The sequence below is a fragment of the Coccinella septempunctata genome, chromosome 3 (genome assembly GCF_907165205.1).
Source record: "Coccinella septempunctata chromosome 3, icCocSept1.1, whole genome shotgun sequence".
NCBI classification, from domain to species: Eukaryota; Metazoa; Arthropoda; class Insecta; order Coleoptera; family Coccinellidae; genus Coccinella; species Coccinella septempunctata.
Window position 1 is genome coordinate 26,996,673 of NC_058191.1, and position 122,469 is coordinate 27,119,141.

The window sequence follows — 122,469 nt, forward strand, 5'->3', positions numbered from 1 at the left end:
ATCGATGGAATGGCGACACTCTGGTTCTCCAGGACTTAAGAAGTTTCGTGTCCAGAAATCGGCTGGAAAAGTTCTTGCTTCAGTTTTTTGGGATTGCCATGGAGTAATCATGATTGATTTTTTGGATAAGGGTAGATGAACAATAACCACAGATTACTATTCGACATTACTGACCACTCGTCGGGAAAAAATTAAAGAGAAAAGACGCGGAAAGCTATCCAAAGGTGTTTTGTTTTTGCAGGACAACGCCCCTGCACACAAATCTCATGTTGCCAAGCAAAAAATTCGTGATTTAGGGTTCGAATACTAGAACACCCCCTTCACCAGATTTGGCTTTATCTTACTATCATCTCTTTCTTCAACTGAAAAAAAGTTAAAAAGGTCGTAAATTTTCTTCCAACGAGGAAGTAATAAGAGCTGTGGAGGTCTGGTTTGCAGAGCAAGAAGAAACATTTTTTTTGAAAGATCTTGAGACGTTGCAGGTTCGTTGTAATAAATGTATCCAATTAAGAGGAGGATATGTTGAGAAATAAAATATTTTGACATTGAAATTTTGTTTGGTTCTATAGTAGGCTAAGAATTTTTCAATATATCCCCGTATGTATATTTAAGTATCTACAGTTATATCAAATAATGATTGAAGTATTCCATTCGAAAGAAATGTATTTATTATTTATATCAGTAATATAATGTTTTTTTTTTGTTATTCACCAAATACAATATAGGTGTCACTACTAGGCTCGGTATTTGTAACAACTTACCCTAGCATCAGGCAGAGTCGTGACAAGGGAGGAATTGTTTTTTCTGTAGAATTACTCGGAAACCTTAATGATCTAATTAATTTTGAAGATTATTTCTGAAAGACTGAAGATTAGGCTACGTTGACTACATTGACAGATGTAGAATGCTTCTGGACTGAGATATGTTAGTCAAAGTAAAAATTGTCACAACTAAGACCTAAGAAAGTGAAAAAGCTTATGCTCAGTTCTTGGAACTGAGGACAAGAAAAGTAGGCAACATCTGCCGATCACGAATACGTGATCGTAGTTTGGTTCCTTTCTTAGGTCATAATTACAAGGAGGCCTGCGTAAACCCACCATGATACAAATACTTGAAACTATTTGAATCACATAGGTTGGTCGAGAATTCAATATTTCGTGAAAAATGATTATATTGAGTGTTTAGGTTCAATACTCAAGCCTTGTACTTCGGAAATTATTTATATGCATGAATCAACACCAAATACTTAAATAGTCGCATTGTTATTTGTGAAAAGGTAAAAATAGCTTTATTACCTTATAAGGAGAATCATATTATGTCATCATGATTGAATCATTTATTTTGCTTCTCCTATTAGATTATCTGCGATGCAGTCAAAATTTCACATATTTCTCGAACCACTATCATTGCCTTCAGTCAGAATATTGCTAAAATTTGAAATGTTCTTCCGAAAGAAAAAGATCAAAAACTATCAATAAAGTTATCAAATTAACTGATAAATTTGGCAGTAGTGATCGTGAATAATTGTCTAACAACAATCAAATGAAACATTAATGAAAACCGCGCACCGTTTCAAAATGCAACCGTGAACTAATCCCCTTTTAATTAACGGTCAGTACCAATCATCCCTTGATGATTCGAATATAATTAGGAGTTTCTGTGATTATATGATGAATGTAATGGCCAATAAACAATGAAGTGATTATCTGGATTTGAATATATCCTAGTATGGAAAAAGTGGTGGAAATAGACTTCTATTCATGCACATATATAAATATAAAATTTGTGAACATCTTCAGTAGATAACGAGCTCTTAACAGAATAGCCTTTTACTGAAAATACGCAGTACAACAAAAATGTTCCGCCTTCTTTTAGTAGCGTGTCTTGTAGTGGTGGCAGTCAATGGAGTAAGTATTACTCACTGATATTTTTCCCAAATTGATTATTTCAATATTTTAGCCTTTTGCCTATCAGGCTTATCTCAACCATCAATTGACGCTAGACTTTTTCCATCCCGGCATTGACTAATACAAATTTCTGTGTTACAAATAGTTACTAACGACGAACTTCACAACTGTACTTACTTTATTTTTCCCGTAGAATAGAACAGTGAGTGCCCGTAAAGATAGCACCCAGCGAAATGCGGTGTTTTTCTATCACTATCTCTGAGGTACAAACGCACAATTACTTAGTTACTAACGAGTTACTAATGAATGCCAAAAAAAATTATCATCATTTCCGAAAAAGAGGGTGCTAACTTGACTGACCTTTCGATCTTAAGATCTGGAAGCGGAATTAGAATTGAAAAAGGTTTGTAGCAGGAAAACTTTTCAATCTCGTTCAAACCAAGACCAACATCCCTTTGATTGAACTCCATGGAGCCGTTGGAAGTCATCCGGATGGATTTGGCAATGCCGTCCACACCGAATCCTTCGTAATCTAATCCAATTCCACCCGTCCTAAGCCACAGTTTGAGTTCCACCCCTATTGTTACTACGATACACTGCTGGTGTGGATACCCGAGGGGTACAGAACGCACTTCGGGGTGGCTACCCTTCCTTGATTTTCCTCCTTTCCAGTGATCACCCCTACTGTTATTACGATACTCTGCTGGTGTGGATACCCAAGGGGTGCAGAACGCATCTAGGGGTCAGCCGTCATAGGTCTGTGCCGTCATTTCAACCTCTAACCTTGTTGAGTTCCGACACTTGTCCGTTAAGTGTGAGTCTTAGGTTCTGGCTGGCGAATGCGTCCTTTAACACGTTCGAGATCGGATCCCCTGTTTCATTCCGTCCGTTTCGCTTTTTTTCCCAGAGGAAAAAGGCGTTGCAGGTTTCCATGAAACCTTAAGGTATTTTTATATAGTAACAAGGTAAAAATTTGTTTCGTTCGAAACCCTCAATTTCAATAATTCCAAAAAAGGAGATGTGGTAATGGAGTTTTATTTTTGATTTATTTGCACCAAATAATTGAGCAATTTTTGGTCATAGACAGAAATGCAAAATTTTTTTGAAATGGAAAACTTTTTCTCCTATTCGCTTTTACTATAGCGATGATTGAAGATAATAGGTACTGATCAACCAATATTTTTCAGCTGAGTCAAGAACTCAAAGAAAAGTTCATGGAACGCTTAGAATCCATCGGCGGAGAATGTGCAACTGAAGTAGGTGCAAACGAAGGTGAGTATTCACTTCAAGTTAAAAACGAAAAGTGTAAGCTGGTCTTCGGTACTATTTTGTATTCAAAAAATGCTCGCTGAGCTTTTTAATTGCCAACCCTAATATTTTGTGTCAGAAATGGATGGACCTTTTGTTGCTAAGGATGATTTGGTCATTGATTTTTTCAACAATATTTTTTTATTGTCGAGATGAAATGGTTGAATTAAGTGAATTTTTACTTTTTTATGTATTTTGAGTTCAATGACATACCTACACTAGTAGTGATTGATGTCGAAAGTTTTCATGAAAAATTCAAGGAAATAATTTTTTAATTCCTGATTAAGAAGGTTTATTGTTATTGTTGATAACAATGAACCAAACTCGGTTTGTTCCAAACATATCTGTCATGAAAACAATCTTTGATAAGAGAAATTTCCTTACTTATTCATAGAATTACTGAGAATATTCAACAAAACTAAGCAGCAAATGAAATGGGACTGATCAAAAATTGCCTGACTACTTAGTAATACCTTGGTGATGTTAGATCACCAAAATTTTTTTGGATCTCTTCTTGTTATTAGTTTAAGACAGCCAAAGATTTATGGTTCTTGGTGAAAAATTTGGGAATGAAAGAGGGCCTCACTGATTTTTTTTTAATCGTGGGTAGATGATTAGCTCAACAACTCTGGACGTGTATGCCACTTTTCGGATACAATGCATTAAGGAAATATCGCCACTTTATGAAATTTATTATTTACTGAAATTTTTCGCTTTTCTAAATTCAATTTCCAAAGCAACTTTTTGTATATGAAAAGTGGCAAATATCTAATTCCCAAATTTTTCGCCGAAAAACGGAAATTTTTGACTGTCCTTCATTCACACCCTGTGGGAATTAAAATAACAAATACAGGTCATTGGCATACAGAATACAAACAAAAGACATTACTTTGCATCTCGGGGTTAAAATCCAGCATCAATCTCCCACTTCATTTGCTGATTAGTTTACATTTTTTATCGTTAAAGTGATGGGTATTATCAACTTCGTTCTCCTGATTAATTAGATCAAAATTTTCATGAGTTTTCTTTCTGCTTTCAGATGACATTGCTGAACTTATTGCTCACAAGTGGCCCTCCAGGCATGAGGGTGAATGTATGATTTTCTGTTTCTACAGACATTTCGACATGGTAAGTTCATAATCATTGACTGAATACTTCAATCAACGGCATGATAACAATTTTGCACCAATATGAATGTCCCCAGAGGCGCAGAATAAAACTTTTATCGAAATAATTCTTTAAAAATGGTCCCGATGCATGAATAAGAGTTCGTTTTATTTTGTTATCTATTGACGAGTAAGGCATTTTCTATTTTATTATGCTTATGCATCATCTTTTGTTGAGGGCATTAATTATTTTGATGACCCTGCATTACGTGCATAAAAAATATTCAAATCTTGTGTCTTATTCCTTTTTGATTTCAATTTTAACAATATGTTTGTGCAATTATTGACGAGATAACTACACCCTTTATAGATGCATGCAGATGGATCTCTTCATGCTGAAGGAGCAATAAAAATGATGGAACCGCTGAAAGCTGATGATCCAGATTTATACGAAAAATTCATGACTATTGGGAAGCAGTGTGCAGAAGAAGGTGAATATATTGGATTTATTACTTAACCAATACTATTTCATTCACTCTAGTAGGTCGTTAATTAGTAATAACTGAAAGTTCAATTTAGATGTAAATAAAATTGAAAATAACGAGTAATAAAAAAAATTGATCATCTATATATGGTACCAATTTCCACCACTCGACTTAAATAAGGTAGCGAAAAGAGGATTAGGGGATACTTACTGTTGAGTCGTGCGCTTGTGGTACTAGTGCAGATTTCTCTCGATACCAGATACTGATTTCAGGTTTGAAATACTTCGAAAATGTACCTTGATTTTTTGCACGCGCGCTTTTTTCTAGTAACGGAAGCTAATTTTGACAAAACTTTCGAATTATTAGACGAAATGAATCTCAATATTTAATAAAATGAAATTGAAGTATTAGAAGAAGTATTGAACCAATAATTCAATCAACGGTCTTGTATTATGTAGGTACCTAATAAATCGATGTCAGAATTTCATAATTGGCTGAATTCATCTTCATTTTTCAGTTAACATACATTTAATCATCTCTCATATTTATTTTGGTTACAGTGAAATCGCAGGATGATAAATGCAAATTCGCTACAGAGTTAGCCCAATGTGGGGTCAAAAAAGGAAAAGAGGTATGAAAAGGAAACAATTACTTTCTAAGACTTTATTTGACTCTTCTATCATTATTATACAGATGCATACGTAATATGTTTTATAATCATAAAAATATGTACTGCAATAATCCTCACATGGACGAGTAGGTACTCCACCTAGCTTACAATATAAGTAAGAAATACGCAAAGCAAATAAATACATATTAAGCTACTATAGAATTAAAAATATACTTAAAACAAATGAGTGACAAGTATCTCAAATAGTTTTATTCAGGACAAATCATTTTGTTTTCGGATCTTCATATTTTTTTCTTTCAGATCGTGATATAACGTGGCCTATTATATACCACTTCTTTTATTTTTTACCCTTCAATCAATATAAATCTTGATGATATCCGATAAAAATTCTGCTTTGCTTATTCTTCCATTTGATTCGAATATAAAATAAAATGCTAAAGTGAGATTATTTTGTTACAGATGGGATTGGATGAGTCACTTTTTGAGTAGCGACTTGCATGAAGGTTTCAGAATTGGTTGACATGGATTGTATATTTTATCTTTATTGGAATAAAGTTTTTACATAAATTGAAACTGTTTTTTATTATCATTCTACTTTTGATTTTCGATACCCCCAAACTATGTATGAATCTAAATTTCATTTCAATCTAGAGTATAAAAGGATGAAAATTGTTGAAAATGTTCTATTGATAGAATAGCAAACTTCGAAAAAATCAACCCAAAATAACAAACAAACAAAAAAGCTTCTGTCTTATGATTTGTACTTCAAGAAATTTCGGGATAATTATTGTCTTTGATAGTAATAAGTATTGAAAATTGATCAGGAATTGAGTCACCCCAGAAATTAAATCTCTACTGAATTATCTTCGTAATATTTTCATAGTCATAGCCATATAATATTCTATACCTTATTTGGAAATACAATAAATAGGTACCATATTTTTATCGTCTCAATATTATCTTGTGTTCTGAACTAATTAGAAGTTTTTTCAGAATGTTTAAATAACCGATTGCCAACTCGCAATACCGTAACTTATAAAATATACAGCCAAATCGTCACAAGTAGGTAGGTTAATCCTCAAATTTTTCACTCACAACTGAAACATACCAATTCATGTTTTAGCTGTCATGTGAAACGTCGCAAGTCCTTCAACAATGTTGTTATGAAAAGAATCTTAAAAAAAGAGACAATGTACTATGCTGATATATTTGTCACCAATGTTTTTAGACTGTCCCAATGCTTCATGTGTTATTTGTTCGTCAAGATATTCGTCAAGTATATGACAGAGATTTTGATTCCAGGGAAGAAGAAATTGACGATGAAGTTGAGTGGATCAGAAGAAATATAGAAAGATCCGATGGGATAAAATATGAGAAATCTGTGAGTTGAGATGTCACAATAAACTCAGTATAAATTGGAATTGCTTTGATTGCCTTATTCGTATTATTCCATTGAAAATAATATGTTTCAAGAAAGATTGTAGAACTATTATTTTTCTAAATAACTCTTCAGTTCTCTGTTAGGAATGTTTAGGAATTCGGCATTATCTAAAGGAAGTAGGTATAATATTTTTTTTAAATACTTTTCATTGATACTGTTGAAGATTCTGTAGATTTGATTTTACCCACAATTTAACTTCAGTAGACATCTTCAGAATAACCTTTATCTAAGATAATATCTCACCAAGTTAACACTCCGAACTGATGCAATATTTTATTTATATCATGAATGCTTAACGTCATGAAGAGTAAGGATTTCTTTTTATTCACCAATGGGATGATAATCTTTTATAGACGAACCCTCTTGAGTGTGCTACTACATCTATCCCGAATGATTGTTTTTTGGTTCCGGGCATTTGCCCATTATGCCCCAAGATTACAGAGTAACCCTATAATCTTTGATTATGCCGTTAATGTTATGCCGGACCAGACCTAGGCACCGCACCGACACCGCACCCTAGAAATAATTGTGTGATTTGTTATTGTTATGGAGTCTTACATGTGTTTATCTTTATATTACTTCTTGGGATTCTTCAAATATAAGTTTCCTCGATTAATCTATCGGTCCATTATTGTCTCCTGAGTTCTTGGTACAGATTTTTCTTCGCTGTGTTTCGAATAGCTTTTCTGCTTTCCTCTCCATGAATTATAGGTGACGGTTTGCGCGGGAGTCACAAAATTATCGAGCTTCATGTACAGGATGGGCAAAATTGATGATACCTGAACTACAACTTTTTTAACCCAACGAGGAAAATGGGCACATTTCGGTCGTCTTTTTTTGAGAAACTAATAATGCCATCATCTGCTTTCCTCTATATTCTTTTGTTTTCGAGTTATATATAGGTCAAAATTAAAATTTCAACATGGTCATTACCTATCCGTTTCTGTTTGTGTTAGGATGTTGAAAGGAAAAAATTATAAGAGTAGTTTAAATTGATTTAGAAAGACTGAGAGCGATGTATGATATATTTCTGAAACGGTAAAAAAATTGGCGATTTTTTCTGTCATTTTAAACTACTGTTTTCATAAGAAAAAACACAACTTTATGTTATAGCTCAGCAAATAAACCTGTAGAAAAAAATCATAGTACACGCCACTAGATTGCTATCAAAAAAGTGTCTGTATAATGTTTTCATTTCAACATCCTAGCACAAACAGAAACGGAGATAATGACCAAAGTTGAAATCAGCCAAATTTGAATTTTGGCCTATATAATTCAAAAACAAAAGAAGATAGAGGAATGCAGTTGAGGGCATTATTAGTTTCTCGAAAAAAGACACGACATGAATGGCTCATTCATTTTCCTCTATCTCATCGTTGGGTTAAAAAGTTGTAGTTCAGGTATCACCAATTTTGCCCACCTTTTGTATATATACGCGATATTTATTACAATAATTCAAAATAGGATAATGGTTATATTTCAAAGAAAACTCTATACTCTAGGATGAATCAGTTTTTTTTTAATCTGCGACTGTTATACGGGGCTGAATCTGCGACACTACACATCTGTGGATCTTTTAAACAGAGTTGTATTCTGCCAAAGTATCCAATTACTTCATCTTGAGTCTTTCATGATATATTCTTGTATTGAGTCACTGAAAATTTTCTCATTTCACTAGCTGAAATAATAAAGCACATTGCAGTGGCTATGTGTAGCATTCCATTTCCATAGCTACTTTACCAGTCAAGGTATTCAATCTTCTTTTTGTCATTTGAAACATTGTTCAGCGCTCAAACTATCACATACTGATTTTTAATTGAAACACAAGTCTGATCCGCCAACTTGGAGCCGCCATTTTTTTTTACTCGTTATGATCTATAACAGGAACAAAAGCGTCATCATTTTACCTAAATCTTTTAGTTTTTGATTGGAAAAGGTCTCAAACCATAGGAATGGAGTGATGGACTCAAATAATTGATGAAAATTTCTGGTGAACTTCAATTCTGCCTTAGCTTTCGTCTATCCGCGTAAACACTAGGTATATAACCAGAGACTCTCTGACTATAAACATTGTGTAAGGACGAGAAAAATTCTCAACAGCTTAGCGAGTTTGATAGAGAGCGAATAATGGGCTTACGCGCGAGGCTGGTAGAGTGTATTATCTAGTTTGTTCATTAGAGAAATAGCCACTATAGTTGGTCAGGAGACCTTTTCGGGCCGATTTGCCTTAAAAAATCACAATGAAATTAATCTCATAAGCACCAATAGGGCCAAAAAAACAACTCTTTTTTGTTATATGAGTCAAATCTCGAAACCGCTACTATACCTTCCCCCAAAAGATTATAGGCGAATCCAACTACCGATGAGGGCGCTGCGACTTGTCAACAAACATGGCGGAAAATGAGTAATCATCGTGAAAACTCTATTGTGAAAGCAATGTTATCGTAGATTTTATTCGATTATAGAGATATTTGTAAAGGTAGTGAATAATTATGGGATTATTGATTGTGCTCGGGTTCCTCCAGAACTTTCCTGAACATATTGGTGTCGTTTGATGAAGATTTTACAAGAACTTATATCCAGAAGATTTCATTCTATCATCATACTCACATGAATTATGTAATTTGTGGAAATAAATGAATGTAAATATTATAATTTATTTGGATGAAAACATATTATGCAGTTCAAAATGCCAACACAGAAATTATTTTCCAGCAATTACAACCAACTCAACAAGACCGCCTGAAAATTAATTCTACAGTTGTAATTTCATTGACGAAATTTGAAATTCTTGTCGAACGGTTTAATTATTGATCACTTTCAATTGCTTGCAAAATTCCAAGTCAAATCACTACTTTTCATTTGAAATGTTCCCAACATATCATCTCTTGAAGATTGCAAGTCCAGTAATGCATGTACAACTTCAATTATGTCAGAAATTTAATCTCATATACTTTCTTCTGCTCAGGTTTCTCGGCACTATTGAAATCATGGAAATGAAAATTCGCATTGTCTTTCTTAATCGTCCAACACTAGAAAATTCATCTAGAACAAAGATATCTCCTAACCTAAAATTATAGTGAAAATTGGTAAATAGTTTCTCAACTGAATGACACTGATATAAATACTCACTAAATTATTTTAATACCTATTTTTCTAGTCAGACATCCAAAAAATTTTGTGTATATAGTTCACTGGTAACCGAATATGTAATGAAAATATCTAACCCAAAGAAGTTAAACTCAAGTTATTACTCACTTTCTAGGTTAGTGATTTGGCCGCTAGGCGGCGTTTAGATTTTTGGATTCGCCAATAGAGTTAACCTAACCTAACCTAACAATCTTTTGGATGCAACATTTTGTTGCTCCGCATTTGGCGCATTTCCTTCAATATCAAATGGGGCGGTACGCACCGCTTGCTACAAGGATTTTAGCTTGCAACACTTCCTATGAAAGACAGAATGATGCTCAACATCTCGCAACAAAATATTGCTTCGTTTTTCCAGCCTAAGGCTCTTTGCACACACACACACCGATTTTAGACGGCCCAGAATAAAATCCGCCGATATTTTATCGGTAGCAGTTGCGAGCACACTCACCGGATTTTTGGGCTTAGTTCAGATGATAGCGCGTAAACGCGCGATCCACAAACCGCGCGACTGAAGAGATACAGTGGAGTCATATAAAAATGTTCATTTAGTCACGCGTAGACTCCTCTGTATCTTTAGTTGCGCGGTTTGTGGATCGCGCGTTTACGCGCTATCATCTGAAATAAGCCTAAAAATCCAGTGAGTGTGCTCAGCGTTTGGCTGATCGTTTGGACGGTAAGGCCCGGCGCAAATAGAAACGCAGGTTGGTGAGGTGACGCAGCTTTTTCCTGCGATGCACGTACTATCTGACAAGTCACTGTCACGCTTTATTTGCGCAGTCTTGGTCTTTTCTATGTTTTACAAAAACTCACTCTGCGTCACCTCACTAACCTGCGTTTCTATTTGCGCCGGGCCTAAGGCTTAGTTCAGATGATAGCGCATAAACGCGCGATCTAAAAACCGCGCGACTAAAGATACAGAGGAGTCATATATAAATGTTCATATAGTCACGCGACATCGCGCGTAGACTCCTCTGTATCTGTCTGTCGCGCGGTTTGTAGATCGCGCGTTTACTCGCTATCATCTGAACTAAGCCTTACCGTCCAAACGATCAGCCAAACGAAGTCGACTGAAATGGTCAGTAAACAACATTGAACTCAAGAAAGAACTCTTTTCTTGAGTTCAATGATAACAATAAGTACTTGTACAAACGTGTACTTAGTCCCGTACGCTACTATACATCCCGGTAGTGCTCACCGGCACCGATCAGTGGTCGGAGTGTGTACCAGGTGCCGTTGCCACACGTGGTTCACTATTGGAATTTGGACGACAGGTATATAATCAGCCGTCCAAGATCGGTGTGAGTGTGTGTGTGTGCCTATCATCTTCGTTCGTTCAAAGTCAAAAATATCAATTTTCTCGGCCTTTTTTCAGATCTGGCTCCAGGGTTTAGAAAGTTACCTTGGCGGGGTCTTATTATTTGACTTTCGCTTGGTTTCTTTCGTAACTTGAAAAATTAGTATATACTGATTAGTAAATATTGACAATGTTGTCCTTATACAACGCTACAACTTTCGAAAGAAAAAGCTAGCAAGATATTCAGTAAAAAACATTTATTTTCAATTGCTCATCAACATTAACAAACACAATCATTTCTAAAATCATTTGGTCATAATATCAAAAACGTATTCAAGCAGTAGTAATAAGAATACCCTTTTCCCACAAATCATAAACAAATTGGATTTTCAATTCAACATCCTCGAGGGGCAAATCCTTGATTTCAACAAAATTTGGAAAGGTCTTCTGAAGGTACTTGATAACAGGAACCATAGGCTTCTCTAACTCAAGCCATTGTTCTTCTTCTCCATGATAGACTTTTGAATTTTCTGTGGAATAATACAGTTTCACATTTTCACCTTTATGTTCCAGCTGAATGCAATGATATCTAGTTAGACGAATCTTATTATTGAGATCGAATTCCACCCTGCAAAAAAGTTCAAAGTTTAAGGCACTTTTATTAAATCATGCAGCAGTCATTTCAGCTTTTTGAGAATGGGAAAAATAATGACATGATCACCACTTTGGTCAGAACAGAAAGGAAGTGTTCATGTTGTTAGGCCTTATACCTTTAATAATACTCACTTATTATAAACAAGTCCATTATCTAATAAATCTCCACCCTGTATTGATGAACCCACAAGTTCTTCAGAAGATAATGCAGGTGGCATTGAGTCATAAACTAGTTTTCTTCCTAATTCTACGATTCCATCTTCAATATCTAAATATTCCTGTAATTTTTCCATGAGGTTTGTTACTTTTTTTCTCATTATTTTCTTAGCTTTATCACTTCGCAAGAAGTGTAAAGGTAAACCTTTTCTGGAAAATAAAATTCTTATAATGAGAATTGAATATTCTTGTTGATGCTACAGCATATACCTAGTTCTTAGTCTCAAATTCATGCATTCAGAACATAGTTCAAATGAAAAATAGCAAGGCTGACAAAAAAATTATAGAAAATACTAAGTTTTTAATATTTTTTTTCTTTAAAACTTTTTGAAATTTGACAAAATGTTACCACATCTAAACAAACTTATTCCAATATATTATTGGTTACCAAATGTACCAATAATTAAATTGTAAGCATGTGATTAATTTGTGTTTGATTTTATTCTTACCTGAATTCTACATCTGATCTAGCAGCTTTAGCAAGAGCATGAGGGAGTGCTTTTTCCAATAAATCAACATAAGCATTATTTTGATAAACAGAAACAGTAATATGCAAAGAATGGGTATCTGAATCAGTCCATCCTTCATGAATAATGCCTCTCGGGAAATATAACATAGATCCTGCTTCTAGGGATACTTCTAGAAATGGTTCCCCTAGTTCATCGTGCTTGAAATTTTTACTTGAATATCTTGTCAGGACATCTTCATCCCTGAGAGAGGAATAGATTATTTTATTGTTCTGCCTCATACATTTTTAGTTACATATGAAAATATTGATATAGAAACAAAGGAAATAACCACAGTTTATCATTAGTAGGAAATTTGAATGATAGTGGAGATATTTTCTATAATCTGCCTTACTTAGGATAATAAAGCTTCCAATGTTTTCTGCCTTCTATTTGTAAAACAAAAGCTTCTATGTCATCAAAATGAGGAGCAAAACCTTGAGAACCAGGAGGGGTCAAATAAACATTGGCACCAACCATTGAACCAAAGTACTCTTGTAAAGTTGACAGCATGATATGTATTTTCTTATTATATGTTTGGGGATTCAAAACTCTAATACTGCAGCCATTGCTGTAGAAATCCCATAAAGCTGAAGGCGTTGCTTTACCTTTAAAATTCAAAACTTCTTAACTAATTTTTTATCAATTGATTATTAAATTTGCTATTACTATGATGCAAATGTACAAATAAAATTTAAAAAAGATTAACAAAATTTTGAGCATATAAAGTTACCTTCAGGATTCAACACCTCTTTTTCCTCATTCTGATATACAACAACATCGATATTTCTAGTGTAATAAAGGTTGTTTTCTCTAAGCATGGTGTCTAAATTCACTGATGACAGTAAGTGGGAATGGTACTTTTTATTCATTCTTCCAATATACAGGGGTTCGGTTTCCCAGTATGTTTTAAAGAACTCTTTTGGACTAACCGGAGAAATCAACCATTCGAATAACTGAAGGCCATCTTTTATCGGATCATTCAATTCTATTTTTCCATCAGCATCTTCCCTCATACTTTTAATTTCATCGCTGCTACTGTTTTCTGTTACATTAATGCTAGGGCTATCTGAATTTGATCCATTTCTTTTAACTTTTTTGCGTTTTTTCTGCGTCTTTTCAGAATCAGGACTATCTTTATCTTTCCTGATCGATTTGTGTTTACATTTCGTAGAACTTTCACTTTTTGATTCGGTAATTGCCGATTTAGTGGTTTTAATATTTATATCATTATTTTCTATTCCCAGCAGAATCTTTTTTGCGTTGAGCCCTTTCAGTTTTTTGCCATTCTTTGATTTCAGCTTTCTCAGTTTATTGGCGGATTCCGAAGGTTTTTGCGCCAACATTTTTTTATAAACTGCAAATGCTGACAATCCTTCAGTGGGTTTCATTTTAATTCGTTTAAATCTTAACAGTGAACACTAAAAACGCTTTTCCTCACATATAAAACATTCGATACAAGAAAACTTTTTTCGCAGAACTAAATTATTTGAGGTTAACATTTAAATTACGAGGTTAGAATATTTTTTAGCCCTTCACAATGTTGCCAACTGTAAAGCATAAACAAAATATTTTTGTGAATCGAAAATTCTCCGATTTCATTTCAAACAAAGATTCCATTGGTTCTAATCGATTCATTTTATGAATATCCGATAGAATAGCATTTTCATGTTCAATGAAGAGAACCGTCCGTAAATAGTAAATACTGACTATCCTTTATTGGACCTGAACCTGAAAATGCCATTTTTTGAATTTTGCTCATTGGCAATACTTCCGCGCACTTGCTCGTACATCTGTCAAATGAGCATGAAAATGTCAAAAATTTTCAATTTATTCTCAACGAAATTAATCATCAATCAGTAGCAACATAAATTAATTGTGCTCTGTTGTTCCTTTGCCATGTGATAACATTGTAAGTTAGGGAATGTTAAAAATTATTTTTTGAAATTGTTTTCAATATAATGTATTAATTGAGTCGATATTCTCCAAAAGAGTTTCAGAAAGAAAATATAAGTTTAGTCTATGAGATAGATGATGATTTCCTAACAAAGACTTCCTGAATATTGCGAACGAAGGAAGTACTCTTTTTGAGCTATCACGGTCTACCTCTTGAATTTCATTTCAAAAATGAATATGATGTCTGTTTCACTTTTCAATTTGAAAAGATTCTACCAGAATGTTATACCTACTTATACATAATAATAATGGAAAAAATTCTAAATATATAATTTAGGGATCATAGTGACCGAAATCATTTGCATTATGGACATGTCCACGAAGCATAAGTCATTCCTTGGAAGTATTTTCATTATAGATTTCTATCCTCATTCATTACTGATGAATATTTAAGGCTACCTATTTGAAAATAAATTTTATTTGTTCGTCTTCCTCATTCAAAGTGGCGGAAATAAATTTTGGATTTCATTTTAGAAATACCTATACCTACCTATTATGTCGATTTTGAAGATATTGAGATGTTCTGTATGGCAGCTTTGTCCGAGTACGCTTTTTGAATACTGATTGTTCAAAAAATTGATTATAAAAGATATTTTTTCGTTTTACTATGGTGTTACTTTTGATTTTATAGATAGACACTCAGGAAATGCATGATTGGGCCAAATATGCATTTTATTTGATTATTTTAAATATGCGATAACGAATTGGTTGTCCAAATTTCATTCTAGACGCCATTCATGAATGATTATTATGTTTTGTCTATTTAATATAATCAAAGATAACACGAATGCTTCCCAGAAAGTAATCTTTCCTGATCTTTCACTATGGCATGATAGATGAATTTATTCATTTCAGTTTTATATCAGACTTTTATGGCTTTTAAGTTCATATTTCACCCCAAGCAGAAGTGCGACTTTTTAAGGGTCCACATTTTAATGATATTCTTTAACTGTATAGCGATATTTTAAGATTACATGTATTATTTTTAGATATTGTGGCCTTGCATGAGGTTTGAATATAAATATTGCGGTAATATTTCTATTATTGATTTCGTAGAATGGATAATGTTGTATTCTTCAGAAAATTTCGAATTTTGCTAACAACAAAAAGCGGTAATTTGGTGATATTATGGACAGTCTTTAGATATAGATACAGTCGAATCGTTTCGTATGATGCAGAGTTTTTGAAGATGAACAATGCGTCTTCGCCGGTTCCCAATGTTGATCTGTTGCGTTACTGTAAGAACACTGAAAAGGCCACAAAAAGTAACAGAGAAGTCTGTATTTATTTAATTATTCGCTATATCAATTGTGGAGATATAAACCGAACGACATCTATCACAAAACTGAAATTCAACTAAAGGAACACATAACCATCATTAATGTGCTTCGACGTTAGAAGATGTAATTACATTTGAATTACGTTCATTGTGAACGAGTTATCATAAAAGAATGTACGACAATAGTCTCCTGTTTTGAAAAGTCCAATGAGACCATGAACCCAATGAAAGAAGCAGTCTGGGATAATTATTCTCTAGAACATTCATTCATATTTTTTAAGAAGAAAAAATTTCAGATACCTATAACTCTGAAACCATCGAGAGGATTTTGGAATTAACGTAGGTACTTAAAGCGCATTTTGACCTGTGTTACACAGAAAATTCATTTTTTTCGTTCTGAACAGTAGATCCGATATTCCCGAACAGTTCTGTCAGTATTACAGTCATACTATTACGGCCTGGTCGTTAGGATTCTATTGTAATTCAGGAAATTCGAATGCGGCCAGTAACACCAGCAATATCGGAACTCGCCTATAGCATGAAATGGAGAGAATCATTATTGGATTTGGCCACAAATACTTCATCAAACTCGCTCGTTTCGACCATATTCGATTCACAATTCGAAATTAAAACGAGACCGAGAAGATATAGCATAGATATTGCTATATCTAATGGCGCCTCCAATATAACGTAAGCCTGGTTGCACACACACCGATTTTGGACGGCCCGGAATAAAATCGGCCGATATTTTATCGGTAGCAGTTGTTAGCACACTAACCGGATTTTTACCGTCCAAACGATCAGCCAACTTAAGTCGACTGAAATGGTCGGTAAAAAACATTGAACTCAAGAAAGAACTCCTTCTTGAGTTCAATGGTAAACAATCGGTGCTTGTACAAACGTGTACTTAGTCACGTACGCCACTACATCCCGGTATTCCCGGTATTGGACGGTTTCTCACCGGCATTTTACCGTCACCGATCAGTGGTCGGCGTATGTGCAAGGTTCCGTTCCCACACGTGGTTCACTATAGACCATATTAGTGAGGTTAGAATCACTCAATTGGCGGGAGATCCATATTCAAATTTTTTTACATAGGAATCAACTTTAAGATGGAATATCGCTAGCTAGAAGTAAATGTTAATATAGAGACATGCAAAATTGGGTGCCCCCATTATTAGAGGTTGTTTCCATGTACATTTTACATCACAAAATACTTTTATATGTCCTAAAATCAAAATTGAACACATTATTATACGGAATATATCCGTATGTCGTAGATCATTTCTGCTATACGTCAATCATGAACCGTAACAAGGAAAATGACATGCTACGCTTGCCCGTTAGAATGATGTCAGCTTCAGAGGTTAGAAACGAAATGAAGCTACAACAAACTTCCATGGATCTTGCCGACCAATTTTATTTTGATCCATTATTAAAAAAATATACCATTTTATTTCGAAATTTTGTTTTCAACTTGTTAAGAAAGGATCATAGAACACATTCCAACAGAAATAAATCTTAAGAAATTCGCTAAAATATCCAAAAACAGGCGAGAAGTACGCGGCATTTTTAGTCCCATAAGAAATGCATAGGGAATTCAGGGACCAGATCCACGGATGGATCGCGATTCAAAATTCCCGCCTAACCTCACTAATATGGTCTATTGGAATTTGGACGACCGATATAAAATCGGCCGTCCAAAATCGGTGTGTGTGCAACTAGGCTAAGAGATTCGTGATTCGATACTTTTGGTGTCATTTTAAATGCATTTTTGTCTTTCGGTTCCCTTTATTATTCAACAATCCTTGGAATCCACCCTATTTAGGAATTTTTTCGTGTTTGTCCATAACATTTATGGTTTCATACCAGAATACTTCAACTACTTCCACTAACTCGTGAACACAAGCGAGTACATTGCACCAAAGATTATAGCTATTATATGCTCTATAATCTTTGCATTGCACCATCCAGATGCTTTACTGTGTTGAGAGGTCATCCTTTTCTAATTATGATTTGCGGTGAAGTTTGTTTCGATGGCAGAACGGATTCCTTTGTACTTCCAAGAACGATGAACTCTCAGACATAAGTTGATGAATTCAGTATTCTTCTCACATCTTCAAGCAGCTATCGGCGAAAATTTCGTTTTTCTGGAAGATAAATCACTGCCACATAAGTCCAGTCAGGTGATTATTGCATGTAGCATTACCACCATATCCCCCGACTTAAATCCAATCGAGCACGCTTGGGACCAATTACGCAGAGCCCTTGATGACCAAACATAACAAGCGGAAACATTTCAACATCTCCGAGATTTTGCCACAACTTTGCAAACAAAGAAGATGCCTTGCAGTTATTGATGCACGTGGAGATCATACTTTGTATTGGGAGTGAAATAGAATTTTCAAAATATAATACTTTGTCATACTTTGCATATTATCGTTACTGTGATCGAATAATTTCTTTGAATGTTGGTTATTCTAACCTGAAAAAAAATTTGGTTTGTCTGGAGAAAAACAGAAATGAATTCTTTATACCAAACTTTTGACGAGCACTTTAATTTGAATTGCCGGAGTATAGTACAATAATTATTTTTATTGTACTACACCGCTAATTAGGTATATTCGGTGTACAAGCATGCTACAGGACTGTGTTTGCACGTGAAAAATAGTTGTCGTAAAATCCCAGTTACTAATTATAATATCGTTTTCCGGGTCGAATTCAGTAAGGCAATCACATCCAACATTAAACCTACGGTTTTCGACGGTAGTTTCAATTCATGAAATTGTTCGAAATAATAACTGAAACAGTTGTAGATAGTGAATTAATGTAAGTAGCATTACTAATTGGAATGAATATCGTAAATCGTAAGGTACTCTTCATTACTCCAGAAGTCATTTGAAGGGTGCAGGTAAAAAACCATTGATGTCAATTTTTGTCCGAAAATGAGTTAGACACGTAATTCAATTCAGAATGAAAAGTAGTATATTATGGTATATTAAAACGTGCATGAAACTAACTCGGTCATACGTTAAATCGCTTCCGAAGATTTACCGTGCAGAGAAAGAACTAACGATGTCGATTAATAAACGAAAGAAAAATCTCTAAGTCATTTCATGTAATGCACTGAGTTAATGTATAATAATATTAATAAGAATAAGGTTCATTTCAAGAACAATAGTATTTAATTTGTCATATTTCAAATAATATGAACGGATATTGAAGTTGAAAACGCGTTTTTCTCAGCTGTAAGGAAAATTGACATGATGGTTGTTTCCTTGTACCCTTCATTTGGTTTCGTGATATTGCGTTTGTTTCATTTGCGGTGAGCCACTCTATATCTTTTGCCAGTTTGTACTCCTATCTCTTGGAGGCGTTTGAGTCGCATGTTAATCTTCAGCATCCTCTAATTGAATGAATGTTTCACATGGGAATTATAATGAAAAGATGAATTACCATTACATTCAAGTCTGAAGTCAACAAATCAAGAAATATAATGTATGAATTGTTGGGGAAAATAATTAGTGGTGTCAAAAAGCTTGAGGTATGAATAAACTTCTTGAGATGTCTATAGAGAGGAAGAAAAAGCATTTCAATAAGAGGTCAAATAATAATAAGAGAATGGCAGAGTGACAGACAACTACATTATGATCTTTCTATCGGTAATTCTACGATGATATTAACCATTCGTAAACCTTGAACAATAATTTCCTGTCCTCTGATTTGAGTCCCGTAATTTTTCAACCAGTTATATTATTCCATTTGCAGTTGTTTTTTCGTTTCATTGTACATTTTAATCGTTTATGGTTGGTCGTAGGAACATGAGAATAATGGTTATTGTATTGAATTGTAAAAAAATGACATTGAGATTTTGCGAGATGAAAGAGATGGAATACAATTTCATTCGACTTATATTGTTGGGTCGTGTGTCTCTTTATTAACAGATTATAATAAGTTAAGTTCGTTAAGGATACATAAAGGGAATATTATTGATCCCTTTTCTTCATGTGTGAATTTGCCAGACAGGGGCAAATTGAACAAAATTGCTGATCTCAGAAAAAAGGCTCAAAAAATACTACAGAAATATCAACCACTCGTAAGGGGTATGTATATGGAATGGTATACAGATTATAATATGGATAAATTGTCTTTGGAGTGGAATAAGTTTAAATGAGAGACGTTAAGTCATTCCTTTAAGCGACGTTTCGCAACTTTATTGTTGCTTCTTCAGAGCTCTCGGAAGTGGAAAAACATCCGTCAATCCTTCATTCTAACTTTGTGAAAATTGAAATTTCATTTGATAAGAAATCGCACAAGTCAACGTATTGCTATGTCATATGATGGTAAAAAAAATATTTTTTTTCGCGAAACGTCGCTTAAAGGGATGACTTAACGTCTCTCATTTAAACTTATTCCACTCCAAAGACAATTTATCCATATTATAATCTGTATACCATTCCATATACATACCCCTTATTCCACTCCCAAGACAATTTATCCATATTATTGAAGGAATACGATAGTGTTAGATTTGGTATACAGATTGTTCGAAATCCACGGCAGGGACTGGCGTAGGAATGTTGGGGTCCAAGAGTCTTTCAGATAGAATTATTCGCAATTGAAAGATGTGTGGAAAGAAACTATCAGAAATGACAGTCAGGCTGTGATCAAAGCACTGAGCTCGCACGTTATCGATTCTAAGATGTAATGGGAGTTCCGAATGAAACTCAACTAATTAGGCAAGAATACCAAGGTCTGTTCAGCCTGGGTTCACGGATTCTTAGGAGTCAAAGGAAATGAAGAGGCCATCAATACACTTGCTAGGAAAGGTGCATGAACTCCTATCATTGGCCTGGAACCTTCTGTGGTATAGGAAAATGTGCCTAGAAGAAAGAGCTTTAGGAGAAGAAAAAAACGAAAAATAATTACTCTGGAGGATTCTTCTGAGACTGGAATAATCCGAAAAGTTCCTAGGGTACTGTAGAACTGCGAAATCTAATTGTCTGGATCTTTACATGAATGCTACACCTCCTTACTGATATTGTCGTCTCAAGAAGTAGCTAATGAGAATGGTTCTAGCAGAAACTGACGAAGAGGATGAAACTCCAGATGAACTACTGACAAAATGTCTCGCCATTGCTAGACAACGCAAAAGAGACTTTGGTGTGAGAATCTGAGATTTACGCATTGTGCTTCACCTATTTGTGTTTATTATACGGTATTGTACTTTTCCTGTCTGTAGTTGCACGTGCGTGTAGAAATTTCAATGCTGGTCACGGGTGGTAAGTATTGATCTATTATAATAATAGTGAAGTACTCTTTCGAAATGCAGACACATTTTTCTCTTGCGATGTAGCGTAGATATTTTTATATATTTCCTTAACAGTCATTACAGTCAGCTGGTCATTCGAGAAGGTACATTTCTTTCTTTAGTGAATCGTAACTGACCTTTCTGCAATAGCCATGTTATGACGTGCATGCAACGGTCTTCTCTGATTGGTTTATACATGATGAAAATGATAATTCACATTTTTAAGCAGTACGCAAGCAGCATTTAAAATTTTCGAAGCTAATTCAACTTTATTATTTATTAAGATCGGTGAAATTACAGCCTTCTGTTGAGCTAAATATCCCAAATACATTCTCCACAACGCTTCGAGCTTATACAGGCTAAGAAAAAATCACAAGAATGGTCGATTATTTGAAAATATATTGGAGCTGTCAAAAAATGTCCCACGTAAAAGTTTTAGAACTGTTCAAAATGTAATATGTTATTTATAACATATTAAATTGTATGTCCCAATTTATTGATATATACAGGGTTGTCACCAAAGTTGTGGAGAAAGACTATTGCTCATTTTGTCGACTCAATTTGAAACGTTTTTTATTAGCCATATTTATCATACCTTAATTCATTAGTTTCCTTTATACCATTACATTTTGATCCTGAATACCATTACCAAACAAACAATAAAATTTGAAGCAGCAATTCAATATATATTTTATATATTCTTTTGAAATAGAGTGATACAATAAATTAAGTTCGAACAAAAACGTATGAGAAATCATGGAAAATGCAGTGTCGAAAATGGCTCCCATTTACTAGCTGACTGATACAAATTATCGCAAAAATGTCATTGGGTATTTAAAACCATTTCACTTGTTGTTCCACCTTCGCAACGCCAATTTCTAGGAATTTAGGTAAAACACATGCTTGATAAAAAATGTTTCAAATTGAATCTACAATCAAGATAGGTGAGTATATGCAGTGCGTTTCATTTAGAAAAATATAACTATCATTCTATATAACTTTGTAGGCGACTGTGTAATCTGTATATTTCAATTCATCACAGATATATGGATTTTTAACAGCCGTTCAACTTTTATATGAGTCATTTTTCGATAACTCCTGTATATTTTGAAATAATAGACCATTCTTATGAATTTTCCTTGTATGAATGGAAGAATAAATGTCCATTTCTGTTCTTTTTTGTATAAAGAGACCTCTGTGCATATGTGCAGCTAATGTAATGTAAAAGCTATGACTGTCCTATAAACATCATCTATTCTATAGCTTAAGACTTAAAACAAACACAACATATATTTATATTCACTTCAATTGATTTTATATAAATATGTCAATGTTTTTACGAACTTATAGATGAAAGTATAAACAGAAACTTATTTGGCTTACAGGTGACGAGTTGAAAAGACATTGGTAAGGACTTGAAAGCTGATAATATCTACGTCCTTAGGAGCCCCTCATGAACAAGCAGCCAGTACAAAACTTGGTCATGGAAAAATCCAAACCATAACATGACCTATATTGAGGAACACAGTCTTAGAAAGCAGTTGAGATAGAATATCCACTACTTGTCAATGAACAAGATACAGAAAATGCCGGATTGAGTAACCAGCAGGGAATATGAACAAATTAGTGGATTATTTTGAAGAGCACAGTGTAACAAGATAATCTTTCGGATTTAATAGGATATTTCGCCAGAATGAAAATGTGTCCCTTACATACTAGACCTAGACAGCGGCCTAATTTCAAAGTGGTGGGATAAGAATAAAAGGCGGCATGTTACAAAGTGAAGAAATGGGAACTCAAGCCTCTAGTCTAGTTGGATATGTGCACCCAAGCCAATATGTACTCGTCTACCGCTCTTCTGCACATTGATATTAGAATTTCGCAAGGGATGTTAATAATGTTATAGAAATATGTTGAATAATATATTCATTCTTGGAATAAATGAGTGGTTCCATTTATTGTGTAGTAATTCCACTAATACCCCCCTAAGATTAATTGGTAATCATTCTGCTGCCCTAAATGTCGAAGACATAACCCTCTTATTCCAGGAGGGAAATATTTGCGGCTGATATTTCGCTTGCGTTCCGTTATTTGCCGACCTCTGTACTATGTTTGCCGGTCGCGAAATAAACCAAACAAAAGTCGAATCATCGGACCGTGCTGAGGTAACAATGTCGGCCGTGGGGCTGGATCGGAAATAAGGGAAGAAAGCGTAAGAAAATGGAGATTTTTGACGTTTATGAAGGGCAAATGTTGACAAATCTCCATTAGTTTGACAAAAGTAAGGTTAGAATTAGATACGAACAGGTCTGGGTAGTGCCGATTCGACTCTTACAGCAAAAATGGTTGTTTTGTTTCCGTTATTTATTAAATTCATTTCATTATGGTTTTTGAGGCAAACCGGTCCGAAAAGGTGGGTCTCTTAGTCTTCTGATAACATTCTTGTTTGATATTGTTACCATTCTCGCAGAGACATTTTTTTGCTTTGGCATACTCACCATGCAAATCGACAGGCATTTTCTTCCGAAAATTAATGAATTAATAATGATATTCAAATCAGTCGAAACTTTATTTCTACCTACCTACTACAAAGGAAAAAATACAGTATAAAAGAGAAGTCTATCGAGATTAACTTGCCCCTGTTTTAATGGATCATTTACGCCTTATAAAGGAAAAAAGTGTTTCTTTTGACCTCAAGAATATACTGTTAAAATATTTGTACGAGTCAAAGACTCAACGTATATAGAAACCAGCTCATCAAAATAGTTGCTTTATCGTTTTCATGATTGTAGTCCATCGTCTTATCTCCTATCGTCCAATAGGACTGCATGTTAATTACTCAAAATAATTTAGCCCTCGTAAAAGTCATTCGAAAATAATGTTTACTTTCCCGAAATTACTGGAGATTACTCCCTCTTCAACGGTTTATTGAAGGAAAATACATGGGCGACGCAAGGATTACAATCAAGGGTTCATCTGCATCTACAAATTTTACTATTTATTAATGAAATAATATGGGTTATAAGTGCAACGTCAAATTCAAGCTTAATGATTATGATATAATATGTAATATAGGTACATATGTATGTTGTCAAATCAACTCGAAGAATTTTTTTAAACATATTATTTCGTCTGTAAAAAGTTCTATTTTTTCAACACAACGAAGTAATCTCGCTTATGCAGTTTCACCCAGAAAATATGAGATAATTAGACAAATCTCCATTTTTAGCTAAGGTAGAAGCATATATACTAAACCTACCCTATGGAGCTTTTCTACGAGGCTATTTTGTGAATGCGATGGTAGAAATATAGTTGAAGGCGGCATCACTCCTTTGTCTCCATATATATATATATATATATTATTACGACTTTTATCGTACAGCCCGAGGAGCCTCTCTATGCGTTAAATATTAGTTAGAAAATATCGCTACATAACTTTTTAATGTTTCAGCATTTGCCTTGATAAAATCTAACCAAGCTTCGGTTGAGCTCCCCATACAAAATATTGGACCTGCCACTGCATGTTCATTAGAAGTTTTTTAGTTGCACGTTTATGCAAAGTTTGGTACAGTAATTTCCCTTTTTAGAATCGCTTTTTTCATTCGGATTTTTATATACCTGACTATAATTATCAAGAACAAAGTAATGAGGTTTAAGGTGAAGTGAAGTGTATTAGTGAAGAGGAAGGTATCTTTGGTATAAGTTATAGTTTTTCAACAGTTGAGTAGAAATCAATCAATCAATCCTCTGGGTATCAACTCCAAACCCTTGGATTTGAATAGAATAAGAGATAGGTCGTGTGATGTTATTTAAAAGGTTTTTTCCTTCTGAATATTAGGGTCCATGTATCTTTCAATTTGATCTTTCGTTTACGAAATATTCAACTTTGAAAATAAAATATCACCTAATCTACCTGAAGAATAAGATGATTGCCAAATTTAGAGAGACGATGCAGGAGAGGTAACTTTGTTCAGAACAACGAGATAAGTGTCCATAGTTTATTTTAACAAATGCTCAAATTGGCCACCCGACAACTTCCATACAAATTTTGCTCAAACTTCCGCCTCACGTTCTGATCATTAATAATTCGGCTACGTTCGTCGACACTACACTGACGTTATTCTTCCAGAGAAATGCATTCGGTGGCAAACATTTTCGATTTTGAGTGGCTCCAGAAAAAGAAGTATAGAGGGAACAGATCTGTAGATCTGGCTGGCCATTATATAGGACTCCTCCGACCAATCCGATGCTGGGGGAAGTTCCATAGCCGGGGTAATAAGTCTATGGGAAATTCATATCTAAAAAAGGTCTGATAGCTGCGGGGCATAATGAGGCGGAGCTCCATCTACCAGGAAAAACATTTATACCATTTTATGGAAGCAGATGGGGCTTTTAATTGAGGATTTGTTAGATTAATTTATTCAGGACACTATCCCGTTTTTCTAAACAAATTTTTCGCTCCTGTATCAGGCTTCTAGAAATTCCCAATTAGCTTTACTAGAATTTCATTACCTATGCGTATTGATATGTACCCACGTGTATATCATTTTGCGAGTTTCCATGTTTCACTATAAAATGACGAAAAATTAGATAGACTAACGAGTTTTTCATACATTAATAATTACTTATTTTCTGCACCGTTGATTTTGATCCATTTTTCGCAGTTGCAGGTCTTCAAAAAAGTATTAATTTTTTACATCGTGAATGCGATGTTTGATAAAAATTAATATAAACGAACGTGAATACCTACTTTCAAGGACTAGTATTTGAAGCGCTAGGATAGTGAGATCGTAAGCTTACATATCTTTCTGAATTCTTTAAAGATCATTCATCTTCATTGAAATAGTTATTCAGTTCATTCACATTGCCCTTCGGATGGATTATTTGCGTTGGAAATCCTGTGATGTACCTAGATTAGGCACAATGATGGTTGACTCAATAGCATTTATTCTCAATCACAAGCTAATTTATCGTTTGATCTCTGTAACCCAAAAAATTAACCATCAAGGCAGAAATCATCTCTTCAGTCCTAATTGTTTCATGTTGTGTTGTACAGAATGGATAACGCATTAGAGATATCTAATATTTCGTTTCATAATGAATGGTATCCGTCATCAAAGCAACCGTAATTACACTGGTAACAACGATAAGTGTTTGTTCATGTGTATCGAATTTTTGAAATCAATTAGTAGCTTTAAAACTATGAGTGAATTTTTCGTTGTTACAGATGGCTGTAAGTAGGGTCTTATTCAACCCTTTGTGGTCTTCTGCAAGTGGACACCTGACGGCAAGTATAAAAAATGTAGGTAGTAATTTATTATCAGAATGATTCAAATCGTCGCTGGAAACAATTCGTGCCCATGTACAATAAAATAAGTGGCTTATTTCGAACATAAATATAATGAGACATGTCCTTTAGAAGTTTAATATACAGGATGCTGTGTAAACCTGGAAGGTATTTTTTCCATCAGTGATCAAGAAATGCTTTGCGTTTTTATGTTTTTTTCTCAATATAATTGTTATTGTTGAAGAAAATTTTTGGGTTAATCCATTTCATTATGATCTAAACTGTGTTTCTCCCGGGCGTCTTTTACTTTCAAACTATTCAAATTCATGTTGGACATGACAGGACACGTTCCTGAGGATCTCAAATTATATAATAGCTGGTTTCTCTGCTCTTGTCAACAGTCCAAAAACCGTGCACTAATATACAAGTATTTTTTACAAACAAAAAATATATCATATTTTATTATATATTTTTTTGACGCGAAAGGTTCCATGGTCTTACTCCACAACAGTATATTTTATGTCGTCTGAAAATAATACTGGTTATCTTTTAGAACTTCATGGCAGTCAGCAAGAGGTCCTTTTCCAGATTAGAGATAACAAAGAATTTAGCACTTATCAGCAAAGAAAAAATAAACAGTAAAATTACAAATCTAAAACTACACGATCAAACTGGTCGACCATGTGTTTTACTTTTATCATGGCTTATGGCGAAGAGAAAACACATGCAGAAATTTGTAGATTATTACCTCAATCAAGATTGCGACGTTCTTTGCATAAATATTACTCCATGGCAACTGTTATGGCCTACAAAAGGAACACAGGTAAGATTTGCATTTTGTTGATGTAATAATATTTTTTTTTTAAATCAGAAATTGTTGTTACTCGACAGATTGTTGCTGCTGATATCCTTAAGTTTATTGATAACAACTATCTGAACAGTCAGTGTCTACTTCATGGGTTCTCTGTTGGCGCTTACCTTTGGGCCGAAGTTATGGTGCAAATGGCAGCACAACAGGATAGGTATAGGCCTGTTATGGACAAATTCGTTGGACAGGTATGGGATAGCGCTGCGGATGTAACCGAAATCTCAGTTGGTTTACCAGTTGCTGTATTCCCTAAGAATTTCGTCATGCAGAAAGCGCTTGCACAATACATACTGTAAGAAACTGATCATTACCAAAAATGCCTATTACTAGGTACATATATTTTTAGATACCACATGAGGACATTCGATAAAGTGGCTACCAGGCATTATGTGAGGGCTAGTCAAATGTTTACTACAAATCTGATTAAAAGTCCGGCTCAGATTTTCATCAGTAAAACAGATCCTATTGGAACTGAAACATCGAATTTGAGAGTGAAAGAAACCTGGGAAAACATGGGTATTAAGGTAAAATTATGTCAAAATTATTATTGAAATAAAGTTCGGATAATGAAGGATTTGATAGGGGCACTTGGCGCCCATGAATGGCTCGATGAGTTTAACAGACGGATAACGCTTTTAAAACGACAACGAATAAACTGCTCGTCAAATATTAAGGCGATATTTGATATATTTATGTTTTCTCTTCTCAGAAAAACTCAATTCTTTTGACTCTCAATACAAATTATGACCACCAAATACTTGGCATCTTTTCTGCATGCTTTTCACCAAGTCATTGAGAAAATCTTGTTCAATTTGTTGCCAACGTTGTGGAAAACTATTTCGGAGATGTTGGAGCGTTTTCGATTTTGGTGTGTGTGGGCATCAATCAACAAAGACTTCTTTGTAATGGGTCCTAAGCGGGCTCGGTTGTATTTATGTCAGAGGATATTAGAGGTTATGCTAAATATTTAGCATAATCTCTAAGATTGGCAATTTTCGTCAATAGCTGCTTGAAATTGTGGGATTACTCTGATAATTGATGTTCATTTACCTACATATCTCTAAAAAAGCATTTCATTCCAATGTGCATTTTTGACGCAAAAAATAATTGAACTTGATATAAACTTGCTTCACTATGAGTTAGAAACTTGTCCACAATCGTTACAAGTTTATGTAATTAAAAAAAATTAAGATAATACGGAAAATATACATCTTAGGAAAACATCCTCAACCTTTGACCAGCAGTGTTGAAACTTGCATGAAGTTTCTCTTCATTGGTGCAACTGCTTGATGTTAAAAAATATGTTTACGAAAATAAGAATCATTATTACTCTTTCAGGTGTACTTCAAGTGCTGGGAAAAATCACCGCATGTGGGTCATTTTCTGAAACACCGAGAAGAATATCTTGAACACCTAGATAAATTCCTTGAAGAAATCGGCTTTGGAGTTACCTCCAGTGAGAGATTGAAAGCTAAACTTTAAATCATAATAAAATACACATTTCTCATGAAATTTTCCATTTTTCGATTAATTGTAATTGAACCTCAAAAGTGGACGTAAACAAGACAATTCAAATTGCTATCATTGCAGTATTTAATATTTCATATTACCACAGCCCTAAAGAAGAATATTCCCGGCATTTTAAATTAAAAGTCCCACTTCTTTTCGTTTAAAACTACTTGGCAGTTTACTTAACAATATATTTTGTATACTTTGCAAGCAAGCAAGTATGAATCATTGATTTATCATTTCTCATCAAAATTTCAGTTTTCTGATTAAAGAATAGTTTTCGAATTTCTATATGAATTTACTCATTACAGGATGACGCCGGATGCTCACTAAATGTATGGCAGATTTGACATTTTCAAAGTGACCTTAAACTCAAAATATGTAATTCATATTATATTATGGAAAAGTCCAGTCAGGTAATAATATGTTACAGACTGCACGTTCTTTACTTAAATTTTGAAGTGAGCACGTTTCAGGAATTGTTCATTTTGATACCTATTTTGACACTATTAAATCTTGTATTGTAAAAGTTTGAAGAACCTTTTATATACCATAGTTTCATAAAAAATATCGTCTCATTGAAAATTATCACCTAAGTGATTCATAAAATGCACTGAATAATGATAATTGCTATGAAAACCAATGAGAAGCAAATTGTGCTGAAATGTTCTGTGATTGAATAAAGTATCGAATTTTCAGTTTAGGGCAAAACCGCGTTAACTCTGATGTCTATTCAATTTCCGAAGATTTACATTAAGATAAGTAGATATTCCGGTTTCAACTGCACCTCAGAATTCCATCCTGAAATCTGATTTTTGAAATGAACAGGTTTTCTTATATCTGTAGAGTATTTTACCATGTAAACATTTGTAGGTTGATTAAAAATAGATTTTGAGAATTTCTCTTTGTAAACCTCCAGAATCTATTGATATATTTTATTTTCTATGAATTTTAAACCAGCTGAATATCTAACTACCAAAAGCACTGGCGCATCCAGAGTGAGTTTGGGAGAGTTTCTGGACAAGTTTTAGGGAACTGACCTAAACTATCTATAAGATGATGGGCGAAAGGAACGGGGGTTTGATTTTATGTCTGTCCTAGATTTAGAAAGGAAAACTTTTCTGGGGAGAGTAATATCTGCTTCCTTTAGCTCTTCGTAGTAGTCCTTCTCTATTTGGCATTATGTAATGCAATGAGGTTTATCATTATCAATGAATGATTGGCCAAATGCCCGCCAAAGCATTGGCAAGCTGTTGTGAGTCAGGTAAACGGTGTAATTGCTTTGACATTGCAGGGAGCGAATTTTCAAAACGCTTTTGGTTTGGAGAGGCAGCGAGCCAATCCATTCGACTAATGGCTAATGCATGCATTTCTATATGGTCGTTGACAATTCTTACCCGGTGTGGACGGAGCATTATCGTCGCTTAACATAAAATTGTCGCCAATGGCTGCCACAAAGGAAACAATAATGAGGTCTACAATCAAATCACGATACCTTAGTGGTGTCATGGTTTAATTTTTGGCGATAATAAGATCTGAAAGGATAAGAAAAATTATTACGTAGGGATGTTCTTTCCGCCATCATCCTGAAGGTGGCTAAGCGTTCGATTCGGATCGAAGCAGTTCTTGTTATTTATACCAGAGGGTGGCCATCAGTCTGTACATATGTATTCTTATTACCTACCTACCTATAGCATTAATCCATTAATGCCTCACTGAGGGCGTTATCCTATGTTTCCATCTTCAGCTCTACGGTACAAACTGTACGGAGAAAACCGTCGTTACCTGCATATCACGTTGTTTTATGCCAATTTCGAATGCTGAATCAAGATAAACACTTTCTTCTTCGTTATGAATAATAACGAAATTCAATACCAGCATTTAATCTGCATTAATATATTCAGGGAATATGGAAAGAGATGTTTTAACGGAACTATGTATATATGATATTCACTGGAACTGAAACTTCGATCAGGCAATTTGGCTTCATGCCAAAAAACTGAAATATACCTGAAATGGATCTTGATTTTTATTGGAACAATTTAACTTCAACAAAACACAATAGAGTAAAATATCCCTGCTTAAACCCGGTACTTTCGTCTTTCACCTACGAATAAATTTTATTCAACGAATAATGACGTACCGACATTCGATCTATGACAAATAAACTCTTCTAATTAAGTTTCAATGACAGATTTATTCGATGAATAACACTATCTGAAAGTGAAAAGACTGCATTTTTACTAATCTTACGAATAAGACTTAATAAATGCGAATAAATTTATTTATTCGCACGTGAAAGTACCGGGCCTAAAGAAAACGGAACTCGGACAGCTTTTTTTACAACGTTGAGGTTATTATTATTATTAAATATGCTACCGTTAGTCTTCAGCAAATGGTCACACATATTATCTATGTAGTACAATAAAGACAGGGAGTTGATCTTACTTTAAGTAAGTTTGAAAAATTTAATCGTGCTCGACATATTGAGGATTCGTGAGTAGAGAAGTTTTTCATTATAAATAGGAGAGAAGTCGTTATTCGGTTATCACATTGAGCTTGAAATTTGCTGGAATCCCGATATGTTCTATGTTCTTTGTCACGCATGAGTGATTCAATAAAGATTTGCACTCTTCTAGGCCATCCTATGACGAATAATGAAAAAATCGAAATTCAAAAGAAATGTTGGAAAATATAAAAAGGGTTTTTATTGATCATTGCATACATTTTCAACACGCAATATATTATCTATATATAGTTCTGAAAATTATATAAAAGACTGGTAAATGATATCACTGGACTTTATCGATCAGTTAATCTTAGATTAATGAATATAAATTATATCGATTTACTGTATATTGACAAGAGTGAAAGTGTCCATTTTTTCCTGTTTTCTAGGACACCTTCCTTTTGGTCTGAGATAAGCGCCGAATTCACAGATTGGTATGCCACACCTCCTCTCCAGTACGCATCTGAAATCACAAGATTATATTTTTTGTTGTTGAAGTTTGAAAAGAAATTGTAACTCACTTTCTGTCTGCTAAACTGAAATATTCCAAACCATTCTTCATCCGTGCACAGTCCGGATTTGACTCTTCGCAACTACATGTGCATTCTGATTGGTGATATTTTTGTTTGGGGCTGAAACTTCCTGGACAAACGCACCTGTAATTATTGGCAAGAATGAGTTCCGATAAATAATGCTTCCAAATGGAAATCCTCGTTATACTTTTAACTGTGCATATTGAGAAACCTCTTGAAATTTTAAATAATTTTTTCTGAAAATAGTTTCTACTATAACCATTTGACATTTCAATCGAAAGAATTGGACCAGCAAACTTCGAACCGCGATTAGGTACACATAAACTTCTGTTATTTGACAGACGCATTTGGTGTTTGAAGCCAATTAACTGTGATGTGGCGTTATATAAAATTCAAATTCTTTCTTCTAATTAACTAGTCTTCAGTCGGCTTATTTTTTGCGGTAAAAGCAGTAGCTGCCTTTTGGGAGACAGGCGGATGTAATAAATCGGAGGCGCCCTAAGCTATTCTGTATGTAAATATTTAGGGGCACAGTTTACCTGGAAGCATATTTCGGACGAAAATATGAGGAACGCTAAATTTTTCCATACAAGCAAGATTGTCCTATTTCAGACATCCATACAATCATACAAAAGTGGAATTTCTCATACAGATATGCAACGAATAGTCAAGATTAAGCAGAATTGCTTCGTGAACATTGATTCATGAACATGAAGTTTGATATAAAATCTCGTTTCCACCGTGTTTTCTTTCTCGCTTTTAATCACATTGAATACCATAGGCGCTTTATATAGTGAGAAAAATAATTTTTTGTTTCTCTTTCGCCCAGATCAAGCAAGAAAGTATATAACTATTTATTGTTTCCATTTTTTCATAGTTCTTCAAATTTAGTATCTCATCAGTAACGAACCAATGATTGAAAATGTTATTATATCATTAATGAACTGTCACTGCACAAAATCAGTTTTACCTTTTGGGTACTAACACCAACTTTTTATATGATAGCTCTTTGAAGAGATGTAGTTTGAGGCAATAAGTCGAAAAAGTTTCGGACGGCAAAAAAGGCAATAGCCCAAGAGCCAAATCTAAAATAATGGCAAACAGGAGGTCTTTTTTAAGAAATGTTACGAAAGAAATCATAAATCATTTTTCTAAAAAATTTATATATGAATGATCGATGTTGGTGTATCTTATTATTGTAAAAAGGTAAATATTGAATGTTTTGATTTTGAATCTTTCTTCTATGAAGAGATCGAAAATTAAACAATTCAAAAATAAAATTATGCACTCACCCCTGGAACCGCTACTACAACAAGCCCAATCTTGATAGATTGACGAGATTTATTACTAGAAGAGTTGCTTTTTCAGAATATTTATCATATTTAGATCTACGATGATTTTCGTGGGAGATTCTCGTGTCAAAATTTGTCCTTCGAAAAATCCCGAAAAAGATGAGGTTACTTAAAAATTTGTAAAGACCGTACGGTTGCACCGAGCTCTATGAAATTTCGACATTTATTACTAGAAGAGCTGCTATTCCAGGATGTGTATCACATTTAGATCTGCGATAATTTTTCTGTGATATACGCGCATGTCGAAAGTTGACCTTTGAAAAGTTTCCGAAAAGATGTGGTCAGTAAAATAATCGTCATGACCGGACGGTCGCACCGAACTGGATGAAATTCCGAGAAGCTTTTTGGGAACTTGAGAGAAAATTTTTTTCGACTATCGAAAAATGATTTCATTTCCACCTTCAAATAAGAATAAGTCTCAAAGTAATTTTCTTTCAAACAAATCACTCCTACTAGAATACAAGAGTCCAATCTTCTTGAAAAGTTTCGAGAATATCGAGGAATTTGCTGTTAATTCGGAAAACATATGTAACGCGTAACGCCCCGTGTATATCTTGATACGAAACATTAAAGAGAAAGGTCTACAGTACCTTTCCGACTCCAAATAATTGTGAGATTAATATTCTGAAATTGTTCGCAATATTTTTTAAATACTCTGTATATGTTCTAAGGGTTGAATACTCATGCAATGATTGAACTTTATTTGACCTCGAAATTTCGATATCACAGGTCAAATCTGAATAATTTCTCAATTTATATGGGAGTGAGTAAACGTTTTTGAAAGCCGAAATTCAATTTCCAACAATTATTAATTGTTAATCTGAAATATTGAGAGTCAACCACGATATGTTAAAGCATTGAGTGGAATATATACTCAATGGTGCGAAAGAAACAGGTTTTTCATAATATATGTCACTGGTTCATCAGACTCTACGTGTTTTATATTTCTTGAATGATTTCAATAGGACGATGTTTCTACGAACTACTCAACTCCATACGTCTAGTCTTTTCATATTGTAGGACTGTAGGTGAAGGTAGTCAAAAATGCATTTAAGTGTCGAAAGATTTCTCTGAAATCTGAAGCAAATTCGAAAAGATAGAAATCAAACACGGTTTTCATTCACTTCAAAAATTTGATCTCAAAGTGAAAACGTATTCTAGAAATTTCAAAAGAATCCGGAATTCTGTTTTTTGATTTATAGGAATATGGCAAAGTTGTAATACTACAACTACAAAATGGCGAATGCGATGGTTCACTCCCAACAACGAAAGTGAATCCTCATTTACACAGGCAGTAACGTCCAGGCTTGACGCATCTCGTGATAATCGAGTGACCAATGTGAGCTTTGCCTTACACATTCGAATGGTTTGCTTATTATTTTTTTCTGAATAGAAAATATTTCAGTATAAATTTTTCATTGATTGGATTTAAATGATATGGAAACATTCGAAATCAAGAAATCAATGGTTAGACAAAATCAATATAATTTCAATACAGGATTCACCGAATGAGTGGAACGCTTATTTGTTTAATCGAAAGATCAATGATAATTGGAACAATTGGTCTTTATTCATTTCAATGATGACAATGCAACGTATCGTGCTCTAATACCACCTTATATGCCCTGGCATCAATTTGATTTAAGGTGCCTACAGATTACTCTGACGACGTGACGTAGGATCATCATAATCATAATGCGCATGATTCAAATTGTTCTGGCGGCAAGTGGGACCTGCATTTCGACGCACAAAACCATATGTTATTTTTCAATCATGCGAATTATGACGGGGGCCCACGTCACGTCAGAGTAATATGTAGGCAACTTTAGGAATTAAAATGCTTTTCTGAACAATTTGCTTCCAGACCTGAAGCGCCGCAAGCTCTACCAGTTTATTGGCGAAGTGCTTGTTCATTGTCTTTTTTTTACCTAATATTGAAAAAAGTTGAATTCATCTCGAAATTATATTTATATGATATAAACTCAGTGGAAGAGAAGTTAATGAGGACACTTTAACTGGGTGTACGCAAATGAGGACTTTTGGCAATTATTAAAGTTCATTAATTTCAGGAAATTATGTTTTGGAAATTTTGCTAGTTTTTGTATTTCTTGCAGGCACCGCTACGATAATAAGCTGGTAGGTAAGTTCTTTATATTTAAAAAAAAATAATAGTATGCTTACTAGGGTATTTAAAGGAGAGTATAGAAGATTTTGCAACGTTTCTATACTTTATACTTAATCTCACCTCTCCAAGTTTTGCGGTGTTGTACTCCTCGACTCAATTCCAGCTTTGAACTGAATTCCGTTGCTTTCTTGACTGTCGGTATACTTCGTTTTTTCTATACAAGTACATTCCGTGTGATTCCAAAATGTGAGCTTCTCAATTTTAGACTGGAGTGTGCCGAGTGTTTTTGCCTGAAGAGAAAAAGAATTACGGTTTTATAAATGTCACAGGACCGATGAAGAGTCAGATTTTATAGCGTTGTATTAATTCAAAAAAAAGATTATATTTCAATATCAAAATACATAAATTTCAATACCTTGAAACAATATCATATATACATATATTTGCCCTTAATTCTAACGAATGACTGTAACTCCTCTTCATTATTAATTTCAAAATCAGGTACCCACCACTGTTAACGTTGCATCTGTCTGGAAACTCATAAAATATGAATATGATAGGTGTTGCTGGTATAAATTATAGGGAAAGGAAGCATTAACAGATTTCGAATACATCTTACGTTTTTGCAGGCATGTATTTGCATAATTGAGAAACTTTACATATATGTATATGTGACTTGTGGGGCAACTTGAATATTTACTGAAAACCTAGGTGGTATGGATTGTATAGCCTTCGAAAGAAGTGCAAGATTAATATGCAGTTTACAATAAGATTCAATCTGATCAGATTTATATTAGTAATTATTGAATAATCCTGAATTTCATACTAGCAGGCACCAGATGTAGGGGAAAGGTAAGGGGGCAAAGAGGATCACCTCTGCCGCAGACGTCAGTTTCAGAGAGCGCCAAAATCTAAATAATAATATGATTGAAAAAAAGCATCCGACAACCCAGTTTTTTAAATTATTCATTACTGAACTGAAAAACTAAATTTGATGATCTTCAGGTGGGTAAACTTACACTAACGTCTCTGTTAGTGAAAATTGAAAGTAAAGTACGTAATTCAATCAGTTTAATTATGGATATTCCTCAAATGTTGGCCACATCAAATTCATTACAATATTATTTTATTTTGAAACGCCTAGTTGGTTATCTCAAACACATTCTTAGGGTTCATTCTACAATGCTACAACGATTTGGAGTAATATTCTTCGAAAGATTAATAGATTGAGAGTTGACATGCAAAAAAGAAGTCATAGAATCATTTCGCACTGATGATAGAGATTTTTAGTATTAAAATATTGGTATTCTACTACTACTGGACATGGACTAGAACGACCGTAGATAGAGGAAAGAGAAGATACCGCATTGCGCAGCTACGAAGGAGAGCTCTCTGTGTCCAACATCAACTTGTTTTTGTTTACGTTTAACCCAATCCGAATCTATCTTTTTCGGCATATTTTCCACAAATCACACAATTTCCAGGTATGTCAACACCGAAATTCTTGATACTCAAGTCTTAAAACGCACGAAACACTATTACATCGAACACAAATACGATAATAAACATTCAAATATTGGGGTAAACGTAAACAAACATGGAGTAGATGCATAGTAAATGACAACAAAAACATAGAGATGTTGGACACACTTTTCTTGTTGTTTACGTTATCTTCCCCTTCCTCTATCTACGAGAACGACATCAACAGGTTTATTTACAGCCATTGTGATAGGGAAATATATGTCCAAAGTGATAGCCAACCTTGGTAGAGATTAGGCACTTTAAGAAGAAGATATCTTTGAAGTATTTATTTTTAAATATAAATGGAAGAAAAGACCATTCAATACACACACAAGTAGACCGAATATTCTTAAATTTGTTGTAGAGTGAAACTGCGCCAATATTATCCCAGACGGAAGGAAAATATATTATGAAAATAAGTATATAAATAGTTTGTTCCAGTTTAATTTTCGGAAGCGGAAAGGATCATTAATCGGACTCCGTCCTACTATTTTAACAGATATGGTTGATCTATGAATGTAATGAAAGCTTGGTATTCATCCAACAATTTATTTATGAATAATGGACCCTATACAACCAAATTACTTCTAGCTCTAATTGTTAGCGTCGGGTTACCATTCATGGTATCAAGTTGTTGCTTATATAGTAAACATATAGTAAGCTATTGGATTGATGTAGACGATACTTAATGAAAATCCATATTTAACTTGAAACAGGTTAGGTATTAGATTTTTTTTTATTTTGTGAAAATCATATATTCTGTGTTGAGTTATATCCGACTAGTTGTAGGAAAGTCCGTTAACATTTAATACTCCATTAAAACATGTTAATCCTCCATTTTCCCTTCAAAAATGACAGTTTTAAATTTTGATGGGGCATTAAATCTTAATGGACTTTCCTGCAACTGGACCGACTGGACGATAGTAAGCTATATATTTTTAATTTGTTTTTAAGTTAATCCCACGACGCTACTCTTTGGCTTCAATACATGAGGTATTGTATTGAATATCTAGTTAGTATACGAAAAAGCAGTTCCATGATTTTCATCTTGGTTATTCAATTGCTAATTTGTATTCGTTTCGCTATTTCTTTCTTCTTAACGTTGTTGAGCTTTTTTACTTCTCACTTCTAGGAAGAGGATTTCAAGTTATTATTCCTGCTAATTCGCCCTATTATGCGAAACTTCAATTTTTATGAAGACTACATCGAATTAACACTCTGATTCCCAGTTTCATAAAGTTTGATCGGCGAATCAAGCATTTGATTGACGGTTACCGGTTTTCAATTGGTAATTCCCTTCCTGACTTCCAGCATTCATGTTTCATCAAATAATGATCAATTTTCATCCATTTATTGATTCTAGATTGCAATTTTTCAATTGTTCCATACACAAATTTCAGTGGGGTCCTGAAAAACATCATAAAACAAAAGTATGCCATTTATTCATCAGTGTGGCCAACTGGGAACGGAACTTTTCAGAAAAACGTTATACCTCTCGATTTTTCCTTAAAGAGAAGTATTATCTATCGGTAATTTTCACCCCACCACTTTTAACTCAAAATATTTACAGGACATTTGGATTCGAGACAGATTTTCGAACTCTATGTATGTTATCCATACATTATTACGCCAAATAATACAATAAGTATTCAAATCGCCAATTTTTTCATGAATTATCTACTGAATGAAGTGGCAAACCAAATTTCTACGGAATTTTCCATTAAAATGAATGGTTACTCACGTAAAAATAGAGTTGAACTTCATTCTGCGTCTTTGGTCCACATCGCATATTATGATGCTGACAGCAACCAGTATCCTCAGCACATCTATGCAGAACGGTGCAATGTGGAGTGTAAGATTTTGAAGGATCAGGGTGTTCACTCTGTACTGAAATTACTCTAGGTAGCGGCCTTTTGCAAGTTCCTTCAGAGCTTACCCGCATGTAGTGGACTCTAGCTAAGGTAGCAGACGTTTCTGAAAAAGAAAGTACATATAGTAATACAATGAAATTGCTTACATATATAAGCTATCATAATGTTCCTTTCACTAATTGGTTTATATTTCAAAATGTAATATAACGAAATATTCACCTCTAATTATCTTGGGAATGTAATCATTTTTATGACAAGATGAAAAGAAAAATTAAAAAATCCCACAAATCTAACATATATGTAGTAGTTTTCCATTGTATATAAGTCGGGCAAAATAGGAATCTTGGACTGCTTGCATTATTGAATTTTTTCTCTGATCGAAGGGATCAAAACATTATTGGCCCTTAGGTATCGTTATGAATTATTTATTGCGCTTGCGTGATATTTATTCAGCTTTGTGTTTTTAAGGGTCACGTAATATCGTTATGTCCCAACCATCTGTTTCTGTAGCATATGTTCCGTTGCAGGAATATGAAGTTCTGACCCATACTATTCTACTACTATCTACTCTTTCTTTCCCATTCATAGTGTATTGACTCATGCATGAAAGAGGATTTGTTTAACTTGAATTACCTTCCTACAAATGATGCCGCCAGATGTTAATATGGGTGGCAATTAGGCCAGATTACTATTAGATGTATGTGCAAGCTGCTATTTATTTCGATGATTTTCAACAATGATTATTATTCGTTGGTTCGGATATTGAGGTTTAAGTAAAAGTTATTGATGTCAGCTCCCCCAATAGGTACAAAGAAAACAACCGTGTTACCCCGAGGGAAGTGTGAATTTATTCTCTATTTAGTACATGTCACTTGTAAATTTTCTTGGTTATTATTTTTGAAGCAACAGCAGGTATGATCCACCATAATTTTTGTGCGATTGATAAGAAACATATCAGTAAATAGACCAATTATGAAAAGTTGCAACTAAAGAATTTATTGCTGGAATAGCTTAAGATATATCCCAATCTGAATATCCTAGGTTTCTCCCATCGGCGGAGTTGTGCATAAGGATGGGGAGTATTACACAGACCCTAAATGTCAGTTTCTCGATCATATTTCCTGCAATTCCTGCTGGACTGAACATTTCAAAAAATTGCTGATATAAAAAACATTAAATTTTGCTTCAAATGGAACCAAATACATATAATCTGGACCACAAGTTTTCCTCAAATAAAGTTGATTAATTTTTCAGAATAAATGAAAATATTCGTTTTAACACCTTCTGAAAATATCTTCCTCCCAAAATTAAGACATTGGTTTACTTTTTCATTAAACTAACTACATAACATAACAATAAAATAAAAGAGGAAAATAACCGACTAAAGACATTAAGGAGAGTTGTATATAATAAAAAATCAAATCAAATTAATGTTATGTTGACTGACAGACTGACAGGCCTGTCAGGCCTCAAGGACAAAACCGGTTAGCAAATTTTTGACTTTGAGGTACGTGAGTTTTGATGATGCTAATCGTAATTTAATTTTTTTGAAATGGACATTTATGAGAAATATACATTTGAAATGAACATAACAGTGATATTCTGATAAAGGCAAAAAGTGCGGACATTTCGCGTCACTGGTGAGTCACAGTGAAGGAACTGTGACCTTATAATATGTTGAATAACAAGATCACAAATTACGTAAAATTTGCATCACTACTACATAATTTTGTTTACTGGAGGGTGGCACATCCAATTCGACACAGAATTTAATGCTCAACAGCTTCAATGGAAATCACTTCCATCATAAATAGGAAATTTCACAAGAGGTTCTCGAGAACCCGGTGTTAAAACTAATATTTTCCATTATTCTACTTTTAGTCACTGAGCTGAATTAACTTTCATTTGATGTATCATAATCCATGTATTCACATTTGAAAATATAAAGTAGAGGGGCGCGGGGGTGAGAAATATCCAATTCAATAAAGTATACGATAAATTGCTTTTGAAATTAAAAATCGACGGGTGCCAGGATTTTCCTTGATAATTCTTCGTACAAGAATTATTGACGAGTTCCTTTACTTTTTTGGCACGGTATATGTATAAACTAACTAAACTAGTCTACTACTCTTTTAACTTTAACTGTATGGTAAGAGAGGGAATATTTGAATCGTATATTCATAATTTGTGCTATTGATTGAAGTTTCAAAAGAATATTGTGCTGTTTTCGGGTACAAAACGACCTGAATGTGAAAAACAATTTTCGTGTTTGAATTTTTTGTGGATCAGGTTACAACTTTCGATGATAACTATCTTTTGATGCTATCAAGACAAAAACGAGTTAATATCCGACATTTACCAGAAGTAATGCAGTAATTTGGATGCAACTCCTTCAACCATGCACACGAAACGTAGGTACTGAAAATTCAAGACGCACGATTTTTTGTGCGAATCGAGAACCAGCAGAGATGTTGTTCCGTTATATCTACCTTTGTTTGCGGAAGATGCAGGGTCACTGGTTTATGAGGAATACTGAAATACACACTGGGGATTTATATTAATTTGAGTGCACTATTCATAGGCGGAATGCAAAGCCGTGGAAATAACAAGCAGGTATTGTTAGATTAACACCGTAGCAGGTATGCAAAATAATGAACATCTCATCATGCCCATTAGCTAAAATAACCTGGGACAGATAAAATAGTAATGTTGATATGCAATTTGAAACTAACTACAATGTCTATTAATTCCTTTAAATAAAAGGTGGACCATTAGACTATAAACTTCAACCATTGAGTTGAATACTCAAAGGTTAACACATTACTCTCCATATTTAATTAAGAAGTGTTCCTTGTATTTTCAAGCAATCTTACTAAGATTTTGTTTTTTGTATATGACATTAAATGTCCTGAATGTTAGTATGTTGTTTGTTTTGAAACACCTGTAACCCTTCCTGATATTTTCTATGAGCATGAGCGTCCGAGAAGATGTTGAAATGCTCAGAATATATTTCCATCGAATATAGTCATTTAAAACTTGGATAATTTCTGGCTTTCAAGATATCGCCAAAAAAATTCCATCTACGGCGAAATCGGTCAGTGGGATCACAATTCTTATAGCCCATAAGTAATTTAATAATTACTCCACCGCAGTAACCAGATTCTTTGGACGCAGGTGAAAGGAATTTATAGCATCACAACGTATCCATGTATATTAGTTGGTACTAATGGGACAACTTATTATTATGAACTGCTAAACAATAATTTACTTCGCTAATAACCCAAGTAACGTAACTTGCTAATATTTCGATTTCAGTTTTGTTTATGGAAAAAAATTTTGCTCTTTATAATGGACTTAGATACTGTCAAATAGCAGAAGGAAGACAAGTTTTTTTTTAAATAATTCAGTCTTACATCTCCATAAGTAGATCAGAAGTATACATTGCATTGTTTCTCCAAAATAACTTATAAACATATTTTTTCAAAAGGTACACCCTGTATATGTTTTCAGTTTTTTATATCTATTAAATTATAAATACGACCTTGAAGACCGCATAATTATAACCTTATTTATTCTGAAGGTATGAAGAAATAATTTATGGGAACAGTTTTATTACCAAAATAATTAACAGCAACGAATAACATCAATCTTATTTAATTAGATGTTCTGATTGTCTTCCTTCTTCTATTTGACAGTATCCAAGTCCATTATAAAGATCAAAATTAACAGAAATCGAAATCTCAGCAAGTTACGTTACTTTATGTACAGGGTATCCCAAATTGCTTGATTTTGGCTGTTTCTGGTACTTCTAGACTAGATAGGTGAAAACGTTGAAAGGAGTCCTAGGCTCGATTTTCGTGAAAAGTCCATAACTGAAAACCGCTTCACGATATCTTCATTTGTCTTGAAGATATGATCAAATTTTGATATTTTGTCGATTTCGAAAACGTGCCGTAACTTCTTTATTTTCGACAATATCTGAAAACGGCAAAAACCTTCCAGAGGCACTTTTTCATTGGAAATACGATACCATATTTAACTTTTTTTTGGCCTCATATCATTAAAAAAATAGCTTTAAAAAAAAAAAATATATATATATATATATATATGTCGATATTTTACTTTCTTACTCAAGGCAAAATCACCATTTAAGTAAAATTGTTATATTTGATAGAATTCTATGAAACCATTGACTTCAAAATTGTCCACTCCCAATAAATCTCCATCTCTATGATACGAATTGAAACTACTCTGAACTCTACATAAAAAAGTGACTGTATAATGTAACATTTGTTTTTCGATTTAACTAAGGCTTAACGAGATATAGAGACACAAATATTCAAAGAATCGATAGTTGACTTTTAACTTCTGTCTCGAAAATAATAATAGAAGATAGAAGAGGTTTTTGTTTCCTACCATTTCCCACTAGTTCTGCCCTGTCTTTACTTTCTGTAGGATTTTCATGATTCCCGATTTTATTGTCTAATACTAATAAAGCAGCTAAATTGTAATTATGAATTCCTATCTGCAAGATAGGATGACTGAAACTCCAAGTTCTATATTTTTCCAAGATATTCAGATTTTTTTAATTTTTTCAGTATCACTTCTTTCATCATCTTACCGCTTCCGCTGTTGCTGCCGAATAATTCTTTTTTTCTATTTTCTTCTACTTTCTTTCTCGTACCGTACATCTGCCACTTCATTTCACTTATTTTTGACATTTGCCTATATACAGGTGTAGTAGTCGTGGTTTTTTCCGTTGCTTCTTCTGCTTGCCAGTCTGGAAGATCGGAGAAAACACCATCGTCTTCGTAATCTTCGTATTCTACATCATCATAACCCTGAAAAAATCATTGGTTAGTACAAACGAACAAACGTATTCACTCACGAAAAGGATGGAATTATCGATAACTCACATTATTGAGAACTGAAATATATCATGACATCTCACAAAGTCTGATGGCCATTTTAACCAAGGATATAATCTGAGATTAGACGTAACTGGCGTTATATTAGGGAAACAACTCGCTGATTTATGTCGATTACGCTGATGAGCTTCAGTTAAAATGGAGTGTCTCTGTATTTTATGGTTTCTTTTCCCTACTTACTTCACTTCATGAACAAAGCAGATGTCAATGGTACAAACAGTTTGTTTGAATTTAATCTGAGTTTAAGTTACGCGGAGTTTATCACCGTTTGGTGAAATTGGCCATAAGTTAAATTAGCAGTCAGTAATGTATTGCAACGAAGCGAAATTTAATGTCCTAACACCTACGGCCGAGAACAAATTTTTTTAGCCTTAAGGAAAAGCCGAGAAGGTTCATAATTTCAATTAAAATGTTGCAGCTTGCAGTCATATTTGAAATGGTGTTACTAGATGTCATTTGCATTTAAAATAGTTCATAGTTCATTTGGAAGTCCAAGTAAGCCAGAGTCCCGTTGAATAGTTGAATTTGATTTTACACGATACCAGAAGACTGAGGGGTGGTGTCACAGTAAATGGCGAACAATATATGTTAATTATCGCCAATTGTTCAAACAGAATTGGTTGGAATTGATTTGCAGGCCATGCTTTTCTAACATTATTGCTGGTATAAAACATTGTCAGCCAATTAGCTGGGTCCGCAATCCCCATCGAAATATTGATAGACATGCACCAGAAAAATAGTTTTTTTTTGTGACGATATTTGTGTCGTTTTTGGTTGTTGAGCTACATTGTTGTTGTTGGGTACATTGATGTTGCTGGAAGAATATTCAGAAGTGTTAAAAGCGAAGAGAGAATTCAAGGGAAAAGCGAAATGCACTTCGCAAAAATAATAGCATTCTATTAACAAATATGAATTTTTCAATGCAATCACTGTTACTTTGAGTGATGGTGGTTGCATAGTTTTATTTAGCTAGATCCTAACATTTCTTCATTTTTATCAATGGAGGTTATGTATCTGAATTTCGTTTATTACTTATTCTATTAATATATCTCAAAATATTCCAGACGAATGGAAACAAGGAATCACCATTCCCATACTCAAACCTGATAGAGATCCCTGCCAAACATCAAATTATAGACCCATTAGTCTCACCAGCTGTTTAGGAAAATTGATGGAAAAAATGGTTACAAACCGCCTACAATGGTATCTCGAAAAAAATGATAAATACGTTCCATATCAGGCTGGATTCAGGAAACATAGATCAACAGTGGACCATTTGGTCTTGCTAGAGAACTTTATCCAGGAGACTTTCAGACAACGAAAACACTGTGTTGTGGTATTTTTTGATATAAAGGGTGCTTATGACATGACGTGGAGATATTCTATCCTTGAGAAACTACACAAGATCGGGCTCAGAGGACACTTACCCCTGTTTATTTCTTCTTTTCTGAACAACAGGCAGTTCAGAGTTAAACTTGGGCATACGTTTTCAGCTGTGAAGTGTCTTGAGAATGGAGTAGTACAGGGATCACCCTTAAGTTGCCCCCTTTTCGATGTCGCCATAAATGATATAGCTGAGAATGTGGACAGTTCCGTTATGAAGCTTCTATATGTGGACGATCTAGCAATTGCGTGTTCCGGATACAAAATGGAGGGCATAGCTGAAAAACTCCAGGCAGCAATTGATATTATTGTCGACAACGGACAAAGAATAGGATTTAAGTTCTCAGAGGACAAGACAACTTGTGTTCATTTTTGTAGAAAAACCGGAGATCATCCTGATCCAGCTCTTTTCATGAATGGCAATCCCATTCCATCTAAAGATACAGTAAAATTCCTGGGACTAACATTTGACAGGAAATTAAATTGGAAATCACACATTGAGCAATTGAAGAAGAGATGCCGCAGATCTCTCGACATTATAAAAGTACTCTCACACACCAAATGGGGTGCTGAACCTAAGAAACTCCTGATATTATACAAAGTGTTAGTGATGAGTCGCTTGGACTACGGAAGTATAGTTTATTCCTCCGCAAGAAAAACTGTTCTCTCTAAACTGGACAGCGTTCATAATATGGGCATAAGATTGTGTATTGGTGCGTTCAAAACAAGCCCCATTCAAAGTCTATACTGTGAATCAGGGATTATGCCATTACATCTACGGAGGAAACAGTTGCTCTGCTCTTATATGATTCGCCTGAAAGGCTACAAAACACATATCAACAATAATTATCTCTTCGAAAAAACAGCTAAGTTTCAGACAAGACCGACTATTACCAGACCCGCTGGCATAAGATTTGGAGAGTACCTAGAAAATATTAACCTTAATATCCCTGAAATATTTTATTACAGTTTTAACGAAATACCACCATGGAAAATTCCTGAAATGAGAACACACACTCAATTGCTTGCTCTGGAAAAGGAGAATACGCCACACGAAGTTTACCAGAAAGAGTTCCTCAATATTTTGGACAAAATTTCCCCTAATTGTGTAATATACACAGACGGCTCCAAAACCAAAAATGGGGTGGGAACTGCCATAACAATAGGAGAGGACTCACACTCTTGGTCTCTCCCTCAAGAGTCTTCTGCTTACTTTGCTGAGCAGTATGCCATTTGGCAAGCTTTACTTTTCTGTGGGCCTGTTCCGATATTGCTGCTAGTACTGGCCCGCAATCGAATAACAATAGAACTCGAACGACTGGGCCAATAGGCATCGTTTCTGAAATACTGACAGTACTGTTCAGGAATATCGGAACAGACGGTGTTTATGGTATAAAAAAGAAAAACCTATCATAGTGACAGACTCTTTGAGTGTTTTAACATCCCTGAGAGATATTTACACAAGCGACCCTATCACCCAGAAGATACAATCCGTGTCTGCAGAACTGCGAATGAAAAATTGTGAAGTAGAATTAATCTGGGTACCAAGCCACGTCGGAATAAAAGGTAACGAGGTAGTTGATCGAGCAGCCAAAACCGCTGCTGCCTTAAATGAGAAAGATGTGAAGACTATAAAGATCACTGACTTGATTAACTTAGTAAAGCAGTGCATTTCTTCCGAATGGCAGAGAGCATGGAGCAGTTGCAACGCAAAGCTAAAGCCTTTTAAGAAAGATGTTCGGACACCTTATATATCTGTTACATTGCCTAGACTTGATATGATAAGAATACATCGCTTGCGTATAGTTCATACAGCCCTTACTCACCTGTACATTTTTAAAAAGGAAGAAAGACCAAAGTGTGAATTATGCAACATAGACCTTAGCACCTTCCATATTTTATATGAGTGTCCTAAATACACGAGTGAACGTTCACAGCACAACATAACAGATGAGCCTAATTTACATGAAGAAGAAAGTATTCGGAACACTATTGAATTTCTGAAGACCATTCGTGTATACCACAAACTATGAAAATCATAGACGTCTTGTAATTTTCTTGCTGGTCTATTTGATTGTTCTCTTTTGACTGTTTGTTCGTCTCTTCACTTATTCTTGCATTCGTCACAAATTGTCCATATACATTTATTTTTGTCTTTATTTTGTAAAGTAAATCTCAGGCTAATGACCATAGCAGTCGATGCCTATATAAAAAAAAAAAAAAAAAAAAAAATATCTCAAAATAAGGAACCCATCAATATAATCGATCAGAATGAGGATAAAGCACTGGAATAAAATAAGGAGCTTTTGTGCCTTTGTTTAAGCCTCTTGGATCCCAGCAAAAAATTATCATCCATTATTTTAAGCAATAAATATCTGATCAAATAGAAAACTAGTTTTGGTTCTTAAATTAAGTTTCGCAGATTCTTGCATTAACTGAGGAATAAACTAAATAAACCGAAGTTATTTCTTATACATCGCTACAAGGAGGAGAAATTAATGAAAGACACATTATCAGGAACAGTATTCATTTTTCCTTCAAAAAATCATCTCACAATGGAATAACAAAGTCATCACATTAAAGAATGGGCCATTAAGTTTTCTAAATCTTATACAGGGTGTCTGTAAACAAATGCGAAGGACTTAGGCGGGAGATGATTCCTCGATAGAAAAAAGCAGGGGTAGTTCCTATAAATTTTTTTCCAAATCGACCTCCCTTCCAAGATAAAGCCTTTGGAAGGCGATGACGAGTTGACAGTTTTTAATTTTTTTTACGGGTTCTAAAAAACAATGAGTCATAAAACTATACATAATATGAAGCACCAATTAGATGTTACTCACACAATTTTTGGGGTTGAAAATAACAACCCCTTATAATTTTCCATCAAAAATTGTTTTCGTGGGATAGATTTTCGAAAAATATAATTCTCTTATGGTTTTCCATTCAAATCTGGAGAAAAAAGTCTGTTTCAAAATTTCGATACCATAGATACTTTTCTCGAAATAAATAAAAACTTACAAGTACTATACGAAGGTTTATGTGGCATTCTATGGAACACTTAAACACGATGAAATGGAAGGAACAGTGATCAGAACTGCTTGTAAGTTTTTATTTATTTCGAGAAAAATATCGACTGTATCGAAATTTTGCAAGAGACTTTTTTCTCCAGAATTGAAGGGGAAACCATAAGAGAATTTTATTTTTCGAAAATCTATCCCACGAAACCAATTTTTGAAGGAAAACCATAAGGGGTTGTTATTTTGAACCCCTAATAATAAAGTTATGAGATCTGAAAAAATTGTGTGTGTAACATCTACTTAGTGATTCATATTTTGTATAGTTTTATGACTCAGTGTTTTTTAGAACCCGTAAAAAAATTTAAGACTGTCAACTCGTCATCGCCTTCCAAAGGCTGTATCTTGGAAGGGAGGTCGATTTCGAAAAACAATTATAGGAACTACCCCTTCTTATTTTCATCAAGGAATCATCTCCCTAAGTCCTTCGCATTTGTTTACAGACACCCTGTAATTTCGCGATTTCCTACAGCCATCTAAGTATATAATACGCAAGTAGACAAAGGAATTCCAAATATGTATATTCATAATACCTAATTAATGACGTCCAAATTAACACATAGGATTACAGAGTTGGTATACATATACTCTATTTTGCTGGAGGGCATAAATCTTCGGATCAGGGTTACATCATCTGACATAATTAATTAGTTAATAACGGAAGAGAAAAGATGATTCTAGAGTACATTTAAATATAAGCCATTGCACTCACGCCTGCAGCTGAGCTTCTATTTCGAGATCACTTTCTCATTGCTATAGAATTCCATAATTCGGAGGACAGAATCAAATTTCAAATACGAATTGAACAGATCTGGCCAGACCAGAACTGTTTATATGTAACATGATATTGTGCGCGTTTCTACGAGGAAGCATTTCTGTTTATGGTCAAATTGAAAGAAAAACGTCCAACTTGAACACTTTGGAAATGACATTGTTGCGAACAAGTTTTCAATTCAATCCTGATTAACTATGCAAGTTTACAGGAGGGTTTCACAAAACTGATAACCATATCACAATTCCATAACCTGTTATTATAATAAAATCGCTCAGATCTTGAATTTTATTGGAAACTATGCACGACATAAATACAAGGTGTCTATAAACGAATGCGAAGGAGTTAGGGACATGATTCCTCGATGAAAATAAGCAGGGGTAGTTTCTATGAATTTTTTTCGAAATCGATCTCCCTTCCAAGAGTCAGCCTTTGGAAGGCGATGAGGAGCTGACTGTTTTTAATTTTTTTTACAGGTTCCAAGAAACCCTGAGTCATAAAACTATACATAGCATGAAGCTCTAAGTAGATGTTCCATCTATGGTATGCATTGAGGAAATTATGACACAAAGTTGAAGGATGTGATCAAAAAAATGAAAAAAATATAAGTTTTTATCACTACACGTATTTCACTATCACAATAGCTTTTTCAGATGGGTGAAGATATTTAATACAAACGTTCAAGTGGACCCTGTAAAAAATAAAGATTGGCCTTGAATCATATCAATACGTTAAGTTCAAATTTGGAAAGAGGAGATCGTAGAGTTAATGTAAAAAAATCCACCTCCGCTGTGTTCTCTTCCGAGTCAATTTTGGGTCTCAAAAAAACCTATTTTCCGGACTGCTTCCTACAAATTTGAAACGTGTGCCATCATATATCATCACTTCAACATGTCCATTATATTTTCGTTTCTTTCTGGAACATCTGGAGTTGGATGTAACCCAATTTCTCGAGGAGATCTACTGGGAAGACTTCGACTTCCTATAAAAAAGCAATAAATTCAGGAATGAAAGCTATTACAATCCACTTTGTGGAATAGCTTTTATCTATCTCCAAACGCTGGCAAGAATAATTTCAGTTTATTACACATCCTCTAATTCCATGCCTGAGAAATGAGATTTGGATACACTCTATTTCAGGATAATTATTACATCTCTTATTTCAGATTGTTCTGGTACTGGTGTTTCGAAAAGATTAATAGATTGTTACATAATATTTCACCAATAGGATTCCGTGAAAAAAAGATTTCTGATATTTGTGTGTTAGAATTATATGAACGAAGAGTAATGAAGAAGCAAGAGATCTTATATTGCTTCTAATATGTATATCTGAATCCAACGTTTTGGATTTGAGATTTTTTTTGATTTAAGACATTATCTTTGATGATGTTTTCAAAGTGTTGTCTTTGAGTATGGGGGTTAATACTCAATGGTGTTACAGAAAAGATCTCGCAGGATAGTAACTGAAGTGTTATCTGAAATAAAAATCACAATTACGAAAAGGAATGAACTTGTAATGAAACTTTCTTTGATATTTCATCAATTACTATCCTACGAAAAAGGCATGTTTTCGATGACACTTCAAAGACTTCAATCATTCCTACAGTAATTTGTCGTTGACCTCAAAATATCATAAAAAAATGAAAATTGGTTTTCAATAAATTCAACCATTTCATTTGAATGAAAAAAAAAATGATGAACTCAAGATAAAAAGGCTTTTCTAATGAGGGATCACTGAAACCATCTTTCCCATTCAAAATTGGGGGGTTGTAGTTTGAAAACTAAGGTTTGAAAAGATATGGTTGTGAATTTGATCTTAAAAGTTGTCCCCTCGATTCAAATTTCGAAGTGTTCGAGCATTTCCTCGAAACAAGTTCATTTCGCCTGATATCCTGCCTGTTTATTTAAAAAGCCCAGCCTGTATATGACAAGTTACGTACTTTAAATGAAAAATTGGTCTGTTCGAGCATTTCTCTATAAAGTAAATATCAAAGATATTAATTTTGTACATTACAACTTTTTTCTTACTCTGTATAATCTGTATTGAAAGAAATGTAAATGATAATGGAAATTTCAGACATATGTCATCACATAACAGATTTTTTGTATAATAATTTTCCACATATTTTATAACTGAACATGTTAGGAAAACACCGCCCACTATTCCCAACATTTTACATAACAAGATCATAATATTCACAGTAAACTAGCCAACAGAAGAATCAAGAATCACGCGAACGATCTTTTGTTTTGGAATTCACTGCTTTTTTATGCAACTTCCTATGATACAGGGGTTCAATTAGAAGGTTCAAACAACTTGAATCTTCTTACGAGTAGATAAGATACTCATTGTCAACTAGGACCAAGTTGTCTTATTTTATTACCGTAATACAGTAGGGTTATTTACTTCGCTCTCAGTTGAGCGTTTCTAAGTAAGTATGATTGCATCTATTTAAATTCCAGCAAACCTTTTTTTAAGAGTAGACGTATGGAATAGAGGTTAATTTTAAATATCTGACACTATAAATATCAATCACAGTAGAAAGCGCACTGCCCTCGGTGGATATCATATATTAGCTTAATCGAGAGACGTCTATTGCATATTTTGCTGACGAGATTGTTATTGAAATATTGAAGTAGATGGAAATTCAACTTATCCGGCTATTTCAAATAATGATTTTTGAAGGATGGAATATTTTAGAATGTAATGAACGAATCTATACATTTATCACATTATCATAGCCTAGTTTCAACATTTTCAAAATGAGAGGAAGGAATAAAACACAATGAATAAGTGGTGAGTTATTTCTATAAAGGAAGAATTTTTTGTTAGTAATTCATCATATTCTCGGCATTTTATATCAGTTACTTTGGCCACACAGAATAATGTGAAATTCTGACTTTAATATAATTTATTTCGAGAAATTGCCTTTGTCAGAGTTAAATAATTTATTACTTCAGAGCGCCCAATGCTAATAAGTTGCAACACCCTGTATTATGTAAATGAAACTTCGCAGGGTATTGCCACCCTCCACTATCAGAGCCATCAGGGGCTCTGTTATAACAATATATTATTTAACTTTGATGTGAAAAAAGTCTTCTCGAAAATGGCTAAATATCATGGCCTTTTTTTGCTTTCTTATATTCAATAATTGTACTTCACAGGTCTCAAGAAAATTTATAGCTGCGAAAACTTTCATCTTCAACTAAACTGGTAGTAATTCTTGTCTGCTATCTATCTTCGAAACCAAGAAACGATCAATCTCATCTTTGGAAGGCATCATCTATTTATCAAAGGTCAAACCCTACCCAAGAACATCAATAAAACTCAATGAAAGTGAATAGAGAAGATGACGTAATGAAAATCCATGTAAATGCAAAGTGCATATTCATTTCAACTTCTGCAGTTGCATGTGGGCTTCTCACAATAATAATTATTATGCCTACTCATAAGTATATTGATTTATGGGATTCTCTTTCGAGACACTTGATAAATATTTGATAATTAATCAATGTTACTTCGCGATAAATTGGTAGTCATGAATTTGTAGGAATGCAATTGTGAATTTATGAGGTTTTGCAATGGGAATTCCCAGATAATCTTCGTTGCAGTCATCAACTGGTTCAGAATTAGAAAAATTAGTCACAACCGATTTGATTATTCCCTTAATGAAGCTGTAAAGAAATTCTGGCCTTGAACTTAATATTGTCTGTTGATAATCATTACCTGATACATTATTTCCTCATCTGGCAGCTAAAAGAAATCAGCGTTATTCAGCATTTGCTAATAAAAAATGAGTCTGCATAAAATAATTATGCAGATATACTAACAAGATCACATAAGAAACAAGCAGTGAGTTGTTTATTAGGGGAAAGAAACCTTTTTATCCAAATTGAAAATACCTATGTAAGATCAGACTAAAGAAAACAGTAATGAATGACCTAGAGATGTTAAATTTGCCGTATAGGTATCTGCATATGTGACAATTACTTTTTTTTATATAGCAGAGGAAATCGATTTATGACGAACTTTCAGAGTTATTAAGGAAAATTTAGAAATAAGGGAGACACCAATGTCGAACTGATTTAATTGATTCAAAGATGATATTATTAGAGCTAAGTGTTCAGCAGCTTTGCGATATCTTTCAAATATTTCTGCCTGAATGTTGCTAGGACCCAAATAGAAAACGTATTCTGATAGTGCTTGGTGAAGTTCATCGGATTTGGATTAAATCGATTGAGCCATTTGTTCTAAATTTAAGAAAGTCTGGTATCAGGAAGTAACTTAGATTATGAAACGATGGAACACCATGTGCAATATTTCCATTTCTAAAATCGAAGTTACTCGACAAAGCCTTGAATGATTATTCATCAATTATAAAAACCAGATTTATGCTGAGAGATTTAGTAAGTTGTGTTCCACGGAACATTAATTCTTTAGAGTTCTTTCTTAACGCTCAATTAGAAGTTGGGGTGAGTTTGTGGTACTAGAAACTAGAGAGGAATAAATATTCTTCGCCCTATGTTTGGAGTGCTTTAAAAAAGTGAGATCTCTGTCACCTTCGTTGTTTCAGGTGAATATCATATCCAAGTTGAATCTGCTTACACTTTGGTTCCAGTGGAATATTTATATGTAAAATCAGGAAGATGCTCGGTAGGGTGAGTTTGAATTGCGACGCAACATAAAAATGAGCATACATGAAGGAAATAATGATATAATTATGCGTAGAAGAACTTGCAGCCTTTTCATGAGAAGTAATAAATGTTTGATGATTCAGATTTCGGGGAAGTCGCAATGGTGATCGTCTGTTCTTCAGTGTATAGTAAGCAGGATTAATTGATACCTTCACAATATGTATACTAAGACAGAATATAATCACAAGGCGATATAATAATGGAAATAGAGAGTTGCCGTGCAAGCCTTTCCTCGTAAAAGAACATGAACGGGATAAGAAGTCATGATAATATTGTTTATACATTATATTACTACTGTTCACAAATGAACGAAGTGATTCTCTCAACAAACGGAGAGGTCAATAATTACGAAAAAACTCTTCAACCATTAGGAGCATCAGATGATTTGAATGAAGAATATTTACCTGCAGCTCAAATATTGTTCAATTGGAAAGTTAGGCAAGTTAGCGTTTCATTTCATTTATTTCAATAAAAATATGATTCTGAAATTTTTTTTCAATGGAAAGATAACGACTTAAAGATAATCGATAGTTATGGCCCGATATACCTAGTTGATGTCAGATTTATCGCAATTTTTTAGATTCAGAGAGTTTGTTAATTTTTTGTCAAATCACATGAACTGAAGACTGATATTTTTTCATTATGGTTCAATTTTATTCCAGATTTTTACTGAAAATGTTTGTATTGTCAATTACGAAATCTATGATATCATAGATTCTCAATTGTGCACTCAGTTTCTGGCAAATGTGCAGGTTATATAAAAAATATCTCCTCACTTTTGTAAAAACTGATTTATTCCCGACTCATTCGAGGCAAACTTAACTGCTGCAGAAATCAGGGAAATAAATAAGCCTCAGCGTTAAGCCTGCCTTAAATAATTCGCCTTAATTTATTTATAATAAAATAAAATATTTATAAATTTTACGAATCAAGAATTTTAAGAAGAAGAAGAACCATTATTTTTTTTCTCAGAATCCGATATCCTCTATTTCTCTTCAGATTAGGTCTCAGTATTGAAAGAGCTTTCAAACGATTTTCTACACGCCCTAGAATTGATAAATCGATATACGAAGACGTGGCCAATACAAATTTCAATAATGATACTGAAAAAATATTATGAATTTCTTAATTCTGGAAAAAAATACCTCCCTGGGCGGGACTCGAACCCAGTATCTTCTGATTGTATGTCTAGTTATCTGCCACTGAGATACCGGAAGGACAACTTTCCTACACATCAGGAAACTGTTCCCAGAAGATGTAAGTCGATCCCCCCTTCAAAATACTGACGTATTTCTGGATTCTCAAAAATTCATATTCAACGAAATGAGATGGAAAATTATATGTGGGACACCCCGTATATTTCAAAACACTCAACAATTACTGAGCAAGGCCATACTATTAAAATTCATATTTTCCATCTCATGACGACATTTTGGTTTACATTCTCCACTTGTGAACTCAAAATGCTTAGGAATGATTATTATCAATATTTTTAGTGAGAAATTATTATTGTTTGTATTTATTGTAATTATTCTAGACAACGGATGGTTTACAATTTTTTTATTGAATTTGTTAATAATGTGTTTGTCCAACGCGATTATCTATGCACCCCTCAACACGTCTTGGCATTGATGCAAGAAGAAGATCTATTTCTTCTTGAGGGTCTTGAGGGATACTATCCCAAGCTACCTGTGCTTCATGTCTCAGAGCCGTCAAAGTCCGTGGGGGGCTAAAAGCCTTCTACCCATGATGTCCCAAACCTGCTCTATGGGCGAAATATCGGGGGATCTGGGCGGCCATAGTAGAAGATTCACATGGGTCGCTTCAAAAAAAACTAACTCTGGCAACATGAGGTCGAGCATTATCTCGCTGAAATATTGGATTCTCGATCCGGTTAAGGTAAGGGAGAATATATGGCTCCACTATTTCTTGAAAGTAACGCAGCGCTGTCATGTTACCTCTTATAAAGACTAAAGGTGACCTACTTCCATGTACAATAGCACCCTATAACATAACACCTATTGTCCGGTGTACATGACTCTCAACATCCAAATGAGGTTCACGTCTTTCTCCTCGACGTCATCTTACACTTCTTCGGCCATCATGTGCAACCAAGGAGAAGATGAGAGACCTGGTGCTATTCCATATTCCAATGCTGTCGTTCTCTGCACCACTGTAATCGTTGCCGTCTTTCCTCAACCGTAAGAGGTAACACAAGATGGAGTCGATAATGCTGCAGTCCAAAACCTTATACGGCGGTAAACCGTTTGGACAGTTACAGGATGGCCTTGTTTTCCTAACCATTCATCTGCCAAAGATCGAGTTGTCGCAAATCGGTCTCTAATGGCCATAAGTCTTAGACGCCGATCTTGAACTTCAATTGTGCTCTTCCACGTCTGGTGCCTACTCTTCTTCGATTTTGGGCATTATCAAACCACGCTTGACAAGATCACATAACAGTAGTTGGATTTCTGTTCGTACGGTTAGCGATTTCTCGAAATGAGAACCCCGCCTCCCGTAAACCAATAATTCGACCTCTTTCAAATTCACTTAGCTGGCGATAAATTGTGCGCATACATACTATAGGCATTTTAACAACAACTAAACATCGACTTTGGATCTCCTCGAACAGGTGGTTTGTTGTAAAATTTAAAAAATTTGCAAAAAACGACTACAATATTTAAGTAACAAAAAATGTTTTTATGAAAAAACCTTCACGATTTTTTTTTCCAAATTTTAATCATTTACTTCTTGCTATACTATCTATGTTTTACAAAAAAAAAATTTTAATTTGAACAGCTCCTACTGGGTGTTGAAATTTCTTTGTCAGTTGTACTTGAATACCCTTCCTTGAAAGGGAAATAAAGTCCTTTATTATTATTGAATGAAATCTGTGGAATTCTCAATATGAATAACAGCTACCTGAAAACATGAAATATACGAGAATATATGAAACGATTATGCCGGTAACTCAGGTGGTCAAGATTCCCGCATGTGCAAATAGCCTGAGGGTGGTATTCAATACATACATAATTCAATATTCACATCGAGTCGATTACACCCGTGAACATCAGCTTATCTGTACTATGGATCTAAGCATATTCCTCCATACTAATTTCGCTGTCTCGAATCGACATTAGCAATTCTGAACTGGTAATAAAAGTGGTTCATCATGTCATGTTCTTTTAAGTAGATGTCTCATTCTACTAATCCATTGTTGACAAGTCAATTTTCATGTGAAGTTTCAAATTATTTCAGATGCAAACATCGACTTCTATCTAAAATGATTCAACTGTAGGAAAGCTTTATCTATGCCCATCAGCATAGATTTTTTTATTTTAAACGAGAAGCGAAATGAGCCCCAAAGCTCTCTCGAATTGATTGAGACTTTCAATATAGAGGGATAATGAGAATCCTCGTGAGAAAGTAATAGATGGGTAAACGATTTGATGGATCGTAAAGTTTTTCGGTGAAACAGATACACTTCACTTTCACAGAGGTCAGAAGGTTCTCTGCCAAGTTTTATACTATGTATAGGTATGGTTATGGCCTTATTACAGTACACGTTAATAGGGGCCTTGCATGCATGGTGGGAGTGGCAATTAGATAGTACGTTGGTTTTACTCATTACTAAATCGGACCCTCATTCATTAACAGAAGAAACTGAACAAGTGAACATTTTACCAGTAGAACGATTAGGATTGAGAGGTAATCATTCGACGGAGCAGCAAGTACTGGGACTCAAAGAAACATGACAGAAGTATTCCAGTCAACAAACACATATACCTACGTAGAAAAACGTTGAATATTTTAAGTAACTCTACTATAATTCATAGTTGGAAAAACGATAGCATGCCGTAGAATGCGTTTCATCCTAGTTTCATAGGAACGCTACCGTCGTTACCAACTCCAGATTTGTTACACGTAGCAACTATTCTATTTGTAAGCGAAATTCTACAGACAAGTAACGTAGTTAGACGCTAACACAATGTTTTTTAGTCTTGTCAGCTAAGGTTCTCAATCATCAATTCAGTAATATTTTCCATTCATCCTGGTTTTGTGATCTACGAAAATTAACCAACAGTTATATAATAATGAATAACATAAACACCGATACCGAGCTAGGGATCGAAACAAAGGCTCCTGCTCTCCTAGTCCTAGACCGCTACTCCATCGAGCCAGCTACATATAATGTTCATGAACTGGATTGAAGAAATGTTCCTGAATAGAAACACATAAAATTTTTAACTTTCTTGAAGAACAATAAGATGAAGTATACTTCAGAAAAATAATACCATCGTTGGTGGTTGGTTAACACCAAATTCAACGTTGATATGAAGTTTCTTACTTCGTTTTGATTAAACGTTGAGGAGACACGATAAGGACGTGTTTCTTATTGGTGGTTGGATTAAGGTAATTTTTGAATCGTTTCATATTCAAACCTGATGTGATGTTTCTCACTTTTTGAGATATAGAGGCTGGAGTACCCCAAGGGTCAGTACTTGGACCACTTCTGTACAACATACACATTCACGATATTCCGAAGAATCCAATAACCATGCTAACGTTATATGCTGACGACACAGGCATAGCAACTCGACACCGCAACCCAGAAGTAATAGAACGAGTTCTACAAGAATCAATTAACGAAACAAATGACTGGTGCATAAAGTGGAAAATCAAACTCAATGGACAAAAGAGCCAAGCAATATTACTACATAAGAGAAGACTGCGACCCACAACGAATCTTAAAGTTGACGGCGAAGAAATCGACTGGAAAAATGAAGCCAAATATTTAGGAATAACGCTTGACAAAGGACTTAGGTACTTGGAAAAGTCATATCAAACAAGCAATCGACAAAACGAAAGCAGCGATGAATAGACTCTACCCTCTGATAGGAAGAAGAAGCCACATGTCGAAAGAGACAAAATTGAAGGTAATCAAAGCCGTTGCTAGGCCTCAACTGACTTATGGATCATTTGCCTGGGTTTCCGCGGCAAAGAGCCATATCAAAAGAATTCAGGCCACTGAAAACAAGCTGCTACGATGTGCAATAGATGCACCTGGGTTTGTCAGGAATAGACAGATTTATAGGGACCTAAAATGGGAAACCATAACGGAATTCATGAATACAAAAGCACAGAAATTATTCGAAACAGCGAAAAACCATCCGAATCAAGAACTCAGGAGACTAGTGGACTACGACCCAGAGGAAGACAAAAGGAGAATGCGAATTCAGCGAAGGAGACCAAGAGATCAATTAAAAAGAGATTAAAATAAGAACAGAAACTTATTGAACAATACAATAAAGTGTTGTCCAATAGAGGATAAACACATAAATCCCAGCACGATAGTGTGCTAGAAGAAAACCGACTCAGAGATGAACGGTTTATAGACAAATGCCCGGAACCAATATTCAAGAAGCAGTTAAGGGTTTTTAGAGGGTCTCGAGCTCAGGAGAGTGAGAATCCCCACACTTGTTCCCCCTCAGGAGAGGGTGGTTCGTCTGACTTGCAGATTTTCGCCCTGCTAGACAAAAAAAAATCACTTTTTGTTACTTAGTAGTGGTAATAGTAGTAATAGCAGTAATAAACTTATTGCTTATTACTTTCAGCCAGTATACTATAAGCAATCGTTCCTTATTGGTAGCTACAGTAATAGGTTGTTGAATGCTTTCTTATTCAACGTTGATGTAATGTTTCTACCTCGCCAGTGAATATGCGTTGTAAAAGTATGATAAAGACGCGTTTCTTATTGGTGGCTATAGAAACGAGCCTCATCATTTACGTTCATTATAAGTACAATAAAGTTTCGAAAAACACGTTACGAACTTCAACGAGTTACCTTTATTCAATGTCCCTACCACATTTACACGTATAATACTCTTGCATGTGTTTATTGAGCAGAATAAATAACAAGCAAAAGGTCTCGTTCTACTAGACTAGATAAGTTGATCAGAAATTATCAAGAGGTCAGAATGTATTACGATAAATTAGGGAAAAGGGGAATCCATACAACCAGATGTATGGAAGCGGGAGTGACTCAAGGGTCAGCAATTGTCTTCTACTCTACAGGTTTTGACAAACTTGCCATTGGCATATCTCCAGAGTTAGAGCTAGGGAAAAACATATGAAAATGTTTCAATAGCTCATGCTATTATTATTAATGGAACCAACTTTCTGCGCTCTAGCCACTCCAGAACAAGAACTTCAAATGGCAGCCTCCATTATTTGAAAGCATGTATAGAATGCTTCACAATGATATCGATGTGTTACCATTTTTTATGACAAGGAACCAAACCTATTGATGAGATTAGATTATTGAAATGTGGAACTAATAACAGTACAAAGCTTAATAAGAACTTTCTTACCAATTCTAGTAGAAGACGATTGAAGTGGTGATTGACCATGCTTATCAAATTTCACGAAATAACTAAAATTTACAATACTTTTCTCAGCTTTGCCTTTTATTTTTGTGGAGTATTGTTCTCATATTATGTCTTGTATATTTGGAGATATGCCAAAGGCAAGTTTCTAAAATGCCCTCTGTATATTCATGATGTACCAAAAATCCGAGAGCTATCCTTGACTGACGCTGATGGTACTGAAATTGCAATTTGTCATCTCAAACCAGAAATTATAAAACGAATATTACAAGAAGCTTTCGATGAAATAGCTGACTGGTTTATTGAGTGGAAAATCAAGCTCAACGGGCAAAACTTCCAAGTTATATTACTCCAGAAGAAAGTGAAGATAGTGAAACTTCATATGGCATGTAAGAAGTGTAAAATAGAAAGATTGAAATATTCTATGCCATTTCATATGTCGTGGAATATTTAGTTTTTGAAACGCGGTGAAATGAAATTGAACTTTTTTCAAATATCTGAAATTTGGCCAGTCGCAAATTCATTACATTAGTTGTGTTGATTAAGGTAATTTGATACTTCCATTGAAAATTTATCTTATCTAGTGAAAAAGATGATGTTACCTTTTCTTCCATTAATCTTACATAACTTTCTTACATTAGTTTGAATAAGTATTACACCTTCACAGTACATTTGCGGAGACTGTTGAATATGTAGAATGTCTTAAGACAAACCGAGGTGTCTATAAAAAAATGCCATTTGCAAATTTCAGAAATTATACCTAGGTATATATAAGAAATCGGCTAACGGATTACATGAATTTTCATTGGATGCATCAAATTTCTATATACAGGGTGGGCAAAATTCGTTGTCTACTGAAGGGATCTCGAGAACTATAGAAGCTAGAAGAAAACGGACGACACATTCTCCAGCTCTTTTTTCTTGACTAATCCAAAACTGAAAACAGATCCAGCCTAACGTTCATAGATTTTGAGTTATGAACGAAAATTGAGAAATGGTCATTTTCAGTGAAGCTGAATAACTCGCTCATTTGAACTCGTATTCGAAATCCGTTGTTACATTCTACAGGCACTTTTTTATGAGGAATTCGAATATGATATCAATAAATTTTTTGATCCAGTCATTTTCGAGATAAAACAGCAATTTCTGATTTTTCAAATGTAAATTATAATTGAAAGTTCTTTCATCTTTCGAATTCCTCATAAAAAAGTGCCTGTAGAATGTAACAACAGATTTCGAATACGAGTTCAAATAAGCGAGTTATAAAGTTTCATTGAAAATGACAATTTTTCAATTTTCGTTCATAACTCAAAATGAGATTCAGCCATGACCATGGCTGAATCTGTTCTCAGATTTGGAATAGTCAAGAAAAAAGAGCTGGAGAATGTGTCATCCGTTTTCTTCTAGCTGCTGTAGTTCTCGAAATCCCTTCAGTAGACAACGAATTTTGCCATGATGTGAAAATTTTCGAGTTATTCCAATCGAATTCTAACAATTTAAATGCATTGTTGGAGCATATATTCCTTATTTATGAAGAGCTCTTAATATGAAGCCTCAATTAAAAAACCCGTTTTAAGTAAGCCAATATACCATGACCTTACTACAATGAATTTCCTGCTCTCCAGAATCATGCAGAAGAAATCTCCGCAGTGCCAATCATTATAATAACTCTGTCATTTTGCAATATTTCTGTTGAAAGAAATAATTCTCTATAGATTTTACAATCACGCATTGGGTATAAATTTGATCAGAATTTAAAAACTGTTTTTTATAGTTAAGTTTTCCGATACGATATTTGGAAAAAATCAGGATTTTTTCTTTCTTTTTTTCATTTCACAATTTATGTTCGGGGTATTTCCGTATAAGTATAACAGATTAATATCGTTTGATAGCATATTTATATCGTATACCTACCTAATAGCAATTAACTCGAGTTTCATAAATATTGACACAATATATGGTTCAATTGCATATGAAGTAATTCTGATTTGGATGTGATCGAGATTATTTTATTGATGAATACTACATGTTGAGTAGAAGTATGTAATTATGTAAAATTTTTGCCAAACGGCTAAACGTTTTGAGTACCTATTACTAGTCACTTCTACTTGGAAACAAGGAAATATATTTTTATTTGTTAGACCAAAGACCAAATAGTTTTATATTAATATCCCAAGTTCAGGAATTACCGTCGCTCAATTCAAGGATTGGTAGGCACCATAACTTTCCCGGTAAGTAGGTTTCCAAATCCACCCACCACGGAGAGAGGCTTAAAAGATTTAAATGCGGTGACTTCAAAGCCCGTAGAATTCTCGAAGCGTTTGATATATACGTATATAGTAAAAATTAATTCCGATTCAGTTTCACGTTCTATATAGGCGATTATATACGAAGAAGTGAAATTCATGCGATAGTCTGTGTTAATACTCAACGTATTCACGAGAAAAGCTGATCAAGTAATGTTTTGTGACAGGGGTATAATGAGGGCGCTAATCTAAGAATTTATTTGTTGTGGCTTTGTAAACGGTAAAGTGCGGTTTATTTAACTATATTTGAAGAACGTGCTTAGAAGGCAAATGTAGGCATTAATAAGGGTGAAGTGAACTAAAAAGTAGTACGAAGAACGAGGACTACAATATTGTCATCGTCAAAGGCTCACTGTGGGAAAATTGAATCAGAGTTTTTATTACCTACCTTTAGAAAAGTAAGAAGGCAACACATATTATCGTCACTGTATCTGAGAACAGTTTTGAGAACCATTTAACGTGTTTTGTTGCAGCAAGAACATAATCAGATGTGAGAGAAACTGAAAAAAATATTTTTCCGCAAATCGCTAGGAATTTTGACATTCCAGACAAAATTTCTCAAAGAAAAAGTCAAGATTTCCCAACTCTTAGGAAATATTCATATTTACTGTGAGGAAATGATATTGCCTCACAATATTATATATAGCTATTTCTATACAATAAGTATTGAGAAGTTAATTTTTCTGTTTGCTGCTAGAAAGAGAACACGCAATATTGAACTCAGGAGCTTTTCATCCCTTGTTCAAATTTAAAACTAGAATTCGCCTAACGTTACAGACTGTCAGTCAGTTTCCAATGTTTCCAAAATCATAGATCGAGTACGAAACTAGTACTCGTACTATAAGCTCCAGAGAAAAGGTTTTTTTCTTTCAAAATTTTCTGATGGACAGATTGGTTGAGAGTTTGCCAAACAATTTTGCACAAGTCTATCATTTGATACTTTCGAAGTACCCTCTAAGATGTCGTTAACTCTGTAACGATCCACAAAACATTTTAATCCACCCTGAAATTAAGCCCTTTCCATTTGGATGTTATTTTGTTCAAATCTGCAATTTCTTTTTGATAATATTTATATTATTATTCAGATATTTTTTTTTCGATATAATTTTCATTGTCAATATTTGGCAGTTTTTCCGATAGCACATAACTCGTGAAAAAATAATATAGATTTTTCACTTTTCAATTTTGCTTAATAGGGAACTAGAGGGAATAACACCCCATTCAACTTTCAATGACATTTTTCTCCCGCTACAGACCTCCTTTTGATTTAAATAGTTTGCATGGAAATCTCATGAAAAATGTAGTTCATTGTACAAAGCCAACTATATTACATTTGGAAATAAAAAGAATTTTTTTTTTAATTTTTTCGAAAAAAAAATATATTAGGCTCTACACCGAAACCTCATCCATTGCAATTATTTTTCAACAAATAAAATCAAATAAAGATGAATGGTAAGGCAAGTGGAACGAATCTTCTAAATTGTAATTTGCACGTTTTGGCAATATCAACTATAGTCCATTCAAGAATGATTGACATCCCAGTAGGACTTGAAAGTCCAGACGCAGCTTAAATCTGGTCATAAAAGATCATCAATAATTTCTGTAGTTTCAATCACAGAAGTGGAATATTTAAATATAACCTAGAAGAGTATTTGAAAAGAAGAAATATTCAAATTCAGAGCATATTAATCAGCAATCAAAATTGATATAATCACGTTTCCAATTTGTTGGATTAAATTAAGAATGTAAACAGCTCTACAAAACTCAAAATACCTTCGGTCAGTGCATAGATTCACAATAATTGGTCTGTGGATCGCCGTTTATTCACAATACCAACCTGAATTCCGCAACACAAAATCTGAACTTATGGGCTATTACCTACTTAAAATCGATATTCCATAGCCACCCGAGATGTCAATCATTCTTGAATAGACTATAGTTTAATTATTTTTTTCTAATTTTGTTATTTGAAGTGACACTATTTAAAACTCATTGATGTTTCGAAACGTTTTAGTTTTCGTAAACTGTTATAGTAACTGCGATAGGGCGCAATATCTTTTTCAACAGTCTATGGTTGTTATTGTTTAATATTGGTGTAATTAATTATTGGAGTAAATAATAGATATTAGTGTAATTAGTATTAGTGTGAAGAATAGACAAGAAATCGGTTAAGTATTGTTGAGCTGACTTGCTCATGAATTCCTTCATACAATAAAGCATAATTTATTGAAACAGTATCCTCCTGCAATTTCCTTCGTCATATGAATCTTCTCGGTACTGTAGTTCTCAGAACATTACTGGTCTGCAATTCTCGCTTCCTTCGAGAACCACTCCCAGGCCACCCTGTGAGTTCCCAATTAGTATAACTGAGAGATGATCACGATAATGGACCATATGATTCATTGATATCTTTGAAATTGAGCTTCAACAAATTATACCGCATTCATTCACTTCGTAACTGCAAGTGATTGAAATATGTCATAACCAAGCGATAACATCATTGGTCCAGAATCATATTAATTACTACGAATTGAAGTTCAAATACTTAGGTTTTTCTTCTCAGAAAAAAGTATAATTACAATTTGCTATGATGAGTGCACTGCAATGGGAATCCCTGTGCCATAGCCATAGTCATGAAGTTTCTTTTAGTCTTATTTTAGTAACAAAATTTTGAATATGAATTCATTTGTTCATTCTTTATTTCTCTTAGAATATTTTTGGCACCAATTTAAATTTGCAGGATCCTTAAGTTTGTGCCATATGGATATCAATATCAGTACCTTCATTCAACAACAAGAGGAAAAAAATGATAAATGTAAAGGCAAAGTCTAAAATTACCCACTCCACTCAAAAAAATGAAATCGAAAGATAAAGGAAAAAACAGTCGAAAACAAATCAATAAATTTATTATTGAGTATAAAGGGGGTTGAATACTAGAAGGAATTATAGAAACTAATACATAATTGCCAAATTAAACAAACCCCTTACTGGCTGATTTGCAAACTTCTTCCTCAAAGTTTTTCTCAGGGAACCCAATGAAGAATTTTTATCAAACAGGCACATAACATGTCTCTTATAAATAAGTGTTACAAAAAATTATCAAGCAGACTGCATAGTGGAAATAATGGTGGTATTCTGCTTTCATCTGTAAGCCAATCTGTAACTTTTCATAAGTTTACAGGAAAATTGCAATTCTGGATGTTTTTTAGAGATTGTAGCTTACAGGAATCGGTAATTATTTACGATGAGTAGTTCAAAAGTAACACTGTAAATGAGAAAGTTACAGGAACATTTCCAGAATTCCATTATTTACGAATCCGTGAATCGGACACTTGTAGATCGATAGTACCTACTCTACACATTCGTAACTTACGGATAAAAAGCAGAGAACACAACCATAAATTGGGATAAATCAGCTAGTCAAATTGTCGAATGTACATGGAATCAACTGGTAGGTTCAGAACAACACATATCGATTTCAGGACATAACACTACTGATTATTATAATTCAGACTGTTTATTTACTATCAACAGAATGTCTTGAAGCAAATTGATAAATATGTCCTTGTCTCTTGAATTATGAGCCATTATTCCGTCTGGCTCTATCTTGAATCAATTCAAAAGTCGGCGTGCACTGAAAAATGCAGGCAATTGAATTGGTGCGATGATGTAATGGTAAATTGCGTTCCTTTGAGAACAAGCGGGTCTGAAAAACCATCAAGTTCTGCCAAAAAGCAGCCAGATGAATTGGGGTCGATTTATTCTACCACTCCACAAGATTCGCGATTTTACCACGTTTATATTAAAACTCGCTCTTGTGTTCCGTCGGTACAAATTCAATAATGAATTAATGAATTATTCGCGTCCTTATATAATAGTTGGTTTATGGTTTGTTAACGGGGTTACATTCTACTGCGACCTTAAATGTGCTTGCCAGCAAGTGTAATATAGGCCTGATATTGAGGAAGGTCTGTTTTATAGACTGGCCATTGTATAGATATTTGTTGGCGAAGTCAATAAGTATTGGCGGAATTATTTTGATTTTCTTTGATGAAGTTCCAAATTTCTCAAAACGATGAAGTTTGTGATCCGGTTTAATGGGCATCATATATTTCTTAGTCAATTTTGATTAATTTAAGTGTTATTCTTAATATGATTCAGAATTTGAGTTAATTTTTTTGCGTTTTGATGATTTAATATTAAAAACTGATCAATATTGATTGAAGAGAAGAAATTTTTGATTGAGTTGTTAATATCTTCTTTTTTTACGAACAATTCCCTTGAAATCCTTCAATGTTATCGTAATTCAATGAAATTATGCTTTTTTTTCAAAATCGGTCTCCTAGATTTCAAGATATGACTTTCAACTTTTTTATTCTAATGGCAACCATATTGAATATTCCCACTGAAACTTAATAACAATATTTGTATTCAATATAAAACTCAGTTTATTCAAAATGAAAGTCAGATAACCTGCAGTAGGTATAGTTGATGATCTCGGTTGAGATAGTGAAAAATAATTTTTATTCTTTAGCATTTTTCCATTCTTTCATCAATACATAATGAGAACACCAATTTGAAATGTGTTAATATAAGTGCAGATATTTTCGAAAATATTGTGAAAATTTCCTTCCTCGATTGGAATTCGACTAAACTAAGTTACCTAAATGTTACATGCACAAATTGTTATTCATTTTTCAATGGGAAAATTCAATAGAGCTGAATGAATCCCACAAAATTAATTTTTTTATTTTATGGTTATCAGGAGAAACACAAAGGTCTCTGAAAAAAAAAGTTTTTCAAACAATAATTTGAAATAAGTGCATGGAAACAGGTTCCGATTTTAAGTACTTATTTTTTGACAATAAGGTAGAAATTGAAGTTTGAAATTGAGTTTCAATAATTGTAGGTAGGTACTAATTTTTTGGCATTAAAATTAGATATTTTTTCCACCCCTTAGCTGTGTAAACTTTCATACCAGATGTCAGACAAAAACTTTTCTGTCTTTTTTTTTCCCTCAGTTTTATGACCTTAGTTTTCACACTATCCATTCATCATCAAAACTTTCATTTCAAGAGAACTAACTTTTCTGTCTAAAATTAATCTCTTAGGATATTATTATGAGAGATAAAATAAGGAACAAAGAAAATAATATCTAACAGGTGTATTTTGAAGTAAAAAATATTTATTGCATTGATGACAATAATATTTGTTTGCTTTCATTTCAAAATTCGTAATTTGGTGAGGAACTATTGATTCAATTTTTTTTCAAGAGGGTTTTGTGTTTCTCCTGATAAACAGAAAATTGAAAATTATGTAAGATTAATTCCATTTCCCGCGAAATTTTCAACGAGCCCATATACGTGCTATATATTTTCCATTTTGAAAAAAAGGCAGAAAGGTTGAGACGTATGAGGTTGTAGAAAATCACTCAATTTTATTGCCTGAAAATGAAAGTAATTGAAAATCAATTGACGGGTTTCAGCGTTTTCAGGTTTAGTTATTGGTTAAAGAAATATTAATTTCATTCCAGACTTATGCCCAAATCTGTAATTGTTATTAGCTTATTGAATTTATCGTGAATAAGTTCGAGTCAAATAATCATCCACTTTGTAAATCATGTCACTTTTCTCAGTCATATCTTGAATTCATCCGCTAAAAAGAATCAGATCTTCATTAAATACTGATTTCTGCCTCGCTCCAAGATTTATGGATACCACTCGGACTGATACGGTACATCTTACCGTAGTCACGACCAGGTGATATATAGAACTAGGTTCTGAAAAAATAAAAATGAAGAATTTCTTCCAAGTGCAACAAACAAGTTCATGGCCAAATATGAAATACTGCCATGCTATCATTTCTGGATCTTGGCGATCACAATGGACTGCACTGGCATCTCGAATAACAATGTTTATGAACACTCCTCGCATTGTTATAATAATAATATAATAATAATAAGAATCTTTATTTCAAAGTAAGTTAAGACAAGAGGGTGGGCCTTTGATGACCTTATGATCAATGTAAACTATGAACTTTTATGAAAAACAAATTTTTGAAGAATGTATAAGATGAGAATCTGTAACTTAATTTTTACTCAACAAAGTATCGATCCGAGAATAGTTAAAAGGTGCTTCTGGTTTCATTCAACAAACGATAATCAATAATACATGCTGTTACTACTCATTGAATTGATTTTCGATAGTTAAGTGATTTAGATAGTAATGTACACTGCTGGTAGGAAGCGATAATAATGCAAGGAAATACCATCAGCTCATGACCTGGGGTCAGAATCGTAATAAAGATAGCGTGTTATGATACATGAAATGAATAATGGACTTTTTAGGAACATTATTAGAAAATTGTATCTACGATATCTCTACACGAATATAAGGAGAGAATTTGAAGTTCTGTATGTATGAAATGGGATTTCAAATCATCCAATGTAAAATCTTTCAACATGCCATATGAAACAAAAACGCTTAATCGAAGAAATTGAACATGATACTCTGAAGGAAAAATAATAGGGCTAATTAGGCAATTGGGCAATTTTAGTTTTTAGTTTTAGCGAGACTCAAAAGGGATGGCATCGTTCTTGAAAACTTGATTTTTTAAGTTTTCAAAGTATCAATTGACAATAAAAATCTTAATAGGTGATGAGAAAAAATGTACCCATATACAGTGGGTTTTATAAAAATTCGATTGTCCGATCAATGATTTGATAGTCACTCGATTTCTAAAACGAAATCACTGAAACCTTTTCATTTCAGAATATATTGAAGAAGTAGCAAATTAGAATGATTGAATGGATTAATGAACATCATAATTTGATGCGAGAATGATCATGACTGAATTATCGATTGAAAACAAATTGACGTCTATTCGTCAATCAAGCGTTGATTCCCCGATCAAGCTTTATGAAACCCGGGGTTGCACTTTCAAACTGATTAAAAGGGAAATGTTTTTCTCCATTTTCAAGTTTTACTAATACGTACAAGTCATGAAAAGCTAACATAGACGAAGCAAGGTGCTATTGTACCATGTACCCTCCTTCGTGTTGAGCAAATCTGCAATATTACAGAGTAAAGCAAACACAGGAGCACATTATCCAAAATCATTCTGCAAGAATGCATGAATGGAAATCGAGCCATAATTGCTCTGACCTTCGGATGAAATGCAGTCGGTTTTTTCTCCTTCAAGAAGAGACGACTCTTCAAGTCGAAGAACGAGGGCATCGAAAATGCATAATTAGTCATACATGTACTGCAAAGAAAGTTTTTGTGTTCTTGCAAGACAATGGGCCAATTTATGAACATATTTTTATTTCAGTCCCAAGTAGAATGGTCGAATTATAATATTATTCGTATACCCAAATGAATCATATCTATTCATATCTCTGAATGAAGAATCAATCGTTGAACTTTGAGTGAAATCATTTAATACTGTACAGAATTCCGAAGCATATACATTCAATGAAATGTAGTAAATTCAAGAACATACCTATCTATAGATATTTTGAAATTGAGTAAAAAAATCTTCTTTTAATTCAGCTTTATCATAAATTCAGAAAAAAACATCTCATCATTTTCATGGTATTGAAAATTAAGGAATAAAAAATTTTGTACTAGAAATACTAGCCTGTTTTAATAACCAAAGTATCGATGATAGAAAGGATTTATGGGGTTACTTGTATCATTATGAATAATTTTATCTAAGAAAAAAAAACGACTTCGAGGAATATCTCAAGAGTATGAATCTTCTGAATTATCATTTTCCTACACCTACCTACCTGAATTATATCGAGAAAAAATTTTCAATCGGAGTTGAACTGAAGGGATAAACAGATAAAGTTTTTTTCATTCAGTTTAACTTCGTTTGAAAAAATATTTTCCGCGACAATTCATTTAGATTCAGATAATTCAGAATTGAAAGAAGATTGCAATTTCAAAATGATGCAAGTAACAAAATAAATTCTGGATTCTGCAGTCTGTTATTGTCCTACATTATTTGTTCAGTCCTTTTTACTTTGTTTCAGTTACATAAATCAACTTTGTACGTAAAATTATTCGTCTTGTTATTGGGAATGTTTCCAATTCAGATATTATTTTTTTTTATAAATCCTTTCTATCATCAATGATTTGGTAATTAAAATGCAAGTAAAAAATTTTTAATTTCTTAATCTTCAATACTATAAAAATAAAGAAATATTTTTCTGAATTAATTTATGCACCGGAAAATGATTAAACTGAATTGTAAGAAGATTTTTACTTTTACCTACTTCAAAACATCAAAAGATACTTGAAATCACTACATTTCATTGAATGTGAATGTTCTGGAATTCTGCACAGTAAAAGTATAAAGAATTTAAAATACATATACCTAGAATTTTTAATCGAACCGTAATTGCATAAGGACAAAAAATCTGTCATCCTTATAATGCTGCTGGTATTTTGCAAATAAAACGGTACGATACGGTACAAAAACACCGGTGTCGAGCATCCGCAGCTCTGAGATTAGCGCTTCGTCCTAATACTTCTACACCGCTTCATATCTTTATCGGATAAATTAGCTATGTTGTTTATTTTACAACTGGGTCATTGTGTTATATCTACAGCTTCTTCATACTGATATTGATTTTCGCTTCAAGTTTGTGAATGAAATTGTGGAATTATGAGCACTTCTATCTACTACTATTAAGAGGGCATTTAAGGCTTAGGGCATATTGAATATATGTAAATTCTTCAAAGCTCCACACATCTAATCTGAGAAAAAAACAAGGCAAAGTGTTCAGCACTAAACAAAAGCAAATAACTCATAAGACTACAGTCCGATCATTCAACTGTCGTTGTTGGGAGATAAGTTGAATTATTAATTGCCAAGAAGCTAACCAAAGAATCTGAATACCTAAATCCCTCAGCAGTTAAAAATTTGGATTCAGGAAAAAAAACTCGGCGGAACAAAAATATTGTGACAAACAGAATACTTAACAGAATAAGTGTTCCAAAATAAGAAAGTAACAGACCTTATGTCTATTGTGACAGAATGAAAGAAGCTGCCGATGAATGAAGCGACTGGTAGATTGGATCTAAATGGACAAAAGAACTGAGCGATATATACGATAGAGAACACTGAAAAACACCACCAACTTATGAATTGATGAAAAAAGTGGAGTGGAAAACAAAGGAAAATATCTAGGGATCATACAGGAAGAATGACGAAAGCAAAGCAGCGATGAAGAGTCTTTGCCCATTGATAGGTATAAAGAGCCAACTTCGAAAGAGAAAAAACTAAAATAATTGAAGCAGTAACTAAGCCTCAACTGACATACCCCGGGTTTCGTAAAGCTTGATCGGGGAATGAACGCTTGATTGACGAATATACGTCAATTTGTTTTCAATCGATAATTCAGTCTTGATCATACAGAATATCATTTTCGCATCAAATTATGATGTTTATACACCCATTCAATTATTCCCAATTGTTACTTCTTCAATATATTCAGATTTGAGTGATTTCGTTTTAGAAATAAGTAACTGTCAAATCGTTGATCGGACAATCAGAACTTTATGAAACTAAAGATTGCTTGTGTTTATATTAAGAGTCCTATCAAAAGAATTCATTCCAAGGAAAGAAGGTTTCCACGATGTACAATAGATGAACCTTGATTGATAAGTGTCAGATAGATTTATCGAGATTTGAAGTGAGATACCATCACAGAATTCATAAAGGGGAACACTGGGAACATATTTCAAATGTAAGACAAAGTGGACCATGAACCTGAGGAAGTCAGCGGAAGATGGAGATCAACTGAGGAGAGACCACTATGAGTACAAAAACTTATTGGGGACTTCAGAACAGGATGAATACAAGAAGAAGAATCCCAAAAGACTACAAGAACAAATAAACCAAATAAGAGACTGTCGGTTTATATGAGAATGTCCGGAATCATAGAAGAGCAAGTTAGGTTTAGTAGGTACCCCAACTGAAGAGAGGAAGGACTCCCCAACGTTCCTCAGGAGAGATTAGTCTCCAAAAAAACTACCCCTTTCCAATAACGAAAAAAACTCGAAATAGGAAAGAAAACAGGGTTTCCCTATTCTGGGTTCCTGATCACTCAGAAACCAAAGAAAACAAAGGGAAAAACACACTTGCCTGAAAGGTAGCACAAACGCCACTTGCTGGCCAAGAACCTTTCTGTGGTATAGAAAAATGTACCTCTTGTATAAATTTTTTGGAAGGGGACAAAACCGAAGGAGAAACACTAGCGGAATCTTGCAAAAAAGATCTTTGCAGTTGTAAGTAAAAAAAATTATTCCTTGGACGAGAAAATATTGTAGCTAGAGTTCAAACACTCAACAAAACAGGAATTGCATTTAGGTGAACTTACCCACTCATCATCACTCTCTTTATCACTACCATAATCATCGAAGTAGTTCTCAACATTTTCATCTGGTGGTGGCGTTGTTGTGGTCGTCGTTCTCTTCTCATACCACGACCTGTGTCTCAATTTATTATGCACTTCACTTTTACTTTCACTTCCGAATCTCATGTTGTTAACTCTGCTCATCACTTTGTCTAAATTAGGAAATCTCGATTGGTGACGCAATTTGAGAGTGTTCAAACTGTTGTAACTATTATATTTGTTATTGAAACTGTTTAAATTGTTAGTACTGTACTTATGGTATTTATTGTACGGGTCCAATGATCTTTTCACTATACTTTTTCTGTGATTCTGTTCGTGTTTCGTTCGGATTTCCGCGGCTATCGCACATGCACAAAAATATACTATCACTGTGTGAACTGTTGGAATCCACATTGTCCTCAAGTTTTTCGGTCATTTAATCAGCATTTTTTTCACTGGAGATGAGGAAACGTTCTGGTATCGGATTCTCGAAGAACTCCTGCAAAGAAGAAAAGAAATAAGAAAGTTTTATCAGAGTTTGGTTAGATACAAAATGAGCAATTATAATCAGAAATAAGAGTATGAAGCTAATTACATCCTCCTGAACTATGGCCAGGAAGACTAAATCTTTGAATGAAAATTATAGCATTCAAATACAAACAATCAAGAATTCTGCCGGTTACAACAATGTAACTGAAATCACGATTAGATAAAAATATCGCACAATATGAATTCAGTAACAGCTCCTGAAAATTTCAAACTTATATTGTTGAAGAGCAAATAGTCAAAAGAATTTTCAGAAGATGCGAAAATGCAATTTGCATTTAATTCTGTTGGTACGTAAATAATTACTTCTGTTAGTAAATATCAATATGAAAGTAGAAGATGAGTAATATTATATTAAGTTATTATTATATATATAATACTTATACTGAGCAAACATTTCTGAGAAATGACAAAACATGCAAATATTTTATATTTGCTCAGCATCTCGAAAAGCACAATAAAAATGAAATACTTGATATGATAAATAGTTCTCCGTATACTTTTGGATCGAGCTGAGAAAGAATGACCCTGAAAACATTTTATCTATTATAATTTTTCTTACGGTTGAAAATAATGAAATCATAACTCCAGAACTGCCTCCAACCAAAGACTAAATTAGAAATGTTATATCTATGAATCATCCTAATTGGGAAAATAAGTGTTAACTGCGTCCTTATCTACCACTTCGACTACCTTAATTGGGACAATTGTGGCGCAAGCTAATGTGTAAACAGTAAATATTCAAATGTGTTATTAGCATATCTATTCGAAATGCCCAAATACATTAATTAGTAATCTGTAATATGTACAGGGGCAGTCCATCAATAAACTTGCATTTCAAAATCACAATGGATGTACTTGGCAAATGAACCACTCCACCCCATAATTTGTATTTCTAACCCCTTCCATAAAAAAAGCGTAAAATTTGAAAAACCTTCTTTTAATATCTTCAAAAACGAAGATGCTATACGTTTTTAGAATTCACATAAGTATCTACCTAGATATACAGGATATCCAGATTTAAGGTTCATATATTTCAGGGGGTGATTCTAGAGGTAAAAGTGTAAAGAAATTTCGTATCAACTCAGGTCCTGATATGCATCCCACGCGTGCTAGGTTGTTTTGTATTTTAATTTTGTCCTTTACTCAGTCAAACTCGTTGATTAGAATTTTCGTCGAATATCATTTTTTCAATTAAATCATTTTTTTAATACTATGAAGTATGGCAGAAGTCAATATGAACTCTAGCATCACTCCCAGAAATATATGAACGTTAAATCCGTATTTAACCCTTTTAGGACTAGTGGTTTTTACGCAAATGCTAAGTGGTTATTTCAGCTGCTTAGTGTATTTCTATAATATGATATAGTATGCAGGAAAATTACATAAGTCTATAGATATCGGTAGGTTGTGTTTTCATGGAATTATACAGGGTGTTTCTGAATTGATGCGCAAGAATTCAATAAGTAATTCTTCAGCAAAAATTAAGGGGAGTCATCCATATAACTTTGTTCGACACCCTTTTCCCTCCAAGTTACAGTCCTTTAAAATTTATTTACTTAAGTTTCAGAGATTGAAGAATAACGCAGAGAAAATTAGGACAATAAAAATATATACCACAAGACTTTATTTGACACCAGCTTACTTGATATTATTTCAATAAATGATAACATCTGTATGAATTTATGGAAAAAAAGTATTTTATTCTTTTCTTAACTAACAACTTTCTGATGAAAAGATATGACATAAAAAGTTGCAGGTTGAGTCTGTCTTTTTAAGTCAATTTTTCAAATAGGAGAATATAGGCGCCTTTAAAAGTTCTGATGCAAAATATTATAGGGGTTATTTTTTCAGTACTTGTGATCACATTTTAGGGTAACAGAAACAATCAAAAACTGCGATTTCATTAGCATCAGTTTTGTGCTGAATTTCATTCTTCTAAATTTTTCAAAAGTGGATATATGTATCAAATAAAAACAATTTTCTTACCTGATTTTGAAGGGCTGCCACTTGGAGAGAAAAGGGTGTTAAAAAAAAGTTATATGAAAGACTCCCTTTAATTTTTGCTGAAGAATCACCCTTTGTAATCTTTCGCATCAATTCAGAAACAGCCTGTATATTGGCATATGCATTTGATAAAGATTAAAGATTTATTAATTCCGTCCTGAAAGGGTGGCAGATGTTAGAGTTGTACAGATATCACTAGAAATTTTATTACATGTATTAATTTTTATGAATTGAAAAATCCATATTATATTTCGAATACGTCACTAGGAGAAATGATATTATAGCTTCTAGTAGGCGTATATCTTAAAAAAACACAAGATGATAACTTCATTCGAACATTTGATGAAATGCAACTGCATCGATTAGTAGCGCATACATGTATGCATCGAGTGGCCAAAAATATTTGTGCTTCTCAAATATTTACACGGTGTATCAAAAATTCCCCGGATACGGAATTAGCGTCCTTCACACTTCTCAATGGAAACATATTATTTTATGTTTACTCACGGATTAATACTGCAATCCTAAAATACATACAAAGTACAACGGCAAATTTCGTATTTTATCGTTCACTGAACTTCACCAAAGTGTAGATTGAGGTGTTGAATCAACATCGTGTTTCATGAGTTGACGCGCGTAACTGAACATATAAATTAAAATTCACGAATGTGAAATTTGAGGAATGATAAGCTTCAGTTACGGATTTTACCGAAAGAGAAAAGGCACAAAGTTCTAAAAATAAGATTCAATTAATATTTATCGAGTCGAATATTATAATTTCGAGAAATGATTATAAACATCGTATCGGTCTCAATTAATAATAATCTATTCGATAACGGTTGTATACATCGGTCAATTTATGTGTAATGGATTTTTATTGTAAGATGGAGAAGAAAAATTGTCCTTATTTTAAATAATCACTCAGCATTCAAAGATTCGAAAACAAGCAACGAACATGTTGTCAGTATTACCTACTTACGAAATTTTATATCAGGGGAAAATAAAATTGATTTAGATAGCTTTTTACAGAGTGAAATTAAGATAAAAAAATTCAATGGTATATGCTGCGTATATAGAACTAAATTTCATATGAACCTACGAGCTCTGTTTTCGTAATACAGGTAACATTTTCTCTAGAAACGAGGAAACGAGTGAAAATTATTGAGTTTTTTTAATTTTTGGGTGCACTACCACATTTTCTGTATTTTGATCAACACAATCTTCTAATTCTTGTAGAATGTACATTTCTACCAAAAGAAGTTGTATGCGTATTATCCCTTCAGAATCTGAAACTATTAAAAAGGAAAATAGGACAAAATTTCTTTGAGACAATTTATTTCAATACCCTCTATTACTGGAGGTTCTAATGTTGCGAAAATTTACTAGTTGAGTGGAAAATTTCGAACAGTATCATTATTTCGATTTCAAATAGCCTATTAATATAACTGAGATATCTAGAAAAGTCTAATAGGCCCTCGAACTTGGAACGCTCTGTATTATTGGGGTTGATTCGTGAAATAAAGTTTGTAAGGAAATCTGTTTCTCTTCTCTTTGTTACAGAAGACCACACACCCAACTGCTGGTGGTATATTTAATAGCCATTTTACGATAGAACAATGAATGGAGATTACTGTAACAATCAAATCGTCCATCAAATGATGAGCCATGAATTGGATATTTCACAGATGTTAGAGCATGAAGATTAACATGATCTGAGTTATTTTCGACAATAAAATCAAATTGAATAGGTTGAATAGGTTCGATGGATGCAAAATAGGTAGAGAGACAAGATATCAATGAATACCAATATACCAGTAAACAAATGCGAAGGACGTAGGGAAATGATTCCTCGATAAAATAAGCAGGGGTAGTTACTATAAATTTTTTTCGAAATAGACCTCCCTTCCAAGATACAGCCTTTGGAAGGCGATGACGAGTTGACAGTTATTGAAACTATACATAATATGAAGCACTAAGTAGATGTTACTCACACAATTTGTTTTTAGATCTCATAACACTATTATTAGGGGTTGAGAATAACAACCCCTTATGATTTTCCGTCAAAAATTGTTTTCATTGGATAAATTTTCGAAAATTAAAATTCTCTTATGGTTTCCCATTCAATTCTGGAGAAAAAAGTCTCTTGAGTCAAAGAAATTTCTTGTCACCTCAGGAATCTTCTGTTAAAATAAATATGTACAAGTCAAAGACCTGTATAACGTTTCCCTTAGATTCTCAATCATTTTTCGGCTAAAAAAATAACAATCTTGTTCGTATTAACATCATTATATTAAACTTAATTATTGTTTCCACGGATTTTCATAACCAAAAGATGTTTGAAAACGAATCACTTTTCGTTCGAGAATGACCCAAGATTTTTTCACGAAACTATTCTGTTAGCAATTCAGCATGATAATAAACGTCTACACCTAATGTTAATACATTACAAATATGAATGGTGTTGCTGTTAAACAAACAAAAGCATTCCTTGACTTCGATAAGAATAAAGGTTTAATAGACATTAATGATCGCGAATGAGAGGGCACATTATACACGTTTATAATAACATATTGTTATTGAAATTGGATAGCGACAAATCGGGGCTAAGTTGGGATAGGTCAGCCAGGAAATACTTGATGAAAGGTAATTACTTCGAGTGGTGGTAAACTTTAAAGACACACATATATGAGTGGAAGTTTCACCAAATTATTTTGAGATCAAACCTTTTCGGATCCACAAAATCATAGCGTTTAGTTTTTTCACTACAGGTACAGGGTAGGTTTTAATCTGGAGATGGTTTAGCATTACCAATTTTGCAATTCTGTAAAATAATAACGCTGTTTGACGTTTGGGCCAGAAATTTACAGGGTGTTTGAATAAACCCTGTGCCTGAAATTATCCAGGAAAAACGAAATAAGGGAAAAAAGTTACATATTTCTATCTGCTTGATCAACATGTTACTTCCGGAAACTATAGAAAAAAACTAAAATAGATTCTCAAGATATCCAACAAACAATTCATGAAATATCAAAATTATTTGGCGAGATATAAAATTTTAGCGTCTTTCTGTGCTTTTCGGAAACCACGTAAGTGGCTATTTTTACTTATTTCAAGTTTTTCCTCTTTTAATACGTAGAATCTATTGAAACAATGAAAAATATAATTAATAATTAATTAATAATTATAATAAGAAAATCTTAAGTTTTGATGAATTCTATTTGTCCAACTTGATTATTTTCTCGTGAACACCCTGTATATTACTCATCCAAACAGGAAACAGAGATATAATGCTACAGAATCGGCAAATTGAAGGTGGTAACTTTTTTTAAAGTCTCCCTGCAGAAATACCATCAAAATTGTGGCCTCCAGTTTTTCATGAAAATCCCAATAACTCATAAACCACTGAGTTTCTAGACAAGGTATGGAAAACTATTGGAATTGCCTTCAAATCCAAAGCTATGGAAAGATTTACTGGGTGAGCCAATTGAAATAAGGAAGTGGTGAGCTGTTTTCGGTATAACCGGAAATTGCAGAGGTCTGAGAATATTTCAGGGAGAAAGTTCATTGTCGAAAACCCCGTCAGGCAAATTTCCAGCACAAAATTCTGATTATGGTTTCACATAAACGTCTAATAGGCCACAGCGGTACATCACCCTGTATAACGAGCTTGAATCGAAAAAACCTTCAACAAAACCTCACAAGACAGTGGTTGATTTGATCGGCCCAATTTAAAAAAAAAACGAAGGTTGCTGAAGAAACATTTAATAAATTAATATTCTTATTGTACACTGAACACACTACAAGTAGATTTTGACGGATGACTTCCGACGTGGCGAATTTATTCCCAATAATTTTTTTAATCGTTTTCTATTCATTATTCGAAAGGAATCTCAATATTTCCATTGTCCTTAAAGAAGTTATGCATCGTTATTTGTCTGCAGTTCGTAATATGACCGAGTATATGTTAGATTCTATTCGCATTCAGACTTGGCACCTTTTCCTTGTATTTAAATATCACACATCTGTCCTGACTCACCTATTACTATTATTCAATTATTAATGACTGGCAGCCTACCAACGTTTCATGCTGGATATACTGCATTTCTCATAAAAGCGACAAATGTCAGCCTTTTGTTCAGGACACTCCTGAAGCGAATGAGCAGAAACGATTGCGAAAGCGTTTTGCAGACGGCTCAGATTGAGAAATAAAGAAGGATAAACTCTACTCGATTTTCACACTACATATCTCATTACTTCCTAACTCTTTCTTTTCTTCTAAATTCTTTCTAAAGCCCGTTTGTAACAGCAGAAAATTGTCTGGAGAATTCTCTACAGAATTTTGACAAGAATCGGCAGATATTATTTTGTATGCAACTGAACAGCGTACATATATAACTGCAGAGAATTCACGGTGCATGAATTGTGTGAACTGTGACAAGACCTACGTAGGACAGACAAGACAATTACTAAAAGACAGAATCAGACAACACAAAACTGACTGCAACAACATCAGAAATTGGGAAAAAACAGCACTTACTTCACATGCACAAAAAGAAGGACACAAATTTAATTTTGAAGAAACTAAAATACTAGACCATGAAAATAACAACTATCGACGAAATATTAGCGAAATGATACACATAGCCATAAACAAGACAGTAAATTACAGCGAAGACGTTAATGGACTTAATACAATTTACAATAATTTATTAGTACCTTTAAGAAAGTAAAAAACACTGAATGAATAAAAGAAAAGAATTATATTCTATGTTAATATGTTCAGGTTCTGTGTTTCTTCCTAGAACAATTTAGATATTGCCTCCGATAAGCGATAAGAACTGTTGAAGCTCGTTCTAGATTCCTTGAGAAAAATTGCAATTGTGAGAGAGAACATTTGATTTTATGCCTATTTATGTTCAAATACTAACTTTGACTTTGTTCCTGTATGATCATTAAAGTAATTAAGTAATTAATGTCGTTTGTTTTATATAGAGACTCATTTTTTCAAAAAAACAAAATGTTTCAGTCTTGATAAAGGTCCGATGTGTGACCGAAACGTCGGTTTTATGACAACAAATTAGGAATATAAATAAACATAGTCCAAATACCTGATAAATTGTTTTAATATTTCTAGAGAATTTTCGGCTGTCGCAAACGGGCTTTATATGTGTGTCTAGACTCTACAATATTATATCAATACAAACTTCTATAACCTAAACTAGTTTCAAACACGCGACCTGAAACCATATATGTACTATAATAAATACCGTATAAGGAGGAGAATGAAAATATTATATTTCGAAAATATTCATCTCTGATTTCCAATTCATAGTCGTGCTTTTATAAAATCGAGATCGGATTCCAAATTTCATTGAATTCGGTATTGACCATCCCTCTCTGTGATCAGTGCTTACCTCACTTCTGTCAGTTTCGTCAAACTGACGAGATTTATTGGCATTTGCGTTTGGTGAATGTCAAAATTTCGAAGTTCTGAAGGTTTTTATTTATACTATTTATTATATTTATTTGGGACCTTGACGATGGCAAATTGGCTAGTTCAATTCGGATCGTAACACTTGTTGATATTCATATCGGCGGGTGGTATGCATCTGAATTTATCCTTATTATTGTATTCATTGCCTTTAGGCGTGATCATTCTATTATTATTGTTTTTATCTTATTTCCGATCTGATTCTCAGGACGAGAATATTAGATTGCACCCTACAGATAGCTGATCATTTCTCCTTCCTTACCCACTTGATGCTCACGGAGTTCGTATATACAGGGTGTCTGTAAACAAATGCGAAGAACTTTAGGAGATGATTCCTCGATGAAAATAAGCAGGGATAGTTATAAATTTTTTTCGAAATCGACCTCCCTTCTAAGATACAGTCTTTGAAAGGCGATCAGGAGTTGACAGTTTTAATTTTTTTTTGCGGGTTTTAAAAAACACTGTCTCATAAAACTATACATAATATGAAGGACTTAGCAGATGTTACTTACACAATTTTTTTAGATCTCATGACTTTATTATTAGGGGTTGAAAATAACAACCCCTTATGATTTTCCTTCAAAAATTGTTTTCGTGGGATAGATTTCGAGAAAAAAAATTGTCTTATGGTTTTCCATTCAATTTTGGGGAAAAAAGTCTGTTCCAAAATTTCGATACAGGCCATATTTTTCTCGGAGTAAATAAAAACTTAAAAGCAGTTCTGATCAGTCTCCATTCCATTTCATCAAATAAGTGTTCCATACAATAGAATATACTTCCGCCTTGTTTTTCTTGTTATTTTCAACCCCTAATAATAAAGTTTTGAAATTTAAAAAAATTGTGTGAGTAACATCTACTAAGTGCTTCATATTATGTATAGTTTTATGACTCAGTGTTTTTTAGACCCGTAAGAAAAAATAAAAACTGTCAACTCGTCATCGCCTTTCAAACGCTGGATCTTGGAAGGTAGGTCGATTTTGAAAAAAATTTATAAGAACTACCCCTTTCATTCAGGAATCATCTCCTTAAGAGATGTTTACAGACACCCTGTTATACGAATGATAATGAAATTTGAAGAGCGTTACGAAGTACTCGGATGCATTGATCTTATCTCTGTATTTTATGATATTTTTAATTCTAACCAGTAAACTTATCAATTTCGAGAATTCAATTATTTTTATTTTCGTTTTGTTTCATCCGCCGTTAGATTTTCGCTAAATTTCTTAGTTCATACAACATTGTAAATTACTCATTTATATTCGAAAAATTCATCACACATTATTAATTTACAACAATAACCTGAGTTCGATAAAGCATATCAAAATACCGAACTCTTTCAGCACGTCCCACCAATAAAATACGAATCGTAGACGTGCGAACAAGAAGAAGAGGCTATATATTATGCATAAACTGTTGAATAATATTTCATTAAGAATCTTCATATACCTCCATGACACCCACATCTATGTAGCATTCCAGCACATTTCACTGTGTGGGCGTAAACGTGCAAAGAGTGGGTTGTCTAATTCTGAAAAGCTATGACTTTATTTGTTCGTATTATCCTTCACAATCACGAATGTGCAGACAATTCGACACCTTTTCGTGACGTATTGATATGCTGTGTTCGGTCTCCTGCTCATGTTCATACTAGGTGACATTAAAATAAGAAGAATCAGATCGAAGAGAATGCAAGTTAGCAATGTTGCACTGTAAATAATATATGTATACACTCATTCTCACATACTTTCAATAAGGTGATCGATATACTCGTACGATATAATAAGCATGAAGGTTTTCTTATTGAGCTCTTTCATTTTTAAGGCGGTGTGCAAGGGGTAGAAAAAGCCAACCCTAAAATTTGTTTCCCAAGGAACTCATCTACATCTACACGACCATATATTTTGTCCAGTTTATGATGAAACACCCTATATACATGTATAGTAAAGCAGTTGATCAAATAAATAAACCAAGTATTGGCCAAATTAATTCAATATTTTTTAATCGTGAAATCACCAGTTATTGAGCAATGTAAACATATCTACAATCGATATAATACATTGAACCCATTCCTGTCAAATAAACTACATTTAATGAACATAACTGGTGATTGGATATGGATAGTCTAAATCAGTACGAAATGAATTCAATATACAGATAGATAAATAAGCAGTTGTCGGATTCATTTACAACAAGTGTTGATAGTTCTGCCCACTCAAACCAATAAATTAAAACCGGTAGCTTTTCATCGAAGCCAATATCTAGTGTCTGAGGATATTTTATAAATTCGAAAAAGGTTTAAAGATATTGTTACCTTGTAGATATAATTAAAAGTTTCATATGAATGGCTGAATTATTTTTTAGCTAGGTACAGTTATTATTATAACGTTAAGTAGCTTAATGAAAAGTAAATTATACGACAGCCGTCTATATGGAGTCAAAAGAAGGCTGTGGTTCTGCAAGTGGGAGGAAGGAATATAACACTCATCTTCGGTTTTTTTGAAAGTTCTTAAAACGTGAATCTTGTGTAAGTAAGTGAAATTTTAACCGAAATAAGATGATTTTGACCTCGAAAACGAACAGGAGTTGGGCAATATCTATACCTAATAATTACAGACTGGCACAATTTTTTGGATAATTCACTTATTTAAATAATAATTGGGTATGCATACATCCACGGAAACGATTAAAACTGAATAGAGGAAATTATTCAAGAGTAAATCCTTCACATTATTCCTTTCATGAAACGAGAAAAAAGAAAAATTATGCAATATTAGGATTATATACTTTGGATTCATTACCTACCTGTTATAGTTATATAATTATTAATGTGGGTCTAATTTGTATTAGCTAATGATTATGCATAGAAAGAAAGAAGAGCATCATTTGTACATGTTCACCTTAATACGGCTATCTGGATATTGCTGCAATACTTGTGGTGAATACGTTAGAAACTTGCCCAGTGACCTAAATTTCAGGACCGAATTTAAAACTTACTGAAATGCTCAATTATATGATTATATATTAACGATAGCTTAATTGATTACATCTCATCAATCTCTGAATAGCGAAGTAAAAAGATTAAGCGATCAATGGCGAACACGAGATTGGAAATAATTATGTAGATATTCTTTGCTTCATTCAACATACAAATACAGGCTGTGCCATCCATAATTTCCACCCCGAATTTTGAGCTTTGGGATGGAATAACGAAAAAACGCTCAGACAGGTCAAATTTTGTTGAAAGGGGGACAAATAAGGGTGTTCAAATGAGTTTGATATCACTACCCCTCTAGCCGCAACCCCTAACAGCTCTCATTTTTATAGGGAAAAGGGGTCGAGCAGCACCTTGTTGGAAAGGCAATTCAATTTCTTGCACGAGTGTATTTGTTTTTTCATCGTAGATGTTACTCACACAATTTTTTTTAGATCTCATAACTTTATTATAAGGGGGTTGAAAATAACAACCCCTCATGATTTTCCTTCAAAAATTGTTTTCGTGGGATAGATATTCGAAAAATAAAATTCTCTTATGATTTCCCATTCAATTCTGGAGAAAAAAGTTTCTCGCAAAATTTCGATAGAAAACTTACAAGCGGTATACGAAGGTCTATGAGGCAGAGAGTTGATGCATATTTTAGCGGGAGGTAGTCACTCTATGAAACACTTATACGATGAAATGGAATGAAGAGTGATCAGAACTGCTTGTAAGGACGCCCTGTATAGAACCTAATTTATTATCTCATAGTTTTCTGCTTTTGTTTTTTTTTTATTTCAGATAAAATTTTCTTGTAACTTGGAGAAGACTTCCTGGATTTTCTTTTTTTTTGAGAAAAGGATGAATTTTTACAGTGATAAATATGAAATATTTCAATTTATTTTGTAAACAGTTTCATCGCTTACAATCCGCTACACTCACGAGGAAAAAGGGTATTTTACTGTGCTTTTTCCCTCAGCTCTTGTGCCTCTTGTATCATACGTAAAATTGTATGGACCCTGTTACCCTAACGTCTGCTAAAATTAAAAAAAAAAATTTTAATGCTCTGTATCAAAAGAATATATTTGTATTTCAATATAAATATTTTCATGATTATAATTTTTATTTTCCCTCCCTGAAATTTCAATGCGGAAAAAAACTGACCGTAGGCAAGAGCAGGAAAAATCGTTATCCCACTGTACCCGCATTCAGTACCAAGTTTCATAGCAAGTTACAGTATCATTTTCAAGAGAAAACCTGCAAGGTTTATTGGAGAAGTATCAATGATTGAATGAACCCCTACTTTCCTAAGTAATAAGTTATTCATTTCAATACTGAACCCTGAAACCAATCCGCTGTTCCAGCGTCATCGATTGAAAAATACAACAAATATAATAAATTTCTGCATGAAGTATTCGACTAAGCCTATCTAGATATATTGTGACTGTAAAATTCAGTAAATGCGAACAGATCCCGTCTTGAGATGAAAGGAATTCGCGAGAAATTCAAATGAGATAAGCCGCATCTGAGTTTAATTTACGAGCTTCTATGCAGCGACAAATTGTTTGCAGAATCGTATAGCTGGAAATAGGTTGAGTGCATATTTCCAGATGGACATTGCGTCCTATAAATCTAGGAAACGGCGTTGATGTTACGTAACCGTATTTTTCCGAGAATAAGCACTTTGGACACATTGGAAATCGTACGCCTGATGACGGACATTTTCGAAGGATTTCGCAATTTAACATCTAATGGACGTTAAATAATGTGGACTAATGAGGGCAGAATGATGGTCGATCGACATACGGTAAAGTTTTTTTCAACCATACATAGTTGAACTCGAATCAAATGTAAATTACAAGATTTCAAAAGTTACGACCAGTCTCTGGTCACTTATTCACTAAGTAATGCGCTTAATTGACACCTTGCCTTTATTTTCTGACTCCGATCTTTCTTCTTTGAACTCGAAATTTTGTAAGCGAAGTTCTGAATATGTACTCTTAATTTGGTATTTGGTATTCCGACTTCAAACTAGGATTTTTATTTTTCTAACAAGTTAGAAAAATAGAATTCAAAGTTTATAGTCGTGAATTCCTATTTAAAACAAACCTCGACCATCTTATGAGAGGAACTTTATTCTTGCGGTAAGAAAGGCAGCATTCTTCACACATTCTTTACTAAATTCATGCGACCAAATTCAGAAGGTGATTGCTCGTATGAAATTGATATGGGTCTTTCCTATAACAAAATTTCCTCAGTCCACCCTTTTCCGAGATATCACCCTTAAAAAGTAGTGACTAAAATTCAGTTTCAAGTTTTTCCTAAAATTTCAGTAAAGCAATTAAGTAATCATAAACAAGGTTGAGGTGGTCATTTCAAGCATTTATTATGAATCCTTCCCCATTTCACATATTAACAGTTTTCCACTCAATTTATTGAAATACAAATTATAAAATATGGTTTTTCTCTTTAGCTATTGGTTTTAGGAAAAAACTTCAAGAATAAAAAAATTAATTAATTTTATTTTATGAAACTTCATCTCGAAAAAAGTTTTGATATGAAATAAAGTAAGGGTTACTTATTTCACCCCCGTATAATGTAACAAGAATATTGAAAAAATACCCGTTGTTAGTTTTTTGCGAGTGCTCGAAAATTACAGAAATTTTGTTGTAGAAAAGACCCATCTTGATTTGATACGAGCATTCACCTCCTGAATTTTGTCGCATGAATTTAGGAACAGCCTGTATATGCTGTAGACAATGCCAACCTGAGTTGAGGTTTTCATTGAACTTGATCGCAAGGTCAGATTCGACTCTATAGGTTGAAACCCTCATAAATTGTGTGATTTTTCGGAAGAATTCAGTTAAGTGAAAAATATCAATATCTCATCCATATTGAATTAGTATAAGAGTGGATTGAGTAGCATCAATCTGATAAATTTTTGGAACAAACAAGAAAGAATAGAACAAGGCAAAATGGATTAAATATACAGGGTGTTTACTGAAGATGCGTCGAAAATGCAGTAGGTGATTTCTTGAGCAAAAAATTAATATTTTATGGTCAAACAAGCATCCCTTTCTCCTGTGGTATCAAAAATGAGAACTTATCGCACGTTCTCCTCGATAAAATTCAAAGGGCAAGATATTTCGTAAAAATTTTCGGAATATTGTCTTTCTTTATTATGTAAAAAAGAAGGAAGGTCATCCGGCTACTGTTTGTTCAAGTGGTGTTTTCACCCCAACTACATACAAGATCCGCATGTATAGCGTGCCAAAAAAGTAATATAACTCGTCAATATTTCTTGTATAATGAATTATTAAGGAAAACTCTGGACCCGTCGATTTTTAATTTCAAAAGTAATTTATAGTATACTTTTTGAATTTGATATTTCTCACCCCCTACGTCCGCACCCCTCTGCTTTATTTTGCCAAATGGGAATATATGGATTGTGATACATTGAATAAAATGTAATTCGTTTACCTATTCAGCGATGTGGCTAAAAGTAGAATTGGAGAATATTGCAATCAGGCCATTATTCTTTTACTAATTATTATTAAGGGTGATTCAGAAATCCATGGATTTGTAATTCAAAAAAGCATAGGTAGACCTGCATTCGAAATTAAAAATCCACGGATTCGTATATTTCCCTTTACAATAATTCGTAAAAGATTAATGGTCTGATTGCATTACCCTCTAATCACAAATTCTATTATAAATTATTTCGTAACTTTTTTATGAGAAAACGGCACAACCAATTCTAATTTCCGCCACATCGCTGAATAGGTAATCGAATTATCTTTCATTTGATGTATCACAATCCATATAATTCCAATTTGAAAAAAATAAAGTAGGGGGGTGCGGTGCGCAGGGGATGAGAATATACAAGTCAAAAAAGCATACGATAAATTGCTTTTGAAGTTAAAAATCGACGGGTGCCAGAATTCTCTAATAATTCTTAATTCTTCGCACAAGAATTATTAGATATCTATTTATGAGGTTCCCTAGGCACATTAACAAGCCCGGATCTACGATTTTTTCTGACCGGGGCAAAAATTCATGATGGCGCCCCCCCCCCTCTAAGGTTTTTAGGAAACATAGACATAATTGCATATTCGACATCGCGATTTCAACCCGAGTTATTTTTTTTACCAATTCGAGGTCGTTGATTACGAATATGCAATTAGATTTTTCCTAAAATGAGTACTTCAGGAAAAAAAAACACTCTTATTTTTTTCCCATTGTTCCATTAAAAGTAATTTTTTTCCCAAAGTACTCATCTTAGGAAAAATCTAATTGTTTATTCGTAATCTCCGACCACGAATTAGTAGAAAAAATGACTCGGGTTGAAACAAGAATGTCGTTTGCAACCGTCGCTCACCTATCGTTTTTACCCGCGCTTTACGAACGAAATTATTCCGAACGGAAATTGATTTTTTCAGCGACATATATCGACCCGGGTCATTTTACTTATTCAATTCGAGGTCGTAGATCACGAATATGCAATTTGTTTTTTTGTAGGACCAGTATTTTGAGAAATAAATTAATTTTAGTGCGAAATTTCGAAGAAATTGGTCAACTTTGAGGAGGTGTAGCAGCCAGAAAAAAAGCACTAGTCATATGCTGATTCTTTTGTGATAGATTGGTTCTTTGCGAATAGAAAAAACCACACTTCATTCATCTACAGCTAACAGTTTAGATTTTATAATTTTTTCCGCGAAGGTCCAAAATTTCCGATTTTCCATCGACCATAACTTGAAAACTTAATTTTTATAAAATATCATATTCGTGTTCTACGCCCTCGTATTAGTGTACAGTACGAATTTGGTTTTGATCGGAGACCAGAAATATGGAAAATTTGAAAAATTTTCGATCTCTGCGATTTCCACCAATATTGGTGTATTTACTAAATCGAGGGCGTAGATTACGAATATGCGAACAGAATTTTGCTGAAAGGATTAGTTTTTAAGTTATGGTCCATAAAAAATCGGAAATTTTGGCCATTAGTTCTAGATGAAATGGGGATGAATCGGTTATTCCCCAGGCAAAGAAATTACTGGCTCTATGCTTGCGACACATTGTAGACATATCCTATCTTTTAACCTATTTCACTCAAGTGTGGCGGTCATTCCTAGATACTGAATAATACATATACAGTCAATTGATCCCTCATTGATTTTGAAGATTTTTGGCATAATGATGGTTCATCATGTTTCCATTCTAAAGTTTCGGTTTTAGCACTAGGAAATAAATTTTTTCCGAGAAACTAAAAAAAAATTTTAACCTCTGGTTGATTTTGGCGCCCCCTTGAGCTGACGCCCGGGGCAAGCGCCCCGCTTGCCCCCCCCTAGATCCGGGCCTGCACATTAAATCACACTTTTGAAAACTGCGACCCCACAACGGTCTCATTAGTAATGCTGCGATATTACAGAATTAGCTGACTTGGATCTTATCAATATTTTTTTGTTTATTTACATCAAGAAAATCTTCGTTGGGGCGTTGAAACTGAAAACATATATTCAGCAGACAAAACAAAACCTGAATCCCATCTTGAGTCCAAGTTCGACGAAAACTAATTATTCAGTTCTAAACAAGACTGGGCAAATGAAGAAATAAAAAGAGAAACCTTACTAGAGATCAGAACGAAAGTACATGTGTACTTTCAGATCCTAATAGATGATCCCTTCAACCGTATCCAATGGATTTGTCATAGAAACAACGGCCAAGATAAGAATTAATTGGGCTCTAATTTATTCACACTCTCGCTTCAAGATCCGAATTGTTGATTCGAAGAATGCGTTCGGGTGGATGTGGTTGGTCTCGGGTTTCGTAATTGAGCAATGAAAGTTTATACGTTTCAAATTTATAGATCATAAATTTTTGATACAGATCCAGATCGTGCTGGATAGATTATAATTGATGATGCTTTGTTCTTCGGAAGTACGAAAATATCACTGACATGCGGTAGGAACCGAATAAATTTGAAAGGAGGTCTAACAAATAGGTTTCTCGAGGATTCATAACAATGAACGCCCAAATCGCTTTCATAATAATACACTGCACATTGAAATATCAAAGTTTTGAATTGGAACCTTTCACCGATGAGAGAGTGACCGTAGTATAGACAGAGTAAACAGTAACCCAGAAAATTAATAATTTCGGTAATTAATATTTTATAGAAAAATGCTCGCTCAAACAGGTCAATTTTTATTTTGAACTTTTAAGGTGAAATTGTGGAGATTGTCCAAGAGGAGTCTATCAATTTCTGGCACAAAAAGTTGGAGTTGTTAATCTAAAAAACACCCCTCGTTGAGGATGACTATCTCCTGAACTATACAAGAGGAGTTTTTGACTCGTACAAATATTTTAACAGTAGATACTTGAGGTCACAAGAAATAATTTTTTTCTATACCATTTTTTCCGATTCGACGCTGATAAAAAGATATAAGTAACCATTTTAAGTTTTCACAATGAGCTGTGCCACCCCTGGAAAAACAAAATTATCTTTAGAATAACTAGCTAAATCTGTGACACTACACATCTGTGGATCTTTTGAATAGAGTTGTATTCAGCCAAAGTACCCAATTTTTCAAATTTCACTGATACTTTTTAAGTTCAAAATCAAAATACTTGAAAACAGCGCATCATACGAGAGAATATGAGGAATACTATCATTTCACAAAACGTTCAAATATTCATTACATAGCGTCCAACTTAGTTTCAAAAGTTGGGTTCTTTAATTTTTGGTATTTTTATGGTACGTAATGGTCCTAATGAGAAAACTGGAAGACGAGAGTGATATCTTGTGTTCGAAAAAGATTAATCAAATAACTGGAAAACTATATTCCGAAATTCAATTCTTTCGATAAAACCGTTTGTTTCGAAAATGAAAAGTGGAAAAACAAAAAATTATTTTCTCCTAAACAGGGCCAGATATTTGAAATTGTGTTATGAAACTATAGGTTTTCGAACACGCTGAATCTGTTGCGAGCAATATCGAAAGCCTATCTACTTTCATTCAGATTTTCATCTTGGAAATTAAATTTTTCAAAAATTGCAAATTTCATTCTGCGATATCTCCTGTTATAGAACTAAAAATAATTTTTTTTTAATGGTTATTCAAAAGCTTATAAATTTTGAGACGAGCCGATTCGGAAAAAATGGTTAGGGCAAATAGCGTTTTTTTGACGTCAAGAATATACTGTTGAAATATTTGTACGAGTCGAAGACTCACCCTGTATACTGGGAGTTTCATAGATAATTGTACATGATTTCATTGCAGATGCAGGCAGGACATTTTGGGGAATCTGAATCAATTCAGAGGGCCTTCATGGCCCTTCATGAAATTGTCAAGAAATGAGTATACGACAGCTACTAATATTAGCCCTTAATGACTTATTGATAGAGAAAATCATCTTGTGAAACAACCTGTATATCATTAAGTCTAAATCAATCATAGCCTGGTGAGGCTTCTCTACATATAGATATTATTCAATACAAAAATATTTGAAACAATTTATGATAATCGGAAACTAGATCATAAAAGAAGCATTCCTTTCAGTCCAGAATTGATTCATCAATAAAATCGAGGCTCTTGAAATGCAACTGGGCATTAATTAAATTCAAGGGTAAAATCAATAGGAAAATAAAATCTATGACCATTCACTTCTCAGAATAGCACATTTTCTATTATTGACTCATCCAAGAATAGGTAACGGTGGAGATCAATGTTTAGTATCAATAAAAGTCTTGATGGCAGCATTCTAAAAATATAATTTGAACCTTAGTTCTACAGTGGGAGGACATGTCATGATTGAAGTGATTGATCCATTCCATTCCAATCTAGACTAGACAGAAAGACTAAACAACAAAACAAATTGGATAAGAATCCTATCAATATTAATCTCACTCTACCAATTGGCTGTCGCAACACATGTGCAGGGTCAGACAGATTCAATTGATTTTAGTAGCAAACATAATCATAAAATCATTAGGTATTCATCAACCTGTCGTCATTGCTAGACATCTGTGGCCTCATTTTCACCAAGTGATATGGATTCCACTCAATCACTGTGGATCTTCGTTTTTATTTATAGCATTAATTATTATATGTCCCCTTTGTTTTTTCATAAAAACTAGTGCATTATATAAGTTTACATCGTAGTAATTTCAAAGTGTTCAAGGTTCAAGTAGAAATTTCCTACTCATGAACTTAAGATGTGAAAAGCTGCAGTATTCAAAATATACAAAATTTTGATCAATATTTGTGAAATAAAAGACATCGAGAATAACACGTAAAAACTATCAACAAAAAACACTATTGCACAGTACAAATACTTTATACCTATTTTTTGGCTCCTTTTTATTTCAGAACCAAAACCTGTTATAAAACTGACAACTCTAAAAAAATGCTTTTAATATTGCGGTCCTGAGGGCCAATTTCACCAAGTATATAAACTGTAATTAGGCGTTAAGGAAAAATTCGACAATTTATGTCGATTACGCTGATTAGCTTCGGTTGAGTGTTTCCCTGTTTTGTTATTTTTTTACCCTCCTTATAGTCCAAGAGGCAGAGCCAAAAAAAGTCTCTAAATTTCTTAAGCCTGTTTTTTTTCAGGTGATTACAATCATAATATACAATAAAATGCTGCGGTCAGTCAAGTGGATGTTAAAACATGTGCCTCCGGTGCGCCGCCAAACATGTCGTGATCACCGACATAATAAAATCAATTTCTTAAGGCTGAAACTTTATAAACATTGTTTTTTGGTATGTAAATCAAAATTATGATAGTCAGTCACGTCCAATCGGGACACAGCTGGTCAGTCAGCTTTAATGCGCGTAGATAGAAGTTCGGACTAATCATCAGAGGATGATTAATGTCAGTAGAATGCATCAAAAATTGTGAAATTCTGTTTGCAATGCTCTTCCTGGACTGCATGCTTTGACTGGATGTGATTCTAACCCAGCTTTTCACAAGAAAAGTAAAAAAAACCTCTGCAGATAACGAAGCAAAGCGAAGAATTTCAAAAAACATTCGCTGACCTTCGACTTGCAGATAGAAGCAACCAGAATAATATGTTCAATAAGGTTCAATAATTTGTTCGCCATTTATGCTGCTTGAAAAAAATAAAATCAATTGACGAGGCAAGATTCCTTTTATTTTCAAAGACGTCTAAATGTCTAAGAACCACAAACGATTAGTTTAAAATTAAAATAAGGAATGTAGATGGGTCGAGTATGCCACCATGCCAACCAGAATTTAATTTCTTATCCACTGACTGACGGGCGTTGTTCTACGGAATGACGGACTGACCATTTTATTTATTAATAATATGGTCAGTAGTAGTAAAAAAAAAAATTCTCGCTTAATGAACGAATTGCACCCTTATAAACGACGCTACGCACATTAAAGCTGCCTTACCAGATATTTGTAATGAAGCTCGCTCTTAAGAACTGCTGCATCAATTCTGATTGGCATGGTGGCATACTCGACCTATCTACATTCCCTATTTTAATTTTAAAATAATCGTTTGTGGTGTTGAGACATTTATACGTCTTTGAAAATAAAACGAATCTTGCCTCGTCATTTGATTTTATTTTTTTCAAGCCGTATAAATGGCAAACAAATTCTTGAACCTTATTGAACATATTATTCTGGTGGCTTTCATCTGCCGAGGTCAGCGAATGTTTATTGAAAATCTACGCTTTGCTTCATTATCTGCAGAGGTTTTTTTTACCTTTCTTGTAAAAAGCTGGGTTAAAATCACATCCAGTCAAAGCATGCAGTCCAGGAAGAGCATTGCAAACAGAATTTCCCAATTTTTGATGCATTCTACTGACATTAATCATCCTCTGATGATTAGTCCCAACTTCTATCTACGCGCATTAAAGCTGACTTACCAGCTGTGTCCCGACTGGACGTTGACTGACTATCATAATTTTGATTTACATACTGAAATACAAAAGTTTATAAAGTTTCAGCCTTAAGAAATTGATTTTATTATGTCGATTATCACGACATGTTTGACCGCGTACCTGAGGTACATGTTCTAACATCCACTAGACTGACCGCAGCATTTTATTGTATATTATGATTGTAATCACCTGAGAAAAAATCAGGCTTAAGAAATTCAGAGACTTTTTTTGGCTCTGCCTCTCCGTCTATTATTTTACCTACTTCATAAACAAAGCAGATGTCAATACTAAAAACAGTTCCGAATTTTATTCGGAGTATGAGGCAGAGTTTATCATCGTTTGGTGAAATTGGTCGTCAATAAACTAAGGAGGTACTCATACTTGAAGGTAACTTCGGAGAAAGTATTGTATCGAGTAGACAGGGTGAGTCTTTGACTCGTACAAATATTTCAACAGTAGATTCTTGAGGTCAAAACAAACACTACACATCTGTGAATCTTTCAAAAAGAATTTTCATTCAAAGTATCAAATTTTTCGAATATCACAGATATTTTTTATTTTCAACATCAAATTACTCGAGAAAGGTGCAATGATACGAGAAAATATGAAGAATACTTTTATTTTACAACACATTCAAATATTCATAAGATAGCGTCCAGTTCAGTTTCAAGAGTTGGTTTCTTTTTGTATGGTACGTAATGGTCATAATGAGAAAACTGGAAGACGTAGGTGATATCTTGTGTTTGAAAAAGATTAATCGAATAAATGAAAAACTATATTCCGAAATTCATTTCATTCGATAGAACCGTTGGTGAGATGAATTGAAAGTAACATTTTTTATGGTTTTTCAACAGCCTGTATCTTTTGAACCGAGCCGATTCGCATAAAATGGTAGAAGAAAAAATGTTTCTTTTGACCTCAAGAAACCACTGTTGAAATATTTGTACGAGTCTAAGACTCACCCTGTATATGCCTCTCAACGAACACTCGTCGAATGATTTCTTTATTCTAAGTAACTCGGAAACTGAAGAATTTAATGACTAAACTTGAAATACCTAAAGAAAGATTGAAATTCAACAGCAATTGTGAATTAAAAAAACGAAATTATGAATACATTGATTGCACGTTATTTCAATTATGGTAATTAGTAATTATTCGTCATTTTGAAGTAATCTTCCTCCTTGTCACTATTTTTATTCAAGAACAATGATAAAAATTCATTCATATAGTTCTCATTTTCATAAATAAATTTACTTTGATGAAAAAATTTTTCCTTCTTGTTGAATCATTGAAGACTTATTGAGCGTAGTTTTTTTGTTCATTTCCTAAATTGAAACTATATTTCGAAGGAATTAAGATAAGTTTTCCAAAAATAATAAGAATATTCACAAGAAGAGATTTTTTATCGGTTTGCATACATTTCTGTCGGGCATGATCCTACAAACATCCTTTTTGAATTTTTTTAGATTAATAGAAGAAAAATCTCGAATTCAGAGTTCCTGCATGGGTATCAAACAAAGAGCACAAGAACATAAGGTGTATTTTCGAATATTGGAAGTAGGTATATGTATGTATGCAAGACAGCAGATATTCACAGAAATCATCAATACTTCACAGATTGTTTGAACACATATGAAAAATTGCCTTCGAGGCTCATAAGAAATTGGAAGTCTCTGAATACGATGTTATCCAGACATACATATATCAACCTCGCAGGATCGAAGTTTTGGCCAGCAATAAATATCCACTAGAGAGGTGACCTACTGCAACTTAGTAGTGCAAATTGATGTCTGTAATATGTTAATTATGCGAGACAGCGAAGTACTCCATGCGGCCATTTCATTTTTAAGAAACGGGTGATATATTCTTTTATTATACGTTAATTTGAATAACCTATTGCATTCTGATGTTAATCATTTATTGCAACATCTTTTAATGACTTACACCAACCTATCCCATCGATTATATAAGAGATAAGGCCATTATGCACAAAAAATTGTCAACTAAGCTTTATTGTTCACACACAATAGCAGTTATTTCGTTGGATATGCTATTACAGTTTTTTATTGAGGAAATCAAACACTGAAGCATACTTTGAAGGTTTATGAGTTTCAATTCTAATTCTAATTATATGTTTCGCTGGCTAAAGTAGATAAATTTCATTTCAATGAATATTGATTAGCTTACTTTTAACATGAGATGTTGATTCATATATGTAAATATCATGATTTACATTAACTTGGAAAGAAATTTTCGAAGCGAGTAATTCTTAATTTCTGTTATTCACACTAAGTATGTATCATGTAAAAACGAGTAACTAGTGTTACTCCAAATTCGATACTCTTATGGGACAAGAGATTGTGAATGATAATAAGCAGCTGAATGTGTGTAGCACACCAATAGATGAATTATTTGTACGTTCGAGAGATCGTGAGGAAAGAAACCGAGAAGAACAAACACTCAAATTATGAATGAAATAAGCAATTGTTTGTTTTAGCACTTTCGTAGTCTGTAATTGAAAATAAATCAGCTTTCTCTCAGAATCCTTGATGAACATTGTAATTAACGATGTTCCTACTACCGCTTTAAGTTCATAGCTCACCTTGTATTAAGCAATGATGAAGAAGTATTGAATTCTGTCAGAAAACGATCAGATCTAAACGAAACATTGAAGTTGATTCAGGCTTCAGAAGATAAAGTGTAAATTTCGCTCTTTTTTCGTGGCTTTTCGATAATGCAGAACACATCTCATGGTATTTTTGTGTTTATTTCGAAGGGTTCTACCTTTTTACCTTTTTTATTAAAAGACTTACCATTTAACAACAAACTGTACCTGCATTTTCTAATGAAATGACATAAGACTAATACGGTGGTCAGAACCAAGACCTGAGAAGACCATTGTTTGATTTTTGTAAAAAATTTTGTTTTGTTTTTATTTTGCGATTAAAAGCCAGTTTCTTTCAATTCTGAACAAACAACAGGCATTATAATTGACCATTTTCACAGCTTACCTACGTTTCGTAATGTGAATTAAAGAAATCTTTACCGTTATTTTCTTTTGAAATTTCGGTTAATAACTAGATGAAACTTGGTACAAAATCCTTCTACAATCCACATGTTCAACTCGACTGCGATTAACTCAGATTGGGGATTGAAAATCGTAGAGTGAATCATAAAAAAACGTTATATTTCTGAACGTATTGAAACGCTGGATTCGCCAAACTCAAATAAGTCTTACCATAATAAATCCTCTGTAATTCGATATTTTCTCATAGTTTTAGTTTGGGTTAAATTAAAATTCTAACCATTTATTTACATGATTTTTGACTTCGAGGTTGACTTAATGGGAAGCCTTTTATTTGGAATCAAATGAACCTCGAAATCTGCTTGCTTTTTTACTACCTAAGCTATTGAGATTCGAAGTTATACTAACATCGAGCGCTATATGACAAAGATCCTTTTAGCTCTCAACTTCAATCAATTTTTTCGGAAGGACGAAAATTCAGTATTGAAACATGACGGAAATCATATTTGTAGTTGGGGAACCGACGATGCTAAATCGGCATTTACTCGAGCGTCGTGGAGGCCGAGTGGATTTTAAAGATAAGATGGTAGAAAGAAAAAAAAGGTTCTATGATGTATGCACTTTCAGCGGTGGGGAAAGTGTTTGCAGGTTCTCAAAGCAGTAAAAAAAAATCATCAGGTTTACATACTCGAGCGTTTCAGATTAAGACACTGAATATGCCCTACGTATCTCTGATAATGAATTCATGTTAATCTGACAGTTTGGGTGATGGGGCTGGCCGTACGGAAGAGTTGAAAATGCTGAAAAAAAGTTTTTTGGAGCGTGTCATTTTTTAGAGGATATGTTAATTGGACCCAAAGGAAGCTACTTTTCAAGGGACTGACAATTCGGACATGACGCAAGGTCACAGAGGTCTTTTGAAAATCGTTACTTGTACATACTAGAGCGTGTAAGGTTTTCATGCAGATGGTTAATCTCGGTGTTGCAGACGTGTTGACCCATTAATCTGACATTAATCTGACTAATCAGACGGGGTTTTCTAAACCTGACAGTTGGAAAATGATAACAAGGAATATTTTTTGAAATATCTCCCTTCCTGTACCTCTAATCGTTTCTGTAGATAATAATATTCTATACAACTTTTGGCTGAAGCAATTTTGCATACTCTTAACCGTTTTCGAGCTAGAGGGCGATAAGTGCGGGGAGCTAAGCCACACGTGCGAAAGGCCAAGGTCAATGTAGAAACCCAGTCTAATGAACATACATCGCCATATATCTCAAAAACATTCAAACGTGGAAAAAATAGCTTCGGACAAAATTTGTAGAAAATGTTATGCTCTACAACTTTTATAATGAATGCGGAAACAGTTTGAAGCTCAGGAGTGGAGATAATTCAAAAAAACTGATTTTTATTGTTTTGGCTTGCTGAAACTGTCAGACTATATTTTTTCCGATATTCTTGAATCAAGAATATCTGCTTAGAATTAAGAAAGAAAGCCACCGCGCACGAGAATTTACACGTGACTTCTTTTTTTTTGCAAGTTTGGCGCCCTCCCTCTCATTTTCAAGCTTAAATTGTCAGATTAAGAGAATATATACTTATCAACATATAATTAACCACATATATCTCAATCTGACACGCTCGAGTATGTACAATGATCGTTTTTTTTTACTAATCTGGCAGGTTGTCCTAGACAATTCCCCCTATATATAGAGGTCTAATTTTTGGTAGAGATACTCCACGGGGTCCTTATGTTAATCTAACACGCTCGAGTAAATCTAGAATTTCTCGCTTGGGCTCCCCAACTATTATTCCGAATTTACACACACATTGATTCAATGAAACCACACCGATGAATGGATTACACTGTGTATCAAGCCATAACAGGATGGTTAATCTCGGTGTTGCAGACGTGTTAACCCATCAATCTGACACTTATCAGACGGGGTTTTATTAACCTGACAGTTGGAGGATGATAACAAGGAATTTTTCTTGAAATATCTACCTTCCTGTACCTCTAATCGTTTCTGTATTCATTATGAAAGTTGTAGGTAATAAAATTCTATACAAATTTTGTCTGAAGCACTTTTACATACTCGTAAGCGTTTTCGAGTTAGAGGGTGATAAGGGCGAGGAGCTTAGCCACACATACGAAAGGCCAAGGTCAATGTAGAAACCCAGTCTAATGTACACTAATCGCCATGTATCTCAAAAACATTCAAACGTAGAAAAAATTGCTTCTGACGAAATTAGTAGAAAATGTTATGCTCTACAACTTTTATAATGAATGCGAAAACAAATTTAAGCACAATAGAGGAGATAATTCGAAAAAACTGATTTTTGTGACCTTTATGGCCAATACTTATTGTTTCGGCTTGCTGAAACTGTCAGATTATATTTTTTTCGTTATTCTTAGATCAAATTAAGAAAAAAGTCATGGTGCTCGAGAATGATGTACACAATTTTTTTTGCAAGCTTTTGCCTTTCCACACATTTTCGTCACGAATATATACTTTTGAACACGTAACTAACCTTATACATTTTAAGCTGACACTCTCGAGTATGTACAATCATCGTCCTAGACAATTTCCCCTATATACAGGTCTAATTTTTGAGAAATGTACTCTACAAGGTAACTCCCTTTATATTAATCTGACACGCTCAAGTAAATCCCGAATTTCGCTCTTGGGCTCCCCAACTATTACGAAAGTATTTAAATGGAACCATGGAATTCGAGCTAAGTATTGCACAATACTTGATGAAATATAATATGCTCTCTACTGCATGAGTTTAGCGATTAAGTTTATTTGCTTTTGAAGTCCAGTTGGCGCAATGGTATAATGTCCACAATAAGTGTGAAAGTTCCGAGTTTAAGGCTCCCATTTTATATTGCAATTGAATATTTCAATATCGATACAGATCTGCTGAAGGATATATCTGCTTCTTCTTGAAAAAACAAGACAATTATATCCCAGTATTTCATCACTCGGATTCCACCTGAAACGTGCCATCGCAAGAGGACGATAAAACAATTTTTCCTTCGCCCTTTAGAAATAACGAGCTGCTCTATTACCGACGTGGTGAGAACCAGAAGGAGATACCATCGAACAATCGCTCGTGAGGATCTACATCCACGTGACAGATCCGTTGCAACACAAACAAAACATTGAGACAGGTGTCATTCCTTCTTTCTTCGGTCTCACTTCGCAAAGGGTTGCTGCTACTGCAGATCAATGACCCAAGCCATCAACTCGGTCAGCAGATCTTTGATGATGAGCATTTCACTGAGCCATAATAGAAGATGATAATGATACATAATCCTGTGTCAATGTTTTACAACGCCGATACCTGGAGTCGCCGTCAGATGTAAATAACTTCTGAAAGAACAATAGAGATGTTCAACAACGCGCATAAGACATCGAAGGTTGTTTTGTTCTTGGTACGAGCAAGAGTGGATGATGTAAGAGTCTGATATGATTATTTATGTAGTAATTACGAAATGTTCCTACAACTTTGTCCAGGAAAGTTTACAGCCTGTTGAAGTCGGTTTACATGGTACAAAGTGCGGAATCCTTTTTTGCATCGTTTAGTGAATCTTTACATAATTAACAGTTTTTCCAAAAATCATCTTCATCATATGGAGACGAAGCTATTTATTCAATAAAATTTGCCTAGAAACAATTGTTCACCATCGACTCAACATGATTTGAAAAATTTGGTTGCTTCAGTTCTTCAGTTGAATCATCAAATCAAGATTCTTCCCCAACCAATGATAACTTTTTCCTAACATATTCGATTCAACCTGAATTACACATATGAAGCGGGCTCCAAAATTGAAAAAAGGTGCCGAACCTTCAAACCAAGCTGGAAATTTTTCATGTGCTTCTTACACGACTTTGAGGTCATGTCACGTGATTCTTCCTCGAGAACTAACTGAAATTGTGAACGAAATCTTAATAACGAATTGTGTTTTGGTTGCCTTGTATAGTTTTTGATTTGAAACTTGCAATAGAAGCAATATGTACCTATCTTGTTCATTCTATCATCTTGCATCTGTCACCTTCTTAGTCTACTTGATTGGAACATTGATAATTTTTAAAGTCGTACGAATTATCTACACGCGCACAGTGTGCACTTGATTACTCTAACGCCGGGTTACCGTAACTATTCAAATTTCACATTTTATGCGGGAGGTCAACAAGTCATTAGGACTTGTGACCCCCACGCCCACTTTATCCATTATAACTAGTATATAGACGTGTTATTTGGTTTCATCAGTTTTTGGAATCTAGTACACGCAACAAAAAGAGAGCCAAAGAAATTGTGTTAGGTATTTTTTTTTATTTTAGGGGTAAAATATTGGTTGTTATTGTTTACTCTATAATTTCTCTCTTAGTCATGTTAAAATTTAACGACCTGTAAATTGGAAATACTTTAAAATTGAAGTTAGAGGTCTCAATTTGAATAAACTATCATATTTAAATATTCATCTTCCTCAAGTCTCCTAAACGAAAAATTAAAAAAAAAACAATAAATAAAGACTTCTCAACATATACAAAACAAACATATCAATATGTAAATGAATCACAACAATATCGAAAAAGTACAGTACTGTGAAACTTTAAAAAACGTATTCATGCAAGAAATTAAAAATAACAAAAACATGAGCTTCAGAAACATCGATTGAATAAACAGAAAAATTAGAAAGAAAATTCACAATTACTCACTTTCAAATATCGATAAGAAAATTACTCCAATCTGATAATTTTGAGGGTGGCTTGCAACGTTTTTTTTTAATTTTCAACTAGTTCATTCATTTGTTCGTTATCTTCATGAATTCATCAATCTCTGTTATATTTCTCAATGAAGACAATTTTCTTCGTATGAATATCTTGAAAAAAATTTCGTTTGTTTGTTCGATTTCCATTTGCATGGAAAATCTGTAGGTTGATGATTATCATAAACTCACCAGACTAACATGTCCGATAAAGCAGTTAACTGCATCAACTCAAGTATTATACGTAAATTGGACAATTCAAAATTACATGTTGCACAATGAAAATAAGTAATATTTCCGATACACTGCTTCTTCGATCATACCTATTATGCATTATCAGTAGCTTTGTTTTATAATTAGTAGAATTTATTCAAGTTTATTTCTCGGAAAGTCTATAGCCAACTGCCAATTTATAGCAATAAAATTATTGTTTATCGAAAGGTCGGAATCAATCTGTTGATATTATGTTTACGGAAAAAGGTTAATCATAGTAACGAATACTGTGCAAATCTTCATTTTCTATACGTAATTATTTTTGGGGTATTGAGTTGAGAATATTCCTCATGCAAACGCTACACAGTGCCATAGTGCCAATACCAATATAGGCACTGCATATATTGTTATTTATCTATGGCATCGTTCGACTGAGTTATCAACGATAAAGGACTTGAAGATCTGAATTCAATACAAAATAGTAATGATACCTTCATTCATTTCCCCATATTCAAAAATTTTCAACTAGAAATATAAAACATAAAATGCGCGGAAAGAGAAGAAGACATTTCCTGAACTGTTTTTCTACGTTGTATACCCTAGTGGGTGGTCTTCATTTTTATGAAAAGATTCAGGGCATAAAATATATAAATAGTTTTCAAAATTCCCAGTTCCTTTAAAGTTATCCGAAAGGAGTAGACTTGAAAACTCTTCAGGAAGGAAGGGAAAGAAAGTCGGAATTAAACTAAATTCCGACTTCAAACTCGGAATTTTATTTAGTTCCGAACTTCTACAGGGTGTCCTACGACGACGTAGATCAGTTCCTTTTCTACAAAATTTCAAATTTATATAACACTAGATGTTCCCACATTTATGATGAATGGAGGATTATGTACACATGGTGTACATTATTATTTGAGTTTTCTTCTATGAGAGGTCCTAACAATGATATGACAACCTTTTACAGGGTGTTCCATAACGACATGAATCTTTTTTTAGGTAGGTATATTGGATATTTTATGAAAAAACTCCTTTCTCATATGTACTCGTGAGGCTATCTCAATGGACAAGAGATCAGTACACCCGGTGTGATATGATGTTTCCTCAGATTTCTTACATAAACAGGTAATTACAACGGTGAGAAAACCTCATTGAGGCTGCTCTATGACGAATTGGTTCATTTTCTAATATAATGGAGATATTCATTAGAGGATTCAGATTTCACTAAATAAACACATGGTTCTTTAATAAATATTGTATTGATGTATTTTATTGAAGAATTACTAGGTTGCCACACCCTCCCCCCATCCCAGTACTGATATAGTAACCATATAATAACATTGAGCTCCCAGGCCACAAAAAAAAACGGTTACGTCAATGTAAGAATTTTATGTATACAGAAGGTTCTTGGATATATCTTCTGCGTTTTTCTATGAGGAAGTCAAAACTACAGGGTGAGAACCATATAAGGCTCGTTTGAAATTACCTCTTCATGGAAAAAAACAGTATCCAAGAACCATGTGTACATGATATTCCTTATCGATTTCCATTATGTACCTACACATGTACCTATGTAGCTACCTACATATGGAAAATTAGTTTCTATAAAACATTCTTTATATCTTCTTTATATCGAATAAGATTTTCATAATACATATCTACATACATTACATACGATTTCATCATGCAAGGAGTGTTGAACACTATCAAAGAACATCCTATATATATAACATCATATTCATCATAAATGTTCGAACACACAATATGAATGAATTAAAACAGAAACACACATTGTATCTCGAAAGCAAAACCTCTCATCAATCCCTCTGTATATATGGAGAAATAATCTATGTCGTCGTAGAACACCCTGTACATCAAGCCTGTATCGGTTCCGAAGTACATAAATGAAATTCCCACTTCAAAGTCGGAAATTCTACGAAACATTTTTTTAAAATATTATGTGGTCCTTCTACGCTTTCGTAGAAAGCTACAATTTTCTTAACAAAATATAAAGTCGCACATTAGAAAGCATGATACTTGGGACCATTGACGTCACTCAAATTATCAAACCGCCCTAATTACTTCAATTCTTCCGCCTTTACAGCCTCATCACGATAAACCCATCGTAGAAGAAAAACCGAAAGGTACTAACCTATCCAACTGTAACTGTTTCAACCCGAAACACCTCTGGCGCTCACCTCTTCCTTAATTAGAGTCGTCTCCATGTATACAGTCGCTCCTAATGGAGATAGATAACACGTCAAGAAATTTTTCATCCTTACAAGGCACGAGGAGATGGATTAGGGCGAAACATAAGAATTTCTTCAGATTCTCTCTCGTAGACGTCTAGAAAAAGGCTGTAATCTCTCAAACGTGGGGTTGTTTCGGAGGAATCAAAAGATAATGAATTTGATATTGAAGGAATTTGAATACGGGCTTGTAATACTGTCATATGGAAAACGTAAAAAACTACCTAACTCGATAACCGATTAACCAAACACTGGATCTTATTAAGACTGAGTTGTCCATTTGTAGGTATAAAACAAAAAACAATCCGTCAAACCGAGGCAAGATCATGTTTGCTTGAAGTTAGCATCTTTTGATTGCGAATATTATATTAGGTATACCGGAAACAAACTACCTTACATACTTTACATACTTTCTTATTTCAAACGGCGCACCCAGTATATCTTTGCATCTTTAGATAGCAGATTTGATGACAATAACAACAGTATACCACACCTTGTGTAAGAACTCAATGGTTTATGAGTTATTGGGATTCTCATGAAGAATATGGTGAAAATGGAAAGTCACTCTTCTGTGGATATTTTTGCTGAGGAGGTTTTTCCAAAGAAATCTTCATAATTTTCAATGTTTTCATAATGTAATACCATAACACTGTTGACTGTATGGACCTAAATGTAAGTGCATGGAATTTTCATAAATAATGTTCTTCTCAGGAAGAACATCAACTTAGACAAATCAAATTCAGGTGAGTTTGGCTAATTAAACCCTATAACTAATAATTTTGACATTCCATGAATTGTATCTGATAAATTGTTTGTTAGTATTGTTGAAGATTCATTGAAAATTCATGAAATTTGAAGATGATTTTTCGGAACATCGAATTTCAGTTTTCTTCCATGGTTGACGGAAGTCACAAAATAATCAAGCAGTTTGAAATAGCTCCTTTTCCTTATTCCAGTGTTCCTTTGATAACTCTGAAAGCTTCCAATACAGATATAGGGCTCATTAAAGTAACCTCCCTATTTTTCTACGTAATGCCTATTGGGATAACAAAAAATATTGATTTATTGATTTTAATCTGAAAATCTTCAGTTTTGGTGATTTCAATGTGGCCAGCTTGACGATCTTCTATAAACACCCTGTATAATTTTGGTCTAAGCAGAAAACAGTGTTATAATACTCCATAATCGAAAAATTTTAAATGGTCAAAATATTTTTGGAAGCAAACTTCTCAGCAGAAATAGGTATTCCAAAAAGTGTGACTTGCATAAACAGTTGTTGTGCCATACCTACTGTTGAAATTGCCATCAAGTCAGCAGTGCCACTGCTTGTCATTTTTTGAGAGTTTTCAAAATATATAGATCTACTTTGTGAGGTTTGAAAAATATGTAAAAAAATAAGAAATGTAGATGGTTCTCGAGGAGTCTAGCAGGCAAATGGAGAGTTTCCATTTGAAAAAACCTAACCCATGCGTGTATTTTATTGCTCATTCATTGAATTGATGTGACCGATACTTGATAAAAATCCATAATTGAACTAAAAACAGAATTATATGATTTTCACACGTATCGTAGTTAAACAACTCATGTAAGTTGGAATTATATGATATGCCCATTGTCGAGCCTATTGCTTAAAAAAAACAAGTCGATAGCTTGGATAAAAAAATTGTTATGGACCATATACTCACCCCTAGGTCACCCTCTATCTTATTTTTACATTATTTCCAAATATGATATCCAACTTCTCGAAAAGCATGAGTAATCCTTCATGAAAATAAAAATTCCTTCTGGCCATTCTTCGAATGAGTAATACATGTGTAATATTCCTGTTTCAGGAAATCGTCTCTTAAAAATCTGGTCCGGTCATAGACCCCTTTCCTTTCGAATAAGAATCAATCATAGATGCATTAGCAATGCGAGTCGACTGCTGCTGATTAGCAAGATCGACTTGGGATTGAAAGATTTCTTCACGTATATTCTAGCTCGTTAAATCTCCGCTGTGAATAAGTTCATTCATGGCATTCAGCAATCTTTCAGAACATTTAGGTACCCTGCTTTATAAGGAAAAATATCAAGCATTTAGGCAAAAGGGACTTCTTGGTTGTTATCTTTTTATAATTACATTCTAAATCCTGGCAATTTTCCGGTTAAGTTCCGAAGGGCGAAAGTCATAGGAATTTTTGAACATGGAAACAATTTTTCTGATCCTAGTTTATTTCAAAATTTTAATAATTCTTTTCAGGATCGAAGCGACTCTAGAAGACGCTTTCCTAAATTGTCAAGGAGAAATAGAAATTGTTGTGATCAAGTTCTCAGTATCACCACTTTCTTCGAAGCAAGTTGAAATGATAAACTTAAAACAGGAACAGCATTTGTGGATTTCTCTGCAGCATATTACACAGTATGGAACGACCCATTTGTTTATTTCAAAAGTTTATTAATTCTTCTCAGGATTGAATCGACTCTAGAAGACCCCTTCCTAAATTGTCAAGGAGAAATAGAAATTGTTGTGATCAAGTTCCTAGTCTCACCACTTTCTTCGAAGCAAGTTAAAATGATAAAACAGTAACAGCATTTGTGGATTTCTCTGCAGCATATTACACAGTATGGAAGGATGGTTTGATTTTCAAACTGTATAGGTACACATCTGAAGTGTAGAATGATGGTTAGCTTACTAGAAAACATGTTGTCAGGTAAAAGGTTTCGGGTTTTTGTAAATGATAACATAGTAGTAATTTCAAAACTTTGAATATCGATCTTCCACAAGGGTCAGTTTCAGCACCTCTTCTTTTCAATTTATATCTATCTGCGTTGTATCTCTACTACTTCTTCTGAAAAATTTATGTACGCTGATGATATTACCTCGCATTCCGTCATTCTGATTTTAGATGTATAGAGAATAATCTAAGCATCTACAAATTTAGAAATTTTGAAGAATTACTTTTTCGAATGGCGTTTGCTTCCTTACCCACATAAAACCGTGGTTACGTTTTTTCATTCGAATAATCATCAAAAATATAAAAAATTGGGCGTACTTTTCGGTAATTCTTCTTTGGAACATAACTTCAATCTAAATTATCTAGGAGTTAGGCTGGATTCTTCGCTGAATTTCAAAGCCTATTTGAAAAATTTGTGTCTGAAGTTGAAAACTAGTAATAATATCCTGCATGAACTAGGTGGTATAAATACTTCATGAGGTGCTGAATGCTGATGCAACTACTTTGGTCTTCCGGCTGCTAATATTGTAGCCCCCGTTTGGGTTAAAAGTGCTCGTGTGCAAAAAAATGATGCACAGCTGAGTCTTTCTAGGAGAATTATAACTGGAACAATTAGATCTTCACCTATTCTATGATATCCAGCTCTCTCAAACATTGTATCGCCCCATATTCGTAGACAGATTGCAGTTAAGATATATTAGAATAAATTTCACTCCTTTCCCGACTCATTTCCAATTCTGCTCTATATTCTACAAAAAAAAGATTCCAAGACTAAAGTCGCGTAAACCCTTATCGTCCGACTCTCGAATATGTTAGGGACGAGGACATTTATCAGTCTGAATAGAATGCTTGCACTTTTTTCAACCAAGAATTAGTTAGTGATCCCTCGAAAAAAGATCAGAAATTCAGTTTAGTCACGTTCATTTCAGAAAACGTCAATTGTAATTCAGATCAGTCAGATTCATTTCAGAAATCGTCAATAGTATTTCAGAAAATATCAATTGTAATTTAGAAAGAAATCAATTGAATGAAGTATGCGTTAACAGATAATACTAACCACTGACGATGAAAATGATTCAGAATTTTCAGAAGAATGAAAGAATTGGATAAAAAATATGGTGACCATTTGAAATAAGAAAATTTAATTTTCGAAATGAATCTGCTTGATCTGAACGTTACAATTGACGATTTCTGAAATAAATGTGACTAAACTGATGAATTTTCAATTGACCATTTATAAAATTGAATTGACTAATCTGAATTACATTCGATCATTTGATGTTTTCTGAAAAAATAAATTTGACTAATTTGAAATACAAGTGATGTTTTCTGAATTTCAATTGATTCTTTCTGAATTACCACTATTAGAAATGGTGTAGCAGTGTTCTGGAAATATACCTACCTCAGGTATGTAGAACCTCCCATTAAAATAATGATGAACTGAACCTAAAAAAACGGAATAATGAAAACTTTCAAATGCAAGTGAGCTTCATAATCTCTCGTGATAGGAGTTAAATCCCCTGCAATCCAGATTTATATCGGCGCAAAACAAAGAGATGTGGGTGGCCTTAAAGGCAGTGATGTGAACGGAGCACTATTACAGAAGAATGTAGTTTATCTTCTTCCCGCCGTAGGAGAGAAATCAAAAGTTATTCGCTCCACAATAAATAATAACCCGACTTGAAGAATTCCCTGAATCAAAACAAGTCTAAATCAATCGTGATGAGAGCAGCATTCGGAAAACTTCCGGAAACGGTGCAGCTATCTGAAGAAGTCGATGAGTTATGGAGAAACGTTAAGGAATTTGGCAGCTATCCAGCTCAGATAAATAATTGGTAGATGGTGGATATAAAAAACAAGTGAAATGAATTTCGCTTTCATATTACGCAATTATATTTCGTCTATTTCCTCACGAAAGCGAAAGATATCAATCATGATTCTGCGCTTTGTGCACGATTTCAAATAAGCAGTTCAATGGATGTCAAGAATTTTTTTGGGTCCCTTTATGGAAAGGGCAGATCGAAAAAGAGAAGATTCACGTTCTTACCACACATTTTCAACCTGTGCATTAAAAAATGTGGTGTTGTCTCAGTCAAAAGAAACGAATATTTCTTTGAATGATCACGTATTTCCATGAATGGTACAAGGGCAAAGGGCATATCAGCGGCAAACTCAAATTTTTCTTTTAAATCAATACTCAGATTCTTTCGAATGAGATTCTCTACTGAGAAATGTGATTTTGTCCAAATCATGACAATGAAAATTAATAAACATTAAATTAACTCACTCAGGGCTAACTCTAATAGATAGTAGTAGCCCCCTCAACACTGAATGCAGTGATGGACTGGCCCAGTGGACCAGCGGGTCTAGGCCGATGCACTTTTTGCTCAGGCGCCTGTTTTTAACCATTAGTTCAAGGTACTTGATAATTATTTGAAAATTCAGATCCGAAATCTGGAACAGCACAAAGTATAGCGATAGTAGGTCATTTAAATATGGGGCAATGAATTTATTATAACCATAATTTTCAAAATATTGAAGAAATAATTGCATTTTGTATATTGGATATATTGGAAATTTCTGAAACTATATCCATAAAATGAAAATGAAAAATTCCTCTCTGTGTAGGGTAGATTCTAGATTTTGAAAGGAGTTGTGTTGCTCTGCGACCTTGAGGTCTATTATGCCCTCCCATAAGCTAAGTTGTCTAAAGCTCGCTGCCAGTTCCAGGCTTCTAACGCACTCCAGTATCTGGGATGGCTTCAAGGAAGTAACCTACTCCCTACTGTAGTTTCTCGTCCAAAGCATTTTTTGTGTTCGCTAGAAATGGAAAGGCATTCTGTCACCAAGTGATCTGGAGTTTCATCCTCCTCCTCACAGAATCCGTACTCGTAAGTTTCTACTAGACCCATTCTCATAAGGTGCTTTCTGAGGGGAAAATCCTCTTTTAGGAATCCAGTGAGGAGGTGTAGCATATTCTCGATAAGATCCTGATACTTCTTAGATATCGCAGTGTTTATGTTCCCAAGGAACTTTTTGGAGTGTTGCACTTCCCGGAGATTCCTCCAGAGTAGTTCCTCATTCGGTTTTTTCCTTCTCATGTAATTCTTCCTTATAGGTACATTTTCCTATTGCACAAAAAGGTTTCAGGACAATGAAAGTTTGTGCTCCTATCCTGGCAAGTGTATTGTCCTCTTCATTTCCTTCGATTCCTGGCTGACTGGAAAACCAGGCTGAACAGACCCTGTTATTCTTGTCGTATTTGATGTAGAGTAAGTAAGATCTACCACTAACGGGTCAATTGGAAATTTAATCAGAATTTCCAGACATTAAATATACAGAAAACATAACTTTTAAATACCGCAGATTCGGGTGACTTGGGACGATTGTTGAATTCAACTTGTCATATTTTCAAAACGGTGACCTATTTTTATCTGAAAAAGAGATTCGAATATGCCTAATTACTTAGACTATTGATTAGGATATATACCATGCTTCAGAATTTGGATATAAGTTTTGAAAAAAATTATATATACTTGTCCCAAGTCACCCATCGATTTGGGAGGCTTGTTACACAAGTTAAAATCTATTGATTTCACAACTCTCAAATGAAATAGGTTACTTGGGACGGTTTATAGTTTTGAAAAATTAGAATTTACGATTATATAGTTGAGATTAGGTAAGGAAATTAAATGATAAACCCCTAACAGCGAAAGTAAATATATTGCAACTCAAATGTGAAAAAAACTAAACAAAACAAGGGAACTTTGATTTCTTTCATTCTTTGGTGATTTCTTTGTGGAAATAACGTAAATAATAATATCCTGCGAAAAATCGGCATATTTCCTGCTGCCAATGCGCCGCTTGTAGGTATCTATTCGGCACTGTCCCAAGTCACCCTATGAAGCAACAAAATAAATGAATGAGAACCGTGTTGCCGTTTGATTTGCAAACAACCTTGTTTCATGACATATCTAATATCCCAATATCCCACGTATCCAGAAAAAAAAATTTCACATGCACAAAGTGAAACACATGTACAGGACACTAGAAAGTATAAAGTATAAGGGCCATAACGCGCTTTTACTCTCCTGAATTCGTTAATTTTTCCTGTCAATTCAAACGCTCTGGTCGCGGCAAACTCAACAGGAATTAATTGTTAAACTAACCGAAAAGACGCTACACAATCTTATAAGTTTGTCCTTTCACTAAAAAATGGTAAGAAACAAAGAAATCTGCAAGGGGGGTAATTGTAACAAGTTACAGGACTGTCCCAAGTCACCCGAATCTACCGGTATTTCAGGAGTGGCAACCAATTTCTTCTCGTATCACGAATATTGATAGCATAATTCAGTTTTTCCGAAAGTATAATATCTGTAAAATTCCATTTCATTTGATTGCCAGAAAGAAGGATTGAAAATTTTAAGTAGAGACGATGCGGGTTGAGTAAAAGCTACAAAAAAGGGGGTAATGAACATATCTTAAAATTCTTCACTTTAAGAAAGAGCTTTCACAATAAAAACAGTAACAGTCGAAATATCCAGGCATCGGGCGCATCTATGCACAAGCTTGTTTTTCCATAAAAACTTTATGTTCTCCTGAAGTACAGTTGCCTACATACTAGGCACATCCTGTTGAATTAATCAATTCTGTACGCCTTTTCCATGTATTACCTGCACCATAACTTTCGAACAAGCTGGTCACACAAATGTATAAGAAGTTATTTGGCATAAACAGTAATTCTCAAGTATTGTTCAAAGAATGGACGAAATAACAGATTTCTTCATAATCGTAGATGCTTATCATCCGGGATTATGCAGATAGAAGGTGATTGCAACATTTCAATTCTCCGCACACCCACATAACTGAACTCGCTTTTATTATAATCGAAAATCGTCAAATGGAATAGCTGAAGAATTCATTAAGACATTTACAAGCAGCTGAAATCTCATCACTGTCATCTAGGAGTGTCTTGATATTTAGGTGACCATGAGACGTTCACCTAAGAATTTTTTTCTCGATGTTCTCTGATTCGAGATGTGAAGTTTGAAGAGTAATTTGATAATTAGGGAAGAAGTCTAAATGGTTTCAAGGCATTCACATCCTTGACGCGAGATATTCAATCGCTGTATTAGAATTCTTCTGGATTTTGAATGAATATTTCAAATAATAAAGCGTATTATTATCCTATTGCTTGGAAAAGAGTTGAAGAAGTATTCAGAAGTGAACCTTGTTACTTTCATGTTTATGAGTGGGTACTTACTCCCAATAAGTGCCAAAAGTGGACTTCCATTATATTTTGATGAAAATGTTCCCCTTGACCTTCTGAGTTTTTAATTTTATTTAAATGAGCATGCAGCATTTTTTCTACTAAAAAGTGTTTACCCTCTAAAGGCCTTAAAAAATGTTATTTTTAGTTCTATTCCACAAACAATTTTATCGAATAAAATGAATTTCGGAATATAGTTTTTTATTTATTTGATAAAACTTTTTCGAACACAAAATATCACACACTTTTTCCAGTTTTCTCATAACCATAAAAATACCAAAAATTCAAAGAACCCATCTCTTGAAACTAAGTTGGACGTTTTTCAAAATAAAAATATTCTTCACATCTTCGAGTAATTTGATGTTCAAAAATATAAAATATATGTAGGGGTCAAAGACTAACTCTATATAAGAAAATGCATCAGCACCAGACATACACTTTCTAGACGAAATTTCAACCACTTTGAATCTTCTACAAAACAGTTTATTGTGTTTATCACATAACAAACAAAAACAAACTTTTTAGGACCACGTGTATTCGCATTTATTTTGGATAATGAAAGAATCGAAAAATCATAAAATTCTAGGACGAAGATAAAAGTTTTTTTGAGGAGTTGTATTATTTTGTTCTATTTTCAAAATTGCATACTTTTTTTTGTACTATTCCAACTTAATTTTTTTCATCTCTCTTTTACTAAAATTCCCTCAGGGCAGGATCAGCTAGTTCAAAATAAATATAAGTGATATTGGCTAATAAATGAGACTTCAATTATCGTATAATTAATTATGCCTACAAATTTGTAGGTACCTACTTCATATACCTAGGAAGTGATTCACTAATCAAGCACTAGCTTGTTTTTGAAATTTTTCACACATGTGGATACCTACAATAGGGACTGATGGCAAATTCCAACAGTCAATGATGTCAATTGAGAATTTCACAATTCAGAATCCAAATTGACACTGTTGAATGATTACTATCATAAAACGAATTTTACGGCAGCGGTTACCCATCGCTCGTAAAAAGCTTGATTTGTCATGGCATTCAAATTTGACTTGGAATATAATGAAGTGAAACCAGCCTTTCATAGCATACCTATGCCCAAAAATTGTCGTTTTATAAAGTTGTAAAAATCATGTTTCGATTATGAGTTTTGAATAACTGAAACCTACACGATGATTGTGATAAAGAATGGATATGATTATATCTGCATATCGATGGAAAAAGCGACATAAAGAGAGGAGGTATTGCATATGAGGTTACTGGGTACAATTCTTCGGAATGAATTCCATTTATGTGAAAGTTTAAAAAATAAACAGGTTGTGAATAATTCATTCAAATTAAGTGGGAAATGAAAGAATAATATGGAAGTAATATGGTCGATAAATACGATAATTAAACTAAATAAACTGAGTATCATGATTTCCACTAGTAATAGTTTTTTACCACTACTTCGGACTTTTCGAGAACTGGCATATGGCTTCAGTGCATTTTATAGAACCGGCTGCATCAAATCCGCCACTGAAAACTGCCATTCCAATGATGGCAGATCAAAGTGCTTAATTTTATGTTCAGACTTGTTTCCAGTAATCTGATCGGTTTCATTTGCCACTGTTGTATTTTATTATCGGTCCAAGCAGTAAATTACCATCCTTTGATCCTTCATGTAGACGTTTAATCAATATTTATGGCGATAAATTTTATCGTTCATTTATTTCGGGGAAAGCATAATCCGCATCTATAATAAAATGCTATTCGCAACTTATCTGCGTCATCTTGTTCTGAGCAAAATGAATTCAATCGGTTCAAATGAGCCCATAATTATTTCTCGAAACAACAATAAAATTAGGGATGTGCATGACGATGCTTCAGGCGGAGTTGCAAATTCTAGTATGGAGTGAACATTACATATACAAGCTGTCCCATACTTGAGGTATGTATAAAGAAAACTAGTAAATAACCTAGATTATTTTTTGTCTTCCGCCTAACATATTTTTGTAATTCAGTCTTCTTTCGATCATACATGAAATATGTCATATATAACAATATTCTTCTATCGGTATTATGACTCCAAAATTCATTGTCGATATTTAACTAGAATACTAGAAAGCTATTACTATTATTAAAGGAAAACACATATTTTCAACGAACTATTCTCAGTTATTTTCAATCCACATATACCTACACCAAGTTATACGTGAAAGAATGCTTCACAATGACTTTGGACAAATCCAATTCAGCAATCTATCTAAACGGTAAACATCTGACATATTTGAAGCAAAAGCGTCGGCGAATTTGTGAAAAAACATCATCATCTACATCTTTCTGGATGTAATATCTGTGTATATCCAACTCAAATAATTAATCTAACTAAAATTTAAATTGTTAATAAACTTTTTCTTATTTCCATATCAGTGGGGTTACTTGAATGTGCCCCTATCGCTATTTTTTCTAGGAAAATTAAATATCGTAAAACACGAAGCTTTTCAAAGCTTCAGACTAAAATATAATTGGACCCCTGTTAAGGGAAAGTTATAGCTCAAAAATATCCATTCAAAAACGTCATTCACTAGTTCTTAATTTACGCTTTCAAATCTGTACGAAAAGCCATAAATTTTTTTTTAATTGATGTTAAAGGACGTCTTGATGTCACCCCGTCTCTTTTTTTTCGAGTTAGTTGGTTTTTCATGAGTAGAAAAAGTTTGACTTTATTGTCTATAAGATTTGTTTTCACAATTATTTTTCGAAGGTTTTTCAACATTCTTCGATAAAAATAGCGGCGGGGTGAAATCGGCAATTGAATTTTTCATATATTGCAAAATGTTTATATATGATATATGCCAAAATTACGCTGAAATTCAGGAATAACTGAAAATTATTCAATATCCCTAATATTTTGCTTGGTAATTTCTACTTTTCAACTGTATCAGTTCGTAATTCAGGCTATTGCTCAAATATGTGCCACATTTCCGTATTTGTGGTAGCAACCAATGTCGATCGTCTTGATCCCCTTAAGCTAGCAGAACCACTTTTGAATTTTGGATTTTTTTTGGGGCCATGATTTTGGACTAATTTTAGGCAATTTTATAACCCCAATTAAAAAGTTTTTGCTCCCCAATTTTTTGAGAAATTAGGGGTTCTGCCAGCTTAACGTTAAGCTAGCAGAACACATTTAGCATAAATCTGACTCCAATAATTTGGGAGCAAAAAATTACTCACTACGGCAATAGATTAGCCTAAAATTAGCCTTAAAGTATGGTGTGATCCGATTCTGGATAAATATTGTATAAGGGTTTGGTTCTGCTAGCTTCACCATTAAACTATAGCTATAAATTCTGAAAGTATGATGTGATCAAATTCAGGATAGATATTGTATTAGTAGTTTGGTTCTGCTAGCTTAACGGTAAAGCTAGCAGAACTCCTTTAAAGAAAACACATTCAAGGGAAATCCGCAGTAGATTCAAATGAGAGCCTAAAATGGACCCAAAATTATGATATTGTCAGATTTCTGCAAAATGTTCTTGTGGGTTCTGCGAACTTAATGTTAAGCTACCAGAACCCCTAAAATTTCTCCAAAAATTGGAAAGCAAAAAATTTTTAATTGGCGTAATAAATGCCCCTTAAATTATGGCCACAAAAAAAAATACAAAATTCAAAAGTGGTTCTGATAGCTTAACTGGGTTAAGCTGTTTGTTTGTAACAGCCGAGAATTCTCTGGAGAATTATCTACCAAATTTTGGTAAGAAAACGGCAGAGATTATTTTGTACGAAACTGAACAGTGAAATCTACCGAAAGTGCGTATGTAACGGTAAAGAATTCACGGAGCATGAATTCTCGAGTAAATTTTCTAGAGAATTCTCGGCCGTTTCAAACGGGCTTTAGTTTATACAAAAAAAAAAATTGGTGTGCTCGTACGGCAATGAACGATTTTGACATTATACAGAAAAAGTAATGGACAAAATAAATATATTCTGTATTCTCTATTTTTATTTTGAATTACACATCATTTATTGCAAAATTCAGTATTTTGTCACTCACCCCCTTCGAAGAGTAGAGGCTGAATTTGCGTTTCTTTAACTTTTGTGGTAGGAAGATATTAAGCCTTTTGTTGATAAGGGTCATTGATGGAATCTTTTTATCAATCTGTTTTATATTTTGGAATAAATGGTACTATTGAATTCGACTTTTTTATGTATTTTGCAAGAGCGACTGAAGTATTTTCGAAATCATGCCTTTTTCGTAGGGTAGTAGGTAACTGATGGAAGAAGAAAGAACGTATGTACATATCTTCATTCCAGATAATCAATCATTTATGAAAAAGGCGTGTTTTCGATAATACTTCAGTCGCTCTTGCAAAATACATAAAAAAGTCGAATTCAATAAGACCAACCATTTAACCCAAAATATAAAACAAAAAAGATTGCATCAATGACCCTTATCAACAAAAAAATTATTGATGTTTATATGTCATTGAGCTCAGAATATATAAAATGAGAAAAAATTCGAATTCAAATTTAATGATTTCATCCCTATAATGGAAAATGACCAAATTATTCTCAGTAATATAACAAAAATTCTAGCCATTTCCGGCACAATAATCTAGGGTGCATGAAACAACTTCTGAATCATAATTGAACAGTTTCGAAATTTAAAATAAAAATCGACTTGATCGATCATTTTACAGAATAATAACTAGACCAAATTTTCTCGAAAGACTCTTATTTTAATGTTTTTGTGCATCTGCGTATTTAGTCCTTAGGTACCGTTCTAATGCTAGGAAGTATCAGTCTCAAGCAATGTTTATAAATTAACATGGATGTGTGAACTGAAAAATATCTCAATTTGTTAAAATAACAATAACCTCTGTATTCATAGTTGATTTTTCGGGATTATCCAGCGTAATTTTTTAGTTATTAACAAGCATGTCGCTCTAGAATTTTTTTTATTTAAGGTTTCACTTCATAGCAGGAATTAGACGTGAACTTGTGATTATGAGGCAAAAAAATAAGTATTGCGTTGTTAAAGACTCCTTTATATCTAACAATGCAAAGAATAGAATCAAAATGGAAAAGAAAACTTGGACTGTTTACCTCTTCATTATCTTTTCATGGACTTCCAATCGAATGATGGTATTGCACTCTCTGCTAGACTGCTAGAGAGTGTTGACTTCAATTAATTTATCTAGGAGCAATTCCTATTCGAAGTGTACGAAGCTCAGAATTTGATTTGAAGGAATAATTCGAATTACGAAATAATTATACTTACCTATACAAATTTTATGCTAAAAATACATTTCGAAAATATAGTTGAAGACTGTCGGTGTTATGTGAAGAATGATCGACATATTTTTCGATATTTATTAGACCTTGTTCTCTTTTTGAACTCCCAGAAAGATAAGACATCGAACTCTCTTCTCATAATCAATAATGAATTGGGGGAATTCCCTAATGATCAAAGTGCAGGAAAAAGATAATGAGACTATTATGCGATGCATGTTCTGCATGTCTAAAAAACAAGGTGAAAATCACGAAAAACCTTATATCGAATATGTATTATTTTTCACGAAAATACATATTTTCTTTGCGCATTGAACAGTGCTTTTTCTTTATTTACCTCTTTTATTTTTAAACAAAAATATTTTTTTTATTGAAATCCATTCAAACTCCACTTTTTTAATGGCCTTGGGCGTTTGCCCCCTATCAGCATCCCCGCTGTTCAATTGATCACTGAGCTTTTGTGAAACGCGCCACAGATATGATTCTGAAATATATCAGGAGATCTGGCAAAATGAAAAAATTATAAAAAGATGTAGGTACCTACGAACAGTTTTCATATATTTCATTTTTGATTAAGAATTAATTTTTTTTGGGTAAGTAAATCCGGGTTGATTATCAATTAGATTGATTAAAAATATTACACATGCCTTTCAGATATCAACAACTCAAATAACAGAAATTTAATTTTTTTTATCAATTCGAATGAAAAAAAATTTTAAAAATATTTTCAATAAAATTCTGAATGTCATAACAAAAACTAATTGGACAAACTCACCTCGCACTCGAACTTATATCCATAAATAAACAACCTATTAGTTGTGTAACGAAAAACACAAAAAAATATCTTCTTGATAAAAAAAAATCGGCACGAAATAGTAGCGCGCTCCTTATTATACTCGCGATAGCGTATCGAGCTTCAAGCTTTCGCGTCTGTCATGAGACTGAAACGGGTTCGTAAGCGTGCTTCAGTCCGCGCTACCTCGATGAAAATCATTAACGACTGTCGCAAGTCGCAAAGTCCCGACCGATGAATTCGAAATATTGCGGGTATGCAACGTGCTTTTTGACTATCCAGTTGGATCCACGATTTCATTCATGCATTGCCTGCTCGCGAATATCCATGAGGACTACGCGATCGTATTTCACCTTTGTTTGGAAGTCCTGTGCAGGCCTGGGCTAAGGTACAGCGGCATTTTTTTTTAAATTATCACTTATGCTGAGCATACCCATGAGAATAGCAGGAGAGCAAGGGGCAAATTGAGGGGCAAAATGAGTTCGATAGTTTCGGAGTGATAGGCAGATGAAATGCTGCTCGAAACGAAATAGCAGCAAACGAAGTGGGACACCTAAAAAGTTGCCCAAGTTTGACAAGCTATAACTTAGTATAACGACATTATATACGAGGATGTATTGATATCTAGTAAGCCTAGACCAGTTCCATGGATGAAAAAAATTTTGCGTTACCATAGCAACGAACAATAACTCATTAGAAGTGTAAGTGTGAAGATTGAGGTCAAAAAGGTAAACCAGAGTTACGCAATAAATTAAAAGAAAGAAGATGTCCACCGAAATTGTGAAAATCGAAAAATTGGAGTATCGAGCTATCATCAAGTACCTGTATTTAAAAGGGTTAAGAGGTAAGCAGATTTACGAAGATATACAATACCCTTGGTGATCAATGCAATTCGTATGCGACCGTGAAATATTGGACTGCAAGCTTCAAAAGAGGTAAATTTTCCATTGAAGATGATGACCGATCGGGAAGGCCAGTTTCTGTGTCAGTCCGCTAAAATATCGATGCAGTTCATGACATGATTTTATCAGACCGTCGAATTGGGCTAAAACGGAAATCCAAAGCACTGAATATTTCATACGAACGCGTTCATCATATAGTTCACGTCAATTTGGACATAAGAAAAATTGCTGCAAAATGGATCCCCAAATGTTTGAATGTTTACCAAAAGCGTGCAAGGGTAGAAGCATCGCGTTCGATCTGTGCGATGTAGACTTCTTAAACCGAATTGTAACTATGTGTGAGACTTGGGTACATTTCTACGATCCAGAAACAAAGCAACAATCGATAGAATGGCGACACTCTGTTTCTCCAAGACCTAAGAAGTTTCGTGTCCAAAAATCTGATGGAAAAGTTCTTGCTTCAGTTTTTTGGGATTGCCATAGAGTAGTCATTATTGATTTTTTGAATGAGGGTAGAACAATAACCGGAGATTACTATTCGACATTACTGACCACTCTACGGGAAAAAATTGAAGAGAACAGTCGCGGAAAGCTATCCAAAGGTGTTTTGTTTTTGCAGGACAACGCCCCTGCAGACAAATCTCATGTTGCCATGCAAAAAATTCGTGATTTAGGGTTTGAGTTACTAGAACACTCCCCTTATTCACCAGATTTGGCCCAATCCGACTATCATCTCTTTTCTCAACTGAAAAAAGTTCAAAAGGTCTGGTTTGCAGAGCAAGAAGAAACATTTGTTTTTGGAAGGTCTAGAGACGTTGCAGGTTCGCTGTAATAAATGTATCCTATTAAGAGGAGAATATGTTGAGTAATAAAATATTTTGACGTTGAAATTTTGTTTGGTTCTATAGTAGGCTAAGAATTTTTCAATACAACTTCGTACATCTACATCCCATCAGCGAATTTTTCCAGTGATAAGGAAACAGGTATCGAAAACACTTTCACCTAGAAGTGAAGTAACGGTAGGAAAGAGAAACACCATAAAGAAATAACATTAGGCTTAGTTTAGATGACAGCGCGTAAACGCGCGATCCACAAACCGCGCGACTAAAGATACAGAGGAGTCATATACAAATGTTCATATGGTCGCGCGACATCGCGCGTAGACTCCTCTGTATTTTTAGTCGCGCGGTTTGTGAAGTCAAAAATTGTTATAGACATAGGTCTGAAACCACTGTCCAAGCGTCTTTCAGACACAAATATTTGCTAACATGAGTAAACGATATTCGGACATATTTTAACACCCGCCGATATAAATATCCGCAAAGGTTACAATCTGAATCGAATCAGCTATCCACCATTAAGTACTGAGGTTCCGAAAGAAGAAATGTCTCATTGTGAAAGATTACTGCTGACCATGTTTACGATCTTGTTAGATTTCTTCAGAGCAACTCAACTCCCATCTTGATGAGAACAGATATCTGCTGAAATTCCTGACTACATATTTTAAAATTGACTTGCAAATTCTACACATTATCGAATTACGCGAGCGCCAAAGCCCAAAAGAGACTGTCATCCATCTAAATGACATAGAAAACAGAAAACCCAGTATTAATAAATACTAGAAGTGCATCCAGTGCTGCACGAACATCGTTGGAAAATTGTCGTTGATCAGATACCTGATCTCCGATCCCAGGCAACTTGTACCTCATGTCGAAATGTCGCTAGAGTCTGTGGGGGATGGGGTAAACGAAGTATGTAATAGGGAGATGTCATGGGCTAAGGCAAAATGAAAGGCAGTGAAATTTTTGGCACAGAAACAAATGAAACCAGTTAATCGCAAGGCAACAGGGGAAATACATGTTCCATCTGCGCCATTGGTCGTTGACGTCATAGGTTTCTACAGCGATATTTTGTTGTTGCCTTGCGATTAACATTAATTTGTTCCCCTTGAAAAGTTTTAACTTCATAACTTGTAACTAAAATCTTTCGTCTACTCGCCGTCTACTATACCATTGCGTATAGATGCACACGCAAGCGAATATTACATGCACGATCATGACAAAGAGTATCAAAGTTGATACTCTTTGATTATGACTCAATCGTGCCATTCATTCCCATTGCCTTTCTCTCCTCTCCAAACATAAACTTACATAAAAGCCGACCTAAAGTGCAGAGCGGTGAATAGAATTTCTTGACTAAATTTGCTATCTCTAACCTGTCATATCCCTCAATATGACATCGCGAACTTCTTCATAGCACCAAAGAGTTGATTCTCTTTGATGGCACTTTTCGAGCTTTACAAAATTGTTACTGATAACTTTTTTCTATCTTTGATAGATTACTCAGGGTTGTCTATGAAATCCAGAAATGTTTTCAACAATTGACACAAATCCTTAACAAATTTTACTCCTCTTTGAATCATTCTGTCTGCTGGTAAAAACCGCATGAAAATCAGTTCAGTATTTTTTCAGTTTATCGCGGAAATACAAATTATATATCTATAAATCTTCGATGATCTGTGAGGATACATAATTCGAAACGCTTCAAAAAGAAGCAGCGCAGTCTGATGAAGAAACTAGGGGCAGCCTATGAATTATTTTGTGTCATGCCATCCGCTACTACGGAAACATTTGTTTTCTATGCTCACACATCCGCAACCAACACTACTCACCACATTCCCTTTCCCTGTCACAACTCTCATTATGTGTATGTCATGGACATCATTAGTAGGTAGGTACCAATTCGCCAAATTTTGGATACGGCCCACCACACATTTCAAAGGACCCCATTGAGTCATCTTCCTAAGTCTGATGGATAGCCATCATGGGAGGGCGCGAGAACAAAACCAACGTATGTGCGAAATTTGGAAGTCGGTTGACCAACGGTCCGGAAGCGTATCGAAAGTATTCAATGCATTGTGTGGAAACATGACCCATCGGATCTGTACAATTGTGCGAAATTCTCGCAACCCGCCTTCCCGATCGACGTTGATCGAATTCGCAGTCTGCGGTTTCGCCCTATCCGGTTTGCAGGACCAAAAGACCAGGTCAGGCTCGTAGCACTTTTATGTTTCCATTCGTTTTCACATAGCTTACAAGGTAACATAATGTTATAATCAAATTATGCTTGTAAAATGTATTTTTCGATCGACAGACTTACTCATCCTCCACAAACCGAAATATTATTCAATAACTAAGAAAAATTCAAATACTTTCGGGGTAATTAGGTATTGACATCCGAATGCCATGGATGTCGACGTCGGTCCTGATATTTTTTTGAACTTTTGAATCTGATCGCGTAATTGTCAGCTAATCTGGAAAATGTTGAATGTTTACCTTTTCAACAGCAGTTCAAATTGGCACTAATCAGAATCAAAATGGCATCAATCAAAATCAAATTGACAATATATAATCAATTTCAATCTGGCATTAGTCAATTGCAAATTGACAATAATGAACAAAATCGAATTGGGAATTCTGAATTTGAATTTTCCATTGGAATAAAATATATTAAATGAAAAATTTTTATTGAATGATAAGGAAATTAATTAAAA

At 34.0% G+C, this 122,469-nt stretch overlaps 4 protein-coding genes across 8 annotated transcripts; 2 read left to right on the top strand and 2 right to left on the bottom strand.

Moving 5' to 3' along the window:
* Window positions 1-1,749: 1,749 nt before the first annotated feature.
* Window positions 1,750-6,006, top strand: LOC123309577 (pheromone-binding protein-like). The gene is made up of 6 exons (XM_044892762.1): window positions 1,750-1,907; window positions 3,095-3,179; window positions 4,255-4,343; window positions 4,692-4,812; window positions 5,367-5,437; window positions 5,897-6,006. The coding sequence occupies exons 1-6, from the start codon at window positions 1,857-1,859 to the stop codon at window positions 5,924-5,926; spliced, it is 447 nt and encodes a 148-aa protein (XP_044748697.1). The 5' UTR covers window positions 1,750-1,856; the 3' UTR covers window positions 5,927-6,006.
* Window positions 6,007-11,564: 5,558 nt separating this feature from the next.
* On the bottom strand, window positions 11,565-14,217 carry LOC123310038 (ribosomal oxygenase 1). Its single transcript, XM_044893396.1, has 5 exons — window positions 13,432-14,217; window positions 13,054-13,306; window positions 12,642-12,902; window positions 12,109-12,342; window positions 11,565-11,950 (listed from the first exon to the last, which is right to left on the bottom strand). Exons 1-5 carry the CDS (start codon window positions 14,087-14,089, stop codon window positions 11,656-11,658), a joined length of 1,701 nt encoding a protein of 566 aa, XP_044749331.1. The 5' UTR covers window positions 14,090-14,217; the 3' UTR covers window positions 11,565-11,655.
* Window positions 14,218-14,470: 253 nt separating this feature from the next.
* Window positions 14,471-29,806, top strand: LOC123309568. Of its 4 annotated transcripts, none has more exons than XM_044892749.1 (6): window positions 14,471-14,610; window positions 26,472-26,531; window positions 27,085-27,354; window positions 27,423-27,691; window positions 27,746-27,923; window positions 28,738-29,806. In XM_044892749.1, the coding sequence occupies exons 2-6, from the start codon at window positions 26,472-26,474 to the stop codon at window positions 28,879-28,881; spliced, it is 921 nt and encodes a 306-aa protein (XP_044748684.1). In that variant the 5' UTR covers window positions 14,471-14,610; the 3' UTR covers window positions 28,882-29,806. The 4 variants fall into 4 exon arrangements, with proteins under 4 accessions (XP_044748684.1, XP_044748683.1, XP_044748681.1 ...); XM_044892748.1 differs by having other exon boundaries at window positions 14,472-14,610; window positions 26,472-26,546; XM_044892746.1 differs by lacking the exon at window positions 14,471-14,610 and adding an exon at window positions 26,331-26,381 and having other exon boundaries at window positions 26,472-26,546.
* A 1,787-nt stretch (window positions 29,807-31,593) lies between these two features.
* LOC123309974 lies at window positions 31,594-118,230 on the bottom strand. 2 transcript variants are annotated; one of them, XM_044893295.1, is made up of 7 exons: window positions 117,997-118,230; window positions 72,751-73,264; window positions 43,441-43,660; window positions 38,690-38,922; window positions 35,548-35,717; window positions 31,939-32,073; window positions 31,594-31,880 (listed from the first exon to the last, which is right to left on the bottom strand). In XM_044893295.1, exons 2-7 carry the CDS (start codon window positions 73,177-73,179, stop codon window positions 31,757-31,759), a joined length of 1,311 nt encoding a protein of 436 aa, XP_044749230.1. In that variant the 5' UTR covers window positions 73,180-73,264; window positions 117,997-118,230; the 3' UTR covers window positions 31,594-31,756. The 2 variants fall into 2 exon arrangements, with proteins under 2 accessions (XP_044749230.1, XP_044749229.1); XM_044893294.1 differs by lacking the exon at window positions 117,997-118,230 and adding an exon at window positions 75,826-75,977.
* Window positions 118,231-122,469: the final 4,239 nt, after the last annotated feature.

Bases quoted from the DNA above. Each gene is read 5' to 3' on its own strand.
- LOC123309577 (XM_044892762.1), top strand. From the start codon at position 1,857: ATGTTCCGCCTTCTTTTAGTAGCGTGTCTTGTAGTGGTGGCAGTCAAT. The intron at 4,344-4,691 runs GTAAGTTCATAA...CACCCTTTATAG, and splicing joins TCTACAGACATTTCGACATG to ATGCATGCAGATGGATCTCT. The intron at 5,438-5,896 runs GTATGAAAAGGA...ATTTTGTTACAG, and splicing joins GGGTCAAAAAAGGAAAAGAG to ATGGGATTGGATGAGTCACT.
- LOC123310038 (XM_044893396.1), bottom strand. From the start codon at position 14,089: ATGAAACCCACTGAAGGATTGTCAGCATTTGCAGTTTATAAAAAAATG. The intron at 13,307-13,431 runs GTAACTTTATAT...TGAATTTTAAAG, and splicing joins AGAGGTGTTGAATCCTGAAG to GTAAAGCAACGCCTTCAGCT. The intron at 12,903-13,053 runs GTAAGGCAGATT...TTCCTCTCTCAG, and splicing joins TGGAAGCTTTATTATCCTAA to GGATGAAGATGTCCTGACAA.
- LOC123309568 (XM_044892746.1), top strand. From the start codon at position 26,346: ATGGTATCCGTCATCAAAGCAACCGTAATTACACTG. The intron at 27,692-27,745 runs GTAAGAAACTGA...ATATATTTTTAG, and splicing joins GCGCTTGCACAATACATACT to ATACCACATGAGGACATTCG. The intron at 27,924-28,737 runs GTAAAATTATGT...TTACTCTTTCAG, and splicing joins GGGAAAACATGGGTATTAAG to GTGTACTTCAAGTGCTGGGA.
- LOC123309974 (XM_044893295.1), bottom strand. From the start codon at position 73,179: ATGTGGATTCCAACAGTTCACACAGTGATAGTATATTTTTGTGCATGT. The intron at 32,074-35,547 runs GTGAGATTAAGT...CAATAATTACAG, and splicing joins ACACCGCAAAACTTGGAGAG to GTGCGTTTGTCCAGGAAGTT. The intron at 31,881-31,938 runs GTGAGTTACAAT...TTGTGATTTCAG, and splicing joins TTCAGTTTAGCAGACAGAAA to ATGCGTACTGGAGAGGAGGT.